The sequence below is a fragment of the Blennius ocellaris genome, assembly GCF_963422515.1.
Source record: "Blennius ocellaris genome assembly, chromosome: 11".
In the NCBI taxonomy this organism is placed as follows: Eukaryota; Metazoa; Chordata; class Actinopteri; order Blenniiformes; family Blenniidae; genus Blennius; species Blennius ocellaris.
In genome coordinates, this window is record NC_137660.1 from 25,511,816 (window position 1) to 25,627,625 (window position 115,810).

Sequence of the window (115,810 nt, forward strand, 5' to 3'; positions counted from 1 at the left end):
CTGTGAACCATGTCTAATGGGGTCAGGCCAACTGGGTGTTTTGGGTGAGCTGCGAACGAGATGGAGACTATGGGGTTCCTGCTTGCCACCGCAGAGGGTGTAATCATCCGTCATACAATGGAAGAACATCATTTAATATTTATGCACGGTCTGTATGTTTGTGTATGAAATGTGTTCACGGTGTTCTTAAAAGTGGTGATTGGCTCCAGCTCACCATGGCCCTGAATTGGTGAAGCAGTAGAGAAGACAGGCAGATGAAAATAGATCGAGCCAGTAACAAGAGCCGAAGAGATTCAAACTGCAGTGCGGATATAGTGGACTGATCACTGAGGGAAAGAATTGATTGTTGAGGTGAGAGTTTGTGATAGCATCGACAAGTCACGGTCACTCACTCACTTAATCTCAGAGTTCACCTTTTTTTTTTTTCATACCATGCCTCTTTTCTTTCCATTATCAATTCTTTTATTTTTTTTATCACTTTCAGACTGTTTTTCCACACCCGTTATGACCTGTCTTTTTTTTTTTTTTTTACCTTGTAAAAAACGATCACAGCTGTTGGGCAGGAGCTACTAAATATGTCAATCAATAGCCTGTCTGCCCAATTACCACGTCTGACTGGGCCCCAGCGGACCGGTGCGCTCATAAATGAACAACAATGCTTATTCACAGCAGGCTCTTTTATGATAAAATCAGAATTAACTCGACTCGAAAGGTCTCACTGATTGTTTGTAGATACGCAAGTATGACCTATATGCAGCATTCAGACCAGGTTTATGGGAAGAAAAGGAAAAAGAACATGCTAAATAAAATAAAGCTGCACTCAAAAATTATTTGTGCCCTGCAGGGCCACATGCCCCAAGGGTATTACTTACAACTAACTTGCTGTTTTTAGTCAAAAGGCCTCACAGAACATTTCTGAGCAAAAGTATTTACGAAAATAAAACTTTCCATCAGATCAAGCAAGAGTAATGGACTTCCTGGACTTAAAATATAGCTCCAAGTCCAAAAATAAACCCATGAGAAATTCCCACAAACTGATGGTGATGACTAACCTATTGCTCATTGGAGGCTGCGGTTCATAACAATGAGCGCAATCAAATACCATTATACCAGTGCATTGAGTAAGAGGGAAATGTTTCAAAAATGAAGGAAGACACAAGAAATCTCAGACTATTTCTGTGGTGGATAGGTGCTAAAAAGCAAAGCAGAGATCTGATGATCAGTGTTTAAGTTGACAAATACGAGCATACTATCTCGGGAAAATAGAGTATAGAAAAGGAAAACTGCATGGCGTCAATTACACCGAGAACATGAGGAAAATGATGATACTTTGGTGTCGTACTCGCGCTTGATATGGCACACAGAGCTTTGGTCAGGGTATCTGCTGGCTACGGTGAATCCTGGAAATACTGGTCAATGTCCAAAGAGGCTTAACGTTGATCCCACTGAGAGCTGCTGGTTAAAGTCTACTCTCAAGGAAAGTTTCGCTTCAACATCTGGTTTCGTCCACCTTATCAGATCTGCTGGGGAGAATTCAAAGTCGAGAGACGATTACATGCAATAAGAAGCTCTTTCAAGTCAAGTCTTACATGACTGACTCCAAAGAAACAGTAAGATCTGGAGTGAATAATGTCCCAGGTTTATCTTTGTAAACTGTTCAACGGTCCGTGGGAATGAAAAGATGCAGCCACGGTCACCAAATTAACAGGAGCTTAACAAAAGTTCAATGATTTTAACGCAATTTGAATTAAAATACTCCCAATGAATACTTCCATCTCGACCCGTCTTCGCCGCCTCTCTGTTTATCCTCTTCTGTTGACACCAGCGCAATGAAGAAACGGTAAACAAGGGAGATTCATTAATTCTAAAAGAGATTTGACTGGATGCATTATGGATGAAGTAAATAGATGCTGAACATAATGCCAATCAAACAGTGTGCGGAAAGACTTGTGTCTCAAACAGGATCATTGTGCTCGGCATGAATGAGCGCTTCTGATTCTGACCGGGAGCATCGGAGCCCATATTCTCGGCACGGAGCTGGAATGCAAAGAAAAAAAAAAAAACTCTTACAATTCGTAAAAGCGAGCCTGGAGCCTGGAGCCTCAGCTTAAACACCAATAACAAACGCACACACAAAAAAATGACAGAAACCAAAAACTGTTATGACACAAGCTTCCGTCTTATGCTGACAAGCTTTAAACAAACAAAAAAAATGTCTTCCTCATTTTTGAAACCAAAGTTAGAAACAAGCTATGCAGATTTCATGTACAAATACAGGGTGCTTTGAGCTACCTGCTTTGAGTAAACATCATTTGATCCGGTGGAATAAAGTGCCAAACTGTATCAGCGTTTTTTTTTTCTCGGTGTCACGCTAAGACTCAGCAGAAAGATAAACCACTCTACACGGCCGGGACGAGAAAAAAAAGACAAACAGCTGGCAAACATTGAAGGAGTGATGAATTGGAAGGGCAATGATGCAGCAATTTACATGAGGGGAAGGGGAAAGGGGAAAGGGGAAAGGGGAAGGCAGACAAAGCCACCGAGGTGATGGGGCATGAATGCAGCTGCTCGACAGGCACATTACAGTGTGAGATACCGGTCAGAGGGACATAAATACCTGAGATATCAGGAAGATCAAGAACAGGCCATAACAGGAATATACAAAGGCTCCCTGTGCTTCTCAGTCGGTTTAACATGTGCATTATTTTTCGTTGTGATAGCATTAATCTGACACTCCTTTCAGATTCAAAACAACAACACACACTCTCATTTTCAGTCCTAGTTTTTCATCCCAACCAGTTAAGATCTGCCGCTGCTTCTAGGTTTATCGTACACCTGCATCAGAGTGCACGAGGTGGAGAATGACGGGTACAGCAAATGTGATCTCAGGATCCCTGAAACCCATAAAATTTGCATGTCTTCTCTCACTGTCCCAGCAGTGTGACTTTCTACCTTAATGCTGAGTAGGACTACGGCTCAGGGGGTTACATATGTGCACTTGTTTCATCCACGTATGAAAGACTCATCCGCTTGCAAATGTGACACATGACAGATAAGCCTTTTGAAGAATCGGATCCTTCAGTCTTGTTGATTCCGCAAACCCCTTTTCAAGCTACAGGAGCATTTTCACATTTATTCTGACGATAGCTTCAAGATTTGATGCGAGGAACCCTTAGATATTGAAGGAACCCCCACTAAGCAGGATCACACAGAGACCCAGCAAGCAGCCTTGTTACTCCAAGGACTGCTCAATTGTTGCCTCCATTTCATGAAAAGCTAAATAGATCTGATGATAAACCTCCTGCTATTGTCTGGTTGTATGGGAAGCCCCACATTGGGAGGAAGAAGCAGTACAGAAATGTATTGGTGCAGATTGATTGTCACCACAAGAGCTGTGGACGCACACGGCAGGGAGATGAAGTGGGGCAACTGAGCTCAACATTTCTTTTAATGTATGATACATAAAAAGCCATCAATTGTGACAATTTTATCCTTGTATAAAAGAATTCCGTGAGCCTCATTTAATTGGTGGTGTGAAATCAGGATACATGCAATTAGGATAGCATCTGTTATTAAGAGATTGGATTACAGACTTCAAATCACAGTTTTGTTTGCAGAGCAGCCCCCGATATTTATACACACACAACCACATGCAAACATTATCCTGCGTGCACACACACACACACACACACACACACACACACACACACACACACACACACACACACACACACACACACACACACGCACGCAACTAAATTTTCCCAGAGCTCAGTCTGGACAGCTGAGGACGATTACGCCAATCATGGCAAACAGAGTTAACTAAAATCCTCAGCCTGGTGAGCACAGACCTCTGTGTGTGTGTGTGTGTGTGTGTGTGTGTGTGTGTGTGTGTGTGTGTGTGTGTGTGTGTGTGTGTGTGTGTGTGTGTGTGTGTGTGTGTGTGTGTGTGTGCTGCAGATATCTCTAGACAGGCAGCAGCTGACAGACTCAGTCAACGCCGCCTTAAAGAAAATTAATAGTCCCCTCCAGCCAATACAGCTCCCACTGCTTAGAGTACCCACAGCTCAAACACACACACACACACACACACACACACACACACACACACACACACACACACACACACACACACACACACACACACACACACACACACACACACACACACACACACGCACACACAGTCAACAGAACACTGCCACACTTGGCTTCAGCAACCGCCTGAGGAACATCCTGTGGTGAGACCAAGGGTTTGTCTTTTGTGATGTGAGCTCCTCCCTTTGTTAACCATCACCCTAGGTGGTTGATTTCGGTGTGTGTATGTGTGTAGAACGGCAAACAGTGTCTCTATGTTCGTGATCCACATCACATTTTTTTGGGCTATCAGCTCCGTTAACCCAACGCCCCACGGTCCAGACTGCATTGTGCATGCGATGGATGCGGCGCAGCGGTGCCGGCTGATGGGTTAACCGGTCTAAAAACAGAGAGAGAGAGAGAGAGAGAAGCACTAACCTGAGTGGAGGCTGTGAGTGCAGTGAGGTGGAGTCCAGACAAGAAAATGAAATCCACTGTTAGACTGAAGTGAAAGCACCTCTCCCTCCTCTATCTCTCTGCGCTCTGCTGCTTGCACCAGCAGGTTCAGGCTTGTGTTAAACTGCTGCCTCGCTGCATTGGTTGCATCCTCCCTTCCTACTCCTCCCCCCCCCCCTCTCTCTCTCTCTCACATGTACTTCAACGCCCAGTGACAAGACTGACTCACCCTTTAGCTCAGCCTCTTGATGCTTTTCCTTCGTCTTTCACCCCGTCCTCACTGGTTGGTCTTCCTCTCAAGAGCGAGTGAAAATCACATTCCAGCGGAGATGGGGCATATGGCGGGGGAGCGACACTCAGCCCTGGAGTAAAGCCCCCTCTGTGTGTGAGTGTGTGTGTGTGTGTGTGTCGCATGGACAAGCGGTCCCATTGTTTTTGGATGAGGGGAGGGCCGGGGAAGAAACCAATGGCCGGACTCATCCGCTGTCCCCCGCGGGTTGCTGGTGGCTATAGGAGATATAGGTGGTGAGTGTGACATACAGCAACCCCCCCTCCCTTCAAGAAGAAAGCAGGGTGTGGTGTGTCGGGTGACAGGAGAGAGGCAAAGCATCTAGGAAAGCGGACACTTGGTTTAATAGATTTCACTCTTCATTTGTCGACTTCGGTGGCTCTCGAAACCAGGGGGGTGATATTTTATGTCAGAGTTCACAGGGATTGGCATAAAACACAAAAAAAAGGTCATGAGAAAAAGGGGAAATTAAGTCCATTCACTCTTTTCACTCTTTTCCCACTGATCTCACGCACAAGAAAAAACAAAACAAAACCCACATGTTATCTGTTTATGATTCTGAAAATGTTTACCCAACTAAGCACAACAAGAAAATGAAAATGCTAAAAAAAACAAAAAAAACAACATGAATACATATCCATGTCAGTTTCAATACAGTGATGTGTGAAAAGTAAGTGCAACCTGAATGTGTTTCGAGTTATTGAGAGCACCCGGAAGCATTGCGGCAGATTTTCGTGAAAGCTGAAACATGTGTCAGTGAGGCCAGAGAATCATTGTTATCCTGTACTTTATCTATGTGTGCGAACCGAGAGCTGGCTTGTTGTTCTAGTCGGATCAAAGGATGGAAAACTTGCTAAGAAAGCAGACGGAGATTGTGGTCCAGCGCTTTTACTTCCTCTGGAATCTCCAAACTATTGTTTTGGTGCAGCGCAGGTGTCGCTTTGATCGTTGCATCTTTTCAGTTTTTTTTTCTTCTGCATATTTTTTGGCTCTTAGCAGGTAAACAGTGAATGCCTCTTACTGCACAATGTAAATCCAAAAATTTTAACTATGAATGAATATATCGAGACAATCAAGCGCAAAAAGTGTCCCAGAGCTTTGAGTTGGTTTCAAGCAGACAAATGCTATCAGATACACATGTATGAGATAAATACAAAAGAACAAACATATTTTTGCAATTTTAGTTCAATCGTTCCACAAACCGATGCAGCGGGTGTCCTGTGATTTGTGTTTCCTGCTCCAGAGACCACTGTTGCTCGCAGCGTTGCTGTTCAGCAGCACAACAAATAACGTTAGTTGTTCTGGTTGTCGGGCAGTTTTGAGTGTTGACATGGTGAGAAAGCACATTTTCCCAAATTGTCAAACCTGTCTGAGTGAATGACCTACAGGCACAGATGAGTGCTACAGTGGTTTGACACACAGAACAAATGCACAGAGCCAAAATCCTTTCGTGTCAATATGCCTTCTTTCTCTCTTTTTTAATATGTATATATATATATATATATATATATCTTAAATTCAGAGGAGCAGCCGTTACAGTCATGACCCATTTCTTGTTCTCGTTTATAGTTCAGGAGTGGCCAATTAATTTTACTGAGGTGAACCACATGAAAAACAAGTCCTTCTGTGGAGGACCGAGCCATATGTTCAGTTCTGCTTAATATGAAAAGGTTCCTTTAAAAAAAAAAAAAAAGGTGTCGTTAAATGGTTGTGATGAAGGACTGTCCTTGTTCTGCTTCAGCCAAGTTTTTGTATTTCTTTGCATGATGTGTCTGATAAAGATGGATAAAGGTATCCCCACAAGTATGAACTGGAAAAATAGGTAAAGAGGAGCAGCCACGTCTGCAATGCAGGTAGATTCATGTATAACCCTGTTCCCCCCCCCCATCTTGATATACAATTACCTGTACCTTATATCCTACAAATCCAACAAGAAGCCAGTAATTCAACACAAGCTTTATGAGTTTGGCCTTCACAGCCACCGCCGGACATGCACATCTATTAAAATGACTTCAAGCAGCTCCACAAAATGACCTGTTCGCACTCTTAATCTCACGTACCCCTTTAAAACCCACTGCGAGTCTGGCCAGACCTGATTATACTGCACGGTAATTAACGACAGGAAGGACAAGCAATAACTATATCCAGCAGCCATCATCAGCTTCCTGCATGTCTCTGTGTGTGTGTGTACCGCGTGTAAGAAGCCAGGGTGTTACAGAAATACAGTTATGTGTGTGCTGCTGGCTTGGCTGTTACCACAAACAGGTCATCACTGCAGCGCCAGGGTCGCACAGCCCGCAGACATGCAAGCAACGACTGATGTAGATTCAAGGGCAGGCAAGTCGGTGCTCTATGTTTTAGAAGCTGTAGAACAGCAGCGGTGAAAAATTGGCATTAATAAGTAATGGGTGCGGAAAAATCTGAAAATGTACAGTGTTAAGTATGCCTCTGCTTTTAAGCACGCACACTAAACACAGCTCCTTATAGCTCTGCAATGCAGGGCGAGTCGCTTACAATTGTAATCAGTTATTAACTACGGATTTAAACAAGCTGCAATATTGATCCACATAAACAGGCTCAGATGACATTAATCATAATGAAGAAAAATTATGTCAAGCGGCACACCACATGAAATAGTAGCTCATCTTCAGCAGCATCAGATGAGTGTTTTCATGTATGATGGGAGAATGAATGTCCTCAGAAGACCTCCGGCTGAGCCGACGCAAAAGCCAACAGTGCACTCTGCATGGCTGAAAATGATACCGCTATTAAGAGACAGAAAGTGCTTCAGCTCTGCCAGAATGAGCTCATAACAGGGTAATTTAGCCTAATCAAGACCGTCTTCTTTTCCCTTTCAACATATTTTCACATTCGAACATGTTTGTATAATATAAGGCTGCTTATGGTAATTCTTGTCAATATTCTCAATCTATATTTTGCTAATTATAGGGCTTGTGGAGAAAAGTTAGATAAACAACAACTTAAATTTTGAAAAAAGAAAAAAAAACACAGCATCTAATGCTCATCTAGTGCTTCAGGGCCTGATTAAGCACTGCAGATAATGTCCTAAGCACAAGTGCCATGCTAACACATTGAAACTTTGCTCTGTCCTCAGCAGCTCACAGCCTAATGCTTTAACCGACTGTCACAGTCTGTGAGAATAAGTACAGCAATGTTCTGTCTCATTTGGACAATTACGGGAAAATATGCTTCAGCATTATCATGAAAAGTGTTAGAATTGATTGGGAAAAACACCAGGCTCTACTTCTTCGCTCGCTGATTATCTGCGTAGAGATGAGCAGCATTTTACAAAGAAAAGTAGGAAATGTCAGGCTTCTAGCCTATTTGAATAATTTGTCGCGTGAAATTTGACCTCTTACGAGCCGCAAAATCATTGATTATCAACAGAGAGGTGGCCTGTTGTTTCCATGGTGATGCCTCACATTGCCGTTGTCTTTGAATCGGTGAGTAATGGCCTTATTTAGGCATTCACCGTCCAACCTGAAGTGTGATGCGAGCGCACGGCCGCATATGCAGGAATTGTTTAAATGGCAAGCCACAAAATCCAATGGATCTTAATTCCACACCGTTCATGTAAAGTGCACCCGCGCACGCACAATAAAGAGGCTCGCCCGCGAATGCAGGAACATCCCGGCTCATTTGAGAAATGCCATCAAACTCAACGCAACGCACTGTGGGGTAGTTCGATAAGCGCCTCCAAGATCAATCTGTCGTCACACACTGTGAATGTCAGCTCGAGAAATCCTCTCTGAATATACTTCTCTCTCTTCACACACCAGCAGATGCTACAAACTCCACATACTAACCAATTCAAAACTTCCCATTGAAATTCGGGGTGGTAATAAAATCTATAATGAGAGATTTTTTACAGCAGACGGGCTGCAGGCAGGAGCTTTGCCGGCAGCATCAAAGGCGCCTTAACAGCAACTATAAAAATGCTGCTCGTTGCGACTTCAGCAAAGAATCGTACAGTTCAGCTCAGGTTATCGGTGAGATTTTCCCCGAAAAAAAGTTTGACACAGACTTTCTCCATCTGTATGGGGATCTCATCACTCTTTTCCACATTCAAGCTGTCAACACCCGCTGGCGTCTTTTTTGATGTAGATAACTGAGAAAAATTCACGCCTTTTACTTCGCCTTTTTTGATATTTCCAAGCATGTAACATAATTAATGTGCATAAATTCCCTTTAGTCTAATGCTTCACCACCTTCCGCCCACTCGCCACACACTGCCCACCTCGCACCTTCTTTTAATCTCTCTCGCTCTCCAGCCTCCACAGCTGCAGCCGGCGTTTTCTTATCGTCCCCACATCTCGCCTGTCTCTCTGTCACATCCACCTACCTCCCCATTATTAGACTCTCTCTTTCTCTCCCTTTCTCTATTTGGCCTCAGAAGAAAAAAGAAGGGAGGAGAGCAGCATGGCTCCAGGCCATTACCCACCACATCTCTATGAGCATTAGAAGAGGGGGGTCTCCCACACACATCATTAATTAAACCCACATCACTAACACATGCGTGTTTACTGGCACACACACACACACACACACACGCACGCACGCACGCACGCACGCACGCACGCACGCACGCACGCACACACACACACACACACACACACACACACACACACACACACACACACACACACACACACACACAGTATTTGAGCTCCTGCCATTCTCATTGACTCTTCCCTCCTCCAGGGTGCAACGCGCACATTATGAAGGTCATTGATGAATGATGTGTATTGTCTGCACATGTTTACAGACACAAATACACACACAGACACACAGACACACAGACACACAGACACACACACACACACACACACACAAACAAACATACACACCCATATAAGAAAACAAAAGCAACGAAGACACTTCAAACTCGGTAGAGAAGCCAAGTCCCTGTCTCTGCAGCAGCAGGGCACATCTGTCATGACAGCGCGACAGGCGACGGGTCGGCATCTGCCCCCGCGTCACAGCTCCAGCCCGCCCTGGATTGGTTCCCATAATCATCCTGGCAAACACATCATCATGCCTGCTGTCAGTCAAGGCCTAAAAAAAAGCCCCCACCCCAACAACCTAGAAAAAAAAAAAAAGTATGCCGTTCAAGCAGCGTGGATCACAGCGTGAAAGATATTAACACAGAAAGTAAGAGTTTATCGAGACAGTAAATTGATTAAGGAATTAGTTTCCAAAGAGTGAGAAAACCCACTACAGCCTTGAAGCGGCTCCTATTATTCACCTTATCTCACTCATCGGTCCTTGCTTTAAACACAGAATAAATCCCACTATAATCCACCCACAAATTTAGAATAGGAGTTTAAAGTTGGAGCGATTAGTACCGTACTCCATTATTTTCATGTTCATTAGCGCAGCATTGTGTTTGTCTTTGGATATGAAAATGTATACAACACATCCATGTACTTGCAGACCTTGCAGGAGATCAGACATTGGTCGTTTCAAGTGCATAATCGTTGATGTGCTTGTGTGAACACAACATGTACATGAGTATTCTTGAGTGCTTCTGAAAATCACATTTTGACAAACAGCCATCATTAAACATCCCAGCGGGGCAGTCACACACGTCGACCAACAGTGCAGATCACGTTTGATCCACTCAAATATCCAAGGCTTCTGTCAGAGAAGCCTTGGATATTTTGTGTGTCACAACAAAAAAGTGCAGATGCACACAGTAAAGTTAATGACGGCTGAATTTCAATTATCTGCCTCAGTTTCAGGGTTGTGTTGCTTTACGAGCTGGCTCACAGTCAAACTTTCAGGACTCGTTAAAAGTAAATTCTGCTGTTATCAGTAACACCTGTGCCTTTTTTTTTTAATGAGTAGTGAGACTGTCCCACAGGCTCAAGCACATTGCTGATTGGACGTTAGACAGAACGCCCTCAAGTGGCCAACAGCAAAACGGCCCCTGACAGCCTCTGGCTTTTTGAGTCGGTTGACAGCATCCACTATATCATCCAGATGTTTATCGTCACTCACATCCATTTTAAAGTTATTTATGAACAGAAATAACCAGAAGGAAAATCATTCTTGATAGATTAGTTAGGATTTGTAAATAATGTAAGAGAGGAGATTCTTAAATGTTTGACAACAAAAGAAACCCCACACATTTTGAGAACTGAACCTTCATTTCTATTTCATAACATCCATTGTAACAGGTGCAGAGATTGTAGGCTACACTTAAAGCCTTGTGTGCAAAAGGTTACTGACAAAGGTTAGGAAAAAATGCTTCTTATTGACACTCAAACACGAACGAACAGATTCAAGGCCGGACCATTCGCCACCCAAATCCCTTAAGCTAAATGGGCATATTTTACTCATGTAAGGGGATATTTTCGCATTGGTTTATTGATTCACGACTAAAGTTCTCACCAACCATGACAAAGCCAATGACACAACAGGGTGTGCAGCCGCTGTGCTGCTTCATTATACACATTGGATCACTTTAAGGCCCACAATCAAGAAGACGTCAGGAAGAGCAGGAAGTGGCCCGAGCGTGTGAATCCAGGAGCAATTGTGAGATTTCCTCTTGAACTACTACTACCACTATTTATTATTCAATCAGATGACAACGCTTAAAATCAAAGCTACCTCATGACATTGTGGCTTTCGAATGACAATGCAATTAACCTGACTAACAAGCGAAAGGTATGTGTGGCACGCTGAGCAGGAAGAGAGGAAGGATTTACGCTACAGAGGGAAATGAACATGACATCCAGAAAGCAGCATTCAACTTAGGGCTGGGCTGGAATTTGGAAAATTTTAAATTGTTGTGTGAACAGGGAAATGAAAAGTCAGACGAAGGGGAGAGAACCAAAAGGTTTGCGTGAGATAAACAACATCAGGTAGATGAAAACAGGAGATCGTTGAGAAAAGAGTCAAAGCACAGTCTTCTTCCAGGAAGCACCGGGAACAGGTTGACAGCCACTGTCACAAGACGGCAACAGACAGCATAACTAAATTTAGATCATCATTATTATTATTTCCACATGACTACCCGACACTGGTTTTCACCCGAGACGCAACCTCCCACACTCGACTCGCAACATAACTCACGCCTTATTCAAGATCTTTAAATCTGAGTTAGGCCATAAAGAAATAATAAGGAAGTAATTTTGAAAAATAGTGAACAACCTGCAATGGTAGTCATACAATGCACAATGTTGAAGGGATAAATAAATAGAGAAAATAACAGGTGTATTCTCATGGGGACATTGATGTGGATAATTTGCATGCAAGTCCTCTATACATTTAGTATTGTGCGTGGGTGAAAGACTTTGTTCATTGTTGCATTGAGGATAATGTTATACGAAACAATCATCATCATTATCTTCACATTATGTTCAGTGCAAATGTGGGAGCATTTAAAATGGAAATGATCAGGCTTTCAAATGGTATATAAGATTTCCTGACAAGAAGCATTGTTACTAAAAATTGAGTCCAACTATACAGGTAATTCTCTGATACCGACACGTCGTGTCCCTTGCTTTTGGACACCGTCTCCCACGTTGAAACAATGAGCGTGGTGAAAGGAGGTGTTCCCAGCCTTTTCCTTCCTGCCAATGAGAATGAAAGCAGAATGCCTCACACGCTGTTTCCTTGCTCCACTAAATGAGAGCGACTCAACCCAAACTCACCCGCCGGTATCCAAGAGGAAGCTGCGACGTTTCAACACACAAACTCATTTCCAATGCACAAGTACATGCGCACAGTTTGGGAAATGGGCCATCGGGGACCTTTGCCAAGAGGCCAGAGTGGTTGGACGAGGGTCTTAAGACGGGGGGGAAGCGGTTCCCAGGCCTCTGAGAACAAAACTGCCTTTTTTTTTTACCCTCCCACTGTGGTGGATTTAAATGCCCTCTCACTCTCTGCCGTGTCGCTCCACAGCGACAGGCCGGTCCACATGGAAACCAGTGCGGCGGCTCCGTAAATCAACACTCTGAGTACACCCACTGTACATGACAAGTAGTACACTCAGCATGCATGACATTCATGTTAGTGAACCGCTGACTGCTAACAAAACCTCATTAAATCAAGAATTACAGACGTTACACTGCAGAAGGGAGGAAGCTTTTAAGGTAATTTGTTTCGCAGGAACATTTTCACAAGCCACATGATCAGGGCGAACAGCGACGCAGTAAAACGGTCCGCAGGACGGAGCAACAGCGTGGCAGCATTAGAAATTGGATCCTGAAAGCCTGTCGGAATTAGAGATTAGGTATAGATTAGCTGGACGGCAGCCAAACTGAGATAACAGACCAGCAGGGAATGAATCATGGGAATCGAAATGATGAGTCACAGGTGATTTATTTATTTTTTTAAAAAGAAGATGGGCAGGGTAACTTTTAAAACTGGGGTGCCAAACATAAGCGAGCCGGCAATATGCTTCAATCTGGCCACCAACCAAATGTTTAACATTCCAAAGAAATGTTTTTATAAACTCGTGCTATTGTCAGAATTTGGGAGACGTTTCTTGTACATTTAACTGTATTTTGCTCCAAAATGTTCATAAAAAATTTGCTTTATGTTGAAAATGTGGTCACTATCTGTACCGATTGTCTCGTATTTGTGGGAAACAAATAGACATTTTATTCTCATTTTATTCTCTGCAACAAAGAAACTCTTGAAAGTTTACCATGAAAAGTTATCATGGTTATCATGGCACTATTTTACCACCCAACATAAAGTTGAGCTGTATGAAATCTGTTCAACACCCCTGCTTTAAAAAAAGCAACTCAAGTTCAACTCAATCTCAGGAAAGGTGTGTTTTTCTGTGTGTATCCAAATGAATCCAGATCTTACCATAACAGCAGAGCAGACACATCTTTGAGTTTTTACCTTTCCGGCTCCAAAACCAGTACTTGCGGCGTCGTTTCATTATCAGTCCACTTTCTTTAATTCGGAAAAAAATAAAATAAAAGCAAGCTCTTTTGTCTAATACATCTATTTAGACTATGAAAACGCGCATCCTCTCTGGCGTGATCCGGCCTGCGAGTTTCACCTACCCGAGGCAACGAGTCTCACGCGGGACCTCCGGTAACCCCTGGATAAGGAGTCCATCATGCTGTGTCCGAAAGTCTCACGCCGCGTATGGGAATCCCAAAATACACCTTTGTTTAGAACTTTCTCTCCTTCCTTCCTTCCTCTTCCTCTGCACACAGAGAGACGGAGGAGACTTCCTGACGGGACGCTCTCAGCGCGAAGGAGCGACGGCACAGAAGTGAGGGACGAAGCCTCCCGCCATCACACACTTGACAGCTTTCTGGTTCTCTTCGCAGGGGGGGATGTCCGAGATTTCGCAAAAGGTGAGGACAAGGTGTGGTTTGCACAACATCGCCACGTCTTCCCCTTTGTTGAAATGCCTTTTGGTCCACTTTTGCGTCCGACGTCTTGAGGTTCTGAAGTCTTGGCGTCTGAGCTTGAACAGTAAAAAGAGTACAGTAGCTTTCTGGGAAGAACCTCTCAGGCTCACAATGCCAGTCGAGAGAGGGAAACGAGTCACGCTGCAGCCAGGAAGCACCGGCCGGACCATGGAAAGAAAAACAGTGTACCCTGGCTGAACGCACTACAGATAATTCTGACGTTTTCTTTCTTTCTTTCATTTCTTTTTTTAAATTTGGGAGGAATGAGATTCAACCTGTAGAGCAGTGATAGCATGTAATGTTTTGGCGATGAGGTTTGAAGGTGAAAGGATCAACACGTTTAAAATAAATGAGAAATTCCACAAATGATCAGGCCGACCTCGAAGGAAATCTATTATGAAAATGTTCCGATATAGAAACAATCGGTTACCAAAATGGAAAAATGTCATAAGCCTTTATTTAACATCGTTCAATACAAACAGTCTAAAAGTAGCTCATTGTTAACTTCCTTGTTTTTCCTGCAGGAACGTCCTGCTGATCTTTTTAGAAAATAACGGGAACTGTGTTGGTATGGATTTAAATTAAAGTTTACGATAACTCCAAATGATAATTCACTAAAACAATCCTATTGTGAGCGAAAACATATAAATATGTTTTTTTGAGATAAATATTGTTTATCTGTTTTGCCTTTATCACCCAATCGTGTCAATCATGATGATCATTTTCCTAATTGATTTGGGTTCAGGTGCACAGGATAAACTGAACGTGGATGATTGATTTGTTGTGAAGGAGCACTTTTATCTGCAGGGGCCGGAGGTCAACATGTCACACTGTGCCAATAGGCAAAACATTCATGAGCAAACAGCACCCCCTACTGGAGCCTCTGCAATCTGCACCAGCCTGCTCCTCATCACATTGGAGACTGTATTCATGTGAAAACTGCTGAGGTGTGTTACACAAACAGAAATGAATCAGCCACTTCCTGCCGAGCGTGGCTCATAACCCGCTGTCACCTGCATTCTCCACCACACCTCCGTGTGCAACGACCAGCCTGAGACACAATGTAAACACCAGGAGAGTAATCCCAATGAGGAACCGTGATTCAATTCTATTTTAATCAATAACTGATGAGGACAGTGTTGACCTTTGAACATTGCGGAACAAAGAAGCTGCGAAAGTCAATAAAGCCAGATAATAAAGATTCCCTAACTACCACTATCACTATCAAAAAAATCCCCAGAAGTTCTATGTCTGGATTGTCCTTATTCATGATCAGTTGCTTGATTCTGTGAGTTTCGATCACAAATGGTCAAGAGAAGTTAAAGTAGTCTAAATTCTTCCAGTCACAAAAACGTATACGCTTGAGGTTAAAATAATAAAGATAGATGATTAGCAAAAATGCATTATATATATATATATATATAGTCTCCTTTTCGCTCTGCGCCATGTTGATCACCAGCCAGTTGCTGCTTTTGTCTGTGAACAATGTTTATTTACACGAAACTTCTTGCAGTTGTGGCCTAGAGGTAAGAGAAGTGAACAGGTTTGAATCTCACACAATGGGGGGTGCCCTCTGCTCCTTGCATGTTTAAATATAACTATGGATAGCAATGGTTAAGTACAAGAATGTCCACAAGGGGATCTGTTTACTCTTTTCTCGCCTACCTGCTTGAAACAATGAGGGGAAGAGTTCAGTTAAACAATAGCTATTTTACTGAGTTGCAAGATTTTTCAGTGAACTATGAACAATGGAGGGAACATGAATGTAGTTACCATTGCAGATTTGATTAAAGTACCTTTTTACATATTAGATTGAGATTCAAGTGTAATTCAAACAAATCAAAGGTTATAAATCAATTATGCCTTTCCAAAGCCGGAGCTACAGTGGATGAGTAGCTTGCAGTGATGTGCAACAGCAAAGCGTGGCATAGAAAAAAAAAAAAAAAGAAAAGTAATCATCCTTGAACCACCATGAACTAAAAACTGCACAAGGGAGGTCACTATTGTCTGCAGTGAGCTAAAGCTTGTGTTGGGACAGTAAGGGGGTTCAGTGCTGGATGAATGGGCAACAGTACAGCAAAACAATATCAGCAACAGCAGGCTAGCAAGCCACACAGCCTCTGATTCATACAGTCCCACTGCTCCTACCTCAGCGTACAAAGAAACAATCGACTCCATTGTTGGTGGACTGATGCAGCTGGCCACGCAGTAACATCAGCAAAAAAAAAACCCACCCCCAACACACTCTGAAGCTCCTCGAAACCCTAAATCAATTCAATTTGGACGTGCGGTTTGTGTGGCGACTTTCTGTGCATCCGATTTCACACATGAGAGAGAGAGAGACAGGGAACATCATGCCGCTGTCATTTTCACCTCCTCTGCAGTCTGAAAGTGCTTTAGATTTTTTGTGAAAATCACCCATTCACTTACCCACTAGTGGACACATCAGTCGTGTTCCTACACCTCCATTGGGAGGAATTTGAGCTTTGCTGTGTCACTCTGAAGACGCCACAACATGTGGACTGGGGGAAGATGGTGGGGGGGATTGGACGTCTCTACAAACTGAACCTCGGCCTCCATCAAAACAATGCAAAGCAGCAGTAAACTGATAACGATGTAATGTGGTTATCAGACATCAAACCGCGAAGCAGGGTGGCCAAAAATCATTATCAAATCAAAACAAACATAAATTAGAGCATATAACAGTATTACAATAGCTCAGTGTAGATAATGGCTTCGAAGCTCATTTTAAACCACTATGTCGAATCTTCTGAAACTGACCCGGGCATGCAGGCTTATTATTTAGAAGTAGGGAAATGTAAGCATCTGTGGCCCATGAAATGAAGGATCAGCCGAAGCATAAAATGTCTCGTTGAACAGAGTCAAATGTAAGAAATGGCTTTAAAATGTTCACGAGGGAATAAAACCATCCAAAGTTCACTTGGAAAGCAGAGTACTAATACACAAAAAAGCATGACAGGACAAAGTCTTGATATAATGATCATGGGAAGTCTTTATCAAGGATAGAGAGACAGAGGGACAAAGGTCAACACAGAAAAACAAAAACTATTGATTATTCTTGTTTTGTAGTAAAAAAACAAAAACCAAATCGTTTTGAACAGGCTCTATTAACTTAATTAGTAACCTGCCAGATCCTCAATCGCTGCATTAGTCAGTGCTTCACTGAAATATCAGTCCTCAGCTTCAGTACTGCTTATTATCTCACTTTATCTCTAGTTATAAAAGAATGTGCGCATGCAGAAAGAACAGCCTGTTATGTAATGCAAGGGACAGCGTTGATGGTGAATACAATCGGTATAAACATGACCCAGGCGTTTCTGACAAGCTGTGAGACGTGAGAAGATCAGATCTGTGGAAATGCTTGTGTCTATTTCACTCACTGAGTCACGGCTCACTGTGACCGGGGGCTGCTCTGTGAGAAGGAACCACCACTGCCTGTTCTGAACAGTAGCACAGAACAAAGTTCACATTAAACTGCAGCTCAAGTACCGTGTCCTCAGCTGCATGTTGGTACAAGCACTCTGCAGAGTTGTGAGATAATACACGAAAGTCTAGCAGGGCCCTCCTGGTAGATCATGTCCTGGCAGTGTTCTCACTGCAATGCTGACTGGCTGGATTCTAGTTTTATGAGGAAAAAAAAAAGAAAAGAAAAAAAAAACGCAAAACTGACACGGTCAAGTGCAGAAACCAGTCTGTTGAGGCGAAAGATTGAAAATCAGAGTAGTAGTTTAGAAAATAAATCCAGTTTTGAAGGGTCATTCCTCATTTTTCCTGCTCCAGACTTCAGCTCTGCGAATTCCTGTAAGTTGATTTTGCTCCAAAGTGAAAACATGCGCCCTGCAGCATGCTGATGGTTAAACAACAGGTAAGGGCATGTCTTTTGAAACACCTTCATACCCGCTGAGCAGTCAGGGGGGGTAGAGTGTAAACACTAGCTAAGATGTAGGTGTGGAGGTGTTTTTACAATCTGGTCATTCCACGCTTTCCCAACCATCCGGACAAAAACACAGAGGCTGATTCACAGGACGCGTAATAATAATGGCCAACGAGTCAGAACAGTGAGTCAAGTAAAGAAAAAAAAGTCCCCAGGGACTCCAGTCAAATATGCAAAAGGTTGAGATATACCGCCTCAATACATAACACCATTAATACAAATACTGGAGTAGCAGGAAAGCGACCTATTTAACTAAAAATACACGGTTAAACGCACCTTCTTCGTCTTCTTCTTCTTCTTCTTCTTGCACATCCAAACTTCGTTGTTTCCGACGAAAAGCGACTCTGTTGAATCCGTCCATTTTCATGAAACCCTCTGGTCTTTCGAGCATTCGGACACTGGAAGGTGAAGAAGTCCAGCGGAAAAAGAAATCTTAGAACTTTTTAAACAAACGCGCCCCTCTCGCCGTGTGCAGCGTCCTGCTGCTGCGCCGCCGCGGCTCCATGCGCACAGTCGGAAGTGTGACGCGGTAAATAAATCAATCCTCTGCAGTCACATCGCAGGTCAGATCATGAAAAGTTGAACAACGACGCAGGAATCTGCCTCCAAATGTCACCTTGAGCGAGTTAGCGTTTTTCCAGCGACGCGCGCCTCTCGAACCTCTCGGTGCGTCCTGACGCAACAGACTCGCCGCTGTGTGTGTGCGTGTGGGCGCGCGCGCGCGCATGTATGTACAAACAGTAACAAAGACATGTACTTGTTGTTATAATGTTTAAAAGAACGTTGTGATAGTTTATAGTTTATTGATCTTGAGAGTTGATAGAAGACAGCAGGGAAAAAAACAAAAAATCAAAACAAAGGAGTGACAAAAAAGTATTTTTAGCAGTTTTCTTTCTGAATGGAATCGAGAAAACGAGTGAAGCAGGTAAAACCTTGCACTCTCTGCTCGTGTGCGTCCATTCACACAACTTAGTGAACGTATGAAGGTCAGAAGCCAGCGACGATTGCTTACGAACATTCAGTCTTAATGTTTCTGCTCTCGTGGAGGTGGATTTGAGAAAATGCTTTTTAAGTGTGAGTTGGCTTCGGTTATTATTCAATTTCCTGTAGCTTTCTGGTTGATGGCAGGCTTCTTTAGGAAGGAATTATAAAATTTAATTAACCTTCATTCGATATATTTGATATTTTGTCATTTTCCCATTGCATTCAACTGTGTGTCCTTAATAACAACTTAATATCAAATCCTGGCTTCTTTTTTCTTCTTCTTTAAAACATTGTTATTTTCTGTGTGGGTCTTTGCATGGACAAAGATAGACACATTATTTATCTTTTAGTGTCTTAAAAGTGTGGAGATAGAGGAACAGACAAACAGAAAATCACATGAAAATCCAAGGACAAGTCTTTTATTCACGTTTGAAACCAATTGAATTCTGTTCTGAGTGATGGAGAAACAGTAAAACCCACTGTAGTACAGCAAGCATTTCCTCTTTACGTCACTTTTTTTTTGTCTTTGTCACTCATTAGATTAGTCTCTCTCTCTCTCCATCAGTCACAGCTTTGTTGTGCAAACAACCCAAGAGAGTTAGATCAACCGTGAGCCTGCGTTGATTTCAGAAGCTACTTTCGGACCACAACAATTTCAAGAAAAAAAAAAAGAAAGCTTTTGTCAATCTCTAGTTGCAGACGTAACAATCTATACAGTTAACGGAGACCAACGGTTATACACGCACAGACGAACGGACAGAGTCGTTCATCGCAGCCGTAACAGAAAACCTATCGTTGCAACACTAATACTGGCTATTTAGTTCTATGTTATGTTTCATATCCTTTGTTTCAGTGCAGTGAGGAGAACCTTCACATTGGAGAGATTATGAGGGCAGAACGGTAAAGATAGGAATTATGCAGCAAACGATGTCAAACTCAAGCGTTTCAAAAAAGAAACACCAAAGGTCAGTGTTGTCACAGCACAGTGACACTGTTCCTGCTCGCATCAATGGAATCAGGAAACACCCCTGCTCTCATTTTAAAAATGGTTCAACGATGAGATCAATCCCATCCAGATCCACCTATGACCAAGTGATAATGTATTGCTCTACAATGCATAGTGCATATTTGTGCTTGTCTGGGTGGAAGCATGTGGACACGGCGAAAAAAGACAAGCAGATGTTAGGACATGTGGAGAATCTCTGACGGTCAAGTTTCGTTTTTGTTTTTTGTTTTTTTTGTTCAGCCAACATGATGACGATGCTGTGACAGTGACTCGGTAAGAGGGAAATCCTCTCGTCATCTCACTCCAGTCTGTGCAATTCAAAAGGCAAAAATAAATAAATAAGTAAATAAATAAATATCCAGGCCAAAAGCCCTAATCCTGATCTCAAACACTCTCGTCTACATCACAGACACAAACATGTCACCAGAGTCCGCGGTAAAAATAAATACACTAAGTATAAATGAAGTATAAAATAGTCTGTATGCACTTGCAAAAAATTATATTTTTAAGTTAAAACAAAAGCAAAAAGAGACGTTAGGAAGGTTGTTGAAATTCAATAGTTTCCACAAAAAAAAAGTTCTGTTTACCATCATTAGTCTGTTTATAGTCAAACTCATTGTATTCCATCTGCACTACATATATAAAAAATGGTGGTTATGTTCAGTTTTAATTATTACACTGACAAAATGTAATATTCTAAATATTGTATAGTATGGTTAGGACATTTCTCCATTGTTTGCACAGTTTTTCTGAGGGGTTTGAGAAGAAAAACAAATCTTGCACGAAGAATACTGAATATGCGAAATCTCCCTGTGATCACGTCACCACAGCAGGAACCGATTTCCATCTTGCAGAGAGACACGAAAAAAACGCACAAAAAGTTCACAAGTAAATCAATGTTTCAAATATAAATTATGAACAGAGTAAATAAATCATGAATAAATAGAAATAAGAAAAAAAAAGGATTCCAGTGCACCACTACTGGGATTTTAGATTTGTTGTTGTTGTTTTTTTTTTCCCCAGATGAAATTGCTTCCAGAGAAGAAGTGAGCGCCCTGCTCCTCTCCAACCACCCGGGTAACCAGGAGGCCTGTCGGGGCCGGAGCCAGACCGGGAGGCGCGTGGGGAGGGCACAGAGTCCAGCACCGGGTTGGACCTCTGGTTCGAGGGGAGTTAACCCCCTCCTCCCCTCTATCCAGAGTGCTTGGGTCTCTGCATGACTCCTTCCATAACCAGGCGGTGGGGCCGGAGCATCGGGGGTTAGGTGTCGGGAGGGTGGGGCTGGTGGGTGAGGCAGTTACGAGGGTCGCAAGGGGACAGAAGGCCACTGCTGCTGGACAGGACTGATCGCTGGTCCTGCAGGTCCGCCGCAAATTTAGGACTGAAACAGGGAAGAGACACAAGATAGAAGAGACACATAGATAAATCAGTGAAAACAATATTTACGAGAAGAGTGAGGGATATACTGAATGTATATGAACGTGGCTTTTGTGAGGAAAAGTTGGACAAGTTTGAAAATTACACTTTGACTTTGAAGTCAGGTGAAGAAAAACAACACCACTTATGTTTAAAAGATATAGACATTTCCATCTCTGCACATTTTTGATCTGGATTCTGGAGCTTTGGGAGTGTTGGTGACTTATTTTAATGAGTCGTGATTGCAGTCCGGCCCCGGATCTCCGTTTCCTTCCTGTTTGCTCATTCTAAGCTTTTAAACCAGCAAGTGAGGTTGGTTTCTCAATAAATACATTGGTGTGATGTGAATCTTCCCATTTAAGTGTATTTCTCTGAAAACATAGTCCAACTGTTCCTTAAAAGCAGAGCTATGAGGAATGAACTTCTCATTGGGATGCAAATGGTGAAAAAAAGGGTTGGAAAGAAATGTATCCTGCACACAATTTCCAAATACAAAAGGACTTTTCATGAATTTGATAATTACTTCATCGCTGTTGAATCATGTAATCCCAAAATAATGCGCAACTTGATGCGGCCCCACAGTTGTATAAATATAGCCTGTTTTTAGTGAAAATGTCAAAATGTCAGCTCTGAAACTGAAGTGGACTCGTATGACAATTAAAAAAAACACGTGAAAGAGACATTAATTAAATCAGCAAGAATTCACAGCCGCCATGCAAAACTCAACATGCAAATAAAAAAACGTTATCACTTCCTCTTCAAGCGAAAAGTGTTAATTCCTCCTGCAATGTTGGTGCTTCAGTCATGAATTACTACTTATTGTACAAGCTGAGCATGCAGCGGCCAGTTGTCTCGATGCAGGTGTGCTTCTCGATAGGAAAGGGCTGCAAACTACTATATACGATAGATAGATAGATAGATAGATAGATAGATAGATAGATAGATAGATAGATAGATAGATAGATAGATAGATAGATAGATAGATAGATAGATAGATAGATAGATAGATAGATAGATAGATAGATAGATAGATAGATAGATAGATAGCCTACTACAATCAGGTTCTATATCGTGTTACCTGCGGCCTAGGGAGGCTCTCCCTCGCCTCAGTTGTGGGGAAAGTGACGGTACTGAGGCAGCAGGCTGCTGACAATCTACAAGAAACTGATAAATTAGACAAATATACACAGTGGTGACACAACAGGACAAAGAAAACAGGGCGGACAAGACAGGGGGAGGTCTTCTCAAAGAGAATGCACAATTGTCTATTAAGAAAAGGAAGAGAGCGTTTGACATGGAAGTCAACACAAACGCAGTTCAACATTGCCACCTAGTGGTAAGAAGTGGATCAAAGCCCAACGGAGATTTGTTCTGTAACTTCTCAAGCTGGTTTGTGGGTGTATTTGCTTCCCAAATGATTAAAGCGGAAGTCATTGTGTCTTCAAACAGGAGTCAGACCAGCTGGATGAGGCACAGAGAGGAGTTTTCAAATTCATTAATCAGGTCTTACACTTCAAACTTTCCTGAAAGAAAAATAACTTTTACAAAGTCAGGAATGCATCAGTCAGGTATAAAACGTCAAAACGTCAATCTTCAGATGCTATTTGTTGATCCCGTCACAGGGAGGCACTGTCACTCAAACCAAAGCAGACGCTGCAGTCAGAGTTGTCACTTTAAAAACACTTCCAATAAGGACTAACTCATGATGTCACTTCTTAAGGCTGCAGCACATTGGATGGTGAATTATTCATTTAAAGCTTCAGTAATATGACTTCAAGTGAACTTGTTCTACGTTACTGGTGCCAGAGGTTCTTAATAACTCAATCTACAGACTGGACTATGTGATAGGGACAGACTACATTTCTGTTGTGGGTGCACGGCGGTCTGTATTGATCACCGTCCTCCCTGGAGGTGATGTCATTGAGGAACGGTTGTGAGGTGAATGCTTTTGCCAGACGTCAGGTACAAAGTGAAGCAACCAAAGTTCGATGAAGGCGACGACTGGATTGTAAAAGAAAGTAGGCTGGACATTCACACAGACATGGACGGACGCGTAGGAGGTTCAAGGAGGGTTTCGAGGTTTAGGTTGACGATGATGGACCGACTGCAGTCCCCGACTGGCAACTTACTTTGGGTGGGCTGCTTTTTATCTTGGGTACTTTGGCGCCGCGTCCACGGTAAGTCTGCTCGTGGTCGAACTCCAGGTCTTCCAGGCGTTGGGTCAAGGCCAGTTTCTGCTGAATGGCCATGCGGAGGAGGGAGTTCAACGTCTTCTTCTCGTCCTCGGCGGCGGTGAGCTGCCTCTGCATCTCGTCCAGCTGGGTGACGTACTCGTCGCACCTTCACAGACGAAAGAGGGCGATGGTTTAGTTATGAGTGCACAGTGTAGTTTTTGGCGACCGTAGAGGTGTGGAACTGGTCTGACCGCGTTGCGAACATGGCCCGCAGAGACGAGAAGGTGGCGGCATCCTCTTTCAGTGCCTTCAGCTCGTTCCTCAGCTTCATCATGGTGTCTGTCACCATTGCCTTCTCGTTCTCGTACTTGCTCTTCAAGTTCGCCAGTGCACCTTCCGCCGTCTGCAGAGGAGAGCAATTTTGGATTCAGTTTCCATGGAAACATGTTTATCATTTCATGCATTGAGGATTGAGAGAAAAATGACAAATCCTCCCCCCCCCACCCCCTCACCTGTTTGTTGGCCTTGAGCACCAGCCGCAGTGTGGCTATCTGCTCTCTCTTGGTGCTGAGCAGCGATTTAAGCTTGAGTATCTCCTCCAGGCAGGATTCCTTATCCTTGTCGAGCATCGGCGCCAGCTCCCTGGCGGCCGCCCGCTGCCTGGACAGCTGCAGCGAGCGATCCACGGCCCTCTGGAGGTGTTTGATCTGGTCTCTGATGATGGCGTTCAGGTTGTAGATGTTCATCGGCTCCTTCCGCAGGTCTCCGCCCGCGTCCGACGGCGCCGGAGACGGACACGGCGACACACCGGCGGCCGGGGAGCCCGCGTGATTGCGGGTGGGGCTGCCATGGCAGGATGGAGTGTCCGCCGGGTTGTTGCCCGCCTCGCTGCGGTGGCCGTCTTTGGATGGGGAGTCCATGGGACTGCGGGGAGACTCCGAGGAGGAGCAGGCCGCGGACACGGCGGCGAGGCGGCGGGCCAGGCGGGGCGAGAGCAGCGCGCGGGGGTCGTCTCCGCCTTTGAGGCTGCCGCTGCGCGTGATGCGGCTCTGGCGGTAGTAGTCCAGCATGACGCGGTTGGGCGTCTCGTTGTTGCACAGGCAGACGTGGTGGTAGAGCTGCGCCAGCTCCTCGCTGAAGGTGACCAGCTCATCCTGCGCGGCGTTCAGCATGCCCTGACTCTCCGTGGCCGTGCTGGCCGACGCTCGCAGCTCGGCCTCCAAAGTCGCCACCCGCTCCCTGCTCTCACGGTAACTTCGCTCCAAATGTGTTACCTGCTTAGAAGAAGTCAAGAGGCACATTTGCAACACTACACGGAGCAATATGGTAATACTTTTAATATTTATTTATTTTAAATGAAAAGAAGCATTTTATTACCAGCCACTGTAACTCTTTATCAAGCAACTTCTTTGATGACTTGTTTTTTTTACAATCTAACAATGATGTTCTTGTTTCAAATACATGGGACAGACAGGGCTGTTGAACACCAGCATTTTTAGCATTTTCTTACAGATTTTAATTAAAGTAATGTTGGTTTTGCATGTTGATCAAATGTTAATCTACTGGCAGTCATCCAATTTGTGATTATTTAGTGATGACATACTGTACAAACCCTTGCCTTTACTGTGCGCTTCTCATACGAAAACGAGCATCATCACGAGTCATCGTTTTTCTATATTGCTTGATGCAGTTTAGGGTCATGAGAGAGGCTGGAGCCAATTCCAGCTTCGTTATGGATGAAGGCAGGGTATGGGGGAAAGTCCCTGAAGAACCATGAGCCGGTAAAATTAGGCTTTGAATTTGAATTTTAAAGGTTTTCTGTGCAGTTGCGCAGATTTTTGCAAAACCAACCAATTACTGCTAGAAAAGACTACAATCTCAACACATATCAAATCTTAATGAAACAAAGTGAAAAGTCCAAAGAACTTCTCCTGTCGCTGTTGCATTATGGGTGTTTTTACAAACTCACGTGGCTTTGAGGCTCGTTTTCTAGCAACCTAGTCGCTATCTTCCATGGCAACATCACAGATAACTTAGTTCAGGTCTCAGTGTTGTGTTTGCTCCACTTTAGAAATTTGTTTAAATAAATTAATGTTGTCTTTAATAATTCTTTTTTGAATTTCTTTGGTTTGGCGGGCTGGATAGAGGCCTTTTAGTCTTTATGTTTGACACCGCTGGTGTATAGGATGTGAAGACAACAGATTTTATAGAGGTTCAGTGAAGTATGCATCACACTTAAAGACATTAATAAACTACTCACTTTATCAAAAGTGACTTTAAAAGTCAAAAAAACAAAACAAAAAAAAAAACAACAGGTACAGTATTTCGAGTGGCGTCTCATGAAGGATGAAGCATCGATGCAAACATGTTTGAAAAATGGGAATAACAAACCTGTTCGCTCAGGGCTTGGACCCTGTCGTCGTTGTGGCCGTCTCCCTGCCCCTCCACTGCCTGGTTGAACTTTTCCTTGAGAACCTTGAGCTCGGCCTTCAGGTCGATCACCTCCGTCACCGCCACCTTGTACTTGCACTCCAGGATCTCAAACCCGTGGATGTCCGGATCGTGGTGGCTGTTGGCCGGCGGCGAGGAGCCCCCGTCGGGTTTCTCGGTCTCCCGTGGGTCGTCCAGTTCCTTGTCACCATTGACCTGCTTCATGGTGTTGACGCGCTCTGTGAGGCGGTGGACCCGCTCGCTCTGCTCGCACAGCGCACCTTGCGTGTGCTGTAACTGAGTCTGTGATTCCTGCAGGTTCATGAGCAGCGTTGCCTTCTCACGTTCCACCTGCAGGGAGGACGCAGAAAGGAAAATGTGCAATAGACATTTAATTTGGCGCGATGCCGCTGGCTTTTCCTGAAAACCCACGGGTGAGCACAATGGAACTAATTGTTCATTTGCCTCTTGATCAGTCCTCCTTTCAGTGGAGGGAGCACTCTTTGCTCCGCCATCGCTAACAGGATGAACTCTTATTGATTTACCTTTCAACAACTTCAGAGGAAAGCAGATGACCGAAGTAACAGTTGCAAACCGAAAAGATGATTAATGCAAAAGTCAATTCTCAGAATAAAACAATCAAGGCTCATTGATGAGATCGAGAATGAAAAATGTCAAAGTGATTTTACAGACTTCATCTGTCAGTGATCAGCCTCATGCTGCTGGGGTTTACGTCTTTCCCCTCGCTAATCACCTTGATAGAGAAAATTGATTTGGGAGTAATTGTGTTTACAGAGAAAGGCACACCACTAATATAGCAGCCACTAATCTAATTTTCTAAATCCCACTGGAGCCCAGCTAGGGAAAAATGTAGAGTAATGGCTTTATTTAATTTGAACATGAATCTAATCCATCTATAATTTCCATATCATGAACCATTCTAAGTGGAATCCTCAACAACAACAACAACATGCTGCCCCTATGACTCAGCCTGCAATCATGTGTAAAGGAAAGCTGTACTGCATTACATAAGCTCCGCATTTATATCTAATGTTTATGTGCATGTAGCATATTGCAACGGAAGCCTGGAACTAATTGTACTATGAATGCATCTTGTCCTGTTCCTTCTCTCTCTTACTATTCCTGTAGACGCCACGACCGCTGCACCACCGAGTGTTTCTCTGCTGAGGTTTCTTCAAAAAAGGACCTTTATGTCTGACATCATGTCTCGAAAGCGAAAGCAGAAATCGTCACTTTCCATGTCTTGCAGCACCGACTCCCTGCGTCGGCAAGTTTTGAAAGAGCACATAATACACCACGGGGCGAGACATAGATACTGCGCTGTGCATCAGCATGCTGCATTGCTCATATAATGTCTATTCAGCCTGAGCATGTCGGGTGTGTCCCTGTTTGAAACGCTGTTGATCTTAAATTTCAGTGGACCGTGCAGTATGTATGACAGAGCATCCATCCATCTTCTATATCGCTCCACATCCAACTCAGGGTGGTGGAGTGCTGGAGTTGATCCCGGCTGGCTGAAGGTAAAGGAAGGATACACCCTGGACAGTTCCGCTATCCATCACAAGGCAAACACACTTAAACTCACAACAGGCAATTTAGAGTCGCCATTTAACGCCACACGCATGTGTTTGGTAGTCGTAGGTCCTGAAGAAAACCCATATATGCACATGAAGAACGTGCAAGGATGACATGAACTCAAACCTAAAATCTGTTTTATGAGATATTTGCCAGCAAAATGGTTCTCCCTTGCCCCTCTTGCTTTCATAAGTGGAGAGCTATAGCTTCAAACCTCGTAAAGTATTTATACCTAAACCTGAAACACACTGTCTGATAGAGAATCTATACAGCTGCTTCTTTATCTGCTGTGCATTGCCGGTGCAGATGTGCTATAACTGCCGACTCTGAGTGAAGAAAACGTGTAAAACTCATGTCGGATGTATTCTGTGGCAATCGAAAAGGCATTTAAAAAAAAAAAAACATTTTTAAGCCCACACCCACCTGCAGCAGCTGCTGTTTGAGCTTCTGCATCTCTGATAGGTTGAGTTCACTGAACAGGTCGGGCACAGGGTGCAGCCCTTCTCCTTTCCGCCCTGGCCGGTAGTCCCCGTTCATCTTCGCCAACCCCGTGCCAGCGTGGAGGTGACCATTGCACCGGTTGCTGTCTTCATTGTTGCCGTTAGCGGCGGGGATGGCGGCGCTGCCGTTGGTGCCGTTCGTACCGTTGGCCTCGTCGGGGAACTTGAGGCCCTCGACGCCGGTGACGGTGAGGGCCAGGTGGGCCCCCGCCCCGTAGACGCTGTCGCTCAGGCTGATGTGGTGGGCGAGCTCCTTCCTCAGGTTGTTCTTCTGCTCCCGCTCAGTCTTCAGGGCGTCCAGGGCTTCCTCCAGCTGGCTCTCGGAGATTTCCTTCAAGCGTAGCGCGTCTTCCAGCTGACTGTTGAGAAGGACCGTCTCCTCCTCCAACACCTTGATTTCATGCTTCAGTCCTTCGTACTCCACCTGGGGGGAATCAAAAAGAACAAGTACTAAATAGTACAAAAATAGACAACAGAAGACAGTTAATCTATTTGCTGGATTAGTTACTTAATGCTGTTTAAGGATTGGTTGATACCACAATAAATACTGGGACTGGATGTATTGAGGGCATTCTTGTTCTTGTCCTACATAGTATGGATGTCTATGTGTTTTCAATGGAAGCAAACTAATTTCCCTGAGGGGACAATAAAGCTTACCTTGGCCTTTGCACCCATTTTAATAAAGAGACTTTGTCGTCTTGCAGTATGTTCTAAAATCATACCTTCTTCCACTTTTCACTCTTTGCCTTCCATTTTGAAAATTGATTTTGGTAATATAGTTTTAAAAGGTTACATAGGATTCGGTTATGTTGATGATTTGATAACAAATGGATGATAGCTGATAGTAAATGGATTTATTATAATATTCAACTTTAAAATATACATATTAACCATGATTTTGATTGTCTATATTCGTGGATTAGAAATAGAAACTCTGACCAATCTGAGACTGTATGAGTTTTTTTGTGTTGTTGGACACTGTCACCTCCTAAAGGGAAATCGAGGATGAGGAGTGACTCGATGAAGGCCATGTGTGATCAGCTGTATCCTAAAAACTAACACGTGAAGAAGAGCAGATTTAAAAGATTTTCAGAAGCTGATTGTAAGTCATTCCAGCTGATAGAGAGTCTGTCTTGAGGATAAATACTCAAGAGATGAAATCTGAGTGACACCTCAAAAGACTGAAATGTGCAACTGACTGATGTGGGTCTCTGGACTCACCTGGCTCTGCTTCAGCGTCGACACCAGCTTCTGCAGGGTGATGTTCTCCTCCTCCAGCTCAGTGTAGTCCTGAAGCAGCCTGGTTTCTCTGAACTTGTACTCTTTTATTTCCTCCCTCATCCTGCTCCGCTGCAGCTCCAGCATCTCGTTACTCTAGAGGGCCAGACACAAATACGTGGAGACAGTTCAGCAGGAAGAAGAAATGTGCACAAATCCTAAATTCATATGCACCGCAGATACAAATTGAATGACGATGACAATCCTGATCCGCGCGAAACACAATTCAGCACACTGAGAATTTACTTTGCACCCAAACTGTAAATACATTTGACTCCTCGCAACCCATGGGTGAGTCTGTAAAACGTCTTTCTTCAATCTAAATGCAGTGAGTCAGCAACCCCAGCGAGACCATGATTTCAGCTAAGCTGCTGTGCAGAGATAGAAACCTGAACATATGCTTCACCGGACAACTTGTCGGTAAGAGAAAAGAAGAGAGGAAATCATAAATCTGTGCACAGTCGAGTTCCTCGGCAGCAGTGGGAATATCTTCAGCGAAATCACGTGCACATACAACAATGGAGAAAATCACACTCTTCCTTCAAAAATATTTGTTATTTCACTTTCAAAGTAGCTTGAAATCACAACTCATGCATCCCTAAAACACATCAGACTCTTTTAAAGTCAGCAGCAAATGACTCTTTCCCCATTTATTTAATCAAATACTGAAAATTCTAATTAGAAGAGCAAAATAGGAAAGATTATTTTTACACGAGTTTGTATAATGCAATGCAGTTACTGGAAAGACTGTCTCAAATTTACAGTATACTGAATCATGAAACATTTACAGCACATGTGCACTTCTCTTTACTGCAGAACTGCCTGCAGCTTCCCTGCAGCTCCCTCCACATATGGCAGAAGTGCTGACCCACACATCAGGAGTGGGTGGAAACACAGAGGAGGGAGGATCTGTGTGTGTGTGTGTGTGTGTGTGTGTGTGTGTGTGTGTGTGTGTGTGTGTGTGTGTGTGTGTGTGTGTGTGTGTGTGTGTGTGTGTGTGTGTGTGTGTGTGTGTGTGTGTGTTTTAAGGAGTCGAGTCTATTGTACAGACTGACATTGTCGGGACGTCATCCCTGAGGAGACAGAGCCTCACTTCCTCATCAGGATTATTATTAAGTAAAGATGTTTTAAGATTTACTAAGGTTAGTGTGTGTGTGTGTGTGTGTGTGTGTGTGTGTGTGTGTGTGTAATCTACTTTTAGAAATGGCCACTAGACTGAAACCAAAGACCGTTATGATACAATCCTCTGAGTGCACAGTGGCTGACAGCATCTCCTATAATGTTGAAGCTAATGGAGCAAAATACAATCCAAAAAAACCCCAGAGGAGTCACGTCTGTGCACTGGAAACACTTTAGGATTAATCGATAATTAACATTGCGAAACCTTATTTGAAAAAAAACAAACAAAAACAAAACAGCTGTTTAGTCATTGTGTTATTATAATTACATATAATGAGCTACCCATGTCAACAAGTTGTCTAATTTCATTAACATTACAATGAGGGGATTGCGTCGAGCAGGGTGTGAAGTGCACAAGATTACAGGCCAATTATTGGACAGCGAGGCTCTGTGAAAGGGCGGCCAATCACGGGAGAGAGCAGCCAGGGTCAGGGACAGTGCGGCACATCGCGTTGGCACTGAGGCCCGACAGAGCTGGTCAGATCTGAACCTGCGACCCGGAGCTCACGGCACAGACACACACAGTGATGCACTAACACACCAACAGCGTCTTGCTTTCATTCATCGCCAGCACTGCTGTTGATGCTGTGAACGCTCTGTGGCCAAATGCTTGATCGTCCCACCTGGAAATTGTAATCAATTTCACCTCGTACAGAGTGATCAATGAAAGAAAGAACTTTGTTTTGTGATGAAATTCAATTAATTGAACAACTGAGATATAAATATTTCTCTCACATTCTTCTTTTCTCATATTGGTTTGGAACAGTATTTAGTTTGTTAATATAACAAATGTATATGGCTTCACTTTTTTCTATGAGGTTGCCAATATCAATGCTTCATCATGCAAGTGAGCACGCTTTAATCACTTCTTCTATTTTCTTCCAGAATATGTATAGTTAAGTTACTAGCAATCACTCATTATGTGATTAAGTAGTGCAGTTATGTTACACTTTGATATTGGTGTAGCCAGGGTACTTTTTGGAGAATTTATTCAATTGTGACAACGTATGGAACTTCTGCTTTAAATACAAAAACTGTTGTGTTTTGTCCATGTGATTTGACCAAACATCTTTTTCTTACTTAAAAAAATGTTGACTGCTCATACAAAGTGTTTCATAACATGTACTCATGCAAAAAAAAACAAAAAAAACTTTAGAACTCAATAACCCTTGATAAATTCCAGCAAGTAATGCAAGCGAAAAATTCCATTTATCAGCTAGAAATTCTGAAACCAATGTGTTTTTGGTTGGTTTGGCATTTATTTTTTTATTTAATATGTTTTAAATGTTTATATATTGTTTGTATGTTGCTGGGATTTGATTCTAAATGTTTGCAAGCTCAAGAAAATATTCCGTCCAAGAACGTGAACAGTTTCCATGCCGACTGTGTTTCTGCAAGCTTTCCTTGGATTCTGTTCAAACCTTTTGATTCGATGTGGTCGGTGTCAAATAAAATCCTGCCCAGCGTGGCTGCAGCACCTGCTGCTCATCATGAAAGCGCTTCAAGCTTTTCATTGATGGGCGTCACATGTGCAAATGAGGGTTTCAAACAGCGGCAGAAGTCACTTCATAAACACTTTATCAAAGGGCCTCGATCAGACAGGTGACATTTTGTGCACGGCAGCGACTCTCGAGAATATTGACCGGGATTATCATGTAATTAGCTTTTCTAATTAGATATTGACTTTCCTGAATAAGATCCAGTGTGTGAAGAGATCTTCTGAATTCTAAGTAAACGTTTGACTTCTTATCGTAACACGTGGAGAGCGACAGCCTCAGAGCTGATCAGTTTAGTGAATGAGAGTGTGTGTATGTGTCCTATGTGGGTGTAGTGTTGGATGTGTCGATGAGCGAGCTCACCCAGTCCCAACACATGTGCCGAGCTCAGGGCATTTCACTTATTCCCCAGCTTAGCACCGGATTTGGCGCCCACAATGGGGTCGTGGCCGCCGTGTCTGACCCCAACTCGAACTCCCGCACCGGCCGACACGGCGGCTGCAGACGTGTAGTGCACTGTATGCCGGCATTAATGAGCAACGTGCACGTCGCAGGCACACATTTATTGTTTTCTTAGTGTTAAGTATGAACCTTTTCTAACCTTTTATCCTGCATGAGATCACATTTAGAGCACATTGAGAGAGACAGATTTAAAAAAAAGAAAAGAAAATTGCAATGACGACACTGCAGATGTTCTCGTGATGCAACTTTCACGGGTTGCTACGCTCTCCAATGCAGACAAAAAAAACATTCACATAGTACTGGGTATACTTGGTTTTCAATCTCATGCTCATGCAGTGGTGCAGTGAAGTGGGGGTACATATAAAATGCACTTCAAATGCTTCACTATTGACAGGATATGGATTTAATTACATTTGAAATGAAAGTTGGAGGTCTACACATCTTTGTAGTTTCATTTAAAATCCATTGTTGTGGTGTGCAGAGCCAAATACAAATTAAACGAACAATTGTAACAGCATAACTGCTCTTTAAAAAAACAAAACAGAAATCACACCGACGATTACAAACATGACAAATGATATTTAAAGAAACTATGTTTGTGAAGCAAAGCTGGGTTTTCTGTTTTTTTTGTTTGTTTTGTTTTTCACACCATGGGCCAAATTTTCTGAGCTTTCCTAGCAGAACAGATCATAAGTCATCTGTCGGTCATCTCTGTGGTGACCGTCTCACCTCGCGAAGCTCCTGCACAAGCGCGTTGAGCCTCTCGTTCTCCGCCTGGGAATTGGACGCCACCGATCGGCTTAGCGTCACCTCGGTCTGCAGCTCCAGCAGCCGGCCGACGTAGTAGGCCTCCTTCGAGGCCGACTCCTGCAGCAGCGTCTCCTCATTGGTCTCCCCGTCCTCCGCCACTTTACGCTGGTTGGTGTAGGCCTGGCCGAACGCCTGTGGGCGACCAAACAGGAACGATTACAGGAGGGAGGGAGGGAGGACATTTTTTCTTTTTTTTTGTTTTGGGGGGGGGGAAAGTCAAAATTATAGTCACACTGATCCAAATCCTGTCATACAGCATCAACATCCTAATCCATGTGGGGGGGATTTACACCCACCGCCATGAGAGTGTAAACGTTCACAGTAATGGCGGCTCGGCGTATTCCTGCTGCTGACCACAGGCAGCACACTTGCAGGGGCTCTCCCTGAAGGATTCCTCTCCTGTCGGCCCATGTGGGTGATGTTTCACTGTGATCAATAGACACAGTGTTCCCATTTTCCTGACACAGGTTTTCACAGCACTGAAAGCTGACTGGTCATGATAAAGGAGCTGAGGCTTGATTGAGGAAATCAAAGCAGGTATCAACAAGAAAAAAAAAAACAGACCAAGCATTGTACTGAACACCTACTGCAATCAGTCCGGCTGCAAAAGCACAAGACCTTGGTGACTGCACAGTCTTCCACAGCCAAACCGTGCAACTGCTTTTGTGCTTTGACGAATACCAAGAGTCTATATATTCATTTTGTCTGCACATCAGCAGGACAAAACAAGTATTGGATCAATAGAGTATCGTCTGGGAAATATTTTATGGTTGACATGTGCAACATAAAAATGTAAACAATACTTCATGCATCATTACGATGCCTTTCCACCAAATTGACTCTGCAAACTAAATAATATAGGAGTGGTGCATTCTGAACTGGATGTATTAATAATTCAGTCCCAATCCCACGACGCAATCAAAACAACCGTTTCTCTGTCAAGGATGAATCATTTATAAGGAACAAGTATCAATTATTTGCAAAAGATGCGAGTTGTTGTTTTTTTTCTTCCCATCGCCTGAACATTTTTCTTTCTTTAATTTACATGTGTATTACGTGCAACGTTTAAGGAATTACATTTATGTCAATGAGAAGTGTCAGGGGTGATGGACAGGTGGAGGTGAATTTCACAGCAGTGAAGGTGAAGACCGTGTTTGTGGATGATGTTGCCAAGGGGAAGCAGATCAAGGATGAACAGGAGAGGACCAAGCAGTGAACCTTGAGGAACTCCTTGGGGCAGAGGAACACTGGGGGATGTGCAGGTATGGACTATGATGCCTGTCACAGACTTTATTCAAGATATTGAATATGTATGTGTTTACGTTACTATTTCAGTCCAAAAGATTCCAAAAGTAAGATTCACAATCTGTTAATCAAGATCTAATGAGAAAGTCCGAACTGGTGAGCTGTTTGCTGAAGGAGGGTTTGAGTTTTGTTCTTCGTGGTCCCAAAGTGGACCGTAAATGTTGTGAGATAGTCTGGTGACTGTCATCTCCTGAGGCCACATGGCTTTGGTACGGCTGCCACGAGATCTGAATGACAGCTCGGTTTAAATAAAATGATCACCAGCAAAGATGCAGTGAAGGCTCAGTAAACAATACACCCTGTCAACACTATTGTATTATGGACAAAGAGCAACAATAGAGATCTAAATATCATTCAGTCTTTATGAAGTCACAATTCATCTCCATGCAGTAATTCAGGTAAATGAATAAAGAAACATTTATTCATTGGACAAATGGAAGTCACAATTGAAATTCAATCAACCATTTTAAAAGAGTGCATTTGAATTACAGATGCTGCTTGTTTGCATATGAATAAGCACAAGCAATAACCATTACTGTAAAACTGTCTCTGGATATTCGGGACATTAAGCCGTTCAGCCACAAAATTGTCCACTTGTTCCATACTTCCTAAAAAAAAACAACCCAAAAAACACTCATTGCAAAAATATATTCTTCCCCCGAAGCCCCTTTTCATCCTCATTTTCTTTTATTTGTCCCTCTCTTTCAGACTCCCCTTCTTCACTCTCCCGGGAGCCTCAGTGTGATTGTACTGAACGATTAAGAGAGGAGAAACGGCCCCCAGGAACAAAACAGCTGATTAATTCCAGGCAGTGTGACTGAATGAGCTGCGAGGTCGCCAACGTCCGAGACGTCCTTCCAGCAACAGCTGAGCCCCGCGGGAGGGAAAGTGGAAATCCTGGGACCCTGTTTGGGGCAGGTTGTCTTTTTGTCGAGCAAAAAAAACCACAGCATTTCGACTGAATAATGACTGAATTTCTTATTGGAGTAGTTTGTAATAATTCTGGCGCAGTATGAAATTACAGTGTGGAGCCAGGAGGAAACAGCTGAAATGAGCTGAAGAATCGACAGTTTGAAGTGTTATGGAGCTTGACTGTTGTCTGGCCTGGAGTTGAGTTGTCATTGTGAGGTTGCCAGACAATCTGAGAACACTTCACAATGTTGTCGTTCACAGTCCAATAGCTACAACTTGTCATTTTCACATCCGGCATGAGTAAAATAAAGGAAAAGCTTTAGGCTGAAGAAAGAAAAGCCAGCTGTTTGTCTTCTTTGTGCTAAATAAAGCCAAGCTCAAGGTCACTTTAGGCTTTAAACAGGTAACCGTGACTATTTTGGTCATTTCAACAGTTCCTTCACACAAAGGCACCATTTATTTTAAAGTGAAAACAGAAAACCTTTGTTGCATTTTGGCTGTCCGTTTCACAAATGATGGTGCTCGGAGTTGCTGAACGTTGAACTTTTTGAAAATGGCTCCCAAGGTGAGAACTTTCAAAAACGCTTCGAACGCCATGGAGAGATACTTTTTTGAACATGCCACGACGGACTTTTGCAGCAAAGCTAACTATGATACCCGCAAAAGGATTTCTTCCTCAGTATAATGTCTGCAGAACCTTCTTCCGTTGAACAGACGCCTCGCGGGACGGCCGAACCCCACAATACCACGACGTGCTGATTTCCCATTTGCAGGGGATGATTCACACGCAGTTCATCCACACGGGGTTGGTGAGTCCTGGAAGCGTAACGAGCCGGCAGATGGTTTCACGAGAGCCTTCCTTTATGGGGTGAGCCATGCTTCTCCAGGTCCTCTCCCTCCATCTGTGTGCTGCTCCTCCCTCTGAGGAAGCCATTACGGTGGATGACACTGATGGCCGTGGCCTGTGTTTTACACACAGTGTGCTCCGACCCGCTTGTTGCTGCTTCTGTTGGGTTAAAAATAACATTGCGGCAGGAGTGCATTTTTCATGCTAATTACACGAGCAGCACTGACAACGCTGAATGCTTTATAATTACAAGGTTGGATCGAAACCCCTCCCCCCCCCCCCCCCCCACCCATGTATTTGTGGCCTAATTGGCACCCCAACGTGAAGAACAGCAGAGAAGATTAAAATTTAAAACGACTTCCTCAGGATGATATAATAATGGCGGCCACTCACTGACAGTCTGTTTGGATGTGTGTACTGCAAACCAAATAATGTATTCAGTCCTTAGGCTCCTCATCCTTATGTGCCTCAATGGTTAAAAGTCCAGACAATAGAGTCCCTGCCGATAGAGTTCCATCCCCGAGGCCATAGAGGGAGGAGCAGGCCGAGGGAGGGGAAAAAAAAAAAAAAAAAAAAAGCTTCACTAATGTGAGAGGAGTGTCTCACCCTGAAATCCTTCCCTGTCTCATGCAGTCCCTAATGAGGAGTCAGGGGATGGGCTCCGGGTGTGTGATCGTGTATTTGTGAGTGCAGATACAGTAGGAATCTATTTATACACACCAGAAAGAGGGTTGTATGCTATTCCTGCAACAGCAATTAATCTTCAACCCGCTTCGGTAATTAAGGAGGCCGAGTCAGACATGCAGATGCAAGAAGTTTCTTTGTATTTTAAAAGTTAGCCGAGGGTCAACAGACTGCCCATCCAGCTGATGCCACCAAGCTTGAATCCCTGCTGCAAGTAGGAAGGTAAAAATTAGACAAGTCAACAAATGAAGTTGCAATGAGTTGCTATAGCAACATAGAGCAGCTGAATTAAAGCGCTCTTATTTATATCTGTGCATATATAAACATGGGATTTTAATACATTAAACACATATTATTTCATCATTTGTGTCCGTGGAAACAGGGGAAAAAATGCAACTTTAAAAAAACAAAAGGCTACAGTGTCGACGGAGAAAACAACTTTTTTGAAAAGCTGCTCCTGTGCATGCGCACCATGATCCCAGTAAATATGGTTTCATTATAATGTTAAAAAAAAAATGGTTTTATTACCAAAACAAACAACAGCCCCCACGAGTGGTGTTACATGCTAACGACATTGTTTTCAGTGACCCTGCCATTTCCGTGTAAATGATCATCATTTTCAAAGCGTTGCGTTGTAATTGTAAAACCTTTACTAAATAAAAATGCAAAAACAATGCTTTTTCAGTTGAAACGCTGTTGTTTAAATGAGAACTAAATCCCTTTTGTTCTTCTTTTTCCCAGAGTTTCGACTTTGCGACGGATCATCTGCAATATTGCTTTTTCCTTTTCATTTATTTGGCCAAATTCAGATTAATATCACATTCACAGTTCATTCTGTGCTTGTGGGGGCTCAGAGCTCCATCTGATCACTTTTCACTCTCTGTTTCCAGCAGATTTCTCACATATGAATGGAGCCTAATGCCTGCCAAAACCTTGGTTGAATCCTCCTGTTTGCACGTTGTGTCGCGCCTGGTATTATTCATAGATGATCATCTGCAAATCGCAAAGGAAAACAGAAAGCCCAATCTGTTTGCATCAGTGTGCAATTGAGCACACATTATAACATGTAAAATAGGCCCTAAAGAATGTGACAAAGTGAAAAATAAAATCCGATCTGAATCAGTGCTGTGATAACATAATAGAGACAACAGAAAGATCATATATATCAACATATTATGAATGTTTGATAGTGACGTGGAGGAATTAATTAATCATTTCCTCCAGGGACTGATAAAGTGATTTTGATTGGGAAACATCAACGACAAGCTTTAATCTCTTTTCCTGCAGAAAATGTGATGAGTTGCGCAGTCAGAGAAATACGGGTGCTATCCGACTCATCAGATGCACAATTCCTATGAACAACACACGCGAACAGACACACACACGGATAAGAAACACCCTGTTTCACGTTGTGTCACGTCCAGATGGTCGGCCCGGCTAACCACGGAGGGGATTTCAGAACCATGGAGAGAGACATGCAGGACTGCAGCTGCGGCTGGGAAGCTACGCAGCCGGGACGTAAACACTGTGCGAGGAAGCCAAACATCATTGGACTGATATGAAGTAGACAAAGAGGAAAGAGGTAGAGATTGTGCAACTCAGAGCTTCACGGCTGATTTCAATGGGCTGTGAATCCTGCCCTGGCATTGTTACAGCTGTTTGAGACGAAGCCAAGTTATGAATTTGTCATATTGAAAAGACTTCTGGAAGATATTCAACATCAGAGTCTCCTGAATATTCACAAAGCCTGGGAACGCTGTGTGCGACGAGTGAAGGAAACAGGAATACGCAAAACGTGTCCCTTAACTGGGACATTTTGACTGCAGTGCAGAAGTCTGTGGATGTACACCACACAATGAAACAGGTGAAAATGTAAAGTCTCCAAATTGCACACAGTCTCTCTTACATCTTAATTCAACATGCATTTGGTTTATATTATATTCAGAAGTTCATGTCCCATTCGTTTCTTTAAATATATACTGAGGCGTCTGAGCCGTTGTAAGTAGAGCAAATAAAAGCAATGATTTATAAAAGACAAGAGTAGCAGAAGCTGCCAAAATAACAAATATAATTTAGATTACGTCTCCCTAATCTCCTGATTTCCCTTTTTTTCTTGTTAAAGCCCATTGACAATGATCCGAACATGGCCAAAGGTAATCTAACAAACATTAATAGTCTCTACTTTAATATTTCTCTTCAGAACAGATTGTTTAAAACCTTTTGCAGACCTGAAATTACCCAATATTATGTTTACCTCAGTGCACTCTAGTGTAGTGGTCAGCATTATCACTGATGTGATTTTAGCCATAATAACCTTACGAGGACACACTTGCAAAAGAGATTATTAATCTCAATGTGTTTCTCCTCAATAAATAAAGGCTAATGAAATGGAAATGAAAAATTAACAGTGAAAATCAGACTTGTTTCTTTTTCTTTGTTGTGGGGCAGAGTGTACGTGATGACCAATGTCTATATTTACACAAAATAACACCTTTACCACTAAAAAGTACAACAACATCAGCATAAAAACAATTTTAATGAAATCTAAATACAGTGAAATGTCTAAATAAACCCTCCCCTATAGCTGTTGCATTATAGGTGCTTTAACAAACTCTGACAGCATGATGTTGAGCAACGAGGTAGCTCGCTTTCATGGCAGCATGAAACGTGTGCCACTTTTCAAAAATGTGTTTTTATCAACAGGTATGTTTTGTATGTCATGCAGTCTGACTGACACTAAAGTAAATGGATCTCTTGAGGAGACACTTTGAAAACGGGAGAACGTTTGAGGGAAACGTTGCCCCCGTAATATTTTGTCCTTTGACAAGGACAAAGAGACATCCCCATGTGCTTCTCTGCCACGGGGAAAAGTGCCAAGTCAAGAGATCTGTCGTCTATAAAAACACACAAGCACATTTCCACAAGTGAGAGGAAGCTGGATAATCACACCCCAGCAACAATGGAGGTCAGTCACATGGAGGAAAAAAAAACCCAAAAGCATCACAAGAAAAGACTGAAAGTGATCACGTTTAAAAATCCACATGAAATTGTACTTTTGATATTCATCTGCACACACACACATCTAAATGTAAAAATCTGATCTGACGAATGTTCCTCTGTGTGTGTTAATGTGCTCTGGGCCACCAGACGTCCTCCACTGAATCAGCAGGGACTTGTTTACTTTATTATTCTGCCATTGAGTGGCCAGGCATGCTCCACTGCACCATTTAAGTCCTTTAGTCTAATTTCCCTCGCTGGTACCTCAGTCGCTCCTCTATTCATGAATTACTGTCCACATAAACAATGAAGCAGCATGACATGAGTGCTTTATGGATCGTAAAGAGGGAGGATTTGCCCTCCTTTCTGCTGCTTCTTCCCGAACTGGCATTTATTGCACTGAAGCCTATTATCCCTCTGATAATATGCTATACTGCTGAAGTGTCAGCATGCCGAATAATAGCAGAGAAACACTTTAAGTGGAAAAACCCTCGCGATTTGCAGGAAATCCACAGTGGTGTCACATCTGCTGCTTCGCTCACTGAGTCAATATGCAGAATACATGCCGGGTGACACTGAGAGGTCTGCCAGGGGACGCGCTGGGTTTGGTTCAAAAGAGGTTGCTTGTTCAAGTGATACAATTTGGCGCAAGACCGCTTGGCGATAAGAAAGGTGCTTGGATTAGTTCCCAGAATGCCTATCACTTTTGTGTGCTCGGTCTGCGCCCTGCTGCACGGACAGCGAATAGTTCAAGATGCAGCTGTGAGGAAGATTTGCCTTCCTGATCCCAAGTGTACCAACATTTTGACTCAAATCCTTCCCGTCTTATCTCTTCTCTGAGCAAATCTGAGCAACACCCGAAGTATTTTTGAAACGACGGATCACGAATTGTAGTTCACCGTAAGAAAGAGCCATCCGTGCGCCAACAGACTGTTCGAACAGACTCGTACCAGCTGCAACTGTGTCACTCTCATTGCTTGGTAATGTGCCCTGCAGGAGATCGTGAGCCAGCCAACCACAAAAACACACGGCCCTACCTTCCAGCCGTTCCACCACACTAATTCATGTTCAAAAATACACACGGCTACAGGCACACTCAGACATCCACTTCACTGGTATTCACGTCCAACTCCTGCAGTTCACTTGAATAGAGCGCGAAAGCCGGCAGGCTAATATAATAGATTAGAAGAAAAAAAAAAGTACGTGGAAGAGGAAAAGCTTTTCAGCTTGGGGGAACAGGAAAGAGAGCGGGAAAAAAAAAAGTCAAATTTAACTAAACGTTAAAATTTTTTTTGCATATATGCACCATCTGATTCACGTTCAATCTGAAATTGTTGAGATTAAAAATATTTTTCAGCAGCATCCTGACCAATACAAGCAGCAGTACATTAACATTCCAGACTAAACTGGCACAAAAAACACATAAAACATATAAGATAAGGTCAAGCTGATTGTCACTAAATTCAACATCCTAATTGTGTCAAAGTCAAATAATTTAATGCTGAAAAATTCCTTGAGACTCAAAGATGTAATTGACATTTACTATCAGTCAGATTTCTTGACACATCACTTCCTTGCTCATTGACATAAATATTTGCACAACATTTTTAAGGTTTTATCTGAACATTTTTGTTCGGAATAATAATAATAACAATAATAATAATAATGACTATTTTCTTCATGAACCTTTAATGCTGAGTCTCCTGTGTGCTGAGGGGTGAGCGTTAATGGCGAAGAAGAATTACAGCTCTAATGTACGATCGACCCACTCTGTCTTCCCAGTGCTACACCTCCACCTCCCTCCCTCCTTTCGACTGTTCTTTATGTCTTCTTTGGCCACATGTTGGAACAAGGAAGATTAAAAAGGGAAAAAAAGGGGGGCTAATCAATAAGCAAAACACAAAAAAAAAAACAAAAAGGGAAGAGAACACAGGAAATGAGCCAAGACTCGTGGGGACAGTGTTGAGGAATAAAAATATGGGAAGGTGTCTGGAGACGCTCGGACTGATTGATATTCTGCAACAGTGCCAGGAGACACACCCAGACAGTCAGCCAGAGGCACAAGGGAGACACACAGAGCAGATTCGACTGATAAAACAGTCTCCTTTCTCCGCAGTGGGTCTCTTTCTGATGAAGCCAGATAAACATAGACGACAATGGAGAGGCCAGCGTGCACACCCTGACCCTGTTGGTATTGACACATGGGGCCTCTGGGTGACTCAGAGCTTTAGTGCAGAGCCTCCACGCCGGGACCGCAGACTTTATTCTTTACCTTCTCTATATGCTGCAGACGCAGGCGAACAGAATCCGGCGTTTCTGCTGAAACTTTAGGATTTTCACTTGAGAACGCGTGCGTTATATAATCAAACACTTCAGACTGAGGTTCACAGTGTTGGAAGCTTGTCTCAAAATCGTTATTTTCGGTGCCTCAATACTTTTTTACTGGCTGACTTCACAAATTCTTTATTGTGGAGTAGTGGCTAGCATTGTTGCTTCATAGCAAATATATCCCCTGTTTGATTCCGAGCTTTTTTCGATGTGGTTTGCAAGTTCTCCCTCTGCATGGGTGGGATTTCTGTAGTTATTCCAGTTTCCTAATAGACTTTTGATGTTATGTAGAAAATATGAATTGGTCTTAGTAGCGAATAAGAGTGGATATGTCTCCCCGCGTTTGACATGATTACAAGTGTGGGTTTTGCTTTTATTTATATCTCATATATTTTCTTATTTGATATTTTTTACTAAAATTATCCCATAAAAAAGGGTTAAAAATAGCTATGTATGAAAGGAGTGACAAAAAACCCCAATATGCACTATTTCACAGCAGATAAATGTAATGAGGTAATAAAAATGATAAAATGATAACAATGACTCGAGGAATAATAGCATGATGTAACACTTAATAAGATTTATTGGTCCATAGTTCATATATTATATGAAACAATAGTATACAGACAATTTAGAATATACACTTATAATATCTAATTTAACATTATAAAAGTAATTAATCAACATAGATATCTTGCACTTTGGTCACATTTATTCCAGATGCTCCATTCTAGTCTTTTTTCAGACTTTTATTTTTTTAAACAAAACCTCAAATGGACCAACTTAAATGTCCATTCTCTTTTGGTCTTTCATTTCTCTGACCTACTTACTTTCGACACCGCCGCGATAAAGAGTACAGTAATTAAACAGGTTAACTCGGCGATGATTTAGTATCTGTCCAACCCCATAACCCCTCCAACAGGGTCCAAAAGACAGAGACAGATCTCTGACCCCTTTCTGTGTCACACACCCATCACTTTGTTTGAGTGTGCATCGTTCCCGAGCTCGCTGTGCTGGATATAATGGCCTCTGGTCAACTAGATATGAGACTTCTCTTTCCTTGGTATGTGCAGAAGATAAGCAGTGAATACGACTCTGCGGTAGATGAAACTAAATTGCTCTGTCTGGACTTAAAAAAAAAAAAAAAATCACTGGCGTTGGTGATGTTTTCAAATCTGATTTGACAAAAGTAAATCATAGGAATGCATTTAAACAGTGGAGAAAAATACGTATATATATGGAGCATATGAATACAAAAGTTTTCTAGCGAGGGGACAGGCTGATTTTTTTCACTTTGCTTTCAGGGGTTTGCAGCCGACACAGCTAAAGTAGACGACGAATCGATGCAGCAGCCGCAGGCAGGGGAGTCCTGTTCCTTCTTACTATATTTCACTGCAGCAAAAAGAAGCTTTCTAAAAAAAAAGCGAGAGAGAGAGAGAGAGAACAGCATGAAATCTATGCAGGCCTTGATTCTGCAGATTCATCCCACCTATGTTTCTTTCATGAGAAGATCACGAGTTTTTCAAAAAAGCCAAGGACAAAAGAAAATATAGGTCAAATTGAAAACAAGTGAAAATGATACTGTATCTTGCATAGTGTTCTGCTGACGCCTGCACTTTCTCTCCTCTTCCTCTCATCTCCATTAGGTCAACGCAGCCATAAAAAAAACCCCTGAAGTAACAAAGACGTTCGGCAGACGGGTTTGGGACGCTCATCGCTGCCACTCCAAGCCCCCAGACACGATCACAACATCGCTAAAGAAAAACAGAAAGAAGCCACACACACAGACGCACTGAAAATGGTTTGATGTGTGAGTCAAACACAAAGAAATAACCTTGAAGCGCTCACTCAGAGAACACAAACGGAGAGCCACCCTCCACAGGAAAATCCTAAAGGGCAGACAGGTCCTTATCTTTATGCCCAACAGCATCCCTGTTCCTGTTGACCAGGTCACAGGTCGCCCATAATTTATTGGACCACCACGACAACAAACCTCCCTTCCTACACGTCGCATGAAAACACAGCACATAAAAACCTAAACGTGATTCAAATGAAACTTGTTTCTGTGGCTCCTTACGTTGATGAAAGCGACTGATTTCAACAACTGTTCAATCTGATAACAGGACGTTAAAGGGGACCCGTCAGATGTGTTCGGCAACATCCACTGATTCCAACAATACGGGCGCAGCTTAGCTCAGACGTGGCACCTTTTCAACATGCGGAGCGGAAATCGATGCATAATTCCAAACCTTCTCTCCAGGGAAGGACTGTGGGGGGTTTGTGGGGGGAGGAGGAGGAGGAGGAGGACGAGGAGGAGGAGGGTAACAGGAGATGAGGAGGGGGTATGATGGGGTGAGGGTTTCGCATAACTGAAGGAGGGGAATAACACCGTCTTAGGAGCTATTGATTCAGTCTCTCTCCAGCCATGTTTACGATCCTCCTAATGTAAAAAGAAAAAAGAAAAAAGGGACAAAGCCTATCTCTTCTTTCCTGCCATGACAGATACATTTACAACCACAGCTGCTCTCTCTTCTGTAACTCCTTCAAATACAACAAAGTGAAGAAATGTTAATTAGTAATTAGGATTTTGCGAATCCCCCGGTGGTCTTTACTTTCTGAATAATAATTAGCCAGATGCACAGAGGAGGGTCACACATTCGGCTTAACTTTGATGCACTGGAGTTGTGTCAGCAACTTTTCTCATATGACTGCAGGATGAAATGTTAATTACCTCCGAAAAGGTGACACTTCATCAATAATATATCAACACCAGTCGGCTTTGTGCTGCAGGACACTGAACGTTCAGGAGAAATGGCAAGATTGTTCACAATAATAAAATAAAGTAGTTTTAAGTAACAGGAGCTTAAAAGAAAACCTTCCATATCCAGGTGGGAGAAATGTAATATTTGCAAAAGTATGAAGAATTGCACTCCCGCTCTTGTATTATGTATGTGCCGGCAAGCTTGTATACCTCTTGTTTTTGTTATGTGAATGCTTTAAAATGGGAAATGGGATTTTTCCCGACTATATCATTTCCCAGCTGCATCAACTGAGCTCAGATCCGACATTGGTTGTGTTGATCCATCCTAGCTATCTGTCCAGATTTCATCCAGGTAATCACTGCGCCTGGTCCAGACGTTACAACATCTCTATGAAGGATCGGTTTTTCTGAGACACATGCTGAATGAAGTGTGTGTGAAGATGAAGACACACGAGGAAGACCAGTAGAGCTCCACTGCAGGGAAAACAAACATAACACCATCTTGAACTTTTCCTGTTGCAAAGGCCTTGCAGACAAAAATGATGCGTCGTACGAACTGCTGGCACGACTTTGAATAAGAGAGAAAGATCATGCTGACATGATGAATCCTGACGGAATCTTCCTTTCTTTTTGGTATTTGAAGTTATATGTGCAGAGTTTGATGCGGATCTCAGCTGGCATTTTCCTCAGCCTAAAGCCTTCAGAACAGAAGTGACCTGTGAACCACTTGCTCCCAGCCTATCACAAATGTCAATTCTTCTGAAGGTCTATTATTCAAAAGGAACCACGAGATGTGCTTAGACATTACAGAAAAAGAAAACAAACAATGGAGATGATCAAGGTGAAACTTTCCTGAAAATTGACGACCATCCACTTGGAAGGAACAGGACGGTCAAAAGACAAAAAGTTAAATGACAGAAGAGGGAAATCGAGCTCCTGCATGACTGCAAGGCTGCGTTGCAAGTACATCGTGAAGACGAATTCCAGCTGTTTGGGCAACAGGATGAAAGGAAATCACTAGAAAGTTATATAAACACACTTGTCAGACCATAGGGCTGCTCTGCAGCAATGGCACCTTCCTCCTTCCGTCTCTTAATATGCCGCGTCCAAGGAGGATCTGCCCGGAGACAGCACTAACAAGCCAGAACCACTGGGTAGCCTCCGTCACTACTTCGGCATCTATCCAGAGACATGCAGTATACACACACACACACACATAGACACACGGTGAGCCAATGAGAGTGTGATTGGGCCGTGAGGCAGAGGGGAGGAAGGGAGGAAGAGAAAAAGAGAGCAAGAGAAAGCTTGGCAAAGAGGGATTCATCGCAGAAGAGAGGGCGGGACAGGGCAAGAAGAAAACACTTTGTGCTTTCAGCACCAAAACATGCCCAGAGCATCTTTTTTCCTGCTTGGGCCCTGCAGGCAAGAAAGAAATCCATGCAGATGCTTCTGAAGGAAAACAGCTTATCAAATAAACACTTGTAATGGTGACGGCAACAACAAAATATTGTTTTCTGCTGTGCTGCATTAGCCTGCAAGCTAACGGTCTCATACCACTGCGACCATCGGTTATCATTTCATTGTGGCTTTGGATAAATACAAACGCATACAAATGCACACTTTTATCTAACAAAGGCCACACTAGCCTCGTCTTCTAGCAGCTGAGTCATGGTGCCATGCATAAATTTGCTTCTGTGTTTATTTTGTGACGTGCGCTACAAGCTGTGCTCTTGTCCTATTCTCTCAACCAGCTGAAACTTGGACCTGGAGCGAAGTACCAGAGCAAATAGGACATATGTGTGAGTGAGAGAACGTATGCAAGACACCGACATTGTCTTGCACACGAGGACGGTGCAAAAATGCTTGGCGTGCTCATCTATACACCTGTAATTACAGTCACCGAGGCTAAAGGCGGCATCTACACCTGTGTGCATGAAAACACAACTCAAAACTCCCACAGGGTTCCCATTCTGTTTTAACATCACATCTAAAAATAAATGCATATCATTGCATCAGTTTGACTGAAACTTGACTTTAAAATGTGCCAGAACTCTCACTAAACCCTGATCCAGAAGTCAAACAGCAAATAAAAAAAGTAAACAAGAGCAAATACAACAGTACAATAGAAGAGCTTAGTCGAGCTACAATCGCAGCTCGACTTTGCTGGGCATGTAAACGTAATGAGAGAGGATGTTTCTTCCAACAGCATCTGAATGGATGAACTCCAGTCATCCACCTCCTACCGGTTTCATCCAACTCAGGGTCATGGGGGACCGGATCCAATCCGGGCGTACAATGGCTGAGAAGCAGGCGACATCATGCAGAGGTCATCAGTTTGCAATGAAATACTAAATCCAATTTATCCTTGCGAAACAAAGAGGAATGGTGCAATTTCTTATTGAAATTTCACTCTTATTTCGCTAAAGGAGTCAACATTTATGAGATTCCACTCGTTCCCAGAAGCAATTCCAGTTTCAATCGGCAGCCTCCTGGCCTTTTATAAAAGCAGCTCTCGGAGTATAGACGGAGCGGGAGTGACGATATTGTGGCGGCAGGTTTGCACTTGGTCTCATGAGCATAGAAGTGTAGGGACCAGAGGTGTGTGTGTGTGTGTGTGTGTGTGTGTGTGTGTGTGTGTGTGTGTGTGTGTGTGTGTGTGTGTGTGTGAGTGTGTGTGCATCCCTCAGAAGTAATATCACATATTGAATATGTTTCTCCTGACAGGCGAGGGTGCAGACAGAAAGACAAGTGAAGACACACAGAGGATGAAGATGTAAACAGTTGACAGATGAAGCTCCCCAAAAACCTTCCGCACAGATCTACTCTGAAAAATAATAAATGATTGCTGGATCGTCAATAAACCGAGAGCAATAGACTATCTGCAGTTTTAAAATATTTAGTTGGCTACCAGCTCGTAGCGACAAAACATTTGGGAAAAAATTGTGTTTCTCTAATTTGTACCATGATCGTAAAGAGATCACAAAACTAAATACTCATATCCAGGGTGTGATTAGCTGGGGATTTTTGTGCAGATTGGTAAAAAATAAACCCCAAACAAAAACACATTAAACAAATGTGCAATAAACTCGAGTTTATTTATCTGGCTTTCACCTCTGACACCTCTGGGGTAAAACTCATGTTTCTACAGTCTCACTGCATATCTTTCTGCTACTGTGCTGCTTTGAAAGCAAAAACAACTGAAGTAATTGAAACATTTGTTATAGTTTTCATCAAGGCTCCGTTTACATTACTCCGTTTCTCTTGTCTATAAGTCACACCAGCAGTGACTGAGTGGTCTGTTATCCCCCCCTGTTTTAATGCATCTTGAGTTCCCACCACAGGCAATTCAAAAGATTCTTCACTTTATTGTTTTTGATTTGATTTCATAGACTTTTGTGCTTCTGACTTCTGCTCTATAGTTATAAAACAATTAGGGCCGACAAGCTGATTAACATTGAGTACGTACTTAATTGCACAATTTTCGTGAGTTGATTGTCATTAATCCAACTTTCTTTTCTAATAGCATGAATGCACAGTGGGAATATAACCCATTCCATGTGATGTACAACAGCATTACATTACAACTTGTGAGTTCTACTATCTGAAACCTTTATGTGACATCTGTTTCCTCCAGATCTTCATAGAAATGTTAACATGGGCTTGACTTTGTCTTGTAATTGAAATATGGAGCAGTTTTCTCGTGCCTTTATCTCAAAGAGACTTTTTGGTAAAAATGAAAGTGGGAAAAAAAGAAGCTAAATCCTTTCTGGGCACAGATATCACTAACTGTTGCTTTATATTAGCTTTTCCCATCCTTCCCTCTCTGCTCTCCTCGCCCACACAGCCAACATCTCTCTGCTTCTTCCTCGTCTCCGTCTCATCACGTCCTCAGACATCATCTCCCACATCGGGCATGATCCGATAATCCATAGGAGTGAGTTATCAGTTGGACAGAGCTGTGCTGCTGGCCGTATTAGGCTGTCTCGTCAGCTTAGACTTGTTTTTTTGTTTTGTGCGCTCAGATCATTCAGATTCTGCACGCGAGTTAAAACGTAATGTTCTGCTAAGCAGTGGAATGAAAGGGCACGGCGAACAAGGGTGTAAATATATAACCACACATGCATAATGTAAGCTGTTGAGTGCCGCCTGAAATACTGTACCAGCTTGGGACGCCATCTCATCATGATTTTTTTAGTTTGCTATATTTAGTGAGTCCACTGTACAAGAAGAACCCACAAATGGAGCATATCCAACATGACTCACACACCGAAAATACTTAGTTATGATGGATACAAATAGATCTTTATTGGTCCTTTAATCTTTTTTCAAATGAGCAAGCAATAAACATGGACCCCCAAAAAAAGTCGATAAAGTAATGAGCTGTAAAATAATAAATACAAACACTTACTGGGACCAGCAATATTAGCTAGAGTATCTAAAAATCGAAATGCATTGGACAAATAACTGCAGGATTGGACTCCCTCGCTTCTCTCAACATTATTGTTTTGTTTTTTTAATGATATGGATGACACCTTATAAATAAAGAAGAGGCTTCATAAGTTGTCAGCTAAAATTGGGAACCCCCCCCTTGGCCTTCTTGGCTCCAGCAGCTCCAAAAGCGACCTTGGGCTGTGAAGCTCCGTCAGCATCCTCCTCTTGTTGCTACATGTTTGCATTAATGACCGAATGTATGAGCACGCCCTGCATTCATTATTCAAGCATCCCTCAGCATAGGATGATGAAGCCAAGACCTGTGCAGAGACGACGCTCAGGAATATGTGGGAGCATTCGAAGAACTCGCTTCTTTTTGGTATATAGCATATTTGGATGTTATTTAAAAGAACATTGAGTTTTAGAGTAGGGGTGACAAAAACATTTTACTACAAGGGGTCATATACAGTCCAATTACATCTTGAGTGAGCTGGACCAGTAAAACGGTGCCACACTAACCTTTAAGTCTAAACTTTAAGGTGGAAAATACAGTGAAATGTCAAAATAAAAAAACAACCCTTTCCTATATCAACCTGACAGTGTGGCTTTGAGGTTATTTTGCTCACAACAAGGAAACTATCTTTCACGATAGCGTCACTGATATCTCGGCTTGAGTCTCAGTGTTGTGTTGTGTCCGCTACTCTTAAGAAATTCGTTAAAAATCAATCACTGTTTTCAAATTTTTTTAACAAATATTCTTGGTGGTTTGGCCTCTGAGAGCCTCTTGTTTTGGCCCGCAGGCCTTACATGTTTGTCACCCATGATTTAGAACTTTACTGCTAAGAATTGCGTGCATAATGACACACATGCTTCTAGTTTTTATGATAATATAGTCATATTTGATATTGCATGATCCAAATGCATGTTTTTGGACAATGGGATGACAAATGTTGTAAGAATGGAAACTCCTTGCAAAAGCGTAACATACAAACTCTTGTCAAAGAATATTCTTCATATATTCTTTCCATCCACTACAATAATTCATTAATTAAATGATCTATTGAGAAAGACAATTGTGGGTGGGGTGGGGTGGGGGTTCAGACTTTTCCGCCTGTGGTTTCCAGACAGAACGACTTTCCTTTGCAGGGCAGGAACCTTAAAACAAATGCATTGTGCTGGATTGTTATTGCAGAAGCCAAAACATTGTATATCCAGATGCATCGCTGTAATGACAACTTATTCACACAGGGTGCATCATAACACACCCTGCAGTTGGAGGACTTTCATTTGCATTAAATACTCAGCGATTTTGAACCCCGATGGCTCTATTTCCCACCGATCACAGGTTTTCAGACTAGATGCAGATGATCCAGAGCACCTGTCCGCAGTGCGCGCGTGCGTGTGACGTGCGTGTCCTCACCTCCTGCAGCTGCTCCAGCTCCTTCCGCAGGGTCTCCTGCTCGGTCTCCAGCTCCACATACTTCAGCTTCAGCGCCTGGTTCTCCTCCAGGACCACCAGCCCGCACTCCGCAGCCCGGATCTTCTCCCGGTTCGCCTCCGCCAGCTCCTGCGTGAGCCGCTCCACCTCGGCCCGATACTCATCCGCCGATTCCCCGCATCCTCTCCCGGCGGCCATGGCACAGTCTCTGGGCTGGGTGTCTGTTCACGTATCTCTCTCCCCCCACCCACCCACCCACCAGCGACACCACCACGGCGGGTCTGCGGTCCTCCTCCCCTCCGTCCCTCGCTCCTCTCCGGACAGAGGCAGAGCCACGCAAGGTAGGCGGGCGGAGGCTGAGCGCTCCTCAGTTACATCCGCCCTCCGCCCCGGAGAGACAGAAGCATCAAAAGTCGATTCAAAACACGCGGTTGTCGCTTGGTATGTTCCTCCCAGACTCATAAATGTCACCACACACACGATAGGTGAAGATTTCTGATTTCAAATCAAGTGATGCTTTCTTTTTTTTTTTTTTTGGCAACACTCACAGTGCATTTTCTGCTTATTCATGGGTACAAGGGCGCCCCCTATCCGACACTCTGTGGAATTGCATCCATGTTTTGTTATTTCAAGTCATAATAATTCCGTTTCCAAATGCTTTTGGTTGGATATTAAAAATTGGCTATCACTGAAATTAAACAAATTTGCCTGCTCTCAATGAAACTCACATTTAGTTTTTTAATGGGTGATTTCAACCCGTCTACCTCAGACATCACTAACATTATTTTACTGCAGTTAAACTGCAGTTAAAACCACACGACAAAGGAGAGAAGAAGCATATTACTCTTTTCTCACCAGCTTCACATCTAAGTAACACGTTGGATCAGCTTTTTGGATCACCAGGACAGAGCAGCTGTTGACACCGTGAGTATTTTATTTTTTTTAAACTATAGATCACTAACGGTACATTGACATTTGATAGTGCGAACGCAGATACAGAGAATTATTTAAAAAAAAATTCCAGAGAGCTGGTAAAGGTACATTTACACTATGTTCACGGCAGCCCCGTTTCAGGAAGTAGGTCGTAACAAAACGGGATGACCGTCACAAAACGCGGCAGCACGTCATTGGTCGTTATCGAACGTGGAATCACTCGGTAGTGAGACGGGAAGCTTCTGTATTTCCCAGCATCCCACTGTTTATTCAGAGTGTCACTCTCATTTGTAATATTTCATAAAAAAAAAAATATATATATAAAAAAAACACTAAGAATAAAACTAAATCAGTATTAATATTTACCATTATGAAGACAAACTGCAGAACCTCAGAGGCCTTTATTTTTTAACTGAACATGCATGAACGATTCGATCGTTTGCATCCTAGTATTAGCCCGGCACTGATTAGCGCCACCGGCACTGCAGCTCGGTTTCGGCCAGTGTCACCTGATCAATATGCACCGTTTTGTCGTTCCCAACACAGAGCCTGATGAGAACTTTGATAAGGCGTCTGTTTGGTGACGCCTTTAATCCGAAGAAAGCTTCTTCTCGGAAATCTGTGTGTCGGTCCAGCCTGCACATGGTTGGTGATGGGAGGTTTATTTGGCTGCATCAACAAAATATATTGGATGTTTGCAAAGAGCTGCTTCTATTAATCGTATGTCCGCTGCATTCTCCTCCATTATCCCCTCAGGTGGATCGTGGGACCAGAGAATTGGAGCTGGGTCTTGAGTATGGGCCTCCCAGGATGAACATTGGAGGCAACGTCTTGAAATTCAAAGAAGGGCGGTGGATAACAGGTTATAGTTATTCAGGGCTTAGTTTTAGTTAAAAAAAAAAAAAAAGTTTTTTCAAGTTTCTGCCTCCACTGTGTCTGTTTACAGTCACCACAGCTTTTCGTTTTCTTGAATTGTGTCTTTAGAATCTGGCGGAAATATGTCTCGCAGGGAAATTCTCCTGCTTAAGAAAAGAAATGTCCAGCTGGAGGAGGAGAGCGATCTCCTCAAATTGCAGAATGAAATTCTCCTTGACATGGTGAGCTCCGAGCGGGTATTATTACGTTCAGGGGATTTCGTCCTGAAATCTTTCTACGCAGGACTATGGTCTCAGCTGATAGCCGCTCCAAAACTGTTCACATGTGCTGAAAATAATTTGTGGTACATACATTTACTGTTTATGTAGTTTATCTTGTTGCCAGAGCAGATGAATAACTTGTATGATCTTTTTCTCCAAGTTGACTGAGACGACCATCGAGGACGTGATGGAGAAAGGAGGGAAGACGTTGGAGAAATGAATGACGACGGAATCTGAGGGGTTTGTACTATTATGACTGTTTGATTGTTTTGCAGATTTTGTTTGAAACAGTTCAGTGATAAAATGCGTCTCTTCCTTCATCCTCATGCCTCTGAATGTTTTGGAATATGTTGCTACAAGTTATTTAAATGATTCGGCTAATAAATAAAAAATAAATTGCAAAAAAAAACGGTGAAACAATATCTCATACAAAGAGGATGGGAGAGGCACCTGATGGAAGAGGTCAAAAGAGAGATGGGCACACAAAATTTCCTCTGGAGAACACTTTTTGAAAACACTTGGGCTCCAACCGAAACACTGCTACTGCACACCAGAACTGTAGTAAATAGTAAGTGAATAGATGGACAATAAAAATAATGTGTCATGTAATAGAAATCCAAATACAGTGATTTGTACTATATTTTAGTTCAGAAGCATAAAATCGCAGCTCATCCAGTCTTGTCTGATATGTTGTAGGTTGACAAAGTGTGTGGTATCATCAGATTTCATAGATAATTTAACTTAACTATCATCTGTTTAGTAGTAGAAGAGAATGCATGTATAGGGAGCATTACAATGTGAAGCAAAGGTAATAGCATAAAATCCCTTTGGACATTGTACAAGGGGAAACATTAAAACCTTTTCTGATTAGATTGACCAGCTTTATTTATATTTTATGCCTGTAGAATTCTCAAAAATGTGCAATAACTGTGTGTTTCTGCCCCCCTTTCAAACATTACGTATTCAAATTCAACTTTGAGGTGTGTTTTTGACTGTGCTACAAAACTGTGACGTGCCGATAAATCTTGTTCCCTTCTGACATCACGAAGCAGTTCAGTTAATGAATTATATGAAAATCAATGCGTGTTGGTCTTTTGAAGTGAGTGAGTTCAGGTTTATGGGCAATGCTTTACCAGAAAACGTAAATGAAAGAGACAAAGAGAGCATATAAAATAATAAAAATAGATAAAAGGTCAAATGGGAAACACATTTTACGAAAAGACGTTGACAACAGCTATATATGAAAGATTTCCAGTCAACGTATGGTCCGTTTATGACATTTATTGTAGCATTTTGCAGCATTTTCACATCAAACATCCAGAACTTGTTTACCTTTCTACTCTCTGTGTACATTAAACACAGCTTACTATAGGAGCCAATTCACAATCAGACATCCTCGTTATGATAAAACACAAGCATAACAGTTATAAAAGCTTGTTCAAGGTTCTTCAGTGGTTCTTGATCAACTTTTTTCTTTTGTCCCCTGAAACACCTCCCATACAACCACCGGTGCAATTTGTCTTACAGCAAACATACGCAATAAAAAAAGATATGAGCGAGGTGAAAAGTTTAACTCTACTCACTCTTGTTAAATGCAATCAGTTATGGCGCTGTTGTGTCAGTTAATAGATTGATGGTCAAGGTAGTGCTGCATTATCTTTCCTAGAATTAGTCAGTGATCTGTGAAAAGAAGGTGGATGGTTAAATGAAAGACGTTCAATGTAATGGGAGCCACATGTACTCGGGACAAATGGACCAAATCATTTTTGCCAGTCGGTTAAAGTCTGAGGAAACAAGTGATAGGAAGTCGCCAGCCAGCTCACACATGGACATCCTGTTCTTTAACCAGTATTTGTCATAAGTCAACCAATGGGGTTTTGTGTTGAAGCTTATTCCACAATGAGGTCATGCTTGCGTAGTCTCTAATAAAAACCCAATCCGAGGCACTCCGTGCAGCGACGTTATCTTAGAGAATAGAGTTTGGTCTCAGACTGTGTGTATACTGTACTGAGCCACTGGTTACACAATTTCATTCTGATATCGCTTTACTTTGTTAATGTTGTGAGGAGCTCAAGAAACTCAACAGCAAAGAAAAGTCCAGATTTGCTCCTCGTCCCACAAGTTTAAAGAGGAAATCAATCGGCTTCACAAATATTGGCAAGACGCAGCTTACTTTTTGTTCATGGTTTACTTGTGGTAGATGCACTATTGATTCAGTAAAGGAAACATAACTGACGCATTAATATGCACTGTGATCTTTATACTTTTTAAAAGATCCAAGTTAGAACTTTTTTGGCGCGTATCTCCGCAGCCCAAATCCACAGAGGCAGGTACAACGGGTTCTTCGCCTTTGTTACCATTCAACAAGTTCTCTGAATTTCTCAGCTCACCTGACACTAACCTCCGTTTACAAGCCGCAATTAAGATAAGGAAAGGTTGCCCACAAGTCAAACAGTCCGTTGTGACATTATATCTTATCGCAGACAAGTGTGGTGTCATGAAAGAGAAATAAAAAAAAAAAGAAAGACTCTAAATGCTCTCATGCACAATAACACTGCGCTGACATTGGAGATACAAAAGCCCTGATATGCACATAAGACACCAATAGTAAACTGATCTGTTGAACTATGTTCTACTCTATCCTAAGTCGTTTGAAATTCCTCTTTTGTTTAATGATATTCATTATCTATTTTAATATTTAGTTACTCTAGTTTATATAGTTATTATTGTAAATAGTGAAAACTACAGGTGATCACTGATATCATTGACTTATAAATGAATAATAAATAAAATTAAAAAAATAGATGGACACATAGATAGATACATACATAGATAAATAAAGTTTGTAAAACAAGTAAAATGTGCCTTTTAATTAAATCATTTATAGTTTTAATCTTCTACTTAAACTTTATTTTCAAAAATGTATGAAAATGACCTCCAGTTTTCCTGTTGCTACAAAAGCTACAGCTCACAGGGCCTCGGCACACTTTAAAAAACTTTACTTACAAAGAAAGACCACTCAAAGTTTAAAATGTTCAACTTTATTAGGAAATAAAAATATTCGGTCAATGAAAAGCAACCTCATTTCGACAGCTGAAATCAACATACAACAAAGCACATTTTCCACAAATAAATACTTCCCTTATCATTTTATGTACAAATTACAAATTGCACAGGTTATAAACATAACTCGACTATGATCTGTTGACATCATAGTTACCGTAAAAAGAATGGCACTGACGGTGTTATCGCACGGTTGCCAGCATGTGATAATACAGAGTCCTGAGATGTGAGGGATGCGTGTTGGTCAGCAGGGACGGCGTTGATGGGAAATAGAGGCTGGATGGAAGAGGTTTAGGCAGGCAGCACGGCAGCCAGCAGACCGGGTGCAGCAGATGTTTCTGTGATTCAAAAGTCACATTTTTTTCATGAACAAACTGTGTCACTCACATTCGTCAGTATTATTTGAGACAAGGGACATGAAACCCGGACGGTTACCTCGTCATGATAAAGGCCGTAACCGGATGAATGTAGCCGTTGTCTCGTCATCAGCCCAATGTCTTTCATGGTTTCAGCCTTCCTCCACTTGGCTCTGCGGTTTTGGAACCAAATCTGGACAATGACAATAAATTTAGTCACATTTTAAAAGGTTTTGTTTTTTTTCATTAGTGGTTTCTTTCAGCAAAAGTACAGAAAGATCTTTTTTCTTATCACTTATTTTGAGTAAAATTAATCCACATGGAAATAACAAAGATAGCAAATTGATGGTAAAGTCAGTCCCAGCTAATTACTATTGTTGAGTTTTTTTGTGATAAATTTAAATCTCGTCGAGATATAATGTTACTAGTGCAAAGCAAATAACATTAAAAAAAACCCAATATGAGTTAAACTGATCAAAAGAGGAGTGCAAGTGGACCTAAATGTTTTTTTTTCCTGCTTATTCTTTTACATTATTACACAATACATTGCATTTTATTAGTCATCATACATATATTTTCAAATCTGGTCTTTATGGGGTCTTGTGCAATAGATCTACAGAACAGGTAAATTGTGATCAGCCCAACAACTAGACTATTTTGACTGAATAATAAGAACTGGTGAAGGCTAAACCAGTGATTGCATGGCTCACTCGTAATTACAGGATTGTTGCCTTGGCTCAGAAAACCTTCCGTCTGTAAAAAATCTCTCTCGTGAACATTATACTCTTGTCTGATCTTGTTTATTAATATTTTAGCAGGTAATGATTCATGGAAGCAATCTTTTACTATTGTTCTTAATGATTGTGCAGCGTGAGGCTTCACATTATTCACTCCATTATTTATCCATATCTTGGGGGACATTTAAAACGCACTGACTGTGATTTCAAATGAAAAGAAGCTGATCAATAAGCACAGCTGGATGTGTAAGATTAATTTGTTTTCAAAAGTTGCTCAATTTCACTTCTGCAGATTTGAAAGTATAACAACTGAAGTCCGGCATTTCAGTATTTGTATGTACACCTTGTAGCATTTTTCAGGTGATGATCGTACTCGATACAACTGACCGCAAAGACTCGAAACAAAGCCTCACATGTCCTACCTGAATCCGTCCCTCAGTCAGGTGCAGTCGAGACGCCAGCTGGTCTCTGGTGATGACGTCCGGGTAATGACTCTGCCGGAAGACCTTCTCCAGCTCCTGCACCTGCCGAGGTGTGAAGGTGACCCGAGTTTGCCTCTTTTTTCTCTGACCTACGAACAAATCATTGTCAATGAGATCTTTTAGAATATATGTCATGGATGATGAATAAGAATCAGCTCCGTTTGGTCCCCCTCCCTCTCGAAACTCACTTTTGAAGACTGTGGTGGCTTTTGGAGACTCTTGGAGCAGCTGAATCTGTGATGTTTCTATAGAGGGAACATCTCAACATTAATGACAAATGCATTTGTGTTAATCATTCCATTTGCATATGAAATGAGGATGTATATAAAAAAATACCTGTACTTGAGTGAAGGTTTGGTTGTTGGCTGTTTTCCTTGATGACAGACCAGAGACGAAGATCTCGGCTCTCTTTTCTGACACACGCTGGCCGTCTGAGAATTTCCTCAATGGAATGAGATATTTTTTTTCGTGGCTGAGATTCTCTTTCAACATCCACAGAGCTCTCCTTTTCCCGATCTTCTGTTGTCCACATTTTCAGGAGTTTATCCTCTGACATCATTCCACATGAGGCTTAAAATGCAGATTTTACTTCGTCGTATCCAAAGAACTTGCCAGCCTCCTGTCATGAAGGCCTTACGGGCTGAGAAAAAAATTCTTCTCTGTGTGATCTTTATTGCCATCTGCACCAGGTGAGGATATGTGTCCAGCCTCTCATGTCAACCTCTGTGTGACCTGCATCACATGGTTATGACGAGGGAGGAGCCAGCAGAATCTTCTAGGAAAACCCGGCAATCTCTTGATGTGAAGGTTTTTCTCCCTGACTGTCTCAAGAGGCCTTTACTTTATGATTACCTGGTATGATGGGATTAAAATCAGACTTCACACACATTCAATTTAACACGAGACACAGCATAACAATGAAATTCCGGCTTCGAAGGAGTCGTCTCGTAAAACATCATCTGTGCTTCCGTAGCCTCATTAGCACTTGGATAATATTCAACTGTAAAGGATATCTAAATTGCTGCTTCTCTTTATTATCACCTGATTTATTGCACAGCTAATCTGCATCTCTTTATCACCGTGGCCTCAGTATGCCCTCTCACACTATGATTCACCTCTCAGAGGCGTCAGACACACCAATGATGTGAATCCAGTGTGATGTGTTTGTCTCCATCTACTGGTGTGATATTCTCAGTTTGGCGCGTGTGTGATCCGTCCACATGACTGTATTGCACTTAAAATAATCATGGTGCTCGTTTTCAGAACTTCAAAACATTCACAGTTAATGTGTCAAAGTTCTAAAAATCTAAAGTTCCTATAACAATATTTCTGTTTGACCTGGCAGCAGAATGCCTTTTATAGTTTAGTTTCACAGTGAGAGGTTCGTCGCGGTGTCTTTCTTTCAGGAATAAAAAGTATGCTCCCCTTGTTTTGTTGCTATATTAGATCATATTTTTAACTTTTTAGAAGTTGAGGGATATCCCCTGAGATGAGCCGAGAAAAAGAGACGTCGGAATTAATTCCATCAGCCACCCTTTTATGAGCCAATGCACCTTTTGATGGGCTAAATACAAGTTACACCCTGGACAGGTCACCAGTACAGAAAAACAACACACTCATATATATAGTACGGTGCAAACATATGTATTTAGAATGACAAAATGAACACAATTCAACTAACACACACTCATAATTATAGAATTTAGATCGTTTTAGTTCAAGGGCCATGTACAGTCAGTTTCATCTTGAGTAGGCCTGACCGGTAAAATAGTGCCAGAATAATGTTTAAAAATGAACTTCAAAGAGTTTTGTTGTTGTGGTGCAGAGTATGCATGATGAAAGTGTCTATTTTTAACAAAATCAAAATACTACTGTCAAAAATTACTACAATCTCAACCCAAAGACATTTTTTAATGAAACTTTCTTGTGTAAAATCCAGTGAAATGTCCAAAACACTTCTCCTATAGCCATTGCATTATGCAATTTTTTTTTTAAAACTCACCTTGGCTACATCACTGAATAATGAGGTAACTTTCTTGCCAATATCTCAGCTTGTGTCTCGCTGTAGTTTTGTGTCGCTACTCTTTTTGCCTAAAAAGTCAATGTTTTGTTTGAAATTTGTACAATTCACTCAGCGGTTCGGCGGTCCACTCCTGGAACCTCCTGCGGGTCAGTTTTGGACCACAGGCCTTATGTTTGACACAATATTGACCTTAAATGCATGTTTTTGGACGGAAAAGTATGTATTTGCATTTGTGAATAACAACAAACTTTGTAGCACTGTCAACAACTTTGTACAGTTTAATCAGTCACTGTCAAAGTCAAAATGATCAAAACCATGTCACATTTAATTATATTTTTATCCTTTTATAATTGACATACTTGTGATTCTGTCTTTTTTTTTTTTTTTTTTTTTTTTTTTACAACTTGTTAAATATTTTTCTTTTCCAAAAAAAACCCTACAGTCTTCAGTTCCAGGGTTTCCTACCTGACATGTGATGAATCTGTATACACCAGAGGCAGTCACATGCAGACAGAACGGACCTCATGACGTCCCGGTGCTGCTACTCTCCCTGATTTGCAAGCTTCATGTGAGCCTAATTTCCTTCCACTCTTCTGTTTTGTACAAATAAGTCAAAATCCTACGACTTGAACAACCCACATGAGCCGAAAGTGACTTTTTTTTTTTTTTTTTTTTTAAACAATTTCAAGTCGATGCTTAGTAGAAAATTCATTAGACTTTTTGAAAACAGTAAAAAAAAATTATTCCATCTATGATTAAAAAAAGTCTAGAAAGTTTAAAACAAAAACTCAATCAATGTATGTATTATTCATACTACACGTTTTATATAGGTTGGTACAACTTAATTTGCTTCAAGGGAAAATTGATAGAGTGCTAAATTAAAGGAAAAGCATACAAAATAAGAATGGTATAATAATCATTTAAATCTAGATTTAAAGTGGTAATTAAAATATAGAAATAAAGGTGTAGAGATTTTGGAAAAGGTCAAATAATCCAGATGCCAAATGCTCAGGGGTACAACTGCTAAAACAAAACACAAATCCTAAACAGGACCTGCTTGAAATATGAAAAAACATGTTTGATAATTATACTGTCACACAAACAAATTTGACTATTTTCTCACACTTTTCTTTGCACAACCGCAAAGAAAATCACAGCGTCATCCTCATTGAAATATATAAACAGCCTTGGTTTCAGGTATAATCCCTAATATTAGCTGTGGCTATCCGTTGTATTGCCCTACAGCTCACCCTGACATTATACTGTCTGTTGCTTTATGTCCCTGACCAAAGGCATAACGGAATCAATTATGAATGAGCTGATAAAGAGTATAAATTACAAACACAACACAGGTGCTTTTTGGTTTGAAAAAGGCAACTTTAGCTTTTGAGTACGAGTAGTTCATGCTAGTGTGAGTCTCTTTATCTCTCTTCACTGGGTTTGTAATGGTTGGAAAGTTCTGATTTGGAAAACCATGTAACATAGTACGTCTTCAATGGCAACAGTGGCAGAAGAAGCATCCTCCTCCTGAGCGTTCACTTTCCTCATTTGACCATCTTAACCAAGCAGATGCGGGAAACTATCAAACTCTTGAATTGGACTAATAGTGTAATTTAATCTGATTTCAATCTGGGTGAAATAGGGCCATATGGTTAACTGGAAAATGAGCTTATTACTGTTTAGAGGCTTTTTTTTTTTTTACTAGTCTCCTATCAATAAAGCCTTTGTTTTGTCTGATAATGTGCCAACACGTGATAGTCATGAAGGGTGTTCTTTTTCTTCCTCTAAAACAAATATTTGGAGTCAAACTTAGGGAGAAAAGGTTTGACGTAGGAGGAATGAAGACTGTACTTGTGACCGTTAGATGAGGCTGACGACAATTAGCACGGTCCACCGACGGAGTAACAGTCTGTGAAAGAATCCTCTCAAAAAAATGTGCATCTTTTGATGGTTTCTCGGGTTTCTATTGCAATGGCACCGTGTTTGTGTCAGAGAGAAACAGAGCATTTCCTGCCCGTCAAGCGCTGGTTGGTCAGCTGCTGTTACTCTTGTAATTCGGTTCACATGAGCTGCTCATTTCCATCAACAAGAGCTGAAGTCTCATGTCTAAACTCTCCTCTTTTTTTTTTCTTTCTTTTTCACTGCACTGTCCACCCCACCCCAGGAATACTCCCACCTCTCTGCCTTCCCTATCAAACACCGGAGCCCTCTTCATCCCTCCCCTCTGATCAATGTTTTCCTTTTTCCATTTTTCTGTTGACTTCCTGGCTCTGAACACTAAACACCTGAAGCTGCACCGTGAGGTGAAGCTGACATGGCTCCAGAAAAACTAAATAATGGACTCGACAACTACGCTTTTGCAGTAAGTACAAGCTTTATCTAACTTTTATTAGGAAACAGTTTGGATTAACACATGTCCTTATGTGGTATGTACTCTAATATGCCTCTTACTTACTCTTTCTTAATCACACTGAAGGATAACCAAGCTGCTTATGAATACTATTACTTTTAAACATATTTTGACCCTCTTGATCGCTGAGATTTCCATTTATGTCAGTGTCACAGCAAAAACCACATAACATTGGATGTTTATGATTGAGACTCGAAGAGAAGAGCTGAGAAAGTTGTGTCATGGCTACACGAGAATCTACGTACTTGTTTACATTCTTGCTCCTCCACACTCTATCACATTATTGAAAGGACAAATGAAACATTGTTTGATGAGAGAAATAGAAGCTGCTTTTCATTTTTTTATTTTTACCCTCAGAATCGAAGCCTTGATAATTCAGCTTTTTTTTTTTTTAAACCATTGATTGATCAAGGAAATTATTATGACTATAAATCTAATATGAAGCATTCAGTCAGTCTGTAATCTGTCATAACTGCTGTTTATGGCCACTCTTCTGTTTTCCTGCTTGGAATGCTAAAACACCAATACCTTTTCCCTAAAAAAAAACCCAAAACCATTGTGTGCATCTCTTGAAGTCGGAAGGCCGCTTCTGTGATGTAAATGACACAGGAGAGGAGCTGCAATCCTCTCTGGATGAAGACACCAACAAACTGGCATACTGCGTCACGGACGTTCCTCCCTGGTACCTGTGCATCATCCTCGGCATCCAGGTACGTTTGGGGGAGAAGACGAAGAAGAAGGGCTTGTTGCGCTTCCATCCTTTATATTGAGATAAAGAACTGGCTTAGCATGATTCACTGTTGTTGCCTCACAATGCTGTCATTTCCACAGTGTCACATGAGAGCTTCCGTTTGACATTCGTGTTATGGTGGGTTAGGTTTGTTTTTTGTTTACGAAGGTGTAAAATGTGCTGTGAATGTCAGCAGAGTTGAGGAAGTTGTGTTGCCGTAACATGCGTCAGTAACATCCTTGTTACTTTGCGATAATCATCAATAAAGCTGTCATGTTTACATACAATCACATGCAATTGCATGAAATCTGCCAAAGAACTTGTCATCTGCTGTTTTTCTCCGTGACGCTCACCAAGCTGACTGCGAGCTCAAAAGGATTAAGTGACGATTGAATTAAGCTCATGTTCACCTGATGATAATAATAATAATAATAAATAGTAAGGGTAAGAATAAAAATCTTGAATTGTATCGCAACTTCCATACACTAAATGCAACTAACAACAAATGACCTGCACCAAGAGCTTCACAGTGATTGTGCAGCAAGTAGACTTATCTTAAATCAGGGTTGTTAAACTCATTTTACTTCAAGGGCCACATACAGTCCAATCTGGTCTCAAGTGGGCTGCACAAATCTATAATAGCCTCATAATATATAAATAACTACAACTCTAAATGTCTTTGTTTTAGTGAAACAAAGTGGAGTTCACATTTAATGTTGTATTGTTTTACAACACATGACAAACCTGAAGTTTGAATTAAAGAACTGCAATTTCAACAATATCATGCCTCAGTTCACAGAATGCTTTACAACTTACAGATCACAATGGAGTTTGATGACCCTATCTACATTACATGTTCAAAGGCCCCTGCCCCCCCCAAAAAATAAACACAACAACATTTGACCACATGTAGCTGGAAATCAAAAATACAATAGGCTAGATCACACAGTGATAGAATAACTTGTCAACATATACAAATAATCTTTAATGTAGACACATTTCTAGATCTGTGTTGTAATCCCGATCGCCTCAACTGATTCACCACACAATTCAAACTGAAGTGCGCCTCTGGTGGTGAAATTGTTACATTGCATTTGATGTAATCATTTCTCACAGGTGGGAAATTTGATTGGTTTCTCTGGCAGGCCAATCCTGGCCTGGGCCATATGTTTGATACTCCTGACTGAAATAGTGTATATTCCACACACTCACTATTGGGGATGGCTCCCATACAGGAGAAACTTGGAGTGTGAGTTTGACTGAAAAGGCCTTTGTTCTTTACCTTTGTTCATCACCCTCCTTTTATTTTTAAGTATCAGCGTGTTATGTTTTCAGTTCTTTGGCAAATGCACGTCAATTAACTCGATGTCTTAATATTCACAGCACTGCTTGACGGCATTTGGAGGCATCATCGCCATCCCACTCATCCTGTCCCAGGGTTTATGTCTGCAACACGACGGCCTCACGCAAAGCCACCTCATCAGCACAATCTTCTTCGTTTCTGGGATATGCACCTTGTTGCAAGTGACCTTCGGCATTAGGTGAGGAAGTTCAGAAAAATAGCAAGTCAGTCAGTTAATGAGCAGCCTGATTGCTGTAGTCAACCAGATTTCTGTTTGGATGTGCTCTCTCTCTCCCTCCATAATTGCTGGATGGTTTTACGTTAATGCACGGTTACTTGCTCTCTCCTTGTTTTTGTGCCGCATTAATCCAGCAGTACAGGAAGGTGCATTAATGAGGAATTAACCGTGCTGCTGCTTCTTGTTAAACAAGTGGAACAGGCCAACCTTTCAGCTTTCCTTCTTAACCTCTGATGAACTCTGCGGTCTGCCAAAATTTGCATGCGTGATGAACAATGGAATATGTTGCTGTGCTGCTGACACAGTTTCTTTAAAACTGCACACAATTACAGCTACTTTTTGATTGTTTATGGAGACATTTGAGTGTTGTTGAGATTTTCTACTGTATTCTAACGCAATGCCTGAATGCCAAGTCATTCTATCTCTCATTTCCTTGTAATAATAACTCTTCACTCTCTCACCCTGTTTACAAAACAAATGGCAATTGTGAGCATTGACACATGCACAGTGGACTTAGTGTGATGTAATGGCTGCCTTTTTTTTGTTTTGTTTTTTTGGGAAAACTACAAACTTGAACTGAATGTTTCACAGCTCTGAGCGTCAGCCTTGTTGAATCTTGGTGCCACGGCTGGATTAGCAGAGGAATTTCCATCTTATTATGTTTGGAATCTGGTTCCTGCTAAATCCACATTCTCCAGGCGGCTTAGCGCCACTGATGCCTTCCTGTCTTGCTCCAAATACCTGGACGTCAACAATCTCCATTCCACGCAAAACTCAAAAAGAAAACAACGTCAATTATTTTCATGCTTTACCTGCTTACATCAAAATGTAATTAATGGAGATGAGACGTTACCGTTCACATGAGTTTTCTCACAAGACTGCTGGAGACTCGCATACAAGCTGTGATTCAACATTTCAGCTCAGCTACAGTCTGATGTGAACTATTGGCAGGAGAGCAAGCGGCGTAATAAGGATCACTACATAGTAGATTACGATAACTTACTTAACCTCTAGTCTCACTGTGTATCTTAATTAGAGAGCATCCATCCGTCTCCACATGATTTGAATAAACTATTTTCCTCATATGGGATTTAAATGAATAAAGCCTGTAGAGCAGGACCGTCAGGGCCTGTGGGTCAAAATAGGCCCTCCAATCTGGACAAGCCACCAAGAAAACCCAAATTTTTTAACAAATCCATGCTGTCAGGGTGAGTTTGTAAAAAAAATGCGTAATGCAACAGCGATACGATTGGATTTTATTTTTACATTTCACTGTATTTTACACCAGAAGGTATAATTACAATTGACTTTATGCTAAGTTTTTAAGTGGTAGAATATCAACCTTTTCAAAATGTATACTCGGGGTCACAGCAACAACAACAACACAATTAAATTCAAAGGTTATTATGGCACTATTTTAATGGTCCGGCCCATTCAAGATGAAATTGGGAACTAAAATATGTTTGACAACCCTGCTGTAGAAAGAAACGCACTCCCTCTAACCACTCCGTCTATAACCCTAACACTTGTACACTACCTTCCATCTGTCAGAAAATATTATTATATCTGATATTTGCCCCGCCCCTCTCTTTTATCTTCATCTCCAGGCTGCCGATTCTCCAGGGTGGTACGTTCACCCTGTTGGCCCCCTCCATGGCAATGCTGTCCATGCCAGAGTGGACATGCCCTGCTTGGACTCAAAATGCCACTTTAGTCAACACTTCCTCCACAGACTTCATAGACGTGTGGCAGAGCCGCCTGAGAGCAGTAAGTTAACTGCTGTCGTCTGATCTTCACAACTTCTGACGTGCTGTGTCCGGCTGGAGCCTGAATCAGATATTTTTTTAATGTTGCATTGTGAGACACTGCTCATTCCCTATTAGATAGTTTTATTGTGAGTGTTTCAAACTCTGGAACACATTTACCATTTCCATGTTTCCAGTATGGGAAAAACATGTTCGCACTTCATGCTTGCTTGAACAATTGTTTTTTCTTTTTTTCTTTTTCTTTTTTCGACTGCTCATTAACAAACATTGTATCACTCTAGTTGAGGGTTTGGTTAGAATGGCATTCAAATATACTATCATCAATTCAGAACTATATATATTTGACATTTCACTGTTTTTTGCACCATTAAAATCGACTGTATGTTGAGATTCGAGTAATTTTTTTGTACCAATTATTCAGATTTGGACAAATTTAGACTTTTAGTCTGTGCCAAAAAAACTTTAGAGTGTAAATTTTAAGATTTTTTTATGCCATTAATTCACCAGTCCAGCCCACTCAAGATGAAGTTTTGCTGCGTGTGGCCCCTGAAATAAGATGGGTTTGACACCCTGTCCTTCAGGAAGGTCCTTTAGAGCCCACATAAAATTAGCTTTTGACACTAATGAAGTATAATTCTCTCCTAACATTCTATGAGTCAGATCCTCACTGTTCTCATATGTGTGTCTGTCCTCAGCTACAGGGGTCCATCATAGTGGGCTCCCTCTTCCAGGTGTTTGTTGGGTTCTCTGGTCTCATCGGTTTTTTCATGCGCTTCATCGGGCCTCTCACCATCGCTCCCACCATCTCTCTCATTGGCCTCTCCCTATTTGACTCGGCCGGTGGAAGTGCTGGAAATCACTGGGGCATCTCTTCAATGTGAGTCTGTTGACTTAAATGTCTGTTTTTGTTTTGTTTGGAAACAGCAGAATGTTTTTTTTTTCTCAATACACAGATCTCTGTAGATCACTGAGGCAATTTTAATACATAATGTCTCCTTCAATAATGTGTTATAAATTCTATTAAATCTGCTTATACCTTCTCCTGCGGTACCAACTTTCTTGCTAAAAATAATACCCTTGAAATCTGTGTAAACTCTTAATCCCAATGCCAGGGAGAAAAGCCTATTAAAAAGTTCTTACCCAATAACTTGCATAGTTTTCTTCTTTGCCATAAGAGCTCGACTCAGCTGTATTTAATAATGTACTTTTTTTTGTGTGTGTGTGTTTTTTCATTCTTGTTTGAAACAGGACCACGGCACTGATCATCCTCTTCTCACAGTACCTCCGTCACATATCGGTGCCCTTTCCAACATACAGCAAGGATAAAAAGCTGCACACCTCCCGAGTCTACGTCTTTCAAATCCTCCCCGTATGTATGAAAAACAAAAGATAAAGGTTATATTTGTTGTACTTCAATCAAGTCAAAGATATAACCGTAGGTGTTCTGTCTTTATATGTGTATGGGTGTGGGTGTGTGTGTGTCTGTGTTCCTTTAGGTCCTGTTAGGAATCACCCTGTCGTGGCTCATCTGTTATATTCTGACAACCTTTGATGTCCTTCCTACCAAACCAAACATGTATGGTTACCTGGCTCGCACCGATCTGAAGGGAGACGTCATTGGCCAAGCCCCCTGGTTCACCTTCCCCTACCCAGGTATGATGCTGCAAAAATAATTTTGTGTAATATCTTTAAATTTGACTTGGCTTTTATCTGAAGTCAAAGTAATAATTTCCAAAAGTGACACATTTTGTCATTTTAGTTGTTTTTCTGTTAGAACACAGTCATCTTGTGGTATTTTGTTTAAAAAAAAATGGCAAAAAGCTAACAATTCCACATGAGCAAGCATTGGCAGCAGTGGAAAGGAAAACTCCCGTTTACAAGGAACAAACCTCTAGTGGATCCAGTTTCTTGAATGTACCGGTTGAGGCTATAAACAGTAGGAAAGAAACTAAACAATCTGGCATCAGGTTAATCAAAATTCAGCAGGCTTGGTGAGGACTTTCTGTTTCAGTTTCATATGTCACGGTGAAGGAAGAGACTGAGGACAGACCAGCAGCAGTGAGGCTTTAAACAAGGTCTCCTAGGAGTTCTATGCAGCAGCACCTCAATTAGGAAAATGTCCAGCCCAAACTACAATCTTTATTCAAGGAATCATTTTTATGCCTCATCTCAAACTGTGTTGACCTCCCATACTGAAATTGGAAACTGGTGTCACGAGAAAGGAGCCTGATAGCTGAGAGCTCTGCCACCCATCTCCACTTTCAGAAGTTCCAGCAGCACCCTGGCAGGAACAAAGTGTTCTGTTGTGATAATGAGGCACCAACAGCTCCTTAAAATAAAAGTTCTTCATTGAAATAACACTGTGTAACAGTCTGGCTCTGTGTGGATGCATGAGGTGCTTGTTAGGTGGTGCAAATACTTGGCTACTTTGACCTTTTCCTGTTTCCTTTGTGTTTAAATTCAAATTTAGGACAATGGGGGGTGCCAACAGTGAGCTTGGCAGGCGTAGTGGGAATCCTGGCCGGCGTCATTTCCTCCATGATAGAGTCAGTTGGGGACTACCACGCCTGTGCCAGATTATCCGGAGCTCCGCCCCCGCCGAAGCATGCCATCAATCGGGGCATTGGCATTGAAGGACTGGGCTGTCTCCTGGCTGGGGCTTGGGGCACAGGCAATGGAACCACGTCGTACAGTGAGAATGTGGGAGCCCTCGGTATCACGAAGGTAAAGTAATAGACACAAGGACACGTGGCACCAAAATGGTCGATATGAAAAAAATATCGTAAAACTAAATGCTCGATTCAATAAGCCTGATTTAATTCAGTCATCTCCTTCAATTAAACGAATAGCTCCAATTCTCATTAACTGTTACATGTGATCTCATGTGATGTGCCAATTTTTAAAGACAAAAGGTGTAGTGATTACATATCAAAGTAGAAAATTGGTGTGAACGCCTCCTCGTTCACATATTAAACACTCAACTCACTTCGGGGTTGGACATTTTTATTACGTTATGATAATAACAAGCAAATGAAACACATTTTAAAGGTATTGGGTAGGTGTTACATGTATGGCACTTTTATGGATCATTAATTCATAATGGCGAGAAGAAAAAGTGACCTTGTGTGCAATAACGACTGCCCCAGCGGTTTCACAGGCACTTTGTAATAATATTCTGTGAGGAAATTTATTTTTGGAGAATATTTATTTTATGGCAATAATACGAGTGACCACTGGAACAAGTTAGCAGCGAGTGTGAGTGGCAGCGTTGTATCCAGCTGTGTCAAATACAACCATGACTGCTGTTTCAAGAAACCACATGGAAAGAAAAAAAATACCGAAGCAACCTTAGAACAAACAAGGACTTGTCTTTACTCAGTGTTTGGTTGTGTTTTCCCAGTTTATAGCGACTGGTTTTCCAGATTGGTGACGATGGTTTCTTGGCTTCCTTGAGTTTTATCCACTGGCCTGTGGGAGTTGTGTACATTTCAAGTGAAAATATATTTGTCAAACCTTCTTATGCAGGTCGGGAGCCGCATGGTGATAGTGGCCGGCGGGGTGCTGATGGTGGTCATGGGAGTATTTGGTAAAGTGGGAGCTGTTTTCACGACAATCCCGTCGCCCGTGATCGGAGGCATGTTCATGGTTATGTTTGGTGTCATCTCAGCTGCAGGAGTTTCTAATCTGCAGGTACAAACTTGATCCATTTTAGTATATTCCAATATTATATTGACCAAGTACTTGGAAAAAAAAATATCTGTTTTTGTTCTATATTCAGTACGCAGACATGAACTCATCTCGAAACATCTTCATTTTTGGCTACTCCATCTTCACTGGTCTGGTCATTCCGAACTGGATTTTAAAGAACCCCAACGCTATTGCGACAGGTGCAGAAATACAACGGCAAGTTGTATGTATTTTTGATAATCTGATGATCTGACCTAATGTTATCTTTTTTTTTCCCACTTTCATTATGTGTCCAGGTGTGATAGAACTTGACCAGGTGTTGCAGGTACTTTTGACAACCAGCATGTTTGTAGGAGGATTTTTCGGCTTCTTACTGGACAACACAATTCCAGGTATTCTTCAAATTGATTATATGTTTTTTTCTAATGTTTTTTTTTTTTAATTTCAGTACATAATAACTCATTATGTTATTGTGATATCAGACCCATAATCACAAGTATAAGACTTTCAAAGCCGTAGTATTAAAAATTTACATAATGATAAATAGAAGCATGTGTTGGGAGTATTGCGGTTAAAGCTTTTCCTCTAAAACAGTCAGTACAAGTTATTTTTATGTTTATTTTCATAAAACATCAAGTAGAGTTCCTAGTGACTTTGACATCACTATGATATGTGATATTTTGCCTATTTTAAATGTGTGTTTCAGCTCTTATGACAATAGTTTTACTATACAAGAACTTCATTCATCACTTCTTTCATCATGCAGCCAAGTAGAACCCCCCCCCCCCCCCCCCCCCCCCATTAAGTAATCATAGTTTTGAATCATTTCTTAAAATCACTTTGGAGTGTTTTACTAGAAAGGAGCACTGAAAGAAATTATGACTGAAGATGATTCAGCATTTCCAACCTTTGTGAACAGCAAGCAAAGCCACAAAATAGCACGAGGGCAGATTCAGGGTTTAACGCATTTAACACGTGTCCAACAGGATCAAAGCATGAACGAGGCATCCTGGCCTGGAACAAGGCTCACGAGGACGACTCAAGCAACACACTGGAGAGCGAAGAAGTCTACAACCTTCCCTTTGGCATCAGCTCCTACTTGTCCTCCTCCCCCTGGCTGCGGTACGTCCCTTTCTGCCCCACCGGCAGGCCCAGCTCCCTGGATGGAAGCAGAGCTGACGCCAACTCACTGGAGCCTAAACTGTTGCTGGGACATCGCGAGCCCACACCGATTATTGTTGGAGTTGGTCTGTGAGTGGCGCTTTTGCTCCAGTGTGCCATTTTTGGGAGTTTTTGCCCCAAAAAACAGTAACATCGACGGCAGCTCAGTTTGGACCTTGTGTGTTAAAGACATTATTGTTGCAACACGGCACAGAGTGATTCAATCGCCTTATCTTTGATTCTAATGTGGACTTTCATCGGGCAGATGGATTTACTAGCCTTTGTCGGCAATGGTTTGTACTGCTTATAGGCCTATGGTCTATATAGCTATACAAAAAGTTACACTTTTGTTTTTTTTTACATACAGTTAATTTGTATTTCAGAGTATATCGTGATGTTCCAAATAATTTGTGATGACTTAGGTTTAAAAATCAGTTGCTTTATTTGTTATTTCTTATCATATCAGTGTCATTTCCAAACGGGTGCTAATGAAGAAACACTGACAATACATGCAGATGTGAATAATGTTTAATGCCATAAGAAATATATGGATCCAACATATAGTTTTGTTTATATATAATACAGTACCTCATATATAAATTAATGTTGAACAGTCATCAATCTTTTGTGCTGATGCTTTCTGAGGAGACTTTTCCATCAGGCTTCTTTAAGCCTACCTACATATAATCACACATACATTGCCTTAATCAGCACGACTGACTGAAGTTCATTCTTTTAGAGTTTTTTTTCTTAATGAACGTAGAGTTTAAATTCCAACACAGAACAACGTGGTAACAACACCACTGGTTTTTTTTCGTTTTTTTTCTTTTCATTTTGTCATCAGATCCTTCTTGATGGCTCTGTATAACTTAACAAACGACTGCGCCCACACGTCCCTCTGGTGCTCGGTGCTGGAACCGACCACCTGCTGTGTCGCATACACCAGGGTCAGCAGGGTGCGTTCAAAATCCTCCTGGTGCAGGTGGCAAGTGTAATTCGAAAGGTTCGATATGAGCCGAAATATGTCTGTTATCTTCTTGGGAATTATCTCCTCACAAATGACGTCCAAGTTTCTCGTCTGTCGGAGGGAAGCCAGCTCGGCGTCCTTGACTGAAAAAGCACCGCTGCTGTCAAACTGTATCCCGGCCATCAGGATCTATGTGGCGAAAAAGGTGAAAGTGAATTAAGCCGTCAATGATTGTGTCAGGTTTTTCTACTTGGTAAATACTTCATGCATACGTCAGTGTTTCACCTCAAATAATAAATGTACGTCACTGAAGGAGCTGTGGAAAGTGGGGTTCATCACTGGTGTTGCTGCTCGTTTCACCCTGCTCGCAGTTGGGAACAAGGCTAGTGGGTAAAAAAAAAAAGTCAGACACAAAGGATAAATAACAGCAAAAATGTTTTCCTTTCACGTCTCGTGACTTGCATTTGTCTTGCGAATTAGCACCTTACAACCAAAATTGTCTTTCAGCCTTTCAAGCCTGAGATCTGTATGACAGGCAAACAATACTCTGAAGCAGTGATTATCTGTCACATGTGAATAATTCGGGTTCATTCATCCCACAGCGGGACGAAATGCGGTTGATCTACGACATGCACAGCGTGACTTTTCAACTCCGCAGTCTCTGACCTTTCAGGTGATTTCGATCAACAGATAATGATACGTGACTTCAAGCTTCAAAGGCCGAGGAGGAATCAAAGGTGGAGCAACACATGTATGATACAACAGGCTCCAGATGATTTTCACATGCAGTGTATGGTCTCAGTCCATTTTTACAGCATTCCGTAAGCTCACTATTGAGGTCAGGATGTCAGCTTCCAGTCACTAATGTGCACAGAAAGAGCTTGTCGCTGAAATTGTTCATGTTTGATACAAACTCACCCTCACTGCATAGCTGTGAGGCTAATGCTAGTTTACTTGCAATGATCTCAGGTTTTCAAGTTTGTATTGTATTTGCGACTCTTAAGAAATTTGTTTGAATAAAAAACAAAAATTTTTCCTTTAAAATTTTTACCATTTGCTTGGTGGTTTCCTCGGCCAGATTGGAGCCAATTGTGGGTCGGCAAGTAACGCTCACATTTAAAGAAAAAATTTGAAAACATTGCCGTTTTACAAAAGTTGCGGAACTCCTTTCACAGCATGTCGGAAGCCCAAACCAAAAACCGTTAGTCTGACCATGTGCAGTCAGACTAACCCTCAAGGAAGCACAACTGACAAGTATTTTAAGAAAATCCATTCACCCCTTGTTAAAAATGTCTCCTTATATATTGGCTTGACCAATCATATTAACCTCGTGACAAACTGACCATGAGCAATGCTAACAGGTGAGCCTAACAGGTTCTACGGTCATAGTAAAAAGAGGTTATCACTTTGCTTGAAATACATCTGATATTATCTGTGTATAGTGTTTTACAGTTGAATAACAAAGTGCTTTGCTGATCTGGTATAAAAACACAGGAAATTAATGGATGGAGCACATGGACAAAAAACCTCTCTGTTCAGTGAGGCAGTATGAGGGTGACTAACACAAATTATTCATATACTCTATTATGACATCAGCCAAGAACTCATAGAGAGGCAAGAAAAGCTACGGAAACTGTGAAAAGAGTTCAATAAAAATGAGTCAGCCAGCCAAATGTCAGCTCTTTCAGGCCCTGCCCTCCTTGTGTTTACGTCAGACTCAACACGTGAAACAAGAGTGTCAATGAGCTTCTGCTGAATCAGATCTTCCACACTGTCGTAACATAATGATTTAACTGGCTTGTATTATTTAACGGGATTACTCTTTTAGCTTTTTGCTGTGTCCAAACACGTTAATTTACACATATACATGTATTTCCAATTAAAATTCTACTGCTCATAAGTTTGGACGCTGTGTCAAGATTTAACGATGCCGGAAAAAATATACTTGGCATTAGCAGCTGGCAGCAAAATATTATCAGTAAACTGCATACGGAACTCATGTGTTTACCAGATTAAGTTTGACAGAGGAGTCTAATGCTTTGTGCTTCCTTTTTTTTATGACCAGGTGCTTTTTTTCCCCTTTTGAAATTCAGCTTTGACTTTTGACATGCTGTCTGTGGTGGAGTATTAAGGAGGAAATTAATAATGTGATTCAAGATATTCTGAACATTTTTAACTATTCGTTGATCCAAGAAGGGTTTCCTTTCTCTGCTCACATTTTGACTGGCCCTTTGTTTTTCTATTACAAACAGGTGGAAAATTCATTTGAACCACGAGTAGATGACGAAATATCAAACCAACAAATCATTGCTGGCATTGCAGCAGGGACGATCAGGGATCACTCGGTATTGATTACAGAAACATATACTAAATGAAAGTCTCCACAAGAGTCATGCAACAACTGAACCATTTCAAGTAAATGAGGGTTGGTTCGAGTTTTACCTTTAGTCCGGCATCGTGTGACACCTGTCCGGATCCAGCAGTAGAAAAGACCAACGATAACCATCTTCCTCGGCAGCATGTTGGCTGGTTTATCTTCAAGTTCTTCTGCTCCTGTCCCGGCACTTCTTTTGCATTTCTTTCCTCTACTCTGCATCTACTACCTCATCGACCATCGTACTACTAACTTCCTTCATCACTCACACCCTCTGACTCAGTCTGTTTTTAGAAGTATGTTTCCTCTCCCCCCCCTCCCGTCTTCATTTATTCCCTCTCACCCCCTCTCTCTCTTTCTGTACCTCTCTTCGGCGGACACTTTCATCTGGTTGTCATCAAACTCAAAGGCGAACCCTCTTTGCTTTTCTTCTGACCTTTTCCGGGTCCACATGAGGGGAATTAGTGCCTATTTCTAACATCCCTTTTTTATCTTCAGCATCAGTATTTTCACATTTTCTCTCTGTGGCCTCTGAAAAGTATATTTACTATACATATTCCTATATCCACATTTCTTAAAGCTGCTATATGGTTTGATCAGTTCAACTGTAAACATTTCTCTTCCTGTGGTTCTTGCAAAGGGTTTATGAGATTTTTACAGTCTTGAAGAACTTGGCATAACACTAAGCCACTGAGCGAATTTTTTAAATTTCAAAGAAAACTTCGATTTAAAAAAAAAATCAAAAGACATTTCCTCAGAGTTACAGACTTAATACAACACTGAGACCTGAGATGAGATATTGATGCTGCCATGAAAACTAGCGACCTCATCGCTATCAAACTAGCCTCAAAACTGTCTTGTAAAAACATGCATCATACGACAGCTATAGAAGGTTTTGGCCTATTTAGTTGTATTTTGCAAAAAAAAATTTGTATTAATTTGTTAGAGGTATATGCTATTTCAAACATCTGTATAATACATATACATATACATATATCAAATTGTTTTACATTCCCAGTTTATACCCAGTTTACATTTTCACACCCAAATCCTACATAAAAAAATATATCAATAGATCAATCACTTATGTATGTTACTGTGTAAGAGGTAACCATATAGTTTACTCGAAGTTATCATAGAAATTGGTGTTATTTTGAGATAATGGTAATTTTCCATAATATTTATGTCATGATATTGCACTATGAGCTTTTTACTGTCAAAGGTTACAGTAATGTATGTTTTTTTGAAGGTGTTGTAGCACAGCATATGTGTAATTGTTTTTATATATCCTTCATAAGTTCATACAAAACAAATATGTCCCCTTTTCGATGATGTAGCAACCAGTGCCGCAGTGCGTTATCTGCTGTTCTCAGGCTGTTCAGTCATTGTAACAGCTCTTAATGCATAAAATTCTAGCCTGTTGAACTGTATTCATTTAAGATATCAAGAACGTTTTAAGGACAAACTCTTATGTACCGTCAGTTCTTTTTGTTTATTTGGAAACTGGTTGATGAGAAAATTATTCTCACTTTCCGACAGCGGCTTTATTTCTGTACGTTACCTACATGTAAGGTCACGCATTAGTTCTGTTTTTAGCCACATCATCCGTCAGCTGGGTGGAGCTCAAGTGGCGATGCCAGGGTTTGACCACCGGGCGCAGGCTGTGCTCTTCAGGAGGAAAAAAATGTGGAAAGTTCACACATCATGAACAAGAAACTCACTATTTCTAATTGCACAATGCATGCACCGTGAGCTCAGGACAGAAAACATCTGCACAAACCACAAAGAAAGACTTTGTTCACTGCTTGGCACTCCTCACTTTCTCCACAAGCCTTAGGAATACTTCCCCGAGGTACTACCATATAAAATCTATATTTTTTGATTTGTTTTAGTACTACAGTGTGAATTTATTCCACCTGGGAAGCCAGAATGATGCCAACCAGTGCGTAAAGCACACACTGATCATTTCTCAAGGATAGTTAAATCTGAAAGTGTTTCAATGGTGTCATCAGAGTGGCAGTTGTGCAGCCGTGGAGGAATGCAGACACACACACACACACACACACACACACACACACACACACACACACACACACACACACACACACACACACACACACACACACACACACACACACACACACACACACACACACACACACATACACAGGTGGTGAAATTTCCAAGAACAGTTCAACAACTTGTGAAAACATATTATGGTGTGAGGCAGTAAAAAAAAAAAAATGTTATTCTAGGCTGCATAGTCCCATAAATTATTTCCTTTCTTAACTTGGTTTGATTGAGTGACTTAAGAAAAGATAGCGCATCGTGTGAGGGCTGGAGCTGTACTTTATGACATTGAAAATCAAGTTGCCTGCAGGGAATCATCTGTTAGTTCATAGTAAAGTGTAAAACCAGACTGCAATGCTTTGTAGAAAAGTCACCTGCTACTAGTGAGGAAATAAAGACAGAGACTGCAGCCCGGGGCAGGTTTGACTGAATGATAATGTTCATTTCTTACATAGTGGCACCCAATTTATTAAAAAAATATATATATATAATTTGCAGCTCTCAAACTTGGGACTACAGCCAGGTTGAAACCTGGATTCTTCTACTGTGAAGAAGAAGTTGACAGACTTCATGGCTCACATTGGAAAAGTGCAGATGAAAACATATAAGGGAGGGTCATTTATTAGCTCATAGGATTACTCATGACTCATACTCCATTTTTAACGTCGTATAATGATACAAGGTGATGGTACAAGAATATTGCATCCGTCCACTAAAAACATGTGTATTGCAGTCGCGGCATATTATCGGTTTTGCATTCTTCACTGCAGAAAACCTAAAATATTGCTGTCAGATCTCTGTCTCACCTCACGTTTTCAATTAACCAATGGTCTTCTCCTGCTGTGTGCGCCTATCTGTCCTAATGAGTTCCACCTGTGTCTTCCCTGTGTATTTAAACCCCTCTCCTCCTGCTGTCTGTGTCGGCTCAGGTTGTTGTTACAGTTTCTTTGTGTTTTGTGGAAAGTTTCACAAATAAACTCCGTAAAGACTTTGGAATCTGTGCTTGGCTCTGAACTTGCACATCCTGACAGTCACAAGCCAGAGTAACCATGACAACAAAAAGTAACGACGATGTTGTGTTTCTTATCACTTAAGCTGAAATAATTCTGACCTGTGTTACACTTTCAAGATACTCAAAACAGTTTGTGTGTATGTATGTATTTTTTTTTTTTTTTTTTAACAATTCAAAACTTTTATTGTAGGTCCAAAATAATCCTTGGTCTGGCGGTGACTTTTGAAAACTTCAAAGTGTTGGCAAAGGATGTAAACTGTTGACATTTGTACAGAAGACTTTGATTAGGAGTAACAGTCACAGATTTCAGTTTGTTTATCACAACAGAACACATTGTACTGCCCAGTTTGTCCATTCCAAAGTATCTGCTGTAATAATCCAGTGTAACTATGTAGTTTTCATTGTGCCATGTAAACTGGTCAGATGGAACTGTTTGTCCAAAGACTTGTAAAAGAAATGGACGATTGGCTAATTTCATTGATTGTAGAAGTAAACTCAAACATAAGACTGAACACAAAAGTTTTAATAGATTTTTGGTTTTAACCAGTCATAAAAACATCTTCGACTACAACCCCTCTACATGTTGGCAACATAAAAGATGTTAACAATTAGGTTGCACACCTACCTGTATAGTATGGCATCTATAAGTAAATGTGTTCACAATGTGTTATGATACATATGTGACATCATTATTCAGGATATGAGTGAATACAATCTTACAATATTTAGATCTGGCAATGTTTTGCAGAATGTAAATGTATGAACCTTATGAGCGTTAGGTTAAATGGATGTATTGCCGGTGAAGTCGCTCTACATGTAATAACTGTATTTAGCCACGAGAGAGCAGCACCATTCCATGTAGCTCTTTAACCACTATTTAGTGTGGCACCACTCAGTGAAGGCCAAACACACTTTGGAGGAGAGTTTGTTAGATTTCAAGACAAATGTGTCACAGATGTGAACCCAAAGTGTAATTCTGGGTTTTATTTTCTGTTGTTAGTGGTTTTTTAAGTGAAGTGCCATCCATTTCTGATAAGAGCTGTGTATTGACATTTCAATCTTGGATAATTATTTGGAACATTTTAGATAAAACTATCAGATTTTGAAGATACTGATTTTATCTGCAGCCACCATTGCCCGCCTGGCACTGCAGACATCCCAGTTTCGTCACGGGCCCATCTGTCATCACTCTGCACTCGCATTGTATGCTGCTGTCTCTACGCCAAACCCATTTTAAGATCCATTCAGCCACCCTCCAGATTCTAAAGTGACACTAACTCCTCATCATTTCTGACTTGGAGGACGCTCTCCTCGATCTGATCTTTTTTTTAGGGCAAGCCCACATCACCACTCATTCAAGCCCAGGATCCATCTGTTCTTCATAGACAAAAAGCACAGCCATGACTGTAATTATCTGAATGGAGAAGTTCAAAATCCCAGCAAAAAAAAAAAAAAGCAGGCGAGACGTGACATTCTGGGACAGTCCAAGTCCAAATCGCAACCAAATATAGCATTGTGGGAATGGGAAAGACTTGGGATTCTGGCACAAACACAACTACTGTACTTTGACAAACGACCTGTGTTTTTGCATTTTGAGTTTGAGAGGCAACAAATATCCAAACCCTTAAGGACATGGGAACAACAGCTGCTTTGTCTCCGAATGGAGAGGATAAATCTCAGCGCCATGACGCCGTAGGTTCTTCTCCCGGGTCTTCAAAAGACACAAAGGCAGATTGGATTCTTATGAAAGATTAGGTTAAACAATTCTTTTGTTGTGGAATTAATTACAGATGGTGGAAATCCAGGGGGATTCAAAATCAAAGCGTCTTTTAACTCAGCGGAAGCTATAATTATTAATATGATTATTATTACTTCTATACCTGCTTTATCCAGACCGGAGGAAGCTGGATCAGATCACAAAGACCATGTCCCTGCAAAACTCTACGATTAGATGAAACATTTTCACTCCAGACGAACCAGATCAAATGTGTCTGGGTCATATTTTAAATACATTTAACTTTTAAAACAAAGACAACAGGATTTAGAATCGAATAGACATGGATCCAGGTGGAGATGGTTTGGACCTGTGTTGGGTGAGAGATGGTTGATATATCAGACATTTTGAGGTTGGAGATGGAGCAGAAAGAAAAGAGGAGGAAAATTCAAGGCTGTCGTGAAGGAGGGCTGAGAGAGGATCACTGTGAGGGAGGAGGAGGAGGAGGAGGAGGCAGCTGATAGAGTGAGGTGATGAAGAGGAAGAATATTTTTGATCTATGTTGCTCATCAGCAAGAGCAACCATATTTAACAATAAATTATAAGGGTCTGATGCTAAAATTAAGCAATTTGACTAATGTCAGCAATGCAAATTGTTATATTTGATGAATTAAATAATAGTTAATGCTATTTAGTTTCATAAAAATTAAAGAGTCTGTTGTTATTGTAGCAGTTAAAAATGACAAAAGACAATTTATGTAATAACAATCAAATTTGTACATTTTATTCAATTCCATTCGTTCCAAACTTCCATTTTTCCAAGACTTTAAGTGCAAAATAACAAGAAGCATCATTCTTGACTAATGTTTTTGCATGTTTTATCCTCTGTCATACAAAGCTGTTCTGGAGATTTAATCTGAAATTCTTTGCCTGCAGAAAGAGACACAGACTGCCTGACAGTCTGCATCCTCCCTGAATCCCTCTGTTATCTCTGAGGGTGACAAATGAGCTGTCGGCAGGGGCAACACCTTGAATTTGCTCCCTTATTGCTCACATTCGGCCCTTTGAATCTTTGATTAAGCTTGGGGACGTGTCCTTGCCTCTGCACTTTTATGAGAATATAGCACGTGTTTTTGCTTGGGCTACAGAAGCTCCTATGTGCTGCAAGTCCAAGGTCTTTTGGCTCCTTTGCTTGCATATCTCCCTTCTTAAACATCCTCCTTTGTTCCACAGCCTTTTGTGCAGCTTCCTCCCCTCTGTCTTGACCTTAACATTTGACATCTATCATCATCTTCCTTCTTTTACGATCAGAGGGGGAGACTCAGACATACGGAGCTGTGACAATTATGCAAAATCGCACAGAAAAAAGAATAATTCATATTTAGTGCCATTCAGGGATTGCTCCGGTTTACATGCCCGCTCGCATGCAGCTCTTTGAAGCAAGTTTGGTTCCACTTTATGCTCCGAGTTGAGCTACAGTAATGGCTCGGTAATATGAGCAAGTGACCAGAGGGCTCTGTGTTCAGGCTGCGCACACCCTTGCAGTTCAAGGCCATTACCTCAGTTATAACTGCAGGTCCTGCTGGGAGCTGGGAATTGGGCCTCCTTCTCACTCTGTCGGCCAAAACGGAAATCTTTCCTTTCATCATTCTTTTACACTTTTAAGTGCTCATAAACTAAAGAATATTAGGAAATAGGGGAAATCATGAAACTTTGTTATGATCAATAAACAGTGAAGGAGTTATTCACATGCAGCAGATGTACAACCTGCGCAGTGGTGTAGTGGCAAGCACTGATTGTGATGAGGTGCCATGGTTCGAGTCCATGTGCAGTTTGCACTGTTCTCCCCTGTGTGTGCATGGCTTTTGTACAAAGTACTCCTGTGTCTCAGTTCACAAATACGCATTCAGAGTTAATTGGGAATTAGGAAATTGCCCATTGGTGTGAATGTGAGTGTGTAGCGGGTCTATTGCCTCCCTCTCTTAGTGGCTCCAGCTCTCTATGAGCCTATGCAAATCCATATAGAAAATGGATGGATGAATAGATATGCATGCTCTCAAAAACTCAATAAAACATCAATAAGAGCTCAGTCGTCTTTATGAAGCAGATTTGTGTATTGGCGGCTTGTTTAACATCACGGTCACTACACTAATGGACTGTGATTCCATTGAGATCACAATTAAGATACCTTCTTCCTGTGTACCGGTACTTCCTTTATGTGCTTCTCCAGCTTTCATAACCTTTTTACCTCTTGGAGTTATTCCATCTTTTTCTGTTCATTGTCTATGACATAGCTCCATGGATGATGATGTTTGCTGGTCACCGACTGCAATTTTGTGGGGGAAAAAAATGCACAGCCGTACAGATGTTTGTACAGAAAATGTTGCGCAGTGTTCACACTTGCAGGTCTCTGATAAATGAAATGAAAAATTGTACGGTCACATAGAGCTACTGTCAACGCCGGAGGCTCTGTTTCTTGATGTTCTCTTCCATTTTGCGAGACTCCATCTGAACATCTTTTCGTGTCAGCGTGACAAGTTACCCCGTGTGCAGTGTGACCTTGGGCCTTCAGAAGAGAGGCAGCATCTTGTCAGTCTGATGACTTTCATTCTCCTTCTCACACAGTTCAAAAGGGCACAGTATGAGTGTAGCCCTGCTTGCGTGGGAGCCCAAACACACAATTTCAAGCCAACAGACTTGTGAAAAACATGCAAAATGATTGTTTTCACAGCTGTGCCCTTGGCACCGACGCTTCATGCCGGAGTGAGCGGCGCGTATCAGACAATCTGAAGTTCAAAACATGAAAACAGAGACCTCTGCACGTGTTGTTACAGTAACCAGCACAGGTTGAGCAGAGGTGTAGAGGGAGGATGAGATGAAGGTTACTTGTAGATGATTGATGGCGTTGCCTGCAGCGGTGTCATTGAGTAATTGACCCGAAGTCATCCGAGTTGTTACTATTGAATTAAGGATGTGTAATGAAATCACAGAGCGCTAAATGCGGAGATGTAACTCCAGTGGAGCAGGAGTGATGAGCGTACTGCTCCTATCATGGTTCAGGTTCCTGTGTCTGGCTCCACTTATTGGACTACAATGCTAAACATAGGAAAAAAAAAAAATATTGAGTGATCAATCACTGAATGGCACTGATAATGTTTATGTAGGGTTGTTTTTCATTGCGTAAACTGTCATACATGAGAATACCATGCAGAAAGAAATCAACCTTGCCGACTGTACACATTTTGCAAACCCTGCATAAACAGTGCATTCCACACACTGTACACGGCACGCTCCTTGAGTCAAGCCGACAATACAAGGTGGATGATTAAAGTACAGCACTTGGATGACTAAGCTGGCCTCATTGTCTTACTGGAATCAGATTTTTTTTTTTTAGCAGACTCTGGGATAATTCCTCTGTGACATGCGACGCAGTCTCAATCAAAACAACTTCTCCACCCATGGGAATGTTTGGTGGGTGGCTCACTCTTCTTGCGGTCAGACCTCTGACTGTGTCACGCACTTAAAGGAGACTTTGCTGCAGTTTGTAAGCAGGTATTTAGGTCTTTGGTGTACTTACCCCAAATTACCCTCTTGAATGAGGCTCCAGATTTCTTAACCTCAGGGGGTAAATCTCTACACTTTCCCTCTTCACTTTCTATTGTCTGCGATACAGAATATAGCATGTCTGTCTTTACACACACAGTATGTGCAGGAACCCATAGGAAGTCCTAAGTTTACAGAGGTCCTGATGATTTACTAAAACAACTAAACCTTTTTTCAGCTGTGGTGGAAACCAGATGGACACCACAGACAAATAGACTCCGACTGAACGGTCAGCAATATGACTAATGGTTAGTCGAGGGTGAAAACAAGGATGTGAGTAATTCACCGGTCAGAACAGAATCAGGGGCCTCTGGTTACAATCTTTAGGCTGCTATCTCACAGGGCTCTGACCACTTTCTCTGGAATAGTTGGGATGCAAAAAAATGGGCAAAATCTGCAAATCAACAATTTTCTTGGAATCGCACTGAATTAGTACTTCACATCCAATTGCCTGCATGTTGCACTGCACTGGGCAGATAAAATCACATTTTCTTTGGCGCTTATGACTGCAATAGTGTTGCAAACGGTAAGGCAATATTTGGATCATGAATAGGCTACTGATCGCTGTGAAGGCTGAAAAAATATTATGGTCATCCCAAGAGTGTCAATTAGTAATGAGACACATCTGCCACAGGAATTTGTAAGAATTATGATGAATTAGCTAAATTAATGAAATGGAGAATTGTATGTCCTTAAATTTAAAAAGCAGGCTTTGACTTTTGAAAAACTTGAAATAATCGCAATAATTCAGTAATTTCAATGGAGGATTGGTTCATATGTGGTTGAGTTTGTGGGCCACAATATATGGTGGCATACTTTTATGCGAAGCACTTTGTGTTTGAGTTGGGTAATTCAGATTCCATGTCCAGCAATCATTCTGTGCACGGATGTCATCAGTTTCTCTTAAGAGAAGTTGCTGGATGGAGACCAGACTTTGAGGCTCTGTTTCGATGACAAGGTTTTCAAGTAAAATGACAAAACTTTCACTGTGTTTTGGGGTGGAGCCACTGAAAATACAACTTTCTGAAATTGGGGTGGAACTTATTGAAAACTCTCCATCTCTGTGTGTAGACGGCAGAAATGCTGCTACTGTGCACACCACAGCTCGAGTAAATAGTATTTGTTGCATATGTGCAAGTAGATGGAAAATGACAATGTTTTACTCTAGCGTGTCGTGACTCCTAACCCCTGGGACTTAATAGTTTTATAGTTGAGGTTACTTGTAATAGCCATTTAACTTGTTCTTCTGCCCATACAAATGTCTGTGTACTGTTATTCTGTGTGCATGTGTGTGTGTGTGTGTGTGTGGTTTCATTACAGATTAAAGACTAATTTCGACTCTGTTTTGCAATTTCAGACAACCATAATGGATATCACACTGTTTTGCAAAAGATTAAAGGCTTTGTGAAAATGTTGAGAATTCAAGAAACACGTTTTTTACTCAAACTCACTCAAAACCACCACGTTTTGTGAACTCCTGCTTCCATTGCCAGTTGCAATTTGTGAGATTGGGGCTTTATTGTATTGTGTATTGCATAAGAAACAGAAACATTGTGGACTCAAAGGGGAATTCAGCAGCAAAAACCACACAAAAACAAAATAAGGCAATAAATTGCAATCAAAACTGGAAGATATATTTGTGTATTTTCTGATCTCATTCTTCTGTAGTTCACAGTGGTGCATGTCGAGGCTGCATAAGTATGTAAATGACGAGTGACGTGGCGGCAACAATGACTTTATGCCCTCAAATGTTTCTACAAATGGCATGACACAAGCTTCATTGTCTGCAAAAAAAAAAAAAAGAAGAAAAGGCAAAGCAATGATTTCTTTGTGTAATAGCCCCATCTGCTGCAGTATCTCATTAATCAGCACACTTGGACAGGTTGTTAGTTACAATTCCAAGTGGGAGGAATTTAAAGTGGGATAATGATTTGCAAACAGAAATGCGATGCAAAAATGAATGCCAGATTGTTGAGGTTGCAGTAATCACGACGATTATATTATTAGAATACGTCGCCGATGCGGATGAAAATGAACAAATGAAGCCATTTGCACAGTCTTTCTCTTCAAGCACACAATGGCAAACTGACAAGTCTATGCAATGCAATTCTTTTTTCTTTTTACCTTCCCTGTGTTTTATTTCATTATTTTCATAATCTCAATTGGCTCATGTATGGTATAATAGGTATGTAATGTTTGACATCATTCAAAGATTCCTGCTTTTTGTTCTGGATATAGTTGTTTGATTGTTGCTCAATTATAATTCTATAATGGGGGGGGGGGGGGGGGGGGGGCTGTGACATTTCCTCTCGAACGGTATCTAACACGGACATTAGCTGGCCCAGAGAGTTTCTCTTGTGGTGTGGTAGTGAAAGGCGATACGAGTGAGCAGCTGTTTGGTCTCCGCTGTGCGTCTGGCCTGCCTCTCAGCGGCTGATGAATATCTGTGTGTGTGTACACATGTGGATATGTGTTACTGAGAGCCATAATCACATAAATCAAGAACTCTGCTGAGGATCACCCCGTGTTTCCTTGTTTCTTCACACTTGCCGCCAAGATGTTTCCTATCGCCTTTGATTAAAGAGGGCGATGAGGTAAAAGAAGGCCTAAAATTAGTCACACATGTGCGTCTGTCTGTCAGCGGTTGTGTCAGTGAGCATGCGCGAAACATCGCAGCTATAACGAGGAAGCAGATTTAACGACCATTTAGGGAGATTAAGGGACAATGTCAATGTGTGTCTCTTCTTTTTGAAATGCCACACACCACTTACTAACCTAGATTAAAATTAGTCGCTCATGAGGTCTGGAGGAAGCCGTGACGATGGTTTCATCATCTGTTTACAGACAGACGCTAAAAATCCAGACCCTCACGCCTCTTTAATCAAACTCCGCCACAACATGGCTTCTCAAAGTGTTTGCTGGGATAAGATCCAGATCCCTCGTGCCCATTAAACAGAGTAAGTGGGTTAAAAAGAAAAGGGATAAATAAAGGGAATAAACTTTGCCACATTTGCAAAGTGGCATGTTCTTTCTTTTGTCTGTGCGCTAAAACCTCGACACACTACAGTGTGAGGGCATCTGTGTGGAAGGTGACCACTGAAACACTAAAACACGTGTGTTTATTTGGTGCTTTATGGAGCTCAGCTAAGCCTTATGATCAAAAGGTTTGCTAATATTTACTCGATAACCTCAACAGAATCACAGATGTTCTTTTAGTTGCCGAACTGACACGACTTTCAAATGATGGAAAACATCCCCTCATTTTATTCCAGGCTTCTCATCCAGACCAGTTTGGGCTTAACTGGGCCACAGCATCAAAGATTTGGGAAGTAATAACAGGAAAAAGGAATAACAATGATTCCAATTTGTATCGATTAACTATGGAAGTCTTTTATTCTAATAGACTTTATATTTCCACAAAAGTGAAGAAACTGAGCAACCCTTAAAATAAAACATTAACACGCTCTGAAATCTTATTTTCTAGTAATAATTGTAATTTCACCTCTGGATTTCTATTTTCACAAACACTCACATGCATATGATGGCCCCATCTTTGTTTGTTCTAAGATCATTTTGCAGCTGCATTGGACCGTGTTGAGGACTAGATGTGGCCCACGGGGTTGTATATTCACCAAACCCTGATCTATATTATTGCTCACTGCTGCTCCATTACCACCCATTTCAAGACTTTAATAAAAGTAATTCTTGTACGATTAATAAGAGAAGTGGGTATCTTAAAATATGGCATCAAAACAAATTTTCATTTTACCAGTTTCTATCATGCAGACAAATATCACAATTGTAATTACTTTCTTTACATGTGCCTTACATTAGAGTTGTGGAGAGTTTAAATCAGTCGAGCTGTTCTCTGGAGCCATCCCAAAAGACACAAACAATCACACACAAGCACCAATATTAAACCTGACTACCTGTGAAAAAGCCCAATGCCTGAACAAATTGATAGGATTTCTGGACTTTGAATTGAGTTTTGTTTATTTTTTTGTTTATATTTATCATGATTGAAGGTTTCATTAAAATTGGCTTCATGTCGCAATTGTAGTAATTATTGGTAGTAATTGTTGGGTTTTGTAAATATATTCACATTTTCATCACATATACTCAACACCACAGCAAAAACAAAGAAAAAACAAAAATCCTTAAAGTTTAAATTTACCAGCTGGCTGGAAAACAAACACGCTAAAGAGGAGCCGCATATTTAAAGTGCAACTTAATGATTTTGATGGTGTCAGTTGAACCAAATGGGCCAAATCAAACCAATAAAAACATAAAATAGTAAGCACTTTTTCTACAGGCTCATAAAACATGAGGGTTATTGCTTCATAAAGGCAAAAATAGTTTAGACAGAACCCTCTGAGATTTATTCTGAGTCCATTATAAACAAATGTACGAAGCCAAGTCATATTTATCTTGGTGCTCTCTTTGTTATTTTGTTGATGACCTGCAAATGTCACAGTTGGAAATGGACTTCCTTGGCACATATTTGTAATAATTTTGATGTGAAAGGAAATGCAGCAACAGGATACAACGAGTTCATGTCTCGCGAAAGGGAGTGAAGGTTAAACGTTGATATAAATCTGGTCATTCGAATAGATCTTTATTATACTACAATTGAGACAAACGCGGCAAAAGCACTAACTTGATGTCATTTGGTGCTTACGTCCAGGGCGGAAGGTCATTATGAATACATTTCTGTCGGATAATGTCTGCAAATCATTTTAATGGAGATTGTAACTTTTATTATTATAACTTTTTGTTGGCTCACTTAGATAGACACACACAAACTATCTGTTATGATTAAGAATGCTTGCGTCATTACATCAATATGTGGAATGTGACTTTTATTTATCATTAAAATGTTACCTTTTCACCAAGACCATCAAACTTGTAAAAAAAAAAGAAGAAGAAGAAGAAAAAAAAGAATGTTTATAATGTCAATATTGTTCTTGTTTGGGGTTTGCTGCAGTTGTTCAAGTTCTTCCAATCCCCTCTGTCAGTATCGGGCTTTCTCACACCAAGTGATTGCTTGTCCTCCCTACTTGCATCCATGAACCGACATGTATGCAATGGTCTAAAAAGAAGGAAGTTACTGAATACGATCTCTTGCCCCATAAAGGGTTAACCTGTTTACAACTCTCATGAATGATCACTATTTCCTCTGCAATCATCGTCGTCCATGAAGACTCCGGTACAATGAATGATCAACACTGCAAACATTAAAGGGCTCCTCTCTCACAAAAAGAGAAATATGAAATATGAAAATAACAGTGTTTTTTTTTTTTTTTACATGCTCAAACAGTATTTTGCTCTTAACAAACTCATAATTGTCCTCCGCTCCTGTGGCATGACCTTCTCTTCCCACTGGATGTTGGAAAAACATGATGAACTCTGCAGGTATCAAAGCCTTTATTACATCCCGCACTGCTTCATCTGCTGCGGTGTGCACCCCCCCCCGCTGGGCACAGCCCTCCACACAACACCTCCTGAAACATGGTGTATCCTACCCAAAGCACATTAGTTCTAATTAAACTAAAGCATTTCTCCTCCTTTAAATTCATCCTCCCTGCGTACACTCCCCCTCCACCTCCTCTCATTCTTTTCTTATTATTTTGCTCTCCTCCTTCTATCTTTCCAGCAAAAAAAACAAAACCTCATCACATTTATTGTCTTGGTTTGTCTGATCCCATGGGAGGTGGAACCTGTTTACATTCATTCATTCTCAACTCAAGGCAATAAAAAGAAAAAAGAAAACAACAAAAAAAAAAACAACAAAGCAGACTTCCAGTTTGCAAAGCAATGTTTGTTTCCAGGACTTCTGCAGTGATTCTAATGTAAATCACCGGCTGTGTATGTAAAGCCTTCTGCAGATCTCCAGGCTCTTTGTAACACATCACAAGGGAATGCGGCAAAGATGTACTGTTGTTTTGTAAGGATTCATTTCCCAGAGCTGTTGGCACATACAGACCAGCATTCCCCTTGTTTGACAGAGTCCTCATTCGCAACCTGTGGATGTCTGAATGGAGGAAAATGGTGCCGTATCAATGACAGTAGAAGAATTTGTAATATAAGAAGCAGGTTCTCTCATATGCCAACATGCCCTCCATTTGATGAAATCTATGATTAACAATGGATTCTATCTATCTATCTATCTATCTATCTATCTATCTATCTATCTATCTATCTATCTATCTATCTATCTATCTATCTATCTATCTATCTATCTATCTATCTATCTATCTATCTATCTATCTATCTATCTATCTATCTATCTATCTATCTATCTATCTATCTATCTATCTATCTATCTATCTATCTATCTATCTATCTATCTATCTATCTAATGTATTTATTTTCTGTATTTTATTTTTTGATTCTATTCATTTATTTTATTTATTTATTCATCTATAGTGGTGAACTGGCTAATGCTCATCATCATCATCATCATTTTTTTTTCTAGTAAAGTTTGCATGTTTACTCTTTGTGTGGACGAGTTTCCTCTGAAAATCACATCCTTCAAAATCCTGAATGTTGGGTTAGATTAAACGCTGGCTCCAAAGTGATAGCATGTGTGGGTGTTGGTGTACAAGGCTGATTATCTCTTTGCTTTGCCCTGTGATGGACTGACGGAGCTGTCCAGAGTTTACCCAGCTGATTGTCAGCTTGGATGGGTTCATCTCCCTGCAATCAGAACTTGGATAAAGGATATAGCAAGATGATGATTGCTTCATGGAGCATCTTCATCTTGTTCACGGCACTTCATTTTGGTTTTTGGGTACCTTTTATAGTTATAGAACAGGGGTGTCATATATAAAGGCAAAGAGGCTGCAATCCGGTCAAGCCAACAAGAAAACTGTAAAAAAAAAAAAAAATTCAAAGAAAACATAGTTTTATAAACAAAGAACTTAAGGGTAGCTGACACAACAAATGCCAAGGCCCAAGCTGACATATTGGTGATGCTGCCATTAAGGATAGCTCACTAGCATTAGCCTCAAACTTATGCTGTCAGGGAGAGTTTGTAAAACCTTGCACGATGCAACAGCTTTAGAAGTTGTTTTTCACACATTTCACTGTATTTTGCACCAAAAGATTTAATTGAAGTTGCCTTTATTCTGACATTATAATCATTTTCAGTAGTTTCGTCATGTACACTGCAACAAAAACAAAAATTTTGAAGTTGAAATTTAAAGCTTCTAATTGCACTATATTTTTCGGTCCAGTCCACTCAAGAGGAAATCGTGCTGTTCGTGGCCCCTGAACTGAAATGTATTTGACATCTCTGATATAAAAAAGTCCCCCACTGGCGACTTGTCGAGGACATACTCTGCAATTGCTCTGATTTATCTGGGATAGGTTTGATCGCCTCATTACCATGATCTGGATAAAGCAAGTAGACAAGTGCTCTCTCTGATCATGACTGAGAAAAAAAATAAATAAAAATTCTCAATGTTTTAACAAGCATTTGGCAGAACAAGAAGATATTTGTTGAGTTTAATAATGTGGTCCAGCCCAAATTGTACACAACAGCATTTCAAACTAAACTCATACATTCCTCTTTCCTCATAAATGCTACAAAATACACGGCTTTGCCTGGATTTCTAAAACAGATAGCTAGTCTGAACGTAAGTACTGATTTATAATGGTCACGGATCATTTACTTGCATTGTCTGTTGTTGGTTAAGGGGAAAAATAAAACATCAGTTCCAGTTTGGCTGTGTGTCCGCCAGCCTCCTTCCTGTCCCTGACCTCAGAGGTCAAGGCAACATAATGAGCTCACTCTCCAGTTTCTCTCTCTCCCCTGTGCTGTCCTGTCACGGTGTCTCTTGCAAAAAAATACCCCAGCCTCAAAGTTGTTGCGCTTATGTTGCTTCAAAATGACCCAGCCAGCGAGGCTTTTTCCACGTCTGCCTGTTCGAGGGGGCAGAAGCAGGTACGACAGTGACTTATGGCCAAGGGGAAACAGGAGTGGCTGCAGAAATATCACTGATTATGATCAACGTAAACACACACCTCAGCATTTAGCAGAGGCTCCGCTCCTAAACCGCCATGTATCAATGTCTTGCAGGTTAATGTACAGCACACCGTATCAGGAAAGTGCCTCGGAAAGGAAGCGGATCCACCACACAGTCTCTTACAACACACACTGGGTTTAAAAAAAAAAAAAAAAAAAAATCACATATAGTTGAGTATTATTGAGCATTTCTAAGCTGCTTGGGTGACCATAATATCCTTGGGCTGGTTTGGTAAACCTCATTAAAGTTGCCCAGATAGATATATTTTTTTAAAGCCTCAACGTGGATTGTAAAAGACACAGGGTCAATAAAGTCTTTATTTTTCCTCTGCACAAGCTGTCAGCAGGTTCTCCGGGTTGTTTTCCTGAGAGTCACTTTTGATTTAACACATAATCCATTTTAATACGACGCCACAAATGCAGAGCAGCGAAGCTCACGCTCGAACTTGAAAAGAAACCATTTACACAGGAAATTCACACAGCGACTCCCGTTTAGAAAGTCACTGTGCACAGTGTGAGGGTGAGATGAGATTTGACAGTACTTTAGTGTTATCTGCTACTACGATTTTTTTTATTTTTTATTATGCAGCCAGTGTAGAGGGAGAGAAAAGTTGGACTTTATTTTTCTGCAGCAAGCTTGTACTCAGTAGAAATTTAGTCTCATGAACTTTTACTTTTTACTAAATGCATAAGAAAGGACACCTGCATTCCGTATTTGTTTGACACGTTATCAAACGTATTCTGGACCATGGTATCGCATTAATAATCCTTGAAAATGATTTCGTAATTGTCATTTTGTCGTAAATTACTAATGAATAATTGTTTAGATTTTCAGAAAATATTTGCCATTTTCACAATATGTATTCTGCGCTACAACAGAAACAAACTTTAAAAAAGTTTAAGGGTAAAGGTTGTGGTAGAACTTTTTTTACCGGTTCGACACACTCCAAAAAAAGTTGGACTGTATGTGATTCTTGAACAGTAGAAGGGTATATGAAGTATTGACGATGAAATGAAGCAGCAACAAAGAAACTGGAGCAACAGATTTTGTTTTGGGGGTAAGTTATCATTTATTTAAACTTGATAAATATTGCATCATTTGTACTGTGGATTCAGGTGATTGTTGAGGTGACTTACGTAGTGGCATTATTCATGGTGATTTAAGGAGGACTGAGTCAGTTTTCGATAAAAAAAAATAAAATATATATATATATTTCACTAGGAGCAAGATGAAACCAGAGCGAGGAGAAATTGACAGTTTCTATGGCGATGCTCTCGCGCGTCTGGAAAGTCTCTACTTGAGCAAAGAAGCCTTTTGCAGTGTGCTTTGAATCCCCGTGGCACAGAAGCCGCTCTCGGTGGCCCCGCAGCGCTTTTGCCTACAGGCCAATTTTATTCTCTGCCCAAGTCTTTTTCTGGCCCGCGTATAAAACTGCTCGCCGCGGCTGCACAGCTCATCACAGGCTGCCAGCGTAGGTTGTGGCCTGGTGGAGGAGAGCAGTGGCCTGGTGGTGGCTGTAGATTGTAGCTGTTAGAGGTTTATTTTCCTGATGTTTAGTTTACAGTGCACTATCTCCCTTTAAGACTGTGGGAATGGAGGTGCAGACGTCTTTGTCTGTCACTGTGAATGGCACACCGGCTGAAGTCAAAGAGGAGCAACGCACGCTGAGATGTGAAGAGGAATAAGCTCTTGATGAAAAACTGGGGATTATTTTGGAGAGGTTTAGAAGGGGAAAAAAAAAAAAGGGAGGCCGGGCAGATGAATAAATAACTTGTTTGTCCAATGTTAAATAAAGAGCTAGTGTTCTTACTTGAACCCCCTCCTCGTGGAGGACGTACAGAAAACTTAATCAAAAGCAGATCCCAGAACAAGGGCTGCCCACCCTCCGCCCCCCCCTCCCCGATCTTCAGATGATCGAATGCCACTTTCAGTTTTTTGTCTACACTTTGTATCTCATCTCTCACCTCGGCTGGATCAAGCTCCGGGTCTGGCTCCAGACATCCTGATAATGAGGAGAAAATGAGAGGAACGGAAGCTTATGAAAGGAAATATCCCTTCAAATGCGGCCCCCTTCTTCTTTGCTCGGCCTCCCCTCTCTCCCTCCTCTCTGTCCCCACTCCAAACCTCTCAACCTAAAATTTCCCAGGCTGCACACCCAAGCCGGGCTCCCTCTCTGTGGAGAGCAGGAAGCCGGACTGGGAACGGGAAGCCTCCCTGTCTCCGCGCCATGGCGAGCGGGTACGAGACGTCTGCCCGGGAGAAGGTGCGGACCGCTTTCCTCGCCGTGAGCCAGAGTCGAACTGACAGCCATGTTCAAGAGACTCGGGGGAAATTACAGAGTCTGAAAACCATGAGCGTACGAGGGCACCACTTGAAAAACCAGCGCGCACTGGATGAGCATAATAACACACATTGTGCTCGCCGGCCTCCTCATATGGGAAATAATTAAACTAATCTCGATCTGGCACACGGAGAGTCGGGAAGCGTTTTCTGGTCTTGTGAGCTTTTCGGATGAATCGGTAAACCACAGTCCAGAACCTTAGGAATTAATGCCAGGGTAGCAGATGTACGCTATTATTTGTTGATATCTCCTGTATGCTTCTCGCATGATGAGAGTTATTTGTTGCTCATAGAAAAGGTTCATAAATACAATATGTCAAGTACTGTTGAGTTTCCATCTGTGCTGAGTCGCCAACGATTTCATAACTGTTGCTGTATTTTCTTTTCTTGGATACCGCAAAAATGTGCATTGTGCGAGAGCAGAAGAGCTTAATTTGTGCACAAAGATCCAATAATCCAAAGCCAGTGTGATTTTTGCGGAATTAAAAACGTGTGTCAAGTTATTCCGGTTGCCTGATTAGCAGCAAGTTGAACAAAGACACGCTGTATTCTCTGGACTGTGATTCATTGAAAAAGAGAATTATCTCGGTTCTTCAGAGGCTAAATGAAGCAACCGATGGTTGAGCTGGTTTCATATAATTGAAAAAACACTGCTGGCATGCATTCTTGGGGCTGGGAAGAGGTTGCCCTCTCCTTTTTTTTTTTTTGTCTTGTGTGTGTCATTTGTGAAAAATAGAGATGTACCAGTTGATATCTTCCACTCTGTTCTCACCCAGCGCAAACCCCGTTTGGCTGTTTTCAACCGCACTGCCACTGTAGAGTCTCTTAGACATGAGTTTGATGCTTAGAAATTATTTTTTAAGAGCTGTGGGAGAGATATTGTTTTTGGTCCAAGGAGGGGTTTCATAAAATCTGTTTTGGATTTTAATATTTTAGAGCAGTGGGACTTTGCGGATGATTTTCGGAGAAAAAACAAACATCATATGCTTATTTATAACATGTGCATGTTTTAAACAAAGTCAATAAAAAATTAAAATACATTGAAACATTGACTAAATGAAGCTGGTTGTACCACAATGTTGAAAATCATAGCCTTACGTAAAATTATAGCACCATCAAATTTCCTGTCTCATTCTGCCTGTGACGTCATGTGCATATTTTAGTTTTTCATAAGATGCTTTGTTTTCATGCTCATTTCTGAACTTTCCGCTTGTGTTCCAATACACAAACTGAATGAAACCCTGCAGATGGCGAGCAGAACTTCAAAAACAAGCGACAGGTTTTATATTTTATATGTATAAATGTGCAGTTTTTAGAGACGATAATACCATGACTCTTTCCTGGGAGTTGTTTGGAGATTTATTCAGTCCGGTTTGCCGTTAACGTACCCAAAATCGAATTGAATGGTCGTTGGATGATGACAAATCACCCTTGGAAATATCATGCAATTACAGTGAGCAGTTTTTGTGGAAATCTGTGAAAATACATACATACAAACCAATAAATAAATAAATACACAGACGAAAATGGAACCTTCTCTGCAAACTTAATTGATCACCCAACTTTCGTTGGCAAATGTAAAAATTGTAATATAGACAAAATAGTACAAGAATGAAGTACACGTTACAGATGCTCCAGTGGGTGTGTGATTTAAAACATTTAATTCATGGGGGTTTTTTTGGACTGTGAGTGAAGTAGCTTCAAATTGACTTTGTTGAAAATTTTTGGTAGTAATGGTTTGGTTTTACAGAAATTATAAACATTTTCATTTCGTACATTCTGCGCTACAACAAAGTGACACTTTAAAGTTAAAATTTTAAGTTTATTATGGCACTTTTATGCCAGTCCGGCACACTTGATATGAAATTGGACTGAATTTTGCCTTTGAACTAAAATTAATTTGGCACCCTGAAATTAATCAGAAAAGCATCTCCAAATTTGTATGTACATTTATGCATAACTGTGATTGGTTGGAGCAGATAGCAATGGAAAAATAAAGTGTAACTACTAAATATCAGTCAAGTAAAATAGTGCAGATTTCACAACCACAGTCTTAACCTTGTGCTTCTCGTACCTTCAGCTCATCAATAAATGATGGATTGGTTCAGTGTCCAGTGAGAACTGACAGCCACTCCCCGCACGGCCTTGCTAACCAAAGAACTATAATCACTTCTGACTGGACAATATCTGTAAGAGGGGCGACCCCAGGGTCATGTTGTAACAAAGATATTAAAAAAAATCCGTCTTCATTTTTACCCTCTCCGAAAACCTGCCAGCCCTTTGTGTGCTTCCTCTCACAGAAGAGTGGAGGATGAGGAATATGAGAGTCTTGACACACTCATAAAGCAGAGGGAAGATAATATCGTTTCTTCCTTATTATTATTACAGTATTTCAAATCTCACCTGAAGTTAATTCAATATGTGCTGAGCATGAACTTTCAAGGTGCTGTAGAGTTGGTGTCGCCGCTGCTATTGCTCTCACCCAGCCCTTTTTGTTTTGTGTGTTTGTGTGTGTGTGTGTGGTAATCCTCTCAATTGTCCTAAACATGCATTCCACTTGATGAGGTTACTCTCATCAAGGGGGGGGAACTGTAAAAACAGTACATAAATAATTTGTAACACCAAGGTTTTTTTGGAATACATACATAATTTTGCACAATCTGGAGATCAGTGGCATAATTCAAAAAGAAACAGCGACAAGATCTATAATTTAGTGTTCTGCACTCGTCAGCGAAGAACAGCAGCAACACAACACATCTATTTCTGTCATATACTGTACTAATACATAATTTAACAGTTAAAAGACTGGAGCATCTCAACAAGAAGAAAAAAAAATCATGCTGCAAGAAGTGTAATTTATTTATTTATCATACAGTGAGTATGTTTCATGAGAGTTTGTGACCGAGAGAGGAGTAAGAAGAAACGGATTACAGCCTTATGGATCACTCCAGTTTGATGGATTGCTGGGAAAGTGGAAACTGGGATTAGGCCTTTCGATGTGGGCTGTTCCAGACCGGAGACTCCAGCTCCTGTGACTGTGGGACGATCCCACTCAAAGCTTCTTACTCGGTGAGCGTGACATCGGGAGACGGAACACTGTGGCATCATGAAGACTTCAGATGGGCTTACCACATTAAACATGAATTAATGGGGGGGTTCTTCGTCTGTGGTGGGACTAAACCGGAAAAGTTGGAATTCTGCATGAGCAGAAGTAAGAATCAAAATGGAGATTAGCTGAGACTTTTATTCAATCGGCGCAAAAGAGGGAAAGGAAAAGCAGCATTCGCATGTTCAGCCTGAGCGTTGCTGCTTGTCGCCACAGAAAGATTGGATCGAGCTTGGAAGATTGGATTTGACGGCATGGAGTTTTGACGTGTGAGTGGAGGAAGTTGACAAATTGACAGGCAGTCGAAATTGGAGTTTGGGATTTTAAAAAAAGTAACCCGTGGGAACAGAAATAAAAAAACAAACAAAAAAAAAATTATGCAGCATCTCTACCAAATGTGCTTCTTTGTAATCGTTTTCCGAATTTTGCCGACAGTCACACACATACGTGCCATTGATGGTCTGAAATAAACCTCACATGCATGTTTTCAAACTGGCCACACATGCATGGGGAGAAGAACAATAAAACTCAAATGCATGACCTTGTATGTAGCCAGAGTGCTAACCACTACATCGCTGTATGACCGTATATCACATCATGCATGGTAAACTCATCTATTTGCATAGACTCGTACCATTATTTTAGTCGATCTGGTCGACACGCCCGATGTTTTATATTCACGAAGACAAATGTGCAAAGCAGAGCTAAGAAATTGTATCCTGTTTGTAGATCCACATGTCTTTTGCCTTATCTTATAGAAAGTCAGAGACCACAGACAGTGCTCCTCAGGAAACACCGCTTCAGCAAAAAAAGCAATAAAACCCGTTTAGAGCGCCGTGATTATCACCAAAACTAATCTTTGGAATAAATTTAATGACTTTGTAGAAAGTGACTTTAGCAGGGTAATGAAAGTAGGACAGAATTCATAATTGTGTAATGTGGGGCAAGAAGAGTCATTGAAGAGAACGCCTCAGCTTTATCATTACCTTTCACAGCGTAATTCCCTCAGGTCATTTATTCACTGGCTTTATTTCATTTTCTTTAAAGAAGCTCGTTTCTGGCTGTTTGTTTGTCTTTCAACAAGATATACAGCAATCAAAAAGTTAAATAAAACACTATTTTGTATAATTATAATAACATTCTTCTGTAGAAAATGCCTTTTCTCATTAATATTCGTATCGCTGGATAGTGAAATACCATTGACATCATGGTAAACCACTTGACCCTTGGATGTAACTTCAATATATGATACAACCTCCTAAACTCCCACAAACATTGTATAAGGATAGTGTCAGCTCTGCCTAAACCGTGCAGTTTCTCATACAGACTGAAAGTTGACTCATTTCCAAAATCCCCGAAACCTCAAGAATACGAGGCTTTGATGAGGGATATGAAATGCAATATCACTCAATGACCATTACTGCTAAGTACAGGTATTTAATTAATTTCATGCCTCATAGTCCACATGGCTCTTTTTTTTTTGGGAGGGGGGGCTGTGGATTTATGTGAACCTACCGGAAAGTCTTCAAGGAGGGTCTGTGCTACAAATCTCTCTCTCACACACACACACACACACACACACACACACACACACACACACACACACACACACACACACACACACACACACACACACACACACACACACACACACACACACACACACACACACACACACACACACAGATAAATCTTTCATTGGACACAGTAATAGAATCCTTGAAGGCCTTGTTTTTTTTTTTAATGTTTGGTTCTGCTTTAGATGTGCAACATCAGGAGTAAATGCGGGCGACTTTATACATTCAGGAAGTTCAGCTTTGAAGAGTTTATGGGTGAAACCAGATGAGATGAAGGTAGCGGTAGCTTTTCCAAGTGGCTGGTTTTGTAAAGAAAAGGCTTCCTGTGGGCTTTGCTGAAATGATATGGCGGCTTTATTGCAATGGTGACGACCACATTCACCGTCAATATTCCAGGTACTTTTTCTCCAGATCCAGATTTTTATTGTTCCCAACATAAATCCTTTTTTATTTTTCTTCTTCTTATTTGATATTTAAGATTTATCACTTCGACAGTGCTATAATATGTTGGTTCTGCTCCAAAAAAACAATCAAAGCATATCTGTTTATAGATCAAACAATTCACACAATCAATACCACACACTGAGGCTATATATATATATATATATATATATATATATATATATATATATATATATATACACCCCCCCCCCCCCCCCCCCCCCACACACACACACACACACATTGTAGCCAACCAGAGGAGATGCATATAAACTCAAGTGCATTATTTTCACAGGCTTAACTTTTACTGCTAGAAAGAGCAAACAAATAAAAAATAAAGAAATACACAAAATGCAACCACTAGCAGGAGCCTGTCATTCTCTGGATGAAAACGTAATTTGATGTACATGCTGTGGCCTCCATGTGAAGACACAAATCACCTTTCAAGACTTCACGCAAGCTGGAAGTTCGCTCTTCGCCAACACGCTTCAGAAAATCCAATAAATTATCTCTGATCTAACTCTACTTTCCCTGCTATGTCCTCGCCTGCAGCCTGACCTTCTGCTGTTCATCTTATGCAAATGTGGCAATAAAGAGTCCAAATAAAAGTGGGCAGGCTGAGTGGGAGCCTCCAGCTGTGGTGGGTCGGCCAGCGGCGAGGTGCAATTACTCTGCAGGAGAGCTTCTCAGCCTTGACTTCAGTCAGGCAAAGAGATTTCTGATGAGGCATCAAACATCTTCCAGTAAAAACCTTGCGGAAGTGAAAACCTTTCAAAGTTTTGCTTCTTCATCATGAAATGGATGGAAAGATGAACCACGGAAGAGTTTCACAGCTGTCCATTGTTTCCTGAAGACATGCAACCAATTGGTCACCTTTTAAATTGTATCTTAGATATTTTTAAATCAGGACAATGAGTAAAGAACCGGGGCATAATTTTCGAGTGAGCATGTGGTTAAACATTTTTATTTTTTTTTTAATTATCTTCGCAATATATCCAGTGTCTGCTTATTTTTCAACCACACAGCTGATGCATATCTTTGTCTCAAGTTGCCATGTAATGCCATGTTTTCTGGTCTTGCCCCCTTTATTTATTTATTTTTCTAAATATATTTTCTTATTTATTTAAATGACTTTGAAAAGTCTTTATTGAGAGAATGATGAACTCCTAACTCGCACAACAACGTTATTGGCTCGTTTGAAGTGAACTGGTGGAATTGATTTTTTTTTTATTGTCCAATGGGGTTTTAGGACGCAAGATTATATCTTATCTGTTTTCACATATTCCTGTATACCCTGCACCCTCGTTTGAACTCAGAAGGAATCTCGGGAGCAACACATGAATTAAAGGGAAATTTGCAGATATTGAAACGAGCCCACACACAGTCGGCGAGGGGCTTGTATAAAGATACCGGAGGCAGTGTTTCTGCTGTATTTGACAATCTAATATTGCACCCGCACACGTTCAGTGATAATACCCGGAGGCTACTCGCGCGTTGCGATGCTCATTAATCATCGACCTGCAGTGTTTTTGTGTGATAGATGACATCATGAGGGCACCATGCAAAACGGCGAGGAAAAGTCATGGAGAAGTCTCGCTGTGTGACCGTCCACCCGGGGGCCCGGCTTGTTTCTGTTCAGATTGAACCCTTTCCTTCATTACGGATGACCTGACAGACGACGGCGCAGTGTGACTGCGCACAAACGTCGTGCGACTTCCCGGGAGGGGAAAAGCGGCGGTGGCCACCTCGAGGCAGATGGTGATCCTGTTAACATCTGTGTCCTGCTGTCCCGGCTGCAGGATGAATTTCCCCCTCCAGGTCCAAGACACGACTGTGTTCAGGAGCGTTAACACGCCGTGTAATCACACTGTGTCTGTGAATGCCATTAGCCTCCCTTTGATATATGCAAGGAAGGAGGAAGCCGGTCCTGCTTTTTTTAAAAACAGGTGTGTGCCCATTTGCTTCCTATGAAAAACCTCCTTATGGCTTTTAAAGTGGAGACTGCAGAGTGCCCTTCCTCTTTGTAATTCAGATGACATCCATCAAAGGAATAAGCCAGGATGTAGATACGGTGCACTGCCGTACCCACCCTCAAGGTTTACATAAAAAACACTCTGACTGTGGATTAATGAGCTTTGAAAATGAGCATATTACACAAAGGATTCCGTTTAGGTGCTTACCTCAATACTGGAATGAGTCGATTATATGAGACACATAGTGTGACCTGGCAACACGCAGCCTTTTTCTGTCCTTATATTCTGTCCAGCTCCTGCCTTGTCCTTTTTCACTCATGTTCACTTCCTATTTCATCCAATTCCTGCACCCCCCCCCCGACTTGAATCCACTTTCTTTCCTTTACTATTCCATTCACTTCCTCTCCTTTACTCATCTGGTTTTGTCCACCTCTTGTTCTCACCTTATCTTTTTTCCCTTCACTCTCGTTCCTTTGATGTAGACTCCTTCTTCTTTACTTTCATAATGCGCCTTGTCTATTTCTGTCATTTTCTTTCTTTTCCTTTATTCCCGACTATTCTTGTATTCCACAAACTTCTGCGTGCTTTGTCGGCCTGAAATTTACAATGCAGAGGTGCAGCGGGGGCATCCTCCCTGTGTGCTAAAGGCATGAACGGTGGAAAGGGCATTTTTGCGAGCCGTCCTCTGACACGCCACCCACACAGTCCTAAGCAGGGCGTTATCCTCCACCATAAATCACCCGGGTCATTAAATCACACCCCAGACACTCTTCTGCCCTTTCTCATCACAGCGGTTTCTCTTCATCTTTATTCAATTAGGGAGATTAATGGCCCAGGATACAGCACCCAGGTTGACATTCTGTTATTGGGGGGGGGACATGACTGAAATGTCACAGAGTGAGACGGACACTTTGTGAGACAATAGGCAGGCGGTGTACATTTACCTCGGACACATGGCGATAAGCCACTCGGCGATCTCTTTATCCCTGTTTATTCATCCACCTGTTGGGACGTCTTTGATGAGGCTTGCGATTGACTTTTATGAAGATTATAAAAAGAAAAAGAAAATTTCATGTTGATTCAACAGCAGTAGATCAAAAGAACATTTTTTCTTTAAAAAAAAAAAAAAGTTTAACCTATCTCAATATCATTGGGAATATCTGCTTCCTCGAGAAAGACCAAGGTCACCTTCGGTACGATGAGTGAAAGCTCGCGGTTCAGGAGCTGAGAGTTTAAATATGTCCTGCAAAGCGGGAACAGACCTGGAGACACGACGCTCGCTCAGCAAGTCAGCGGCTGCCAGCACCCACAGTATTTCCCGACAATGCAGACGGGAGATGAAGTGGGGATTGACCAGCGCTTTATCTGTCAGACAGTGGACCACATCTGAATAGAAGCCCCAGGCTGAGGCTTTGAAGGCTTCTTGTTAGTCTTTCCCGAGAACTGCCAATGAAATGTAAATCAGGCAGTCAAAGAAACACTGTTAGGGTAAAAAAAGAAAAAAAAAAAGAAAAGAAAATGTGAAGACAAGATGTGAAAAAGAGCACACAATTTCTGATGCATTATTCTGTTGCTAAGGAGGAGAGAGCGCCTCGGGCGGCATTTTATAATGGTATAATCTAAATATAGATTCAAAATGCATATTTTATACATTTGCCAGGTCTTTCTGTAAGGTGGGATCTAAATGGCAAGCCACTGGGTCAAAGTACTGCAGCGGTAGAATAAAACCTTTTTTCTCCTGTCAAATTGTTTTATAGACATGTCATTGTGCAGTGTCTTGCATGAACATGATCCGAAGGAAAATGCTTCATGCAGGACAAATTGACTGATTGTGAGCGGCGCTAATGACACAATGTAGTTGTTAATCATTTGGTGTCCGTGCAACCAATGACAACTTTGGGCCCCATCGGTGGTCGGACTCGCTAAAAGTGCAACTTCTTGAAAATGGCTGCTTCGGTGGAAATTTTTGAAATTGCTCAAACTCCATTGTCATAGCAACAGGGGAAAATGCGTACTGTTCTCTGCATGCATGTGCTTGTGATTTAATTACAAAAACAAAGAACAGTCCCCAAGAGTGGCCCTACATTTTAACTTCATTTCAATGTTTCTGCCATTTCAATGTAGATGGACATTGTTTTCAAAACATTGTTGTCGAAACGTGAAACTTTTCTGAAACAAATTACATTAAAAAAAATCCAAATGTAATGTAATCCGTGCCTAAATTCTTCTTTGCAGGGGACAAATACCAAAATATACTATACAATATAAATAGAATATACTATGGTGAACATTAACATGTTTGCACCTTGTTCTTTCAATTTGTTGCACAATGCCTTCATTTAACACTTTTCATGTTCATGTATTTATAGCTACACTTGCAGCACTTTTTTCTTCTTCTACTAAAACTGTGTTGTGTACTCAGTTTGACAAGTTTCCCAAAATAATTAAATGATGATTTGCTCGAAAGCAGATGCTTGCCCCTCAGCCCACTTCCTGTAACACAGTTACTGCCACACATTTTTTCATTTCAGTAACAACACCAACTGTCATTGCAAGTGTTGTGGAACATTTCGACTTCCAAAATATTCCAAATATAACATGTCATTTTGTGGGGGAAAGAGGGTGATTCTGAACGTCAGCAACACTTTCTAAAATGTGCTCCATGCTGCTGCACGCGCGGCTATCAAAATATTATGCTTATTATAATTTCAGCGTGGTTGTTTTCATTTCATTAACTATGCTTTCAACATGAAAAAGAAAAAAAATACGTGAGCCATGATTAATAATAGAACCACATGGAAACACGCAGGCATCTCAGCTATCCAATGTAATGAGAGCCAAATGCTCAGAAAGTGAATCCGAATCCGTGCCGCGCTGCAGAAGCAGAAACACGACTCCCACAAATGTTTCTCCTTTGTGTCACCGTCGCATATCTTTGTTTTCCGTCGGAGTTCCAGGCTGTTCCCTTTGCTGTGTTGCTTCGTCTCGTCATAATCCAGAGCGGAGGCTGATTGGCCTCCGTTGTCATCTGACAGGTGACTGACAAGAGCAAACAGTCAGGCAGCCTCTGTATTGTTCACGGAGGGGAAATCTCCTGGGAACCCCACAGCATTACCACCGCCCCCCCCCAACATTTATAAGCCTTTTACAAACACAGACAGGATTGTCTACTATTAGTTAGTATTCATTTCTTCCACTGACTCGCTCTGACTTTGGCTCTCTTTTGTGTCGTGTGGTTTTTGGACGTTGTATAATGTGACAGTTATTGTTAGCGAAGCGAGGTGGAAAATGGCAACGAGCCTGTTTAAGTGAAGATGAAATAACTCGGTAGCTGTAACGAAATGATAAGGGCTTTTAGCGAAAAGAAAAAGAAGAAAGCCAATGACGCAAGACGGCTCGTGTTGCTTTGAATGCGTCGCCGTTTATTTCAACGTTTTATCTACGGGTGTCACACGGGAGTCCTTTGTGCATTGCTTATATAATTAACCTTTAGTCATCCATGTCGGAAAAATCACAGTGGAGCAAAATAAGCACATAAATGACTGCAAATGCAGTCTTTACACTGATGGAGTGAGAAAATAAGTAAAAAAAAAAAAAAAAAAACCCTGGCAAGGTAGGTAATATGATTATGCTGGAAATCACAGGTGTAACATTTACAATTACTGCTACTCTCAGTTTAATCAAAACACAGCCACCCAAGAGTATCACCATTTACATGATTATGAGTTATAGTTCTGGGGGTTTGGCCACACGGCGTCAAGTTATTTTAACTCTGGGTGGTACGCCGTCAAAGATGCTGTAATAATATGTGTTGCGCTGACATAAAAATCCATCAGTACTTGTTGCCTCTGCTCCATTTCTACAGGAATAACAAAAAGAACTGTTTAGCCAAGTGTCTTATGAATGTGTTGAATTCATTTATCCATTAAGTAGGTGTGATTAGCAGCTCGGAGCCAGTTTCTCGTATCCAAGCTGTGAGTGTTTTGCCTATCAAACATTTCAGATGAGTCGAAAGCCAAGACGGCAAACAATGGCAACTGACGGCAGCTTATGGTAATGAAGCCAACATGCTCACAAAAAGACACGCACGCACGCACACGCAGGCACGCAAGCATGCACACGTGGAAAAAGAAACGCTATAACACTTTTTACTTTCCCAAAGAATGTGACATTTATACTGGGAAACTCACAGGCTGGTGTCGCAGCCTGACTGTCTACATTTGTCAGTTGAAAGCAAGTGAAGTTTTTAAACTGTTTTTAAACAAAGCTGATATAGTAACTAAAAGGATTACAATTATTCACTTGACATGACCTAAATTACAACTTAATGCTCACTTAAATTAAAATGTTTTATCTTTGGAGCCCCGCCCCTTCCCACATTTTCTCCACGAACAGCTGCAGATTGTATTGTCTCATTTACAGCCACATTGCAGTGAAATGCTTTACAGTGATGAACAGGAACAGTTGAGGGGGAAAAAAAAGTTGAAGAAGGAAAGTGAGGAAAGATGAAGTATCTTATTGAAGGTTCTTTAAAGGGGTCATAATGTCCAACTTTTCAACCCTTTCACATGGTCTCATTGGCCCAAAATTGGATCATTGGAGCTCCATTCAGAATCTGCTGTGTCTGCGTGAGCTGGACTGGCTCCGCCCACATCTTGGGAAGGGGGGGAAGTACTTACTCTCGTGGTGCCATGTGCCAGAGCAGAGCTGCCTAATTGTGGGAGGGTCAAAGGGAGGGCCTACCTTGATTGTGATTGGCTAAATCCCTGATGACACGATATAGGGCTTGATTTCTGATTAGCTGGTTGGAGCAACACACTTTTGAAAAACGGAATCAAGCTATGGAGAGAGAGGACAGACTTTCTTCACTTGTGGGGCATCATCCAAGGTATGGGGACACATTAATGTTGGAAAACCATTGGAAAGTACATTTAGCATAATATGACCCTTTTAACAAAATGACTTTGGCACCTTTGCATTCGAAGCCTCGAACCCCCCCCTGTGACCTATAAACATAAACAACGGAAGTCAACAAACATTTCTATGGGCAAACGACCAAGCTGGATTTTTATTACAGTGACTGTCAACTATAAATCTATGAAATCCCAGGAGAATATGGAGTCACGACACTCTGGAGGCCGCTGGGTTTGTTATTGTCAATCTTCTCGTGGATATGCAGAAGTATTTTCTATGGTTGTGGTGTGCATGCACAGTAGCAGTGTTTTCCATAAGTTGCATTCTGAGCAGCTCCGAGCACTATTGCGGCATAAATGGAAACCCAAAACGTTGTTTCTGGTGTTTTTTTTTTCCCATTTTCACTTAAATCATATGCACCAGGCCTAAATCATATGTACCAGATCGCACAGAATACTGAGAGGAGTTTATGCTAATTGACACTTTATGCAACACAATGTGATTAATGTCTGAAAACATTAATTTGTTTTTGATTGTGACTGCTTTTAATTACATTTGAAAAGTAGAGACACGTCAGTTCAACCCACAGCAAAGATGCTGCTTTCATTGTTTTCAAAGGCATTTGCTCATCCGGCTCTCCACAACTTTTATTTGCAGGTAATTCCTGTGTTGTATTTCTTTTTCATCCCCTAATATAATGCTGCAAAAGAAAAAAACCTAAACATCCAAATCCAAAAGAATCCAAAGAATCCAAAAGAAAATAGTATTAAAAAAAAAAAAAATCGTTTGACCAAAACATTTTACTCTAAATGTGAGTGCATTGAATATCACATGCTGTCTGCTGTTGCTACTGGCTGCTGTTTCTGGAGGGCTGTTTTTTGCTAAGGTTAACTAAATAGTGAACAGAATTCAACGTTGGTCTTGAATGGAAAGAGAAGAATTACACTTCCCCTTCTTAACTACATGATAGTTGGAGTGCCAGTGAAAACATGGGTCACTCCCTTGGTTTTCCAACAAGGCCACTCTTGCAGCAATTTTGGGAAAAGTTAAAAAAAATTTTTTATTAACTGGCTCGTTTCTATCTGGAAACAAGATTTTTGCCTTTTGGTGAGTCATTCAGGTTGAGCTGTAATGAGCCTTTTCATGAAAGACAAGAGAATTCAACACGCCAGGTATTTTCCAGGTCAATTTGAGTAAAACATGTCCCCGCTTTTCTTCCAAGATATAGTAGTCATCAGAATGAAAGAAATTTCTGCAGTTTTTAGTCCCTCAGTGCACAAAAAAAGTTTTTTTTTTTTTTTTTTTTAAGTCATTTTTCCAAAAGAAATCCATTTTCCACTGTGGTGCATTTGACATGAAAACTCAAGTCATAGGATGAAAACATACGCTCTTAATCTGGGCTCTGATGCTTTCACGGTGCCATTATTCCACAGGATTGATACTTTAGTAGGAGGGGAGGGAAAAAAGAGGAGCTTGGCAACACCATTAGCATAATTGCATCATTAATTGTGAATCCCTTTCAGTCGGGGGGAAATAGTAGCTGGTACCATGTGTAGCTTCTCGTCAAGAGAAGGGCTGCACACACAGTGGTTTGTAACCAGCCAAAGAAATGCCTGCTGCCTCATTAGTGCCCGATCCCTGCAGGCCTCCTTTCCCTCAATGCTGGGGGGGGTCCGACGCTTGTGAATGACAAACCCATGGTGTTCGGTAGAGTGGAGGCATTCAGGTGAAAGTTATTACACTTTTCTTCCCACACTCAGCCGCATAACTCAGCTTTAGTGTCCCCCCCCCCCTGCGGGGACACTCCAAGGTCGATTGTATCTCTCCAAGTAAAAGCAGCTTCCAAAAACTTGTGTTTGAAGACGTATTCCCAAACTGCTGTCTCCGCCATAATGAGGGACGCTCTCCCGGAATTCCGGGGCCGCCTCGGCCGTGAAAGAGAATGGAAGAAAGACTTGTGTGGAGAGGATGAATGAGTGAGTAATTAGGAGTGTAAGGCCGATCTCGAATTAGCAAAAGGAATGACAAGTGTGAAAGCCAGCTCTTTATTTTTTACACACTGAGGAACTTAGTGAGTGGGCAGAGCGCGATTCGCGACAGGCAGCCTCGACCGCATTCATTGAACAAGAGGAAGATGTGTAAAATCACAAGAAGAAGCTTTTCAGCACGGTGCTGGTGGGGTTGCGCTGCTTTAAGCACCCGGTGCAATAAGAGAAACAGTAAAAAATCTACTAAAGGTTTTTGTCCAGCTGTCAAGAGAAAAAAGTATGATATCTATACCAAATCCTTCAGAGCTCAGCCTTTAGCAGTTTTCTTATCCCATCGGCTCAAAGTTGTCAAACTCATTTTAGTTCAGGGAGTCTCTTACTGCCTATTGTGATTTAAATGGAGCCAAGATGAGCATATGATAAAGTAAACATTGAGCAACTTCAACTATTTTTCTCAATGGAAGTAAAAACAAAAGGGTCCATCTTGAGCGCAAAAGCTGTTTCATTTAATTGAAAAAAAATAAATAAATAAAAGACAGTTAATTCCACCTTTGTCATTCCAAGATCATCCCTAGACTCAGGGATTACATCACATGAGATGAGAGTAATAAAAACATATGCAGGAAAAGCTAAGCAGTTAAATAGACATTAAACTTGGCCTTCAAAAGTAAATTCATACTATTCAAATTCGTACTCGGTTACAAGTGAAAGTACTATTGTGAGAAGCATTAGCTTTTTTAAACAGCATTAAATTGACATTGCAAAAAGTATTCAATTACATTTACCAACATATAATAAAAGTACATCTGATATTTCAGATGTCATTGATGGAAATAATGAAATATTCATATATTGAAGCTGAAACTATGCTTGTCCAAAGCACATCTCAGACAAAAAAAAAAAAATGCACCAAACTACCCTCTTGTACCCAAATGCAGTGAAAATTATTCATGTTTTTGGTGCAAATGATGAAATTACCCAACATTTTTTATCTCGTTTCTCCCTGTAAGCAGAACATGTGATCCATGCTGTTGAGCTCGATCGATAGTCTGACTCACACGTGCATATTGGGTGTATCTGGTGCAAAATACAGTGAAAACCGTTGCCTTCTGCATGTTTACTGTGAAATTTTCACAATTTGCTCGGTGGTTTGGTGGGTCGGATTGGAGCCCCTCGTGTTTCACACCCCTGACGTAGAGACGTTTCCAGAATGTTCACTTCACCTGCGTCTCGTAAAAAAAGTTTGCTAAGTGCAGGAGTTATTGGCCTTTTAATTTCATTTCACTCAAGGGTCTCCGTTTACAAAAGGACAACAAGTGAGATAAATGTAAGAGTTAATTATCGGGGTCAAGCTGCTACAGCCTGAAAACTGGTGACTTCCATATGAAAACATGTCGGCGGTTTTATGGTGACCTGGTAGAAAAGTGCTCTTAAACGGTTTCTTTCAAAAGCAATTACAGGGTCCCATTTGCTATTCAGCGGCTGTGAGACAATTGTGGTTAAAATGCAATATTATTAATTCACTGTAATACAAACTGTTTACAAGATGTGAATATATAATTGTCATTTAGAGAATTGACGTCTCAATTCACTGTAATTTAAGGGTTTTGAATGCAGCTACACGCAGAAAAAAGAAGTGCACACATCTTCATCTAGCGGATTGCTTGCCGTGACGGTCGCTTCCTTATTCATGAACAATAAATAATGCAACGTGTGTCACAATGGGTGGGACGGTTTTCACACGACATACACCAACTCTCGGCTCTGTGCGAATCTGCAAAATGATCACACATAAGAGAGACGAGAGATTTCTGAGTTTCATTTCAAATTCACCAAATGTGTTCATACTGAATAATGTCCGCGGGGGGAGGGATGTGGCCTCGACTTCACGGAAAGCCAAACACATGAAAACGGTTGACTGTGCTTGTGTTGGATGGTGGAGGCTGTAATGAGCGACAAGTGAACAGTAACTATTGCCAACTTGTAACCACTCAGCTTGATTACTTACGAAAATGGATTTCACTGATTTATAAAAGTCACTGAACAGGTTTGCTTTAAAAAAAAAAAAAAAAAAATCAGTCATCTATCTAAGTCACGTAAATGTTTGTCTCAGTTCGACAGCACACTTTCTAAAAATAAAGGCGATGAGGCGGCTCGATGAGGTTCCTCGGGGACGTAAAGTTATGGCCCATCAGCCGGGTCACGGTCACAATCCTCTCCTTTGAAACTCCACAAACATAAATGTTTAATTTGGGGGGAAATAGTGGGTAACACTTACTATGAAAATATTTAATATCCACAGCAATTCTACTTAATGTCAGCATATAGTCCATGGTTTGAGTTGGCTTCTCACCGCGCTATAACATCATGGCTGCAATAACTCCCGTGGTGTTTTCACAGTGATTCAGAAATTAATTCTGCTTTGGCCAAATAGAACGATATTTTGATATTTCGTAGGTTTTTATTAAATGCTCACGGAAATGGTTTCTCCAAGAAAAATGTCATTTTGATTGCCTCCATTTAGTTTCGTATTCGTTTCATCCACGGAGAACCCATGAGGATGTAAGTGCATGAAAAAAAACATCCTTGATGCTGGAGTTCCGAGGAGTTAATAAAAGAAAAAGTCACAAACACATCCAGTCTTGCTCTTAAAATCCACATCAAAAGTAAAGGCTGTCACGTAGGATTCAGCTAATATATTTAATATGTTCATTTCGAGGCGTGTGCGGTGCGTAGTGGTTACTCTCACCGGTTGGGGGGCATTTTTCTGCAGAGTTTGCATATTGTGCTGGTGTCAGCGTGGGTTTTCTCCAGGTAATTTCCTCCCACAAACCTGAAACATGTGTTTGAGGTTTATTTGGTCACTCTAAAATTGCCCTGAGGTGTGGATGTGAGTGTGTGTGTGTGAATGTATGCGTGTTGCCCTGTAATGAACCAGCAGCCTGTCCAGTGAGGCCTCACAACCCTGGACTGGATGAAGTGGGACAGAAGGTCGATGGATGGATAATTCTAAGTACTGAAACCTTGCAAATACAAAAAGTTGCTTGACCTGTAATCTGCTTGATTTTGTTATGAATGTAGACGAGGGGTGTTAAATGTACAACCTATGAGCCAGACCGAGTGTCCAGTCAGGCCTGCAAAATGCCTGAATTATCTGTAATTAAAACAAAACTATTCCACATTTTTTAAATTTTGATTTGTGATGATTATTGATTTAAAAATAGAAAAAACTTCAAATCTTGTGAAGTATTTTTTTTCAATACTATACAAAGACTTTATATGCCCTTTAAAATGAAGTGATGACAAATATAACTAAAATGGCTTGGAATAGTTTGTGTGTAAATATTTTTTCTTAATTTTGAAAATCGAAATTAATTTCTGTATTTGATTTAATAATTTTGATTAAATCACATTTTTAACCAATAATTTTGATTTTAAATTAAAATAAAAATGTAGATTACTTTTAATGGCAAATAATCCAATGCAGCTAAAAGCAATGAATACTCTTTCAAAACTAAAACATTATTTTATTTAAGTTTTACTGTAGTAATTTAAGTCGTAGTGATTTTGTAGGAACTTCAATTTCAGAGGTTAACAAAATAAAGCAATCCTGTCAACAGGGGATTTTAATCCCAAACAGTTTGAACATACTATAACGAACCATCACCCCTGTCGCCTGGGTCTTATCTTTTTTTTTTTTAGTAAACTTTGCTGTCTTTAAAAAAGCTCTTCCTCACTTGAATATATTCGCCACTCAGTGAAGGAAAATGCTGGCAAGGGTCAAAGTGTTGAAAAAAGGGAGATCCATCACATCAGCATACAGTGCGGCGGCTGTCCACTCTGTCAGATCGTAGCGTGATTGATGGAACCTTCTCTACTTATTCTGGTTCCTAACAAATGGAGCCCTCCGGAAGCCTTTTGAGTGATGAGCTGCATTTTTTTCCCCCCAAATACTTGTCAGGGTCCATGTTAAGTTTCTTGTGTTATTTTGTGGCTCTGTTCCCACTGCAATTCTTCATGCTCAATTCCAATTTTTTGCTGGGATGCCTTTTTTTTTTTTTTTTGCGGGATCATTTCAAACACGATCGGACCGGATGTTTTCGGGCCCAAGAGTGCAGAAGACGATGCGAAGTCATGCCGAGCGCGCTATTTACGCAGATGTGACTCACTGTTTTCAGTCCAAACAACATAAAACCCACACACCTCAATAAAAACTGGCCCAAATCTCAGCCAGTGTTGGAATCATGTTAACAACTATTACATGTGTACAGTAATAATGAACACACCATAAACAACAACTAAAAAAATAATAAAATAAATAAAGTTAAAAGGTAAGAGAGTTTGGCTCCCCAATTGGGGGATACCCACCATATCTGGCAACATAGATCAGCCTGTGTTGATCCATTTTCAAGTGGTTGTTAAATACGAGCCGGCAAAATCTCGACAACATGACGAGGTAAAGGAGAAAGAGAATGAGGGGAAAAGAAAGCACAGCTTTTAACATTTTGGCGGCGCCACTTCCTCCAGCACTTATCCACGACGTCAGTCAGTGACGAAGCAGTCGCATGTAGAAATGTATAAGGGTCACTTGTGATTAAAAAAGAAAATCTTAATTGGGTCGCATTTCCCTACAGTGTGAATGCGGCTTTGGATTGTGTCTCTAGTTTCAGGCTCCTTGCTCCTCCTGATTGTTGCTCTGATGTCTTCCACCTGTTGCTTGAGTGTGTGATTGTCTTCACCTGGTGGCTGTGGTATATATTGTGTGTCTCGCTTGCTGGTGTTTCAGCGTTGGTTGTGTCCCTGTGATCCTGCCAGGCTTTTCTCTGTATTTGGGTTTTTTTTCATGACTATGTGACTTTATTGGCTCCACCTCTCCTTTCTCCAGTACTTCTCATGAAGCAAGCTCCTGTAACTTAAATGGCCTAATGAACACTTCCCCAATCTCGGACGATGCTATTCTTTTCGGGTACAAAGCCTTAGACATCCGTCAAAGCTGATTATCAAGAGCCAGATTTTTTTTTTTTCTTTGCTTTTCATTCTTCTCTTGCTTGTTGATCAAACAAATGATGAGCAGTGAAAGCAGTTTTCCGGAGAGAGGATGCACTCGATCAAACACAGATGGTGACGGTTGAGGGTGTTAGAACGTGTGTTGCATGGTGGATTAGCTGGGAAATTATTAATTCTTCTAAAGGGGCCCATGTGGAAAAAAAACGAGGACTAATGTGGGGGGTCTGCGCCATCACTTTGATGTAATTCTGCCCAGCATGAATAAAAAGGTGCAGATTTATATAAGCTGCAAATTCTTTCCAATAACATTTGACTTGTATGACCACATGAAGCAGTTTGATCCCAAAAGGGCTGAAGCAGCGATAAGATGGCATCCTAACATATAAATCATGACAAAGCTAAGATTTTTATTGGAAATCCAAGTTGCCACAGTGTTTCTGTCAAGACCAATGTTGGTTTAAAAAACAAAACTGTTACTTTCTTGGCTGCATGATATATGCGGACCGTGTGTTTTTAATTAATGTTGTTTGTACATTTTCATCCTCATAGTTGGCTATAGCTTATATGCAAATGCCAGGATCTGTCATTCCGTGATCACTATATGTATGGAATCCATCTATATTTCCATCCTGTCAGAAATGGGGGTTTCTTGCAGTGGTTGCACTGTTCAATATAGTCACAGATCCACTCAGATCTTGATAAAAAAGACACTTTCCTTTAATCCAGTCTGCAAAAATCACAGCACAAAATGTCCAGTATGTTTTTTTCCTCACAGTGAATTCAAAACATCTTGGCCAAAAGTTTGTCTGAAGGGATTCCCTGATAAATGAAAGGCAAAATAAAACCATGTCGTCCTGCAGATGAGATTGAAGCGTCTTGCCTGTAGGTCGAGTATGACTTAAAACTTTGTCATGTAAACAAAGTAAAACTGAAACCTTTTCTGGGTTGCCATATACATGAAAATGGTGCTCTTAAAAAAATTCTCCATCTCTGTGTGAACTGGAGAAAATTCTACTTTTTTGAAACACTGCTCCTGCAAGCGCACGCCATGGCTGCAGTAAATAGTTCTTCTGCCCATGAGCAGATTACATGGACGATAACAATGATGGCAGCCTCCAGATTTGCATATTCTACATTCTCCTCGGACCTGGTAGTTTTATGTTGAGTCATTTTTAATAACGATCCAACTTGGTTTCGAGTCCATACAAATTTCCATGTCTTCCCTTGTTAATGTTTATAGCATATTGTTCTTCGCTGGCATACACGTGCGGTTTCACTACAAAAACAAACGGCGCCCACTCGTGGCGCTTCATGAAAACGACATAGTTTTCACGATAATGCAAAAACAATGGTTTTTCACAGGTTTTAAAACACTCTCGTCTGATAATGCGGCGTGCAGACTCTGATAATCATCACATTTAAGGGTCAGATCAGTACATTGAACACTTACTTTGCCAGTAAATATTTCCACAGAAAGTATTAACATATATAGAACATGAGAACATAAATACTTTGGAATAAGGCACAAATAATGATCCTTTTTTTCCCCCCACATCAGTGGTGCAAATATCAATTCCTGGCATTTCTCTCCGTGTTTACGTTCAAGTATGAGAAAATGATTTCACAACTGAAAATCACATAGGCTTTGTTTTTCTTGGGTCTTTTCATGAAGCACAAATCCCAAAACCACAAGTGCCTTCTGGTGATATTTACTCCTCCGTCTGAAGCACGGACTGTGCTTTCATCTGGAGAACGGTTTAGATGCTTCTGTAATACATAAACAAAAAGCCAGTTCAGATTTCTTCAATATGGCAAATTTACAATTTGACCAATAGATAAAAAGTGACGGAGCGTTCTATCCCACGATTACAAAAGATGGCTGATGACAGATGACCCTCTACAATGCTCGGCAACAGAAGAGATGGATTTGGCTCAGCTATGAACATTTAAACAAACTCGAACTCCCTCATGTCAACCGAAACAAAGCGTTCCAGATCGCTCTGTGTGAGTTTCCCATGCCACTCAGTGCTCAGTTAACGGACAGCGATTTGTGTTAATATCCAGAACAGGTGAAGATCGTTTAAGATGAAACTGATATTTATTTGAGGAAGATCCTTGCAAACTTCACTAAAGAATGGCGAACGATAGATTTTCTTTCACTGCTCTTTTTTTTTTTTTTTTCTTTCCATGCTGTTCCCCCCCAGAGCTCATGCCAAAAAAACACAGAGACAGCAGGCACTGCTTGAATGTTTGTGTTTACCTTACAGATTTCCACTGTAATCTTTTCGACAAAATTTCAACAATTCCAGTCGGATTGTGAGCACAAGATGTTTGGATCTTGTTTTTACTGATTGCAATGTTTCCCCTCCATGAAAGCAAATGGTAAAGACCCCTCCCGAGCAGAGCAGCTGTTTATGAAACAAACTCGAGAGAGCCGGTTCAGGCACTGGATTTGGGTGCTTTGAGTTCACTTGGAAACTCTGGAAACACATTGGATTATAAATGCTCAATTTGAATGTACTTCATCACGTTATTCTTTCTCGTGGATCCTCAGTGGAAGCAGAAATCAACAGCAGGCGGAGTTTTGTTTATGTTCTCATGCTACGCCCCTAAATAGTTTATTTCAGAACTTGCAGAGTTCAAATCCCATGACTGTTGACCAAAATAGACTTGTTGATTATTGCATAGATTTTTGCTGAGAAGTAATGTTTAGGATATGCCTTTTTTCTATAATATGGCTTTTTTTTCTTCCAATAAATGGCTTTTCCTTCCATATTCGGGGAGTAACATTACGATTTATACATTTATTCTCCAGCTTTATGTGCACTTGTTCACTCAGTGTGGCGCAACGGTCTGAAACAATGACCTTTTAGTTTATGCTTTAAAAGTTTTGTTTATTTGTGGCACAGAGTATACGTGATGAAAATGTCTATATTTTAGCAAAAGAATCAATTGCTACAGAAAAATGAATTTTAATGCTACGATTTGGTGCAAAATTCTGGGAATAATAAAAAAAAAATGTATCATATTGCATGGCATTATGCTAGAATTCCACAGGATTGCAGATAACTGATTGTGAATTCATACATTCTGTTATTGGAAATTAGGATATACATTGTGCTGCAGCTCACAGGGGGTTTAAGTAGCTTAATTGGCTGTAGTTTTGCAGGGCTTCCAAATGTACTCGAATGCATAGATGGGACTCAAATTCCTGTCACTGCACCAGTGCACCTGCAGAAAACGAAGGGAACTATGTTGAACAGAAAATCATTTCACCGCATCAATGTCCAGGTTTATGACTTACCATCCTAAAAATTATGGACATGAAAATATATCCTTTACAAAGCACTGTAACTCATGTCATTCTCTGCACTGTGAAGATTGTATGTGACGCAAACCACATCGTCACAAATGTCGA

The 115,810-nt window shown here is 41.2% G+C and overlaps 4 protein-coding genes across 4 annotated transcripts in view; 1 reads left to right on the top strand and 3 right to left on the bottom strand.

The window, feature by feature from the left end:
* Positions 1 to 18,587, bottom strand: part of fgd4a (FYVE, RhoGEF and PH domain containing 4a) — a 49,890-nt gene extending 31,303 nt beyond the window's left edge. Inside the window, exon 1 of the mRNA XM_080505588.1 lies at positions 18,458 to 18,587. Within this exon, the coding sequence (XP_080361714.1) occupies positions 18,458 to 18,572 (115 nt within the window). The 5' untranslated portion in view covers positions 18,573 to 18,587. The remainder of the gene's footprint in view (positions 1 to 18,457) is intronic.
* Positions 18,588 to 21,431: 2,844 nt separating this feature from the next.
* On the bottom strand, positions 21,432 to 51,413 carry bicd1a (bicaudal D homolog 1a; the record flags this gene model as incomplete). The annotated part of the gene is made up of 10 exons (XM_080504399.1): positions 21,432 to 21,552; positions 22,666 to 22,751; positions 23,717 to 23,927; positions 24,013 to 24,164; positions 24,274 to 25,035; positions 26,153 to 26,542; positions 28,211 to 28,711; positions 29,509 to 29,661; positions 33,432 to 33,644; positions 51,198 to 51,413. 10 exons carry the CDS (start codon positions 51,411 to 51,413, stop codon positions 21,432 to 21,434), a joined length of 2,805 nt encoding a protein of 934 aa, XP_080360525.1.
* Positions 51,414 to 62,259: 10,846 nt separating this feature from the next.
* slc23a4 (solute carrier family 23 member 4) lies at positions 62,260 to 71,655 on the top strand (the record flags this gene model as incomplete). The annotated part of the gene is made up of 12 exons (XM_080504577.1): positions 62,260 to 62,307; positions 62,931 to 63,065; positions 64,469 to 64,626; positions 66,273 to 66,432; positions 67,127 to 67,308; positions 67,680 to 67,800; positions 67,928 to 68,084; positions 68,902 to 69,155; positions 69,957 to 70,121; positions 70,210 to 70,318; positions 70,415 to 70,510; positions 71,105 to 71,655. The coding sequence occupies 12 exons, from the start codon at positions 62,260 to 62,262 to the stop codon at positions 71,371 to 71,373; spliced, it is 1,854 nt and encodes a 617-aa protein (XP_080360703.1). The 3' UTR covers positions 71,374 to 71,655.
* A 136-nt stretch (positions 71,656 to 71,791) lies between these two features.
* Positions 71,792 to 74,906, bottom strand: LOC308136297 (protein FAM180A-like). Its single transcript, XM_080504578.1, has 3 exons — positions 74,689 to 74,906; positions 72,532 to 72,629; positions 71,792 to 72,435 (listed from the first exon to the last, which is right to left on the bottom strand). The coding sequence occupies exons 1-3, from the start codon at positions 74,840 to 74,842 to the stop codon at positions 72,109 to 72,111; spliced, it is 579 nt and encodes a 192-aa protein (XP_080360704.1). The 5' UTR covers positions 74,843 to 74,906; the 3' UTR covers positions 71,792 to 72,108.
* Positions 74,907 to 115,810: the final 40,904 nt, after the last annotated feature.

Coding starts and splice junctions, on each gene's coding strand:
- LOC308136297 (XM_080504578.1), bottom strand. CDS start 74,842: ATGCAGAGTAGAGGAAAGAAATGCAAAAGAAGTGCCGGGACAGGAGCA. Junction 72,630..74,688: donor CACACGATGCCGGACTAAAG/GTAAAACTCGAA, acceptor TTTACCCACTAG/CCTTGTTCCCAACTGCGAGC. Junction 72,436..72,531: donor ACGTACATTTATTATTTGAG/GTGAAACACTGA, acceptor TTCGCCACATAG/ATCCTGATGGCCGGGATACA.